Genomic DNA, 135,680 nt, shown 5'->3' with positions numbered 1-135,680 from the left:
TGCCGCTCCCGCTCATCCCGGCCCACTGCACCTGCCTTGAACTCGCGCCCAGTCAGTCCCAATTGGTAGAGGCTCATACCTCTGCAGCGATGCTCGCCATTCAGGAGCCCTGTATCTGGTGCACCCCTAGGTTAGCTGAGTGGTGCTCCCGCTGTGGGAGTGCACTGACCACCAGGGGGAAGCTCTTGCATTGAGCGTCTGCCCCCTGGTGGTCAGTGCGCATCATAGCGACCCGTCGACCGGTCGTTCGGTCATTCAGTCATTGGGTTGTTCGGTCGCTCAGCTTTTATATATATGGATTATTGTATTATTTATTTGTATTACAACTGTAAGCCTATTTTGCCATACCTGTATTTAGCCATTTGCTCAATCCTACAATATACACTAAATAGTTCCAGAATTATTACACTTATACCACTATCTATATATATAAAAGCCTAAGCAACCGGTCGACCCAGTAACCGGTTGACTGGTGGTTCTGGTTGTTCTGCTGTTCGGTCACCGGGTTTTTATTATATAGGATTTTATTTTTAAAAAATCTTTATTGTTGAAAGTATTACATAGGTTCTCCTTTCCCCCATTGACCTCTTTCAGCCTGCTCCCGTTCTCTCCTCCCCACACCCGCAGGCCCTCACCACCCCACTGTTTGCCCATGGGTTATGCATATATGCAGACAAATTCATTGGTTGATCCCTTCCCACCCACCCTCCCCTAACTTCCCTCTGAAGTTCAACAGTCTATTCATGCTTCTATAACTCTGGGTCTATTTTTGATCATCCGTTTATTTGGTTCATTAGATTCCACATATGAGTGAGATCACGTGATACTTATCTTTCTCTGACTGGCTTATTTTGATGCGCACTGACCGCCACGGGGCAGACACTCAACACAGGAGCTGCCCATTGGTGGTCAGTGTGCTCCCACTGCTTGGCTGACCTGGATGAGCTGCACTCCCACAGCAGGCTGATCCCCGCAGGCCACGCCCCCCACCAATGCATGAATCCATGCACCGGGCCTCTAATGAATAAATAAAGAGTGCTGGGTTCAAAGTTACTTAAACTCGTTTTCTTTCTTCTGGATGAATGATTTTGTTATTAATTTGATTTACAGGGAGATTCATTTTAAAATGAAATTTTAAGTATTTTCTCCAATCCTTGTCTATTGATTTTTATGTTTTCGATATGTAAAACATTATTAACATAGTTCAAAAGTCAAAACTATATGCAAAGGTGTATTCTGAAAAGTCTCATTCCTTTCCCACCCCATTCTCACTTAACCCACCTAGGCAGCCATTTCATTCATTTCTGGTTTATCCTTAATCTTTCCTTTTACAAAAATAAGCAGACACACATATAGACTTTTATTTCCCTTACTTACAAACAAAAACAAAAACATTCAAAATGCGCTTTTTTGCTTTATTTTTTAGGAAGCTTTATTGAAGTATGATATATATTCAGTCAAATTCACCCTTTTCAAGTGTGGAGTTTGATTGATGTTGACATGTGCACAGCCAGGTAACCACAACCAAAATCCAGATACAGGAAACATTTCCATCACCTCACAGCGCTCCCCGCGCCCTTTTGCAGTCGGCCTTCTTCCACTCCCAGCCTCCGACGAACACTGATTTAATTCCTCTCTCCATGACTTTACTTTTCTAGAATATCATAGACGTGCAATCACACGGTATTTAGCTCCTCGTGTCATCTGGCTTCTTTCACTTAGCGTAATGCATCCTTCGTTGTCCAAAGTACTAATAGTTCCTTTCTTTTTATTGCTGTGTCCTATTCGTCGTGTGGCCAGAACTGTTTGTTTATTCCTTTCCCAGTTCATGGTCATTTGGATTGCTTCCAGTTGACTTCACTTTACTTTTATATCTTAACAATATAAACCGGGAATAACTGCGTATCAGCTTATAGAGTTCTATTTTCTTTGCTACCCTGCATTTTTGAAGTTGCCTTTTCTGGTGCTTCCATACCGCTCCTCTCCCCTCCCCCGCAAGACTTGTGTTTGTCGCCCTAATGCTGTTAGAATAGTGTCCTAATACACCAAGGTTGTGGGTTTGACCCCTGTCGGGGCACATGCAAGAATCAACCAGTGAATGCATAAATAAGGGCAACAACAAGTTTATGTCTCTCTTTCTCTCTCTTCCTCTCTCTCTAAAATTAATCAATAAAACTTTTTTAAAAGATATGTTTGTCAACAGAAGTTCTTTATTTTAGATATTGGAGATCCAGTGTCTATACTTCATATCAGTTTTTTTTCTAAACTTTCTTGTAATTAAAAAATGATTTTTAGATTTGGGGGATCCAGTGTCCACACTCCAAAGTTATGAGTTTAAAAAAACAAACAGGCTCTAGCAGGTTTGGCACAGTGGATAGAGCATCAGCCTGTGGACTGAAGGGTCCTGGGTTCAATTCTGGTCAAGGGCACATGCTGGAGTTGTGGGCTCCATCCCCAGTAGGGGGCATGCAGGAGGCAGTTGATAGATGATTCTCTTTCATCATTGATGTTTCTATCTCTCTCTCCCTCTCCCTTCCTCTCTGAAATCATAAAAATATATTTAAAAAATTAAAAACAAACAGTAATGTGCAAGGACAAATGCTTTTGGATAAACATAGGCCTATTTTATGACCTTTTTTTAAAATTAAATCTTTATTGTTCAGATTATTACAGTTGTTCCTCTTTTTCCCCCCATAGCTTCCCTCCACTCGGTTCCCACCCCACCCTCTGCCCTTACCCACCCCCCCACACACACACTGTCCTCATCCATAGGTGTATGATTTTTGTCCAGTCTCTTCCCACACCCCTCACACCACTTTCCCCCCCAAGAATAGTCAGTTCACTCCCTTTCTATGCCCCTGATTCTATTATAATCACCAGTTCATTCTGTTCATCAGATTATTTATTCACTTGATTGTTAGATTCACTTGTTGATAGATGTGTATTTGTTATTCATAATTTGTATCTTCACCTTTTTCTTCCTCTTCCTCTTCTTAAAGGATACCTTTCAGCATTTCATATAATCCTGGTTTGGTGGTGATGAACTCCTTTAGCCTTTTCTTATCTGTGAAGCTCTTTATCTGACCTTCAATTCTGAATGATAGCTTTGCTGGGTAAAGTAATCTTGGTTGTAGGTTCTTGCTATTCATCACTTTGAATATTTCTTGCCACTACCTTCTGGCCTGCATAGTTTCTGTTGAGAAATCAGCTGACAGTCGTATGGGTATTCCCTTGTAGGTAACTGACTTTCTTTCTCTTGCTGCTTTTAAGATTCTCTCTTTGTCTTTTGCTCTTGGCATTTTAATTATGATGTGTCTTGGTGTGGTCCTCTTTGGATTCCTTTTGTTTGGGGTTCTCTGCGCTTCCTGGACCTGTAAGTCTATTTCTTTCACCAGGTAGGGGAAGTTTTCTGTCATTTCTTCAAATAGGTTTTCAATATCTTGCTCTCTCTCTTCTTCTGGCACCCCCATAATTCGGATGTTGGTATGCTTGAAGTTGTCCCAGAGGCTCCTTACACTATCTTCATATTTTTGGATTCTTTTTTCTTTTTGCTTTTCTGGTTGGGTGTTTTTTGCTTCTTTGTATTTCAAATCTTTGACTTGATTATTGCAATCCTCTAGTCTGCTATTGGAACTTTGTATAATATTCTTTATTTCAGTCAGTGTATGCTTAATTTCTAGTTGGTCCTTTTTCATAACCTCCAGGGTCTCACTAGATTTCTTGAGGGTCTCACTAAATTTATCAGCGGTTTCTAGAAAATTCTTGAAAACCCTTATAAGTGTGGTTTTGAACTCTATATCCAGTAGTTTGCTTTCCTCCATTTCTGTCATTTGTGACCTGTTTCTTTGTCTCCACATTTTTTATGCTTCCCTGTGTCGATAGAGTGGCTTTCTGTGCTAGGTGTCCTATAGGGCTCAGTGGCTCAGCCTCCCCAATTACCTGAGGTGGACACTCTTGGTGCACCCCTTTGTGGGCTTTGTGCACAGTCTTGTTGTAGTTAAGCCTTGATTGTTGTAGGTATCACTGGGAGGAAGTGACCTCCAGGCCAACTGGCTGTGAGAATCAGCTGTGTCTGCAGTGGGAGAATTTCTGTGCTGGAGACACCCTTCTGGGGCAAGACTTGCTTCAGTGGGGCTTTGGTACTCACTGAGTCTGCCCCCTGAGTGTGTCCCTTATGGATCTGAGGAGTTGTAATCTGGATGGTCCCAATCTCACCACTGGGTACACTGGCTCTTGGATCTCTAAGGAGGTGCTAATTTAGCCTCTGCCTGAGGCTACCCAGCAGGAGCTATGGAGAGATCTGCAGGTTCTTCTTCTTTGTTTGGGGTTTGGAGGTGCCCAGATGAGGCCCAGCTGTGAAGCAGTGCAAGCTGCTGTGGGGCCTTGGGCCTTCTTTTGGAAGTTCTGGGTCTCTCTGACCCAGCTGCAGTTTGTTAGGTAATTTTCAGATTGCAAAGGGCCAGGCCTTTCATATGCAAAAGCCTCTGTGCACAGCTTGGGTGGGGCGGAGTCTCAGGGGATCAACAGGGTGGAGCAAGCAGCTATGGCTGATCCTCAATCCTGCCCTAAGAGGCCCCCGGGTCTCAGTGTCCAGATAATCGCTGCAAGCACCTCTGAGAGAAAGCCGCCCAATGACAGACAGTCCAGTTTCTCCCCATATGAGTCTGGGTCCCCAGCGACTCACCCAGAACTGGAGTTCAGAGCAGTAGGGAGCTTGTGACTCCTTCCTGATTGAAAAAGACAGCCGTGTCCTCAGTTGCCAGCCTTCTCCGTGTGAACCTCCGTACCTCTGCACTTTACTTCCGCACCTCCTCTGAGTCTCAGTGTGCTTTTCTCTTTCCTTCTGGTTGTAGAATTTCCACTCAGCCAGTCTTCCTGTGGTTCTGGATGATGTCCATTTTGTCTTTTAGTTGTAGTTTTGAAGTGGTTGTGCGAGGCAGCAATTTCTATGCCGCTATCTTGGTCTTGCCTCCATTCATTTTCAAAGAAAGTAAAAGGGAGATAAGGAGGGAGGGAGAGAGAGGGAAACATCAATGTGAAAGAGACACATTGATTGGTTACCTCCCACATGCCTGACAGGGGCTGGGAATTGAACCCACAAACCAGATACTTGCCCTTGACTGGAAATTGAACCCAGGACTCTTGGGTGCACGGGCCAACACTCTAACCACTGAGCAACACCAACCAGGACTAACCTTTTATATATATAGATTGTGTCTGCCATACATTGAAATACATTAGAATTTTACATTTGTAACTTTTTTTTTAAATATATTTTATTGATTTTTTACAGAGAGGAAGGGAGAGAGATAGAGAGTTAGAAACATCGATGAGAGAGAAACATCGATCAGCTGCCTCCTGCACATCTCCCACTGGGGATATGCCCGCAACCCAGGTACATGCCCTCGACCGGAATCGAACCTGGGACCTCTCAGTCCGCAGGCCGACGCTCCATCCATTGAGCCAAACCGGTTTCGGCTACATTTGTAACTTTTAAATAAATTGATTTTTACCTATGGTACCAATTGATCTCTCCACCAAATTGACATAGTAGATCAAATGTTCTAATGCTGTATAAACACACTGATAATGCAAACAGTGCATACTTACTTCTCAACCATCTTGATTCTGTATCAGTGGGAGGTTTTGTGGCAAGAAGAACTGTGTTCAGCTCACACTTCCCTAGGCTGAGCTATAACTAGGATGCAATGTGGCAGTAACTACAGTAACACAGAGACACAAAACTCAGCATATTGTTTTTCAAATGGTCGATTTTTAAATCATTGGCATCTTTAAGACCTAAATTTTGAGCTTGCTGGAATTTTTTAAAAGCAGCAAATGTAAAGGCTCACTTCAAAAAATAATGTGATTAACTTTGACCAGAATGAAATAAAAGTTTCTCACCATCTTCAAAGAAATCTGGCCACACGAATAGACGCTACCAACCCCAGTGGTTCATCTTGCCCAGTAATGAGATCTACCCAGAGATCACAGAGAACCAGCTCTAAATGGGTCAGAAGGAAGCCTCAGGTTGAGGCTTTCCTTTTAAAAAAAAAAAAAATTTGCTTTGAGAAAACATTAATTCATTTCCTTCCTCCTTTTAGAAAGGAAAATGAGGGCCTTGCCTCCACATGTGGACTCACTTCATCAGCTGAAATAAGAGAATCACATAATGGCAGGAGGGACTCACACTTGCTGCTCTGGGTGGGGGTGAGTCAAGGTTCCAGCAGTGAGTTAGCTCACCAGTTACTAGGGTTACCAACGTGAACTGTGGCAAACTTTTCTTAATGACAGCCTAACTTATAACTGTCATTTAAAAATATATATATTTTTTTATTGCTTTCAGAGAGAAAGGGAGAGAAACTTCAATCATGAGAATCATTGATCAGCTGCCTCCTGCACGCCCCCTAGTGGATCGAGCCCACGACACAGGCATGTGATCTGACTGGGAATCGAACTCTGACCTCCTAGTTCATAGGTTGATGCTCAACAACTGAGCCACGCCGGCCAGGCAACTATGTAATTTTTTGAATGTTGAAATTAAAATTTTTCTTATTAAAATGATTATGCCCTCACTGACAGGATATTGATAACACTTCTTATCTTGATCCAGATCTCTTTGGGTTGGGGGTGGGGTCTCAGTTCTCCTAAGTATTGCAGCAAAAAAATCAGCTGACCCTTAAACCATGGGGATTTGGTTTAGTGCGCCGTAAATGCTTCCCCCACTTCAGCACTAGTAAATGACCAGCTTTAGGCATGTTACCAAACAAAATGGGAGACCGAGGATTAAAATCTGACTTCCCTATGTCAGAAGATGAACTCATTTCCAAACTGTTCACTGTCAAAGAAAGCAAACTAACGCCCCCACCCACCTCCCCCAAAAAACAACCTAGAACAGTCAACAGTAACTTCTAAAAGGCTTGCCTTGAAAAACATCCTGTCCTTTGAAGGTGTGTTTTTTTCCCTTTAGACTTTTGCAAATTTGATTCAGAAAATAGCTCAATTGGTTTGTTATAGAGCAAGAAGTGTGTGTGTGTGGGGGGGGGGGATACATAGATTTATAACCATTATTTTAAGTTGTATGCCTCAGCACCAAGAACAGATGAAGATGTGGACACTGACTAAACAGTTTAAGATTACACACACACACACACACACATACACACACACATACACACATACACACACACATACAGACACACACACACTTTATTGATTTCAGAGAGGAAGGGAGAGGGAGAGAAAGATAGAAACATCAATAATAAGAGAGAATCATTGATCAGCTGCCTCCTGCACTGTGGATCGAGCCTGCAACCCGGGCATGTGCCCTTGACCAGAGTTGAACCCGCGACCTTTCAGTCCGCAGGCCGATGCTCTATCCACTGAGCCAAACCAGCTAGGGCCAGTTCAAGATATTTTGTAGCTTCCGTTCCTCCAGTCAGTGTCTGAAGTGTTAGAAAAAGGACTGAAACAATTTCCAAAGCATCAGGAATTTCCACTTTCACCTAACGTAGTCTGTGTTTCCTTCCAACAGTTCTCTGTTAAACAAGAGAAGGAAAATCTCTGCATGAAGCTTTCTCCCTTTACTTCGAAGGTTGATAGTGACACACTTACAGGTCAATAATGTGTGTGTGAGGCTTTGCCTCCCTAACCTTGTTTATAAACCCACCGACCCTCACCCGGACAATGCCCTCCTTGCACTCAGCCTGTCTGGGCGAAGCTGCTATTTCCTGACGTCCATACCTCGGGCAGTTGTTTGATTTTAATAACACCAGTGCACTTCTTTGGGGTGGTGTCTAAGACATGATTATTTAACATTTGCCAGAATGTTCAGAATAGTGTAAACATCTTCAGTCCGCCAACTGGATTGTGACTTCTTTTGTGCTCTTGATTTTTTCTCAAAATTGCTTTTTGTCAAACACATCCATATGGAATATAATTGTATGCACTGCTATTTAAAAGCTAAAGGGGCGCCCTATCCGGTTTGGCTCAGTGGATAGAGCGTCGGCCTGCGGACTGAAGGGTCCCAGGTTTGATTCCTGTCAAGGGCACATGCCTGGGTTGCGGGCTCGATCCCCAGTACAGGGTGTGCTGGAGGCAGCCAATCAATGATTCTCTCTCATCATTGATGTTTCTATCTCTCCCTCTCCCTTCCTCTCTCTGAATTAAACAAAAATATTACACACACACACACACACACACACACACACACACACACACTAACGGGTCATCAAAAACACGAACATTCTGAGAAATTGTCACGGTCAAGAGGAGCCTAAGGAGCCACGATGATAATGGCATGTGGTGTCGTGGAGGACAGACCTGGCGAAAGACGTTAGGGAAACACTAAGGAAGCCTGAATAAACTCTGGGCTTTCATTTGCAATGCTGAATTAATGCCGCTCCACTAATTGTAACAAAAGTGCCATAGCCGTGTACGCCTTCAAGAGAGGAAACGGAGTGTGGGCTATAAAGGAACTCTGTACTGTCTTCTCAATTTTTCTGTAAATCAAAAGTGTTCCAGAAAGTTATATAAACTGTTCTAAAAATAGTTTAAAAATAAAAACTAAAGTTATTACTTGAACTTCAGTTGTTTAAACTTTTTTACTCTTTTATCCATTTGTTTAGCTGCTCATTCTGCTGCTTAAAGACCTTTCGTGTGTTTTTTTAATATCTTTTTTTATTGATTTGAGAGAGAGGAAGGGAGAGGGATAGAGAGATAGAAACATTGATGAGCTGCCTCCTGCATGCCCCTTACTGGGGATGGAGTCTGCAACCAAGGTACATGCCCTTGGCCAGAATGGAACCCGGGACCCTTCAGTCTGCCGGCTGACGCTCTAGCCACTGAGCCAAACCGGCTAGGGCAAGACCTTTTGTTTTTTATAACTGCTGGAGAGGTGCCTGCTGGATGCTATGCATGAAAAGATTGTAGACACTTGGGTTCTGAATAAATTGTGTTTGAATAAAGGTCATCATGATTGTTTCTTTTTATTCTTACTCTAAAAGAAAATAATATATCTGGCATCTTTTAGTTGTACCCTTTTATCTGCCTCTCTAATAAACATATTTTTCTCAAAATACATGAAAGTGCATAAATGTCCTTTTAAATTCACAGTGGCAGGGTATCTTACAACAACCTATGAGATTGATATCCTGAAATGAGGTGCCTAAGATACTTAATCCTACTGGCATTATTAGAGCAAATGCAACCATAAAAGGTGTCAAAAGTCGGGTTCATTGGTAAGGAGTTGAGACGCCCTCCCACGGGTCCCAGGGGAAGAGCTGGGAGATGTGCTTTGGGTTCTTTAGGACGCAGGCCAGGGTTCAGATATGTGCCCACGTGTCTTACAGAGGCCTCTCCAAGAAGCACAGGCGAGGAACGCATGGGCGGCGCTGGACCGGGGCTGCGCTGCTCCAGGTGCTGGGGGAGACGTCACAGCGGGCGTCCTTTTCCCACGGATCTGCAGGCTGCATCCCGCCCAGGTGAGGTCAGGGCCTGCACGGGCTCAGCGGGCACTGGCGCTCTGCCGCCTTCTACCTTGTGGAATTAGGGGCGTGGGGGCAGATCCCAGAGACGGGTGATGGATGGAGGAAAGCAGGCAAACCGAGGCATGCACAGGAGCGCCCTGGAGGGGCAAGAGGGTGCGCTGGGCAGGCCTTGCAGGGGCAGAGGGACAGGGGGAGGGAGCCTGACTCATCCCCTCCGAGTCTAACTTTGACTACCTGGTCCCTGTGCGTCTACTCTCCCCACCCGTCACTAGCCAGCCTCTTAGACCTGAGAAGGACCCAGGTGGGAGTGCTTTCAATCCCCAGGTGGTTCTCACTTCCAGCCACTGAGAATCCCCCACCTTACATGCCCCCTTCTCTTAACCGGACTCCCAGAACTCATGACACAGCCCAGGGCTCTTTTGCTCTTTACCTGATGGATTCTCCTGATGTGAATGCCCAGCTCCGTCCGCCCTGAGCGTTACTCCAGCCACTAGAAGGTCCGTGGCCTGGCGGTCCCTGGGTCACCCTTTCCAGTTTGGTTCCCACGAAAGGGAATTGGATGTATTGACTCCTTGCTACGATGAATGTTGGGTGGGGCTGTGTGGCCCCAGGTCCGCTCCCGGATTGCAGGCCCGCTGACCCCATGACCACTAGCTGGGTGGTCTAGTCAGGGGTGAGAGGGGCCTACAGCAACCCCTGGAACACACCGGCCTGGGGGAGGGCTGTGGACAGGCCAGCTCCCTTATGGACTTGCCTCGTCAGCAAGCACCTACCTCAGGATTCTGAATTTTCTTTTGTTGTTGTTGGTCATCCTCACCCGAGGATATTTCCCATTGATTTTTAGAGTGGAAGAGAAGGAGAGAGACAGAGAGAAACATCGATGTGAGATGCAGCAATTGGTTGCCTCCTGCACATGCCCCGACCAGGGCCAGGTATCACGCCTGCAACTGAGGCACATGCCCTTGGATTCAAACCCAGGACCCTCCAGTCCACAGGCTGACACTCTACTGAGCCAAAACGGCTAGGGCAGGACTCTGAATTTTCCACTGGAAAACAGTACACTGTTTTTAAAGACACTTAGCTCAGAAAACATATCATCTTTCATAATTCAGCAGTTTCCACAGAGCACTTAATCAGAAAGCTAGGAGTTGGCTGTATCAGATGCCATGTTATACTCTGGCTACTAAAATGAGCAACTTCATCTTTTTTAATCAACTAAAAAATAAACCCGGTGATTCCTCTTCCAATTTTCCTTTTAACTTGAGGGAAGAACAACGTGGGAGGGCTACTTTAAAAATTTCTTGTTGCCAGATTTGGACGCAGACATGCAGAACTGGTAGAATTGACACACTTCACTGGGCCTGAGCATCCTCTGGGGTGGGCGGGGTGGGGTGAAGCAGAGGAGAGGCGACTTTCTGGCATCCCCAGACTCCTAGGAGGCTAGCAAGGCCACAATACCTCTTCCTCTAGTCAAGAACGTCTGTTGCTTTATTCCGGCCTCTTCTGTGGAGAACAGAAGCCTTACTTACTCTAGCAATTGTTCCTTCCTTCTCTCCAGAGTCTAGAGACATGATTCTCAGACTCCAGCTGATTGATTGGTCCAGGGTGGCTCCTGATTCAAGAGGGGCAGATCAGAGGCCTTCCCTGGCATCTTTGAACTGAACTTGGAAGGAAAGTATGCCCTTCTCCCGGCCTGGATATATTTTTATTGAGAGGAAGGAAGAGATAGAAACATCAATGATGAGAATCACTGATCAACTACCTCCTGCAAGCCCCACACTGGGGATTGATCCTGCAACCTGGGCATGTGACCTGACAGGGATCAAACCGTGACCTCCTGGTTCATAGGTTGATGCTCAACCACTGATCCATGCTGACTGGGCAACAATTAAGATATAAAGTTTAATGTATGGTACCAGGTGAGTGCTGGAAATATTAGGGGGAACACTTTGTAAAGCATGTGATTGCCTAAGCACTATGCTGTACACCTGGAACTAATACAAAATAATGTTGAATGTAAGCTGTAATTGAGAAATAAAATTTAAATATATATATAAATTAAGAGCTGCTAGCAATCTAATCACCGCTGTATTATAGTGGACACCAATGCAGAGTGAGAGATAATAATGCTGACCTGCCCTGGCCCGTTGGCTCAGTTGGTTGGAGCGTCGTCCATGCACCAACAGGTTGCAGGTTCGATTCCCAGTCAGGGCACCTACCTAGGTTTGGGTTTGGGTTCCCCAGTCGGGGCGCATGTGGGAGGCAAACGACCGTTGTTTCTCTCACATCCATGTTTCTCTCTCTCTAAAAATCAATTTAAAACATCCTTGGGTGAGAATTTAAAATTTAAAAAAAATAATAGTACTGATCTGCCGAGCAGACAGCAGATGCTAAGGCCTGGTGGCACTGTGTTCCTGCCATGTAGCCGTACCCTTATTCTTTCTGCAGTTTGGCTCATCAACCCTTCCTTCAGCATGTGAAATGCCTCGGTCCTCCCAGTAACACACAGGTGTGTCAGTTACCTGTCACGGCCAGAACCAATGCACCACTGCCCCCGCTTCCTGGCGTCACCGCTCCCAATTCAAAGTCCTGGGCAGATCTGTCTGAGTGGCTGAGTCTACATCTGCCTGTGCCTTACTTTCAAGAGAGCGAGGAAAGCAAGCCTTTCAGCTCCTGTCGGGAGGGGGGCTCCACCTCCCCCCGAGATGCAGAGGTGGGGATCTTCAAACACAGGACAAAGACCCTGATCCAGGCAGCACCAAATCCTGAGTCTATCCAGGGAGTAAGAAAACGAGGGTCCAAAATCATTCTCGTAAGAAGTTAGGAGGGGAAGGGAAGAGAGTGGTAAACTATGGGAAGAGCGAAACTGAAGGATCTTTTCTTAATATATTTTTAATGATTTTAGAGAAGGGAAAGGGAGAGATAGAAACATCAATGATGAGAGAGAATCGTTGATTGGCTGCCTCCTGCACGCCCCCTACTGGGGATTGAGCCCGCAACCCAAGCATGTGCCCTTGACCGGAATCAAACCTGGGACCTTTCAGTCCGCAGGGTGATTCTCTATCCACTGAGCCAAACCAGGTAGGGCTTTTCTTTTCTGTTCGATAAGATTAGGCCTGAGCCATTTCATAGATGACAAACAAGGAGGTCTCATGACAAGACAAAAGTAGCTGGCACTCCATCCTGCCTCTCCAGCAGCAGGACAGAGCTGTCCAAGGACAAGGCCACGCTGGACAAAAGGACATTGCTCCTAAAATAAAGGAACTAGAAGCGTTATTAATGACGCCTCAAAAGACTCAGTTATCTGTTGCCTTTAATTAACATCTAAATAGATAACATATTCTTCTATAATTATAACATGGAAATGTCTATGAACAAAATAGATAAATTTTTTGGCAAATGCCTAGGAAAGAATGGTCAAGTTCATCCAAGGTTTTAAGCAGCAGCATCTATGCAGCTGGGGCGTGGTCAGTGTTTGGGGACAGAGGTAAATATCCGCAATCCGTGCATTCCTTTGATTTCTTCCTTTAGGGCCTAAGGAAGGAAAAGAGCGTCATCATTTCCTTTGTATATGGCACTGGCTACAATGACAGCATCTTCATACAGCTCTCTATCTGTAAGACACTGTGCATCTTCTTGCAGCGCTTTTTCCTTTTTTTGGAAAACAATTTCTTTTTTTAAATCAGAATCTAACCTGGCTCAAAAATCAGAGGCCTAAGAAGGCATACAGTGACAGCTCCCTCCCACACCTGCCCTCCATCCCTCAGTGTCCACCTCCGTCCCCCAGTAGCAGTGGTTCTCAACCTCCTGGCCCTTTAAATACAGTTCCTCATGTTGTGACCCAACCATAAAATTATTTTCGTTGCTACTTCATAACTGTAATGTTGCTACTGTTATCAATCGTCATGTAAATATCTGATATGCAGGATGGTCTTAGGCGACCCCTGTGAAAGGGTCGTTTGACTGCCAAAGGGGTCGTGACCCACAGGTTGAGAACTGCTGCCCAATGGAGAACTGCTGTTAGTTTCTATGCGAAGACTCAACATTGCATAGTCAAGCTAATATAAATATATATTCCCCCCCACACACTACCTTTTTAAAACAAAAGGGTAGCACTTTAAACACACTGTTCTACACTCTGCTTTCCCCCTCACCACTGGAGAGCGTGCTGTATCGGCATAAAGAGCACATTCCTAGTTTGCGTCAGCCTGGCATGTGGATCTATCGTAACGGTTCAGCCCAGCCCATCACAATGAACTATTAGGCTGTTTTTTGTGTTTTGCTATTTCAAACATCAAGCAGCTGTTCTTTAAAACCACACTATTTAGCACAAATAGCCCACTTTTACTTGAAAAATAAAGTTGTAAAACATGAGACTCAGCACCAGGGCACAAACCTGAATGAGCCACCACAGCCAAACTGCACTCATTTCTCTGGCTCCCAAGAGGAAAGCTACTGGGCCCAGGAAGGCGTGGGCCCCGGGAGTGTAATCAGTGCGGGGGAGAGTCCACGTCCTCTACATTAGGCCCAAATCCGACCATCACAGTGGGGTGGACACCCCCCCCCCCCAGTCCGTCCAGCCATCTCCTGAGGAGCAGCTGCTTTCCACGCTGTGTCCTGCTTGCTGGCGGGACTGCCAACTGGCCTGGCACTGAGGGAGCTGTGCCCCGGACCCAGCCTGAGTGTTCAGGTGTGACAGCGGCTGTCATCTGGGGACACAGATGAAAAAGCCACGGGAAAATGATGAGAGAGGCAAGAGAAGTAACACAAGTCCACGAGAAAGGGACTCAGTGCCGTGATGGGTGCTGCCAGACCCCAAGCCAGCTCAGGGCTGTGGTGGGTGTTCCCAGGAGGGAGTGTCTGCTACTGAACTGGCCACTCCACTCGTGCAGGAGGCAGCCCAGGAGCGGGGCAGCTGGGGATGGAATGGGCAGAGAGGGACAGGGCATCGGGCCCAGGAGCACAAGGTGGGGAAAGGCTGGGAACGCACCGTGGCTCCCCAGGAAAAGCCTGGCTTCCAGTCAGGTATCTGAGGGGTGAACTAAGGCCGGCCACACAGGGACTGGTGATCCCAGGCCGGGAGGGTGGGACTGGACTCTGTGGGCAACCAGGATGCACAGGGAAGGGCTCTGAGCTGGGGAGACACAGGCAGAGACACCCTCGTGAGGACCCAGGTGACGAGCACCAGACAGGAAAGGGGCCAGAGAAGAGGTGAGGGCAACTGCTGTTTACCAAATGCCTTCCACATGCCGGCACGAGGCTGGGCACGTGTGGGCAATACCTCACGCGATCTTTGCCGAAGAGGAAACGAAGGCTCAGATCCCACTGCGAAGTGGAGAGCCAGGTCAGTGCGCACTCTCCTCCCTGCGGCTGCTCCCAGGGCGGGAACAGGATGCAAGGGGAAGAAACACCTGTTCTCCTCGCTCCCCTGGGGGCCTGGCCAGGAGTCGGCAGGGCCCAGAGGAATGGTGAGTTCACTCCTGAGGGTGGAGGAGCGTGAGCTGCAGTGGCAGGGGCACCCCATCCACAGGGAACCAAGCAGGGACACTGGAAGAGCCGAGTGGTTGCTGTTCCATCCCGACAGCCCGGCAGACCACTGCACCTTCGGGCCGTAGGTGTCCGCGTGCGAGTGAAGGGTTGGGCTCCACGATGATCCAAAGACAGATTTAGAAGGGAACCAGCCCACACAGGGCTGACAGGGCCAAGGGGCATGGGTATCCAGGATGCAAGGCAGACAATGCTGGAGTCAAGGGTGGAGGGCATTCATCCCTGTCAGGCGGGTCGGGAGGCAGCACTTGAGCTGGGCAGAGGAGGGAGGAAGGGAACCCTGCGGGGGGTCCGATCTGGGCGAAGCTCATGCACAGAGACCACGGGGCAGGGGCCAAGGGAGGGTGTGTGCCGAGACAGGCGTGGTGGGGGGGCTGGGGGGTGGGGGGTCGGGTCCTGGAACAGCAACCTGGGACGCCTGAACGTGATGTAGAAGGGGTCACAGAGGGGCTCTCATGACCAAAGCAGTGCTTTACAAATGCTAAACTAGTTCACAACATTGAAGACCTTCCAGAATGATGCCAAATATCCCTGCTGAAGGCGGCGAGTTTACAGACACGCCCCAGGGTCAAGGCTTGTATTAATTCCACGTAAAATAAGCGTAGATCATAAGTAAACCTGGCCTTGCCTGGTTAAAGCTGATGTTTCAGGCCCCTATGGTGCCTGTCACTGGGTCTGGGGCAGCTGGAGCAATTCTCAGCCATGTGTGCCCCAATCTGTACAGCAGTCCTGGAGAGAGGCTCAAAAAATCTTCACCTCTACAAAACGTATCTTTCGGCACGCCTACACTTACCAATACTATCCAATATGTGACCACAACAGTAACACTGGCTCATACAAAAACATGACGAAACTATTAGGTGGCTTGTTTTCCGTTTTGAAAAGAAGCCATAATTGTCCACAGTGGATTCCAGACAGTTCCCGGTTACATTTTCTCAGTCCTAGGTCCTGTTGGCATGACTGTGGTACTGCATTATTCTTTCCTACGACTGCCAGTCAACTACCATGCCGCCCGGCAGGCCCTCCCGGATGTAGGGACGGGTGGAGGGGCAAAGGGGCGCTGTTCCTCTCTGACCTGATTTACCATCTGGTGCTGCTGGACAGTCCTCTTCTCCTTAAATTCTTCTGACTCGATTTGGATTTCATACATTGCCCCACAGCCTCCTGAAATAAATGCAGTGTGAAAGCGTTTCCATTATTAAGTCGGGGCCGCCACAGCCCGGCAGGTCCTTGGAGTCCCGCACAGTCTCGAGGTCCGAATACTACTGTTCAGCAGAAAGTTGCTAAGACTGTTAGAAGCAGGCTACGGCTTAGGGTCTGAGCACACACACCTCCCGGCAGGCTGCCCCCATCCAAAACGTGTTCCTCCTTTTGCAAGGCAGGTGCCCCACCCAGGGTTGTCACTTGTGGGGAAGGAAAGATAAGGCACGAATGTAGGTTTTCCTGGTATTTCCTTTTATTAAGCCAACAAATGCCCTGGAAGAGGGTGGGAGGGACTGAATTTCAGTGTTCCACCTTCAAACTATACCAGCAATCGCTTTTTTTAGTGCAAAAATACACTAAAATTTGGTTTGAAAACTAGAATACTACCCAAAAGAAAAGAATGTGCAAGAGAAGCAGGGACATAGGAGCTGCAGCCCTGGCCAGTGTTGCTAAATGGTTAGAGAGTTGGCCCAGCAACAGAAGGGTCATGGGTTCGATTCCCAATCAAGGGCACGTGCCTGGGAGGCAACCAATCTCTCACTTGGAAGCTTCTCCCTTTCTCTCTCTGTCCCTCCCTTACACTCTCTTTAAAAAATCAATGGAAAAAATATCCTCGGGTGAGGATTAACAACCACAACAATAATGCTGGCTGCTGGCCGCCAGGCGGGTCTCTCTCCAGTGCCTCCGGCTCTGTAAGCAGCATGGGGTGTCATCGGGGTGTCATCAGGGCGTCAGCAGGGAGGGAGCAGCTTTCTGGTGAAGTGCTCGAGGCAGAGCTTGTGGTGGACTCATCCACACCCTGACCAAGCTCTGTCTGGGGAGCTAGTGCTGTGACTGATGAGAAAGAGAATTCCCCCCCCCCCCCCCGTGCTGTTACACCAGGCCGCTGTGTGCAAAGTGCTCTGTTACCCTTCTCTTACGAGCCCTGAGTCCAAGCTTTGCTTAAACCAAGGCTGCCGGCCTCAATGCCCTCTGTACTTGTCCCAGGCTGGGCAGAGTCAGACAGGAGGTCAAGTTCCGGCTCTGCCTACGTGGGCCGGGGCAGGTACAGGGCTGGTGATATCAAGGCCTCAGCATGGCCGAGACCCCGGCAGAGTGCGCACCCACCTCCCATTCCAAAGGCTCTTCCGATTGGTTCATCTCTAGTTCCCAGAACAATACTTTTTTCTAAACCTTCTCCCAGTGTTAGGTTCTCAGGGAAGCCTGTGGGCCGTTGTGGCTGTGCAGAGCGGCAAAGACCGAGTCTGGGTGTGGGAGTCAGGGGCCTGCCCACTGCCAAGCTCCCCCTCCCTCCGCCCCCCGCATGGGTGTGTCTGGCAAAAGGCCCTATCTCCCCCGTCCTGTGGGTGCAGGAGGTGACTGCCCAGTCAGCTCCTACCACACAGCCGGCCTGAGGAATGCACGGTCTGGCTGGGGCAGGAAACCGGCTCAGGCCAGAGTCTGCCCTGGGTCCTGGTCGGCCGCCTCCTCCCTGTGAGGAGCTGGGCAGGTTCCTGGGCCTCCCTGGGCTCATCTCTGCGTGAGGAAAGTGAGGCAGCTACTTTCCTCCAAGGGACACACTCCCCCTGGTCCGCTCCAGCTCTGACGTTCGAGGGCATCAGGAGAATGTGGGGGGATTTCTGAAAAGCCCATCTGGCGGTCAAATTAAAGGCCGGACCAGAGCCCAGGGGTGACTGAGAGGGAACTCATCCCCCCAGTTTCCCTCCATGGTTCGGTAGCCCCGCTTCCACATCTGCCCCAGAGCCACCCACATTAAGGAGCAATCAAGTGCCTTTTGCTAAGCCCACCGCCCCCTCCCCGCCCTCTGCCCCTCCGGAGAACAAAATCCTATCAAACTCTGGGGGAAGATGAGGAAACCTTACCTGAAATGTCAGTGACTTTGATAGTTGTAGCTCGAGGAAAGCTTTCTTTGAGGATTTGGGTTACTTTGAGCTCCCCCTCAGACTGCGAGGCAAACATCCGCTGGGTGCAGCGAAGAGGAAGCTGCCACAGAACAGAGAAGACGGAAGAGGCATGGCTGAGCAAGACGACGCTGCCCCCAGGGGGCCACTGTGCAGGACCCACCTGCCATCTCCCCCACCCCCCGCACCTCCCCCCCACCCCGGCAGGGCCAGCGTGACCCTGGGCTAAGTCATCTAAGCTCACTGGGATGCAGAATCAGCTTTCTTGGGGGGGGGGGGGGGTGATTGTAAATAACTCATTTGGACTCTAGAGACAAGGCCCCAAACCTAATTCAACGGATGTTTGACTTGCCATGATGATGCCGGGAGAGAGACTATCATGCTGCCAGTTGTACAGGTGAGGAAACTGGCATTAAGTAATATGCCCAAGGCTGGATCCATTAGTAAAATGCAGAGCTGGGAGAGGCCAGGCAGCTGTGCCCCGCTGGCCCAAGGTGCCACTGACCAGGACTGGTGGGGCCAAAATGCCACCGACCCTTCAGGCCTGATTAATATTCCCGCCTCTCCAGTGGGATATGACCTTGTGACCTACTGTTCAATAAGCCAGTGACCTTTTGCAACATGAATTCTCACTGGGGAGAAGCAGAATTCTATTAAACCACCTGAAGGAGAAACATTTTTAGATTATTTGCCTTTGGCAACCACTCTCCCCCCTCCCCTAACAGCTACCACAGGGACCCAGTGCTTCCGAGGGGAGCGTATCTCAGTCCTTAGGGGTGAAGGCACAGAAAACCAGGCCAGCAGCCCCTTGGCTGAGCTGATGCTGAGAAGGGAGGCGTAATATAGGGTACGACAGGCCTTGAATGTCAGGCTAAAGATTTTGGACTCAGTCAGGCATCTTGGTGCCAAAGTCACCTGCACAAAGCGGTGTCTTTTGAAGCTCGTCAGGAAAGATGCCCAGGTAAGAGGCAAAGGCAGCAGCGCCAGCTCGGGTCCCTGACTGGAGGAGGACGGCAGATGGGGCACACCTGCACTGTTTATCCCGTGCTGGTGCTAAAGGGACCTCCCCCCCACGCTCAGACCTGGCCACCCTCAGGCCTTTCCTGATGGCCCAGAGCAGGGTCCTGTGTGATAGAAGCTCGGGGCACCTTCTTTAAAATGACCACCTGGTCTCAAAGGCCACGACCGAGTCTGTCCTGTTACTGCAGCCCTCCAGGGCTGAGCCAGGGCAGGCCCTCGGAGGACCTGGGGATGGATGATGGATTGATGGATGGATGGATGGATGGATGGATGGACGGATGGACGGATGGATGGATGGATGGATGAGCAGGGAAAGGACCACACAATTCAGGACATGCCTACTGGACACCCACAAAGAAGTCCGGCAGGCAGCTGAAATGCAGGTCAGCAGAAAGAGCTGGACTTACACTGAGTGCTGTGTGAAGGGAGAAAATGTTGTGGATCTGGGTGGGGTGGAGCGGGGGAGGGGGGACAAAGGCAGAGAATAATGGGGTGGCGGGCAGAGGGCAACCACTAAGGAGTGCGGTGGTTGTCAGCGCTGCAGATTTCTCAGGAGAAGCCTTTCCTGCGTAGATGTGTGGGCAGCGGCCTTTAAACAGGCAACCAACTGGCAAAGTCGCCAGCTGCCGCCGGGCCACGCTGACAGTCACCCGTAGACCTGCCAGGGGAGCGGGTCCAAGGCCAGCCGGGGAGCAGGAAGCATAAGGGAGGACGGGGAAAGAGGTGGGTGAAGCGAGGAAGGGATGAATCAGAAGGGGCAGAGGGAATGAGGAGCGCGTGGTGAGTGCCCTCTGCTGGGCGCGGCGCCGGGACTGAGGGATTTGTGCGGGTCAAGGTCAACGAGGCCGGCGGACGTTCCCACAGTCCAGACCCCGCCACATGCCCGGCACCCGCGCGGTGACTCCAGCTAGGACTCCGATGCCCGCGGCTCGATAGATCCGCACTGCTTTTCCCGTGCCGCTGAACTGGGGTGTCGGGGTGTCGGGGTGTCCCCTCCACCAGGCCTCCACCCAGCTCTGGGGGTCCCCCGCGCACCGGGTCCTGACACTTCCCCGAATGCCAGTTGCCGGGACCACTGAACGAATGAATCGACGAGTGAAAGAATGAATGAACGAGAGAAAGGACGGGGAGCCCCTGCCCCGACCCCGCGGCCCCCCCGCAGCTCTCGCCCCGGGGCGAGCACTTGGCCCTGCCCGTGCTCACCCCGCGGATCCGGCGGAGCAGAGGCGCTGCCGCGGCCGGGCTCCACGCCGCCATGCCCGGCCGACGCGACCCGCCGCCCGAGGTCGCCGGGTCTCCCGAAAGGCGAGGAGCCCAGAAGCGTAAGCCACCGGGGCGACCGAGGCTGCCCCCTGCTGTCCGGAGGCCGCGGGCGGCCCGCGCCGCTCCGCCCCTCGCCCCGCCTGGTCTGAGCCTGCGGGACGCGCCACCTGGGACCTGCCGCGCCCCGCCCAGGGCCCTGCCCACTCGGCGCTCCGACAGCCAATCCCGGCCCGTTCGACCAGCGGGGCCCGCCCCCTCAGCCTGCAAACTCTACCCAGGTGTTTCTCCTGTCCCAGTGCCCCTCGTGCCCTGGGCCGATTCCCTCTCTCCCGCTCCCGCAACCTGGCTTCCCTGCTGAGGGGCTTGGGTTTCTCCCTCCAGAAAAGAGGAGCCGGAGGAGGACCTGAAAACAGGGGTGTCGTTTTCAGATTTGCGTGTTAGGAAGGTCCCGGTGGCTCCTGCGAGGAGGAGGGACTGTAGCGGCTGGAACTGGAGCTGAGGACGAAGTTCCGAGGCTGTCGATACCTGGCAGGTGAGACCCGAGGCCTGAACTAGAGCCGCGGCAGCGGGGAGGACAGGAGTGGATTGATTTTTTGGGTGAGGGGAATGCAATGCGGTGACTAGATTGGGGGTGAGGGTGAGGAAGTCGTCTGGGGTGGCTCCCAAGTTTCTGGCTTGGACAACTTAGTGGGTGGAGGAGGCCCAGGCTGGGCGTGAAGGGGGAGCGCCAAAGTCAGCTTTGGACTTGCCTGAGTTTAAGGTGCCTGCGGAACACGGCCCACCTGAAGCTTAGGCTCCACCGACGGTGGAGTCGCAAGAATGTAGTGGAAGCTGACGCCATGAGGTAAGATTGTCAGCAAAAACTGCCCCGCCTATATCCTTTTGGTAAACCAGCTCTTTTTGCTATTTCATTCCGGCCTATCCAATCAATAACCTGCAGCGTTTCAATGGATGGGTTGGTCAGACCTACCGTTGTTCTTTAAAGTGCTCAGCTAAAAATGTGCTCATTCATTACAGTATGGAGTGACTCCTACATCTTGTCTCTCATTAATTTCTCCTTTGAATTACTGCAATAGCCTCTCTCACACGTCTTTTCTTAGAAATTTTGGTTGGTAGGATTAAAGACACTTTGCTAACTTTTAATTTTTCTTGTTGTCAATGACATAATTAACACTGACAACAATGTTTAATCCATTGGTGTAGTGGTGAACTCTTTGCTACTCAAACCACAGGTGCAGGTGCGGCAGACCCACCCCACTTTAGGAGTGACAACTAGACCCAGGTCTGGCCAATTAGACTTAGGGATTGGTTTAGGGTTGGTCACATGTTCTGAGCCAGACCAATGACAGATGGTCTAGCCTAGGGCTAGTAGAGAACCACTACTAGGGCAGTGGTTCTCAACCTTGGCTGCACCTTAGAATCACCTGGGAATCTTTTTAAAATCCTGATTTCTGGGCCTCATCCTCCGGGAATTCTGTTTGTTATGGGGTGAGGCCACAACATTAGTAACAAACAGAATTTCCGGAGGATGAGGCCCAGAAATCAGGATTTTAAAAAGATTCCCAGGTGATTCTAAGGTGCAGCCAAGGTTGAGAACCACTGGTCTAGGGATTTTTCTGGAACTAGAGAAAAGATCATTTTCAACTGGTTGCTAAACTGGTAGAAAGCCTACTCCAGGCTGTTATCTTTGCAACCATGTGGGCAGAGCCACTTTGGAAATGAAGCACACAGAAGAAAGCCGAGCTGAGAGGACAAGTTTGACACTGCTTGTACAACTGGAAACCGGCAGTGCCAGAAATGAGCACCAAAGACATTTTAGTTGGTGTTAACTTAAAAGTTAAAAAGACCTTTCAAAGTGAGAGGAAAACAAGTGTTTATTTGAGATCAATAAGAATAGGTATCTGGGCCCTAGCAGGTTTGGCTCTGTGGATAGAGTGTCCGCCTGCTGACTCAAGGGTCCCAGGTTCAATTCCGGTCAAGGGCATGTACCTTGGTTGCAAGCACATCCCCAGTATGGAGCGTGCAGGAGGCAGCTGATCGATGTTTCTAACTCTCTATCCCTCTCCTTTCCTCTATGTAAAAATTCAATAAAATATATTTTTTTTTAAAAAAAAGAATAGGTATGCCCTAACTGGTTTGGCTCAGTGGATAGAACGTCGGCCTGCGGACTGAAGGGTCCCGGGTTTGATTCCAGTCAAGGGCATGTACCTTGGTTGCGGACACATCCCCAGTGGGGGGTGTGCAGGAGGCAGCTGATCGATGTTTCTCTCTCATCGATGTTTCTAACTCTCTATCCCTCTCCCTTCCTCTCTGTAAAAATTCAATAAAATATATATTAAAAAAAATAAAGAATAGGTGTCCAGGAATCATTCATTCAGGCAGAAGTCCAAATATTGTTCAATTAGGAGACAAAGGCAATGGGTATTTATGACAAAGGAAAAGGGATCAATTACATCAGAAAGAAAGCATTTCTATTGGTGCAGATAACCTAGGGATGTTAATTTATTTATTTTTATTCTTAGTAGTATTATAGATATCTCCCATTCCACACCCTTTCCCCCCTCCGCTTAGTCCTACTCTCCCCCAACCTTCCACCCCCGTCTTCACTACCCTATTGCCATGTCCATACGCTATGCATATAAGTATGTAAGTTCTTTGGTTTACCTCTTCTCGTCCCTCAACCCCACGTTGAGGTATGGCAGTCTGTTCCATGCTTCAGGTCTTATTTTGTTGGGCAATTCATTTTCTTCATTGGATTCCACAAATAAGTGAGACTGTGTGATATTTGTCTTCCTCAGTCTGGCTTATTTCACTTAGCATAATTTTTCCAGGTCCATCCATGATGTCCCAAAGGGTAAGAGATCCCTCTTTTTTAGAACTGCATAGTATTCCATTGTGTAAATGTCCCACAGCTTTTTTATCCATTCATCTACTGATGAGCACTTGAGCTGTTACAAATCTTAGCTATTGTAAATAACGCTGCTATGAACATAGGGGTGCATATATTCTTTCTGATTGGAGTTTTGGGGTTTCTTAGGATATATTCCCAGAAGTGAAATTGCTGGGTCAAACAGAAGTTCCGTTTTTAATTTTTTGAGAAAACGCCATGCTGTTTTCCATAGTGGCCGCACCATGTGCATTCCCACCAGCAGTGAACTAGGTTTCCCTTTTCTCCACATCCTCATCAGCACTTGTTTGTTGATTTTGTTGATGATAGCCATTCTGACAGGTGTGAGGTGATATCTCATTATAGTTTTAATTTGCATTTCTCTGATGATTAGTGACTTTGAGCATTTTTTCATATGTCTCTTGGCCATTTGTATGTCCTCTTTGGAGAGAAGTCTATTCAGGTCTTCATTTTTTTTTATTGGATTGTTTGTCTTCCTTTTGTTGAGTTGTATGGATATTTTATATATTTTGGATATAACCCCTTGTCAGATGTATCATTGACAAATATTCTCCCATACGGTGGGTTCCCTTTTCATATTGATGTTGGTTTCTTTTGCTGTGCAGAAGCTTTTTATTTGGATGTAGTACCATTTGTTTATTTTCTCCTTAGTTTCCTTTGCCCTAGGACAGTAGTCAGCAAACTCATTTAGTCAACAGAGCCAAATATCAATAGTACAACGATTGAAATTTCTTTTGAGAGCCAAATTTTTTAAACTTAAACTATATACGTAGGTACATTGTTATTAACTTAATTAGGGTACTCCTAAGGATTAGGAAGAGCCACACTCAAGGGGCCAAAGAGCAGCAGTTTGCCGGCCACGGCCCTAGGAGATCTATCCGTAAGCATATTGCTAAGTGAGATGTCTGAGACTTTACTGCCTATTCAGTGATGGCGAACCTTTTGAGCTTGGCGTGTCAGCATTTTGAAAAACCCTAACTTAACTCTGGTGCCGTGTCACATATAATAGAAATTTTTTGATATTTGACACCATAGTAAAATAAAGACTTATATTTTTGATATTTATTTTATATATTTAAATGCCATTTAAACAAAGAAAAATCAACCAAAAAAATGAGTTCGCGTGTCACCTCTGACACGCGTGTCATAGGTTTGCCATCACTGGCCTATTTTCTCCTCTAACATTTTTATGGTTTCATGCCTTACTTTTAAGTCTTTTATGCATCTTGAGTTTATTCTTGTTGGTTGTCTAGTTTCATCTTTTTGCATGTCCAGTTTTCCCAACACCATTGGTTGAAGAGACTGTCTTTACTCCATTGTATGTTACCTCTTTTGTTAAATATTAACTGACCGTAAATGGTGTGGGTCAATTTCTGGGGTCTGTGTTCTGATCCATTGGTTTAGGTATATGCCTGTTCTTGTACCAGCACCAGGCTGTTTTGGTTACAATGGCTTTGTAGACCAGTTTGATATCCAGTATTGTGATTCCTCTTACTTTGTTCTTCTTTCTCAAGATTGCTGCAGCTAGTTGGGGTCTTTTATGGTTCCATATAAATTTTTAGATTATTTGTTCTAGCTCTGTGAAATATGCCATTGGTATTTTAACAGGGATTGTGTTGAAGCTGTAGATTGCTCTGGGTAGTATAGACATTTTAATTATGTTAATTCTTCCAATTTATGAACATGGTATACACTCCATTTGTTTGTATTTTCTATTTTTTTTAAATTTTTATTGTTGAGTACTACAGATGCCCCTCTTTTTTCCCCCCATAGCTCCCCTTCACCTGGTTCCCACCCAGCCCCAGGCCTTCAACACCCTATTGTGTGTGTCCCTAGATAATGCATATATGCATGTAAGATCTTTGGTTAATCTCTTCCCGTCCCCTTCCCCCATTCCCTCTGAGATTTGTCAGTCCCATGTTCGATTTTATTTACTAGTTATTTTTGTTCAGTAGATATCTTGTTCATTCATTTTTAGATTCAATTGTTGATATGTATTTATTGCCATTCTATTCATATTTTTGGTATTTTTCTTATTCTTTTTCCTATTCTTAAAGAATACCCTTCAACATTTCATGTAATACTGGATTGGTGGTGATGAACTCCTTTAGCTTTTTCTTATCTGTGAAGCTCTTTATCCGACCTTCAATTCTCAGTGAGAGCTTTGCTGGATAATGTTGGTTGTAAGTCCTTGCTATTCATTACTTTGAATGCTATTCATTACTTTGAATATTTCTTGCCACTCCCTTCTGGCCTGCAAAGTTTCTGCTGAGAAATCATATGAGCACTCCCTTGTAGGTAATTAACTGCTTTTCTCTTGCTGCTTTTAAGATTCTCTCTGTCTTTAATCCTTGGCATTTTAATTATGATGTGCCTTGGTGTGGGCCTCTATGGGTTCCTCTTGTTTGGAACTCTCTGCACTTCCTGGACTTGTAAGTCTATTTCTTTTACCAGGTAGAAGTTTTCTGTCATTATTTCTTCAAATAGGTTTTCAGTATCTTTCTCTTCTCCTTCTGGCACCCCCATAATGGAAATATTGGTACACTTGAAGTTGTCCCTGAGGCTCCTTACATTCTCTTATTTTTTGGGTTCTTTTTTCTTTATGCTCTTTTGATTGGGTTTTTTGTTGTTGTTTTTGTTGTGCTTCCTCATATTTCAAGTTGGTAATTTGATTCTTAGACTCCTCTACTCCACTGTTGAATCCCTGTAAACTATTCTTTATTTCAGTTACTGTATGCTTAATTTCTGACTGGTCCTTTTTCATGTTTTTGACATTCTCACTAAGATCCTTAAAAGTTTTGCTAGGTCCCTTGAAGCTCTCATGAAGATCCTTGAGTAACCTTTTAACCATGGTTTTAAACTCTGTATCCAGTAGTTTGCTTGCTTCCATTTCTTTCATTTGTGACATGCTTCGTTGTCTCTGCATTTTGGTTGCTTCCCAGTTTGTTTCTATGTATTAGATAGAGCTATGTCTCTTGGAGTTGGTAGAGTGGCCTTGGGTAGTAGGTGTCCTGTAGGGCTCAGTGGCTCAGCCTCCCCAGTCACCTGAGTTGGGTACTCTAGGTGCACCACTGTGTGGGCTTGTGCACTCTTGTAGTTGAGCCTTGATTGCTGTTGGTGCCACTGGGAGGAATTGACCTCCAGGCCAACTGGCTATGAAGACCAGCTGTGACTACAGTGGGAGAGCTGCTATGCAGGAAATGGAGGACTTGCTTCAGTGGGGCTTTGGTGCTCACTGAGTCTGCCCATTGAGTGTGTCGCTTGTGGATGTGTAGAGTTGTAATCTGCTATGGTCTGAAGCTGTCCACTGGGTGCACTGGCTCTAGGGTCTCCAGGGAGGTGCAAAATTAGCCATTGCCTGGGGCCACCTGGCAGGAGCTAAAGAAAAATCTGCAGATGCCTTCTATTTGTATTGGGTTTGGAAGTGCCCAGGCGAGGTCCAGCTGTGAAGCAAGGCAGGCTGGTGCTAATGCCAGGTATGGGCCTTTTGATAGGTCTGGGACATGCTGTCACTGTGACTAGCTGCAGCTTGTTTGAGAGATTTTAGCAAAGTTTGAAACCTGAGCCAGGACAGGCTGTTCATATGGAAAAGCTGCTACAAACAGTTTGGGTGGGACTGTAAATAGTATGGGGCAGGGTCTCAAGGAATCACTAGGGCCAAGAAAACGGTTTGAGCCAGGTTGATGGGGACTCAGATATGGCTGCCAGCCAGACAGGGGATGTCCCAGCACAGGAACAATGACTCCTGCAAGCACCCCTGTCTGGAAGAAAGCCACCCTGAGTTCCTGCCCTGATGCCAGACAATCCAGTTCCTCCCTGCATGTGTCTGGGTCCCCCAACACCTTCTAGTGCTGGAGCTCATAGGGTTTGAGTCCAAGTAAGTTTGTGCACCTGCCCTTTATGAGGGACACCTGGGTCTCTGGCGGCCCCTGTTCTGCAGCCACAATCCCCACAGGTTTTTATAGCTCATGGTTGCAGGGACTTCTCTTCCCAGCTCTGAGACCCTAGGTTAGGGATCTGGTGTGGAGCTGACACCCCTTGACCACATGAGGGGCCTCTGCAGAGATGATCTCCCTCCCAATTAATTAAAAAATGCAGCACACAAGGGTGCCAGACCAGTCTGTCCTGCACCTCCTGCCTGCCTACCAGTCTCAATGTGCTTTCTTCTTTACTTCTCTAGTTGTAGGATTTCCATTCACCCAGCTTTCAGGCAGTTCTGAATGATGGTTATTCTGTATTGTAGTTGTAATTTTGATGTGGTTGTGGTATGTGGCAGATACAGGTGTTTATCTATGCCTCCATCTTGGTTCTCCCCCCTATAATTCCTTATTCTGGTCAGGACACACACATCTAGCTTTTGGGAGTTCAGAAACTGACATCTGGTGGTCAGTGGTAAAGATGCAGGTTGAGGTGTCCATACCTAGCCAGAGAGCAATGGAGTATCTGATAGAGAAGGTCCAAGGCGTGTTTTGGACATTGTTTCTGACTGTGCAGCTTTGAAGAATGACTCTGGCCCTTCCAAAGATTATTTGGTTTATTCTACTACTCATTTATAAAGTTTGAAATAGCTTTCAAATTTAGCCATTAGATACTTAACATTTTTATAGTCAATTTTAAGCCTAATAAAACTGTCCAAAAATTCCAAAACTGACTGTAGCTTACCCATATTATTTAGCCACAGTCATTAAGTTTTTATTTCACATTCATTAAAGTTTTTTTTAAAGATTTTTTTAAAAATATATTTTATTGATTTTTTACAGAGAGGAAGGGAGAGAGATAGAGAGTTAGAAACATCGATGAGAGAGAAACATCGATCAGCTGCCTCCTGCACAGCTCCCACTGGGGATGTGCCCGCAACCCAGGTACATGCCCTTGACCGGAATCGAACCTGGGACCCTTCAGTCCGCAGGCCGACGCTCTATCCACTGAGCCAAACCGGTTTCAGCTCATTAAAGTTTTTAACTTTACCCAATGAAGGTCAAAATAATCCTAGCACTATTTTGACTGGACCTAAAATTAAGTATCTATAATTTGGACCTCTAAAAATAATATTTCTCTTACAATAATGAAAAATGGCTGAGGTGGGAGTGTCTTTTAGATAATGCTGAGTACTCAATTTCAAGGTCAGAAAATTAAGAAGTCTAGTCTCTCCTCTTCCCTTTTCTCAATCTCATAGCCAGGAATGTAGATCTGGGTTAGCAAAGTAGAAAGGAGACCACTTGTTTTTTTCTCTGGGATGTGCCACTGTACCCTTTCTTCTAAGAGATAAGAAAACATTTTAGCTACTAAATGTTAAGCAAAGACAATCTTCTGCAGAGGCTGCAAAAATTCTCAAGTTTCAAAAATAAGTGTGTTGAGACACATATCTTAGTCATTACTTTCTTTCAATATATTTTATTCTGATGAAGTTACAAAAGTAGATACAAATTACTTTTTTTAAAGTATAGTTAACTGACTTAGAAAAATAGATAAAGCCCCTAAAGATTTAAAAATATAACGTAAGTTTTCATGTAAAGAACATTTAAAAGTATTTTAGATGGTAACCAAAACTAACTTATATAAGCTATTTTTGATGTAGACCAAACATAATAAATCAGCAGTCTATTTGGATTTACAGAATACTTGTTTGGAATAGAATCTGATAATGAGGGAAAACCCAAGTGAATTTCAATGCAGTTGTTTCAATAAAATTACAATCACATGTAATATACCCCAAAAGGCTTTTACAGTCTGAAATATCAAAATCTAATGTAAAAATACAGGAAGACTGAGGGACTACTATTTTCCCTCTTTGCCAGAATTCTACATTAAATAGTAAACCCACTTATTGGAACAAATATCAGGAGGAAATAATGTCCCTGTTGAAGATGCTCAGTTTGGTGTCCCAGGCCAGCATTTTTTAGGCTGGAGTTCTACAGACAGCAGACGGCCTCCTCTAACCACACAGGGGTAACACCAGTGCTGTGACTGGGGCTGCTTCTAAACAAATTTCTAGGACTTACATTCTGTGGGCCTGATATGTTTATGCTTGTGAGGTAATAATGTTTTTCAGAAGCTCTACTTCTAGTATAACCTCACTACTCAGAGAAAAGGCCAACAGTATAATCAGGAAACCTCAACAATGTTTGCAAAAGTTAAAATCAGCACCAGGATTGCTCCTCTTGCCTCACATGACTAGGAAAACTTTCCTTTTTTTGTTATCAGAGTCATGATGACTACAGATTTGCATTTCTTGAACAGGCAGCTACATGAGCTAGGGGCTCTACAAGTCTTAAGGTGATAGGAAATACTTTTTTAGCTGGCAGCCCTCTAAAATCACTTTATTCAGTCAAGAGAAGAATAAAAGATACATTTGGCTGTAAATACAAAAACTAGTACAAGGAAATTTCAATATTTAAACAAAAATCTGCACATTTTATTTTAAAGGCCTGAAAATAAAAGCACCAAAGGATTAACTGCATATTATAAAGCACTCCCCCTCCACCCCATGATTATCAGGTATGAGTGGATCATACATTGAGAGATGGCTTGTGATTAGGAGGGGTCAAGGTAGGGAGTGTTGTCCAAGAGGCATATGCTGGGCAAAGAGAGAAAGTCAAAAATGAGAGTCAAAGACAGATTTCTTCCAACTGTTAGCAAAAGTTGGCCTGTTAGTCAAGTCAAGAAGGGACCATCCTCTCCCCATTCCTCCAATTCTCCTGCCCTCAACTCCTTGGCCTTGGATATAAACACAAAAAGTTAACACTGATGTTTGGATGCATTGCTGATTAAGCCAGATTAGTATGGGAACCTGGTAATGTTTTTATTTTTTAAAAGGCCAATTCTGAGTCTCAAATTACCAACAATTTTATTTGTGTCACTAGTATGCTGCCTTTACTACTATTCTAACGTTACAGTCTTTGGTTCATTTTGGGCTGAGTCTTGAAGAGAGGGGGGGTTTCTATCATGAAAAATAGATGGAGAAAACTGAGAACCCTTTTGTTTGAGAATATTTGAAATATTAGAAATGATGATGCAAGTGCAACTTCCTTGCAGACTTAATTAAAGCCAATAGTTGAGAGGCAGTAACATTCTCAGTGGTATCCAGAAACCTGCCTTCTTATTTGTAAAGAATCAACATAAACATATATATACAGCTTGACAGGGACCTTTGAATAAACTTAAAATGTGGACCATGGAATGTCTCATAGAGGGCTTTTCTCTTTTTTTCATAGGTGATTATCCCACTCTTTAATTCCTAAAAAAAACCATGAGGTACAGTTTCAGCCTAATTAGATGAAATGTTTTGTTTCCTTTAAAATCCTGAATATATTTAATAATTTATTGAAATTGAGTTTTTAAGAGTTTCTAAGTTATTCTCTTCCTTATACACGAGTGGAATAATAAAAATAAATAACAATAACGAAAAAAAACACACCCTATCAAAGCTAACCTTTGCCAAAGCCATCAAGAAGTTGGTACTTTGCAAAAGTCACAACTCTGAAACAGAATGCTGGTGAACTTAAAGTGGCTGCTGTCTGGCAAGTCTTTAATATATTTGTGCCTCAATACTTTTAAACCGTCAGAGTTCACTAAATCCTAGAAGCCTAATGAAAATCAGATCTTTTCTTCATTAAAAGGGGAGATCCTTTTTATCTGAATAGAAATAGAATAAATTCAGGTTTTGATACAATAGTTAACACAGGATAAAACCCCCAGAGGAGCTCAATCCATCCTTTAACTATTAACAGAATGAAGACCTTTTTATTACTTATTCCTCCAATGCTGTCTCCTTTAAACACGCACACAAACACAAGAATAGGAAACACATCAAACTTTTAACTGTGTTATAAAATGTGTACACCTTTCAAGATGTTTTTTGCAAGATTTTTTTTCCCTTAAGTTTTATCCTTATTGGGATAAAGTTGATGCATTTCTATAGTACTCTTCACTAAGTCTCAAGCCACACACACACACACACACAAACAAAAAAACACCCCAAAACGCATAGAAATCATTTTTTTAAAAAGGAAACTCAAAACTATCAAGTAATCTGAGTATTTTTCATTCTATCCAGAATTTCAAAGCCGTCTGAAAGACAACATGAATGAAAATAGTGGTTTGAGGCCTAAATTTGTCTTAATTTTTTGGAAGTTTGCTTTTTGTCAGCCAAAAGCTACATATTCAAATTAACCTGAATGAAGTATTTAAAAAAAAATCTGCAAGACCACCTTGGATGCCTTAAAACAATTATTTCTAATATGCACACTCTCCTAAACATTGAGATAGGTTCGTATGTGAATAAAATCCCAAATTAAGATTAAAAAGTAAAGTCATTTGGTTACTCCCACATATGTCATATGATTTAAATGGCAATCATGGATTTTGAAAAAATATGCATATTATCTATAAAAACACTAGTATATAACTTCAAACAACATATTTATCCAAAGTGACACAAATTGTTCTAAACCTTAAGGAAACTTAAAAACACCTCTTCTATAAGCAGAATAAAACCTATCTGACTGAGATATTAACAAATTTGTTGTGGAAACTTGTTAATAAATTATTAGTAGAAATTCTTAATATCCATTATGCTATAACCTGAAACAGACTAAATCATTTTCTTTAGTAAAAGAATAATATGTAAACTGATAAACTACAGATTAACCATCACATATTAACAGCAAGTGTGACTCGGTGACAATAACAAGTGTGGTGACACAGTGCCTCAAATCTGGCTGTGTCCTGAATTTCTCACTCTGAAGGTATCAGGCCAACCTACCTTTGGGACAATAGGCCTTTTTATACTGTTTCTTAAAAGTCTGTATCACTAGTCTATAACAGACAGCAATGAGATAGCTCTAGCAGTAGATGAAGCAAGAGGGTAATTGTGTACTAGAAGAAGCATTTATCTGTCTTTTGATCCAAGCTTCTCAATTAATTCCTGAAGAGGTGCCAGCTCACGCCTATCAATCAGATTAAACTCCTAAAAAGAGAAGAAAAATAAAATTTAAAAATGGATCTAAAATTAAAACTCTGTAAATGTCACTGAGAGAGTATTCCCAACCCTAGTTTTCTGAAATTGAAAGGAATAATGAAATGATCTCTGTGAACATTTTTAATAAAATAATTTTTACTCCTTTATAAAATATAGAGGACTTACTAAATAAGCAACTATAATAGAATGATGCTTACTGGGTAAAACATTAAAGTTGTATATGTTGGCATTTACATAGGAATTATCTGAAAACTTTACGCTGAATCTTTGCTAGTGGCCACCTCAGGGGCAGCAGACCTTTTCCTTTCATAGACCTTTTCTTTTCTATATCTATGCCATGCAACAACCTCAGAAGGAAGATAGAGAAGAGCACATTATCCTTTGTGTGATACATAATATTGTAATACACAATTATTTATAATAATAAAAGCATAATATGCAAATTGACCAAACAGCTGAACAGCAGAACGACCATCCGGACAACCATGCACTGGCACCAGGCCAACCAAGGTGGATGTGATGCAATTGGCAGGGGAGCCCCGCAGAGGGAGGCCCAGGCCACCGACCAGTGGGCTGCAGCAGGTGGGGCAGGTGGGCAGGGCCTCCCTCTGCAGGGTGATCCATTACTGGGCTCTGGGAGAGCGCGCAGGCCAGGCTAAGGGACACCACCCCCCATCCCCGAGCGCACAAATTTCATGCACCGGGCCTCTAGTCTACTATAAAGCTGCTGGGTTTTCCACCAAAAAATATCTAGACATATTTGTATTTTGTATACAGAATTATATATTTCTTTTTTTTTAAATATATTTTATTGATTTTTTACAGAGAGGAATAGAGAGTTAGAAACATCGATGAGAGAGAAACATCGATCAGCTGCCTCCTGCACACCTCCTACTGGGGATGGGCCCACAACCAAGGTACATGCCCTTGACCGGAATCGAACCTGCAACCCTTGAGTCCACAGGCCAACGCTCTATCCACTGAGCCAAACCGGTTAGGGCAGAATTATATATTTCTAAAGTGAGACTAAAGAAGTCCCAATTCTTCCACATCTTTTTCAAACAATGTGATTATTTTGATTTTTAAAGTTTCTAGCTGCTAAAACTTCATAAGATTTGGCCTTATGTAGGACTTCTAGACACGGAACCAAAGACAACATGTAACCGGTTCTTCTAAATATTTCTCTTCCAGGCATAAACATCTCATGAAACAACCCAACTTCAGACGTTTTTCATAGTGTCCCTTTACCCAGCAGTGGCGATGGATCAGAAGGGTATGGACAAGCTTTCTTGGGTTTTTGGTGCTCCTTGTCATTTCCTAACCAGAGACCTGGGCAGCCAGAGGCAGGAAACCCAGAATGGAGATGATGCTTTCTATGCTGCTATGCCCATCAATGAAATAAATAATGTAGAAAAGAGAACCCTGCTTATACTTAGCTCTGCATCTATAAATAAAACTCTATAAATTGTTCTTTATTAAAGTTACTAAGCCAAGTTATGTCCAAGTCAAAGAACACAGAAGTCAACATGGTTCAACTTACCTGAACAAAGAAAATAAAGTGCTTAAAGGAGGTGTTGAGGTGAGCCTCCTCTTGCAGCTGCATCACAGAATCAAAGTGCTGGTGATAAATATGGGCATAAACCCTGAACAGACGTTTTAGAATGGTCTTTGCCACAGACATAAAGTTTTTGGGAAATGGGACACCTATAATAAATATACATATATATCCATTAGTCTTTTATCTAACTGAACAGCAGAAAGTTTAGATATTGCCATGAACAACTCCAAAAGACAAACATGCACATTCACAAATACAAGCCTACTGCCATATATACATTTTTTAAAGGCAAGGGAAAAGAGAATCCCAAACCTAAGTATATGAGGTATGCTCATATACCACACATTTTCTATCTTAAAATAGCAGGCACAGGTTTCAAAATTTATATATAAAATGTTACTGAGTCAAAATTAAAATAAGTCTATTTGTGGTTAATATTGAAGAGTTTCTTCCTAAGACTAAATGCTACAGGCCAGCAGGTGTGCCTTAGCAGCTGAGCAACGACCCAGGAACCAAGAGTCCACAGGTTTGATTCTTGGTCAGGGCACATGCCCAGGTTGTGGGCTCAACAGGGAGTGCTGATGCAGCCAATTGGTGTTTCTCTCTCTCTATCCCTCTCCCTTCCCTTCTCTAAAAATCAAAACATATTTTTTTTAAAAAAAAAGATAAAATGTAACAATATTGAACATTTGACTATAAATAGAAAATTTTTACTTTTTGTAATCTGTAACTAAAAAAAATTTACACATTCAACTAGGACTGGAAACTCTCCTAAACAAAAGAAAAAGGCATACTTCAGGTCATCATAATCTGTTTTACAAGTATTTTACTAGTATCTTCTTGAATTACTCTGAAAAGCCAGTTTTCTTAAACTAGGAGTATAAACTTTATTTTTTTAAAGAGCTATTTTCATTTTTCTGTAGTCTAAGAAGGGAATATACTTCCTAAAAAAAGGGAGGAAGGGCAGCTCCCTATTTTTCCAAGAAAATACATATATCTCCTTAGAAAAGACAGGGAGAGGGTTTAGTGATCTCTTTCCAAGCAGTGCAGGTAAGGATGCAACTGGTTACATTCCTGAGAATTTTGGTTAACAAGACCAAAGTCTCTTAGAAGGCAGGGATAGGAGAAAGACAATACAATTGGCACTGAAAACAGTAAATAAACACATAGGAAGGTACTTGCTTCCAAATAACCTTAAAGGTCTGTTCCAGAACATTTACTCTTGAAACATTTTCTTTAAATTTTCAAAGAACAAAAGCTTAAATACTTTTTCCTTCCCTGAATTTTGTTTTGTTTCTCAATTAGTCCTTACTGGCTTGAAATTTAGTATATTTTGCTCTTATAAGCTGATTTTTGTGGGGGACTTCCCCCCACCCCCAGTGTTGGCTAACAACCTGCCCTTTCAAACATTATTCTGAAGTATGGGCTTGTTTTTCTGAAATGGGTCTTATATTAATGTACTGAAAAGATGGATTTTTATGTCAAATATCTTTTCAAAATTTGTAAATGGGTACCTTGCTAATAAAAAGGACAGTAATAACTTGGATATACTAGTTTAAAAGTGAATAATTTCATCTAAGTAGATAATTGGCATAAGTAAATGTGGTATATAATAATAACCTAATGAGGGGGGAAAGAATGCCAGGATAAATTACTGATGAATGGGAAGCTGAGAAAAGAATAAAGTCAAAAGTATCTTAACACTTTAATGAATAAAGAAATATTTGTTTTAGTCTAAGCACTTTCAAGCTGAATTTAACAGAAATATTCAAGCATAATCACTATATAACAAATCTTTATTTGCTATTAAGCAAATAAAATGCTTAATAGAATGGAAAAGTTGACCAATAGCAAACAGAAAAAATGTAACATGATATAACTTCTGAAAAACCTTTAGTTAGACTACAAACAAGGAATCTGCTATGGTCTGAATGTTTGTGTTGTTTCCCCCACCCCCACCCCCACCCCCTGGCAAAATCCGTATGTTGAAGTCCTACCCCCTAGCTGATGGCATTAGTACGTGGAGCTTTTGGGAGGTGACTGGGTCATGAGGGCCAACCCTTCATGGATGGGATTATGGCCTTATAAAGAGGCCTCAGAGAGCTACCCTTCCACTATGTGGGGACTAGGGGAGAAGCCTGCAGTCTGGAACCCAACCATGCTGGCACCCTCATCTCAGACTTTCAGCCTTTAAACTTTGAGAAATAAATTTCTCTTGTTTATGTGCCATCCATTTTCTGGCATTTTTTTTATTATAACAGCCCAAACAAGACAGAATCCAACAATATGTTGTTCATAAGACACCCTTACACTGAAAATGACAAGGACCAATCTCATCCATAAATACCAATTCCAAAACCTTAATCAAAATATTAGCAAATAAAAATACTCTTCCAGGAGAACATTAAAAAAAAAAAATGGAGAAAACCTTATGGCCATTAGTAACACAATTCACACACCTCTAACCAAAAGCAAGATTCTTGCTTAATGCTAAAATTCTAAATGCACTCATCAAAGGAAAGAAGAAAAGGATGTCTGCGTTATCACCATTAGTCAGCACTGCTCTGGAAGTACTAGTTGGTAAGTACAATTAGATAAGAGTTACACAAGAAGTATACATTATCAGAAAGAGGCAAAATTACCATTAGTATGATGGAATTGTATACTTTAAAAACTCAAGAAAAACAACCCAAAACAACAGAAATAATCAAAATCTGGTTGTCAATTATAAAATTTATATAAAAATCAACAGATTGTCTATATACTAAACACTAACCACTGGAAACCAAATATTAATAAAAAAAATTAAATGCCTAGGAATAAACTTAAGAAACTGAAGGATTAGCATAAACTGTAGAATTTTATAAGAGGATACAGCAAATAAGAGACGTGAGTAAATGAAGAAATATACCTTATTCTTGGATAGGAAGACACAGGATTGTCAAGAGAACAAGAATCCCTATATTAATCTACAAATTGAATAAAATCATAATAAAAATCTCACAAAGATTTTTTTTTTTTACCTTGACAAAATGATTCTAAGTTCTTTGGAAGAACAAATATCCCAGAATAGTCGTGAATATTCTGAAAAAGAAGAGCAAGGAAGAGAGACCAGCCCTATAAGATGCTCAAAGATTTATGTCCATGGTTAATTAAAACAGTATGGAATTTCTATAGGAACAGATAAAGAGATTAAAAGACTCCAAAATATGTGACAACTTGATGATCAGGGGAGAAAAGACACATGTATTTGATAAATAGTACTGGACAAACTGACTAGCATTATAAGTGAGGAAAAAATGAAGGGAACAATGAGAAAAAAAATTCCTGACAGAACAAAGATTTAAATGTAAAAACAAAACCACAAAAAAGTACTAAATGAAAACATGGATAAATATTTTTATAATAGTGAAGTAGGGAAAACCTTTCTAATCATTGATTAAAACCCAAACATCATTAAAGAAAAGATTAATAAGACAAAATAAGAAAGTTATATATAGCAAAATCACTTGATGAACACAGTAAGACAAAAGGCAACCTAGGGAAAAATACATTTATGACAAAAAGCTAATATCCTTAACATAAAAATAAGTGAACAAAGGATATAAAGAGAAAACACAATGATCAATAAACAAAAAATGCTCAATCTCATCAATATCTTAAAAATGTGCCTTAAAACTAACTTATTTACCTAAATTATAAAAAAAATTTTCAGTGAGTAACAACCTGTATTGGTGAAGAAACACAGGCAGACACAAACATGTCTGAAAGGAATATACATTTATAATCTTTTACAGAAAAATCTGAGTCTGTTACATTTTTGCACACATTTATCATTTAAAAAGAAAAACAGTTATACAACATTAACTCACCAATCTTAGAAGGAAAAAGGGTTTCATCATCAAGTTGGTCCTGAACCCAAGTCATCAAATAGTCAATGTATTTTGGTGCAGAACATTTGATTGGCTTTTTAATATTAGTACCATCTGCCCAATGATATTCATATCTGAAGAGAGAAAGGTTTTATTGATAAAGTTTTCACATTAACAAATGTGCAACTTATAATCAAAGTAGTTCACATTTTGTCAACAGAAATTATATATTTATATCTTTAGTAAATTACCTAAACTACTGAAGATTACTGAGAGTTTCCTACAGAATTATTTTGAAAAGTGATGGTTATAATTGGAAGAAAAAGAGATGATAATGTGGCCGCTGGCAGTGCCAGAATGGATGTTTTCTAGCACAGCCCTGGGAAAGATAAATGAACTGTATTTCTGTCTGTGAGGCAGAGGATGCAGAGGACTGGGGAAGGGACGGAGGGATCACCACACTGAGATCCTTGGGCACCAAGTTATCACCAATAGAGTTAAGATCATAAAACCCTGCCCAGCCAGTGTGGCTCAGTGGTTGAGCATTTACCCATGAACCAGGAGGTCACAGCTTGATTCAAGGCACATGCCCAGGTTGTGGGCTCGATTCCCAGTGGGGAGCATGCAAGAGGCAGCCAATGGATGATTCTTTCTCATCACTGATGTTTCTATCTTTCCCTCTCCCTTCCTCTCTGAAATCAATAAAAACATTTTTTAAAAATATAAAATCCTGTTTCTTGGAGAGGGTGTTAGTCATGTTTCTAAGAAAGCAACACTTAGGCACTCAATATTCATTCAAAACAAAGACTATGCTCAGATGGTGTGCTTAACTAGAATGATTGACAAGATTTATACAGAACTTCACTGTATAAAGTATTTAAGCCATAGATCAGTTTAATTTTCTTATTTTATTTAAATTTCTTTAAGAAAGCTTGAGAACTAAAACTTAAATCAACACAAAATAAAAACATCCCTCACCCTAACTGGTTTGGCTCAGTGGATAGACCCTTGGCCTACGGACTGAAGGGTCTCAGGTTCAATTCCAGTCAAAGGAATGTGCTTGGGTTGTGGACTCAATCCCCAGAAGGGGGTGTGCAGGAGGCAGCCGATCAATGATTCTGTCTCAACATTGATGTTTCTCTCTCTCTCCCCCTCTCCCTTCCTCTCTGAAATCAATAAAAATATATATTTTTTAAATTCCTCATAAAATACTATAATAAAAATAGGATTACCAACTGACTGGGGATCTATCCTTTGCACCTGTAGCAAATTCGGAAAAGACAATTTTTTCCCCCCAAGAGGTAAATAAATATCTTGAAAACTACCATGACATAAATTCAGTCATTTACTATAGCGAAAAGACTGAAAGGAAACACCTAAATCACACACTACCAAACTTTGACAACATACGGGTGACAGAGTTCCATCATCTCTTTCTCAGTATTTCTTGAAATTTATTATAGTCAATTTTTAAAAAAATCTAGCATCTTTAAGCGAAATAACTAACGCAGCACAGTTGGAAGTAATTAACACTAAGCACAAGAAAAAGGAATCAAATATTAAAAAGTTAACTAAAAACTCAGTTTCAAGAAATTAATTTAAAAAACAGAACCATAATGTTAACAGAGTTCTAAATTTCTTTTCCTTTTACAACTCCTTACTGTAATGCAATTACAAAATCAAACACTAAGTACCAAATGCCAAAGTATTTAGTAATAAGTAAAAGCTTATTGGTAAGTATTCAAAAATTCATAAAATTGAACTGCTTTTACACAAGCCTATAAGAAAAAAAAGTCTTTATTATTTAATTTTTATCAATTAGTGATTAGCTTTACTTAGTAATCCTATATAAAATGCAGAAATATGTACCTTGGACCTGCAGACATGACTGAACAGCTTGCTTCAGTGCAGAATTCTGTAATAGTTCCATATAACATGTTGATCTGATTGAAGAAATCCACAGCTAGAAATATAACAGGAGAACTGTGTTAAAATATCTATGTAAGCACACCACCATCAGACTTCTCAGTTGAAAGAAAAATAGACAAATTCTTGGCTGAATCCTTGGGAAATTCAATGATCCAAGGATACTGTAAATTCTCTTTTCTTTGTAAGTTGTCACACCTAAGTAAAGTTAACTTTTGATATACATTCATTTTTAATATACTAAGCTTTTAACCAGCATGCAACAGCAGAAAAATAAAAATCAGACATAATTCTAACTTAATGGTGACTATACATCACTAGAATACACAATTTGATTATATCCAAGGGAATGAAAAAAGCCATAGCTTCTATTCATCTGGACTAGACAATATCATTTACGTTAGAAAAGTGTTATTAAATACATTGTGAGGGAGAAGGTGTATTGGCAGTTATGAACAATCATTAAAAAAATCCAATTCATCATAAAAAAGTTAAGGCTACCTCTAGCTGGTTTGGCTCAGTGGATAGAGCGTCGGCCTGAGGACTGAAGGGTCCCAGGTTAGATTCAGTCAAGGACACATGCCTGGGTTGCAGGCTCGATCCCCAGGAGGGGCCGTGCAGGAGGCAGCCGATCAATAATTCTCTCTCATCACTGATGTTTCTCTCTCTCTCCCTCTCGCTTCCTCTCTGAAATCAATAAAAAATATATATTTTAAAAAATTGAGGCTATACATATTGAAGACATAAAAAAAAAAAAAAAGACACAGGATAATGTCCCTTGCCCTGGATTCTCCAGCTAACAGAAGGGGCAAAAGTACAAGAGACGAATAATACAACATATAAGAAGGTAGTTTATACAAAGGCCAACAGTAAATGTGAGAGTTCAGAGAAAAGGCAACATATTAAAGAGCTGAAGCAGTCAGGGAGTACTTGTAAGGAGCTTCAGCTAGATCTGCAAAAAAAATGGAACAGGAAGAAGGTGAGTGAAACAACCGAGTGAAGCGTATTACGCTCTGTACAGAGCGAACCACATAAGCCTTAAAACCACACAAGTTTTAAAAAAATGTTTTCGTTCCCTGTCTGAAGGAGTACCTAAAATTCCACTAGGGCTTTTTCCAGTTTCTTAAAAACATATTAAAGGAACTTTGTACAAAACTCCCTCACTTACAAACCTTACTTTTAGTCATGTTTCTAAGAAAGCAATACTTAGTTACTCAATATTCATTCAAAACAAAGAGTATGCGCAGACGGTATGCTAGTTTAGGTCATAAATCTAAAGCAGCAATTTTCAAACCAGTGTGCTGCCAGAAATTTTAAAATATGCAATACCTGACTAGTCAGGGGCACTGACCTCTTTTTCCCTTAAATTTAAAAATTTAAAAATGAGCCCTAACCGGTTTGGCTCAGTGGATAGAGCGTTGGTCTGCAGACTCAAGGGTCCCAGGTTCGATTCTGGTCAAGGGCATATCCCCAATAGGGAGTGTGCAGGAGGCAGCTGATCGATGTTTCTCTCTCATAGATGTTTCTAACTCTCTATCCCTTTCCATTCCTCTTTGTAAAAAAATCAATAAAATATATTTTTTAAAAAATGACAACAGTCAACACAATAGCTGTCTGGTGTGAGTGACTCAAAATTATATTTTGGTCAGATAGGCAAAAATATATTTTTTCCTCTGCCGCAGAATTTTAGCAGTTTATTGTCAGAGAGAAGTTTGTTGTTAGAGAAGAAAAAAGAGAGAAACATCAGTTTGTTGTTCCACCTATTTATGCATTCATTGGCTGATTCTTGTATGTGCCCTGACCAGGGATTGAACCCACAACCCTGGCATTTCAGAATGATGCTTTAACCAACTGAGCTACCTGGCCAGGGCTGCACCTTGTTTTTTCTCTTAGTGATATGAATAATGGCTTTTTAAAGAATTGAGAAAAGCAAAATTTTTCTTATGTGGCTATTAGAAAATTTTAAATTACATTTGGATCTTACATTATATTTCTATCAGATGTGCTGATCAAGGCAACAGTTATCAATAGCTGATTAATAACATAACACATAAAGACAACTAAACACTATGGAAGTCGCTATACCATTAGAAGTATATATTACCACCTATGAAGTAGTCTTACAAACAAAATCAAGTCTGACTAATTCAAGCTCCAAATCTGTGCAACCATGGTAGCCACTAGCCACATGTAGCCACTTACATTAAAATGAAATTAAATTTAAAATTCCGTTTCAGTCACATTAACCACATTTCAAGTGGCCACAGTGCAGATACAGAACACTTGCATCATCACAGAAAGTACTATTGGACAGTGTTGCTCTAGATCTAACAGTTATAGGAAATAAAAGGAGGAACAGAACATAATTGGTGTCTTGGGGATATAATCAGCAAAATTCACACTGTGGAGAACAAATGAACTAATGTCTTCAAGAACAACAAAGCAGCAAAGAAAGAAAGACTAAAATGAGGGGAAACACATGTACATATATACACTGGAATACTACTCAGCCATAAAAAAAGATGAAATACTGCCATTTGCAACAACATGGATGGATCTTGTGAATATCATGTTAAGCAAAATAAGTCAGACGGAAAAAGTCAAGAACCATATGATTCACTCATCTATCTATATACTAGAGTCCTGGTGCACAAATTCGTGTATGGGTAAGGTCCCTAGGCCTGGCCGGAAATCAGGGTTAATCGGGGCCTTTCTTTGTGCTGCGTGCCTCTCCTGCCTCTGTGGCAGCGCTAAGGATGTCTGACTGATGTCTTAGGCCCACTCCCGGAGTGGGCCTCTCTCAGACATCTCCTGAGGGCTCCTGGACTACGAGAGGGCACAGGCCGGGCTGAGGAATCCCCGAGTGCGTGAATTTCATGCACTGGGCCTCTAGTAGTAGATATAAAAGCCTAAGCAACCATCGACGGATAGCTATGACAAGCACTGACCACCCGGGGGCAAATGTTCAATGCAGGAGCTGTCGAGCTGCACCAACTTGGCAGCTGTGGTTCTCGGATGACGCACCCGGAACCAGAGAGGAGGGAGCCCGATTCCAGGGTACATCACCGGAGAACTGCCCTCTCGCAATCTGGGACCCCTCAGGGGATCATGCACCAGGCTTCTAGTATGGGATATAAAACTGAAAGCACAAATGAATAAACAAGACAATCAATCAAAAACTCAAGCCCTGCCCTAGCCGGTTTGGCTCCATGGATAGAGAATCGACCTGCAGACTGAAAGGTCCCGGGTTCGATTCTGGTCAAGGGCACATGCCCAGGTTGCGGGCTCGATCCCCAGTGAGGGGCATGCAGGAGACAGTCGATCTATCTCTCTCTCCCTCTCCCTTCCTCTCTAAAACAATAATAAATTTTTTTTTAAAAAACTCAAGCCCTAGCCCTAGCCAGTTTGGCTCAGTGGATAGAGTGTTGGCCTGTGGACTGAAGGGTCCCAGGTTCGATTACAGTCAAAGGCACATGTCTGGGTTTCGGGCTCGATCCCCAGTAGGGGGTGTGTAGGAGGCAGCCAATTGATGATTCTCTCTCATTCTTTCTCTCTCCCTCTCCCTTCCTCTCTGAAATCAATAAAAATATATTAAAAACAACAGCCCTGGCTGGTTCGGCTCAGTGGATGAAGCGTTGGCCTGCAAATCAGGTTCGATTCCAGCCAAGGGCACATGCTCGGGTTGCGGGCTGGATCCCCAATGGGGGACGTGCAGGAGGCAGCCAATCGATGATTCTCTCTCATCACTGATGTTTCTGGCTCTCTCTCCTTCCTTCCTCTCTGAAATCAATAAAAATGTTTAAAAAAAACACACAAAAAAAACACTCAAGCCCTAGCCAGTTTGGCTCAGTGGATAGAGTGTTGTCCTATAGACTGAAGGACGATGGGTTTGATTCCGGTGAAGAGCGCATACCTCAGTTACAGGCTAGATCTCCGGTGCATGCTAGAGGCAACCAACTGAAGTCGCTATTCCATTAGAAGTATATACTACCACCTCTGTGGTGGTTACCAGAGGGAAAGGGAGTCAAATATATGGTGACAGAAGGAGATCTGACTTTGGGTGGTGAGTACACAATGCAATATACATATGATGTATTATAGAATTTGTATACTTGGAACCTATATAATTAACTAATGTCATCTCAATAAACGTATTTTTAAAATTTAAAAAAAGAAGAAAAAAACAGGCCTTCCTGGATCCTGATTTAAACCAACCATACATTTTTTTGTTTTTCTTTATTTATTTTTAATCCTCACCCGAGGATATTTTTCCACTGATTTTTCAGAGACAGAGTGGAAGAGAGAGGGAAAGACAGAGAGAAATATTGATGTGAGAGAAACACATCAATTAGTTGCCTCCTGCACGAGCCCGACTAGGGCTCAGGCCAGGGAGGAGCCTGCAACTGAGGTATATGCCTTTGACCAGAATGGAATCTGGACCCTTTGGTCCGCCAACCATACATTTTTTTTAAATATATATATTTTTTATTAATTTTAGAAAGAGAGTAAGGGAGGGAGGGGGAGAGAGGGATAGTGGGGGAGAGAGAGAGAGGTGGTTGAGAAACATTAATCAGTGGCCTCCTGCATGCCCCCTACTGGGGATCGAGCCCACAACCTGGGGCTATGCCTTGACTGAGAATAGAACTAGCAACCTTTCAGTGCACGGGACAATGCCCAACCGAGTGACACTGGCCAGGGCTCAATCATACTTTTTTTTTTAAAAGAAACATTTATAGGACTATCAGCAGAAATGTGAACACTGATTGCATATTTGATATCATAAAGGAATAGTGGTATCATCATTATGTTTAAAAGGAGAGTTATCTGCCCTAACCGGTTTGGCTCAGTGGATAGAGCATAAGCCTGCAGACTGAAGGGTCCCAGGTTCGATTCCGGTCAAGGGCATGTACCTTGGTAGCGGGCACATCCCCAGTGGGGGGTGTGCAGGAGGCAGCTGATCAATGTTTCTCTCTCATCGATGTTTCTAACTCTCTATCCCTCTCCCTTCCTCTCTGTAAAAAATCAATAAAATATATTTAAAAAATAACAATAATAATAAAATAAAAGGAGAGTTATCTTTTAGAGATACTGAAATCTTTATAGATGAAATAATATGTCTGGGATTCACTTCAAAATAATCAGGGTGAGATACACAGAAGAATTATGAATTGGCCATGAACTGATCATTATTAAAGCTGGATAATGGTTACCTGGGAATTCACCGTGCTAGTTTCTCTACTTTTGTATGTTTGAAATTTTCCATTAAACAGTTTATTTATTTATTTTAAATATATTTTTACCGATTTCAGGGAGAAAGAGAGAAAGATAGAAACATCAATGATGAAAGAAAATCATTGATCAGCTAACCTCCTGCATGCCCCACATTGGAGATCAAATGCACAACCCGAGCATGTGCCCTGACCAGGAATTGAACCATGACCTCCTGGTTCATAGGTTAACACTCAACCACTGAGCACGCCGGGTGGGAAAATAGTTTAAAAAATTCCTGGAACATCCGAAATTTTTAATAAATTTAAACCTTATCACCCAGAGCTGATTTTATCTCAGAAATTATAACCTTAATATTCAAATCTCTAGTCTCTGCATATTCTTCCATGTCATGCCCTCACTTTCTTGAACTCAAGAGTGACTTTCAGCTTATAGATTCCACCATTTTCTCCCAATCTCTCAATTTCCTATGACTACTCAAGTCACAACAAATAAGTGATTAAAGCTTTGAACTGCAATTGACTTTTCTGTACACATAGTAGGCAAATTAGAGTTGCTGGGTTTGGGAACACAACTATACAGATGGATTCTCTACAAAGTCATGGTCTACCACAAGTGGAATCTTTGCATTTATCAATCTTTTACTTAAGTTTACTCAGCTGCATTCTCCCAAGCACTCACCATTTCTTCTTAGGTCTCCTTACTCAACCACAAAAGCTACAACCAAGTACTCCAAAGAGAACACTACAGTTTTTAATGTATTTGTATGTATGTGTTTCTTTACAGATAATCTGTTATATTACAACCCTCACATACCTGTTAAAATAAAATTCATTAACAAAAAGATTTTAGCAAACCTTCCTATAAACCAGCAAAGTTGAATGTTATTAAAACTTACTATTAACGGCAATCCATTCATTGAGATCCTCTCCCTCTGGCAACATAACAGCTTGTCTCAGATTCCCGCTTCCTAGAGTTGCTTCTGCATGTTTTAAGAGTTCATACTGATGAGACCCTTCAGGGATATTCTTCTTTGGTTTGAATGTTTTAGAAGAGCGGCTGCTGCTGTTAGGTTAAAAGAAAATGTAAATAAATTTTTAGGACTAGAAAGAAGCAGAATGGCATAATTTTAATGGCATAATATAAATTTTAAAATAAAATAAAAAATACTTCCTGAAAAGTGCCAGGATTTGGGGGTAGGGGGAGATGATCACAATAAAAAGAATGCTTTAAATTTCTTTCCTCATGTAGAAACAGTATTAGCAGCACAATGTCACACAGAAGGCAATTTAACTATGCCTCCTGAAGCAGTCTGGTGTAATAGAAAGGGCACTTGAACCAAAAAAAGAAAAAACCTGGATGCTAGTCCTTGATCTGCCACTATCTCTGTGGGTGCTTGAGAAACCTAACCTCCCTTTGGCCTCAATTTCCACCTACACAAAGTGGTGCTGCGAGGGAAGTAGCCCTAAGGTTCTAATAGCTCAAAAAGTTTCTATACCAAAATATTTGGGATGCCATCAAAGCAAACCACAGCGGAAGCAACACATTTTTTGAAGTTTTAAGCAGAAAAAGTAAATGAGAGAGAGACAACTGGCTATTGGGGGGAAAGTAAGTTTTTATTCCTATCTCACACCATCCACAAGGAAGGTCTTCCTAACATGTCACAAAACCCAAAACCTTAAATGGATGAATTTCAAATTATAATAATTAAAATTCAGTAACAGAGCAAAAAGATAAGTAACCAAAAAAAGTACTTGCAATATATGTATTACAAAAGATAATCTGGATTAATAATGGGCTTCCATAATCTGTTAAGAAAAAGGTAAGGTACCCTTTAGAGCAGTGGTTCTCAACCTTGCCTGCACATTAGAATCACCTGGGAATCTTTTTAAAATCCTGATTTCTGGGCCTCATCCTCCGGAAATTCATTGTTACTAATGTTGTGGCCCCACCCCATAACAAAGAAACAGAATTTCCGGAGGATGAGGCCCAGAAATCAGGATTTTAAAAAGATTCCCAGGTGATTCTAATGTGCAGCCAAGGTTGAGAACCCCTGCTTTAGAGAAATGAGATGAATAGGCAATTCAGAAGGAAAACTACAATGACCAATGAACATCTGAAAAACTATTTAATAAAAATAAGATATTTCCTTAAACTGAGTGTCAAAAGTGAAAATAATTACCTTAAGTGTGGTATAGAGAAATTAGTGCTTTAATACAGCACTGGTGAAAGGGTAAAGTGTTTTGGGAGGGCAATATGGCAGTATCTGTTAACACTGAAATGTTCCTCAATCCATCCCTTCCACTAAGTATCTCTCTTAGATATGGTAACGATGTGTATTCCAAGATTGTTTTTAATAGTGAAAAATCTGGAAACAATCGTAAGGCTAATTAGAAGAATGAACAAACAAACAATGATACATCTGTGTCATGGAGTATTGCATTGTAGTTAAAACATGATACAAGGACAAGATAGAGAGCTACATGTATTTACTTGAAAAGATCTCAAACATGGTTAAAACAAAACCAAATAAACAGCAGGAACCCATTTTGTAAATGTACAGAAAGGATACAAATCAAATTGATAGTGGTGATCACTTACTTCTAAGAAGGGGAAAGGAATAAACTGTGGGCTTTCCTTTTACCCCAGTAATTTGAATTTTAAATAAGATTAAGAAGTAAAATGAATTACAAAAACACTAAAATTCAAATATGGAAAGTTTTTCAACGTGGTAAACACCTATATTTATTAGGGAAGTACTAAATTACAAGGAATTGCCTTTTATATCTAGAAAAGCTGTGAATGACAGAAAACTAAATTTGGAAGGCAGAGAATGATGGCTCAATATTCAAATATTATCATCATCTAAATCGTGATTCAAATGACACCAAGACAGTGAAAAAGAATCCACAAAACGGGAGAAAATATTTGCAAATCATAGATGTGATAAGTGAGTGACTTGTATCAAGGATAAAGAATTCTTACAACTCAAAAACAAGGAGAGAACCCAATTTTAAAAAAACGGCCAAAAGTTGACAACTATAAATAAAATTTTTTAAAAAAAAAGGATCAGAAGCTCTGAATAGACATTTCTCCAAACAAAAAATATACAAATGGCCAATAAGCACACGAAAGGCTGCTCAAACTTCTTAGTCATTAGGGAAATGCAAATTAAAACCACAGTGAGATGCCATTTCATACCCACAGAGGATGGTTATAATAAAAAAAGACGAGAGAGAGAGAGAGAGAGAGAGAGAGAGAGAGAGAGAGAGAGAGAGAGAGAGAGATGGGGGGGGGGGGAGATATGAGACTCGCACGTCCCTGCTGAAAATGCAGAATGGTGCGGTGCTTTGAAAAAGTTTGGCAGCTCCTCAAAAGATTAAACCTCATTGCCGTGGAGCTCAGTAATCCCTCGCTCAGGTAGAACACCCAAGAGAAATGAATACACCAACACGAAAATGGGTCCAGTACGTAAAAGTTCACAGCATTATTCGTAAAAACCCCAAAAGGTGGAAGCTCAGATACCCATCCACAAAACAAAGTTCAGGAGAAACACAGAGCCTCACACTGACATCCAAAAGCAACTAGGCAACGTGCACACACAAACCAACCGCTAAATAAACATGGACTCGCCAAGAGAAAGACTTGGGGGAGAGATGGTTCCAGTAACACAGGAATTTGCAATGAAAAGCTAAACCATACCGACTTCTTGGCCTGATGATCATACTCTGAAGACTCTCTACCCTTAACACGACAACCCAGAGAGGGAAAGCGACCTGGACCAAGGCATCCTCCGCGGGGTAGTCCCGTTTTAGAAAGAGCGAAGGAACCCTCATTTCTCACGATCAGGAACTAGTTAGATGAACTCTGGCTGGGAAACACCATGCAATTCTGAATTTTAATAAAAACGTCAAGTATGGGGGTGATGTCTGTAACGAAAAATGGGTCTTTGGTCATTCAGACGACACACGTGTAAGCAATGCGCCGCGTGGAGGGAGCCACCTGAGCAGATCAACAAGGCGCCGGCGCAGTGCTCCTCGCGCGGCAGCACCGCACGTCTTCCGGGCGGCGCTTTTCCTCGGGGTTTTTCTCACACCGACGGTAACAGAACTGGACCAGCGGCGGAGTAAACGCTCCGTCAGCGCGGATCCTCGGAGGGCTCCGGGCTCCGCCCCCAGGTCGCCCCGTCGCCCTCAGGGCCGCTCGGGCGGAAAAGTTTGGAGGCGCTATGGCCCTGGGGCCTTTCTACTCCTCGGTCTCTTCGCTCCGCTTGCTCGGCGTCGACTTTCCCTCTCCGTCTGCCTCGGCCCACGTCCTAGCCTCCCCCCGTGACCCTAAACCGGAGCAAACCGAGCGCCGACCACCCCGACCTCGGGGCCGGCCCCCACCTCAGGCGCCCCCTCTCCCCTTCGCCGCCCGCCGCCCTCAGCCCCGGACCCCCGGCCCGGCTGCACTCACAAGAGGAAGCTCATCTTCTATCCTCAGAGGGGAGGGGAGGGGCCGCTGGCCCCCGTCGCAGTCGGGACTCGGAGCCCGCACGGGACCCGAGAGGTAGCAGATAGGCCTCAGCCCGCCGACAGCGGAAGCACTGGCCGCCGCTGCTCCGAGCCGGGGTCGAGCCAGTACAAGCGGGTGCAAGCTGTGGCGCCCACCTCAGCCGCCTCCCCCACCTAGCGGAGAGGAAATGCGGAACCAGCCTAATCTCGCGAGAAAAGCCTGCTCTCTGCCCCGCCCCGCCCCGCCCCCAGCTGAGCGTTACACGGCCCCGCCCTCTTTACAGATCACCCAATCATCGGCCCCCGGGCCTGGACTTCCTTTCCTGGGAGGCGTGGTCGGGTTGCGGTCCGAGGCCGCCGAGAGCCGCAGGCCTTGTATTTGACTCCGCTTGTTGCTGTTGGTTTAAGTTCCCTAGGTAGCGTGGGGCCTCTAAAAGTTTTAATTTTATTTTTAAATTGAGGTATAATTCACACAGCATAAAAGTCACTCTTTTAAAATATATATTCACGGAGCTGTGCAACCATCCTCGCTATTCTAGAATATTTTTGTCACCGCATAAAGAAACCAGTACCCATCAGCCGGCCTCCCTCGCCTCAAGCCCTGGCCGCAACTAGTCTACCTTCTTTTTATATACATTTGCCTGACCTGGACATGTGATGTAAATGGAATCATGTGCTCTTTGTGTAACTGGCTTCTTCCACTTAGCACAATGTTTCCAAGATTCATCTTTATGTTGTAGTACGTACCAGTATTTCATTCCTCTTTACAGATGAGTAATATTCCGTTGTATGAATATACCTTACTTTGTTTATCCATTCATCTATTGATGGATACTTACGTTTCCACATTTTCACTATTATGAGTAATGTGACTATGAACATTTCCACACTGGGTGGAGGGTGGGAAAGCAGGGTTCGCCACCCCAAACTATGCCTTTTGAAATATTGATCATTTTTTTAAATATATTTTATTGATTTTTTACAGAGAGGAAGGGAGAGAGATAGTTAGAAACATCGATGAGAGAGAAACATCGATCAGCTGCCTCCTGCACATCTCCTACCGGGGATGTGCGCGCAACCCAGGCACATGCCCTTGACCGGAATCGAACCTGGGACCCTTCAGTCCGCAGGCCGACGCTCTATCCACTGAGCCAAACCGGTTTTGGCAAAATATTGATTATTTTAAACTGGTTATTTTCAAGAAACAGAAGACTCAGAAAGAACCTTTAACCTCCCCCCTAACTGCCCCTAAAAAATTGTTGAGAGAAAAAAAAAATTGTTGAGAGAAAAAAAAAATTGTTGAGAGAAAAAAAAAATTGTTGAGAGAAAAAAAAAATTGTTGAGAGAACCTGCTCCAGAAAGGGACCTAGTATCATATATAACTACAGTTTAATATGAATTAAGTGTGACAGACAGGAAGGAACCTATCAAGGCTCTCTAATCAAATTCCTTTCTATGTCCCATTGTTAAAGATGTCTCAGCAAACATTTATTTACCAAATATTTGCTTTTTGCATCAACATGTGAATTGCCTTCCTGTCCTTTGTAGTTTATGTTCTCTTCTACTTTTCTAAATTTCCAACTTTATTCTAGTAAGCAAATACTTATATTATTTTTTAACTCTTGTTTTTTTTAAAAAAAGAAGCAAGATAGAATAGTGACTAAAAAGCTCATATTTTGGAGGTGACAGTCTGGGCTGAACCCTGCTAGTACTACTTAATAACCATGTGATCTTATGCTTCAGTTTTCTCATCAGTAAAACTGGGGGCAAACTCATAGGGTTGTGAGGATTAAATGAAAGGGAAAGAATTCAGTTCTTAAAACATAGATACACTCAGCTTTGGGGGAAACCAAAATGGCGGCATAGGTTAACGCCAGAGTTTGCTGCCTCAAACAACCACTTCAAAAATACAACTAAAAGACGGAACGGACATCATCCAGAACCACAGGAAGGCTGGCTGAGTGGAAGTTCTACAACTAGGAGGAAAGAGAATAGCATACCCAGACTCAGAGGAGGCACGGTGCTGAAGTCAAATACTAAGGTGTGGAGGTGCGCGGAGCAGGCTGGCGGCTGAGGGCCAGGTTGTCGTTTTCAATCGGGAGGGAGTCTCAGACTCTGAGCTCCAGATCCGGGCGAGTCTCTAGGGACCCAGACTCAAATGGCAGAAGCGGGACTATCTGGCTTCAGTCGGAACTCGAAGGCAGTTTAGTTTTCTCTCCAAGGTTTGCAGCGGTTGCTGGGACTCTGAGAGGCAGAGCCCCTGGGGACGGGACTGAGACCAGCCATAACTGCTCGCTCCGCCCACCCTGTAGATCCCCTGGGACCTGCCCCGCCCATGCCCTGCACAGAGGCATTTGCTGGGTAGCCTCAGGCAAAGGCTAGATTAGCACCTTCCTAGAGGACAGAAGTTCTCTCACTGCAGACACAGCTGATTCTCACAGCCAGTTGGCCTGGAGATTCAAATCCCACCCAGTATTACATACAACAATCAAGGCTTAACTACAACAAGACTGCGCACAAAGACCACAAGGGCGTGCACCAAGAAAGCATAAAAAATGCGGAGACAAAGAAACATGACAGAAATGGAGGATATAGAGCTCAAAACCGCACTTTTAAGGTCTTTCAATAATTTTCTAGAAACCGCTGATAAACTTCATGAGATCTACAAGAAATCTAATGAGACCCTCGATGTTGTGATAAAGAACCAACTAGAAATTAAGCATACACTGACTGAAATAAAGGATATTATACAGGACACAATGGCATCCTCTTTAGAGGTAGGAGACACAGTCGCAAAAGCAATTGCCCTTCCTCCGCAGGAGAACGTGCTGAAGGCAGCAGTATTGGCTAGCCAGCATCCTGAGAGAGTTGTCAAGTATACTCTTGGGGAAAGTGTCGCTGTGGTTGTAAACTTCCTACTTGCAGCCTTTCCTGCCCCCTATGCTACCCCGTTAAGCCAATACATAGCCGGGTCAAGGGGTGTCCCAAACAACGAAGGGAAAGAACTCAGCTGGACCATGGACCATGTTACTGAGACTCCAAATGATATCAATGTTATATTAAAATCGACCATAGCACTTCTCTATCATCTTGTGAGGAAGCCACAACAAAATCCCATGGCCCAGGTCACCAAGAGATTCAATGCGATGTACACCACAGTCAAACAAGGGCTCCAGCCTCCGACTGTAGAAGTTAATCCATTGTTTGACTTTAAGGATGCTGCAATATGGTTAACCTCAGCAGGCTTTGATACGCTCATAGTCAAAGTCTTGCTTGAACTTGAGAATCACAGCTCAACCGGCCCTACAGGGAAAGCTTTAATTGGGCAGATTAAGTTGGTGGCAACATACGCAGAGATGACACCCTACATGACAATGAAATCCTTCATTAACGAAGGACTTCCTTACGGTGCTATGCTGCCTGGTGTTGCAACACAGATCAAGGCTTTCCTCCAAGTAGAACGGGAACTTAAGGAAGAACATGGAGAGGAGCTATTCCCTTATCTTAAAGCTTTAAAGCTTCACGGACATGAGCTGTTGGCACCTGTTCGGTTTCCTAACTTGTGCAAGGTGGCAAACACGAATTGATGGGACTTTTAGGGACTACCGATCAACTAAGGAATCTCTATCAACACTCACTGACAAAGAGGTCAAAGATGCTGTCTCAAAACCTCCCCTGAAGAGGCGCGGCTTGCTTCCCACTGACATGGACGCACCCACAATGGTGTACAGTACCGCACGAGAAGAGGTGATGTCCATTACATCTGGTCCTGGAAGTCAAACTGATGCCGACTCTATGCTAACTAAGATCATAGAGGCACTAACCCGTAAGCAGTAATTAATTTAAAAAAAAAAAAAGAATATTATACAGACACCCAACAGCAGACCAGAGGAGCGCAAGAATCAAGTCAAAGATTTGAAATGTGAAGAAGCAAAAAACACCCAACCGGAAAAGCAAAATGAAAAAAGAATCCGAAAATACGAAGATAGTGTAAGAAGCTTCTGGGACAGCTTCAAGCGTACCAACGTCAGAATTATAGGGGTGCCAGAAGATGAGAGAGAGCAAGATATTGAAAACCTATTTGAAGAAATAATGACAGAAAACTTCCCCACCTGGTGAGAGAAATAGACTTATAGGTCCAGGAAGCGCAGAGAACCCCAAACAAAAAGAATCCAAAGGGGACCACACCAAGACACGTCATAATTAAAATGCCAAGAGCAAAAGATAAAGAGAGAATCTTAAAAGTAGCAAGAGAAAGAAACTCAATTACCTACAAGGGAATACCCATACGACTGTCAGCTGATTTCTCAACAGAAACTTTGCAGGCCAGAAGGGAGTGGCAAGAAATATTCATAGTGATGAATACCAAGAACCTACAACCAAGATTACTTTATCCAGCAAAGCTATCATTCAGAATTGAAGGTCAGATAAAGAGCTTCACAGATAAGGAAAAGCTAAAGGAGTTCATCACCACCAAACCAGCATTATATGAAATGCTGAAAGGTATCCTTTAAGAAGTGGAAGAAGAAGAAAAGGTAAAGATACAAATTATGAACAACAAATATGCATCTATCAACAAGTGAATCTAAGAATCAAGTGAATAAATAATCTGATGTACAGAATGAACTGTTGATTATAATAGAATCAGGGACATAGAAAGGGAATGGACTGACTATTCTTGGGGGGGGGAAAGGGGTGTGGGAGATGCGGGAAGAGACTGGACAAAAATCATGCACCATGGATGAGGACAGTGGGTGGGGAGTGAGGGTTGGAGGGTGGGGCGGGAACTGGGAGGAGGGGAGTTGTGGGGGAAAAAAGAGGAACAAATGTAATAATCTGAACAATAAAGATTTAATTTAAAAAAACATAGATACACTCAATCAACATTTGCTATTTAAAAGGGAAGAAAATTTTAATTGTTTTAAATGTTTGCATTGATTTTTTAAAATTTTATTTATTTGTTTAAATCCTCACCTGAGGTTATTTTTCCCATTGATTTCTTTAGAGAGAATGGAGGGGAGGGAAGAGCAGGTGGGGAGAGAGAGAGAGAGACAGCAATGTGAGAGAAGCACATCGATTGGTCACCTCCTATTGGAACCTTGATCAGGTATGGATCGAGCTTGCAACGAGGTATGTGCCCTTGACCAGTAATTGGACCCTAGACCCTTCCATTCATGGCCGACGCTCTAACACTGAGCAAAGTTGGCCAGGGATTATTGATTTTTAGAGAAAAAGGAAAGGAAAGGGATAGAGAGATAAAAACATTGATGATAGCAAAGCATCATTATGGGCTGCCTCCTGCACGCCCCCGACTGGGGATGGAGCCCTCACTTGGGCATGTGTCCTGACCAGGAATTGAACCAGTTGTTATGGGTTGGCTCAATGAGATAGACCACTGACTCAGAATTTAAATTTAAGAGCCTTTTATTAAGCTGGCCAGCTGACCACAGCGCCTATCTCCCCCTCTGGGAGATTCGGAGCATGTGGCCGAGATCAAGGGTGCAGTATGATCCTTTATAGCAAAACAGTGTTGGAAAAAAAATATAAAGCATTCCATTAGCTGTTCCTTAGAAGTTCACAGAAAGTTCATAAGCACAAAGGGGGGGTAAACAGAGTCACACCTGGCTGGAGCATATCATAACACATTGTTTTTCTAAGACAATCTAGCAATTTTTCTTCTATGGTTCCTAACCCTGACACAATCCTCCATACGTCAGTCCCCCCTCCCAGCACATTCAATTTCTCATGTCCCATTTCCTCCCCTTAGCATATTCTGTAACATTCTGTAACCCTTCCATGCCGCAGTTCCTCACCCTAGCACACAGTGACCTCTTGGTTCCTGGGTTGAAGCTCAACACTGAGCCACACTGGCTGGGCTAATTGATTTTTTTCAAGAGAGAGGAAGGGAGAGGGAGAGAGAGAAACATTGAGGGGATCCAGCCCATAGCCCAGGCATGTGTGCTACCGGGAATTGAACCAGCAACCTTTCAGTGCATGAGACAAGCACCCAAAGAAAGTGAGCCACATCGGCCAGGGTCTGACATGTCTTATCACCCCTATTAGCTGGCCAGCTTCCTGAGAGCAAATCCAGACTGTTTATCGTTGTGCAGTCTTTTACAGGTGCCTACTGTGGGGCCTTGTATCAGGGTATATGTTCAGCAAATATTTGCTAAATGAATGCAATTGCATATTTGGCTAAATATTATTTTAGAACAATTGTTTTAAACTGATGCAGTCCCTTAATTTCAGAAGTTTTGTGTAGCTCGGGAATCTCTCTGCCTTTACCTACCTTGGGATTCCCCAGATGAGAACAATCTCTCATCAAATGGCAGTGAAATGGCCAGATATAGAAATGCATATTTATATTTTCTGGGAGAGATGGAAGTGCCTAGGTACTTTCCCAAACACTTTTACAAGACAGCCATGTGGGAAAACCACAGAGATATCACTAGGATACTGGAGTGAGGGCCACAAGGAAAGTCCTGTTTGTTCTGTACCCTTGGCTGATAAGAAAGAATGTAGCCATTAAAGGCTAGAGCAATGGTTTACACTGAAAACTGAATCTATGTATCTTGGATGCATATGTGTTTTCTATGAGAATTTTTTAAAATATGTTTTTTATTGATTTCAGGGAGAGGTAGGGAGAGAGAGATAGAAACACCAATGATGAGAGAGAATCATCGATGGCATCCCCTACTGGGGATCCAGCCCACAAACCCGGGCATTTGCCTTGACCAGGAATCAAATGATGACCTCCTGATGCATGGGTCAATGCTAAACCACTGAGCAACACTGGCCAGGACTATGAGAACGTTTTATATTGGTGTTTTCAGTTTGTCATACACACTTTCTGACTCTGTGGTCTAATCCTATATAATAAAAGGCTAATATGCACATCAACCAAATTGCAGAACAACCGGTTGCTATGACGTGCACTGACCACCCAGGGGCAGATGCTCAACACAGGGGTTGCCCCGGGTGGTCAGTGCGCTCCCACAGGGGGAGCACTGCTCAGCCAGAAGCGGGGAGCGGGCTTAAGCTGTCAATTGGACATCCCTGTGGGCTCCCAGTCTGCGAGAGGGCACAGGCTGGGCTGAGTGAGAGACCCCCCACCCCCAAGTGCACAAATTTTGTGCACTGGCCCTCTAGTAGAAGTATAATGTGTAATTTAATTTTTTCTAATATATATATTTTAAGCAAAAATAAACATAAAATCCCAGGTGAAATTAATCTGGTAATATATTTTATTTAACCCAACATATCCAAAATAATGTGATTTTTAACAAGGAGTCGGTTTTTAAAATTTTGATGAGATATTTAACTTTTTTCATCCTAAGTCATCAAAGTATGATGTGAGGGTATTTTAAATCTACAGCTTAATTTGGACTAGTACATTTCAAGTGCTCAGTAGCCACATGTGGCTCATGGCTGCTATATTGGACAGTGCGGGATAGATCAACTGTATGATCTTATAAACACAATTTCAGTACTGTGGGTCTATTTAAATAAACTGGTTATTTTCAAGGGTACAGTACTTGCTCTCTTTAAGGTTTTATTTTTTAAAATTTGTTTTTAAAATATATTTTTATTGATTTCAGAGAGGAAGGAAGAGGAAGAGATAGAAATATCAATGATGACAGGGAATCATTGATTGGTTGCCTCCTGCACGCCCCCTACTGGGGACTGAGCCCTGCAACCCAGGCATGTGCCCTTGACCAGAATGAAACCAGGGACCCTTCAGTCCGCAAGCCAACGCTCTATCAACTGAGCTAACCCGGCTAGGGCAGGGGTGGGCAACCTTTTTGTGAGTGCATGCCAAAACCAGCAAAATCTCTGAATCAAAATTCTTCTGCGTGCCAACCCTAAGTTTTTGAGAACATGTTAGGCCTACTTGATATCTCTTAAGGTGTACGTATGTGAAGAACCTTGAAGAAATAATAAAATTCATTCAAGTGACAAAAACACAGTATATGATGATGAAAAATACATTTATTTTTTAATGTATACATGTACACTGATAGTCCAACAGAAAACTTTATGACTCTGTTTGATATTATCAGTGGGACTTTTGCTGCTAAGAGAAACATAGAAATTTATTCCCCTTTTGTTAGTACCGGTGGGCAAAGCAAGAGAGAAGGTTTCATTTTTAAAGAGTGAAATTTTGGAATAAGTAGGTGAGGCGGTTGTCTTGTCAACGAAAACCCGTTGCATCTGAGGCTGAAACCAAATCACTGGTCAGATCTAGGAAGGCAGGGAGAGTTAAGGCAGAGGCATAGAAATTGCTCTTCCCCTCTCTTGTCAATCCATGTCTATGGTCTTTAAGATAACTTGTTAGGTAAAATGATTTATTTATCTAAGATGCACCTACACTGAATTTATCTGAAAAATAAAAAAGTAAATATTAAGAAAAACATTGTAAATGGAAGATTATAAGAGAGGAAAATCCTAGATCAATATTTGACCAGAGTATTAATAATGATAAGATTTGAGGAGAGAGAGAGAGAGAGAGAGAGAGAGAGAGAGAGAGAGAGAGAGAGATGCTAATTGCTGCGGGGCAGTTTGTTCCCCCAGACCCAGCCTATAGTTTACAAAGACTGGGAAGGTTTTACTCTCTCCTTGGATCAGTTGGTCAGCGAGATCTCTGCTCACCATCTGGTCACAGCAGATGCTTGAAAGCAGAAGCTAAGCAGCAATTTATAAAGCCACCAGTTCTTCCACCCCCCCTCCCCCATTCATCACATGGTTCCCCTTTCCAGCTCCCTTGGGCAGGATTGGCAATCTTGCATTTTCATTCTGTGTAAACGTCCTGTCTCATCGTTTACAGAAACTCCAGCTTTGCCCTAACAACCGCCGTGGCTCACAGGGCCTCTTCCCACTGCGATCACAGTAAGGTTTCTGCCTCTCCCAGTTAGTTGGTGCTCTCTGGGCAGCTTGTGTTTTATTTATTTATTTATTTATTTATTTATTTATTTATTTATTTTAATTCTCACCCAAGGAGATTTTTTCCCATTGACTTTTAGAGAGAGTAGAAGGGAGAGGGAGAGACAGAGAGAAACACCGATGTGTGAGAGACACATCCATTGGTTGTATCCGGCATGCCCCCAACCAGGCCCGGGAGCCTGCAACTGAGGTATGTGCCCTTGGCTGGAATCGAACCCGGAACCCTTCAGTCCGCAGGCTGATGCTCTATCCACTGAGCCAAACCAGCTAGGGCGGCAGCTTGTGTTTTAGACCCTATCACAAATGGGTAAAAAAAGACAGACACACAATAAAGTTGCTAAGCTGTCCCTGCCTGTCATCTCAGGACTCAGGTTGAAGATTGTAAAAGAGGGGTCCCAATTTATCAGACAACGAAGACTCACTCAGCAAAGAAGCCAGATGAAAGTTTCCACTTTAGTCTTAAGTCTAAGTCAGACCTGTGCCAATTATATATATACCTATTGGTGAATAAAATACATAGCCCCCCTGGAGCTTACACTCAACTGGAGAAGAGAGATGTTAATCAAATAATTACACAGTAAGTACTAGGAGGAAAATCACAGAATGCATTAAGAATCTTAAAAGAGGCCAAAACCGGTTTGGCTCAGTGGATAGAGCGTTGGCTTGCGGACTGAAGGGTCCCAGGTTCGATTCCGGTCGGGGGCATGTACCTGGGTTGCGGGCACATCTCCAGTGGGAGATGTGCAGGAGGCAGCTGATCGATGTTTCTCTCTCTCATCGATGTTTCTGACTCTCTGTCTCTCTTCCTTCCTCTCTGTAAAATATCAATAAAATATATTTAAAAAAAAAAAAAAAAGAAAGCATCATTTAAAAAAAAAAAAAAAAGAATCTTAAAAGAGTCTTGGCCGGTGTGGCTCAGTTGGTTGAGCATTGTCCTATGCACTAGTTCACCAGTTTGGTTCAGGTCAGGGCATGTACCCAGGTGGGCTCCATCCTTGATGGATGTTTCTCTCTCTCTCTCCCTCTCCCTTCCTCTCTCTCAAAAAAATTAATTTAAAAATATTTTTTAAAAAGACTATTCAGAGAGTGAAACAGGCAGGAGAGACCAAGAGACTGGGGGGTCTTGAGAGATGTTATGCAAGCCAAGACCCCAGAAGATGAATTAACTGAAGGAAGAAGAGGGAAGGTGTTCTGCTCAGAGTCAACACCATGTGCAAAGGTTTTGAAGGAGGTGAGAGTTTACTATGATCACGGAACTGAAAGAAGCCAGTGTGATGAGAATGTGGCAGGCGAGGGGGAAAGTGAAAGGTGCTGAAACCAGCCACTGAGAATCTTGGCTCTTATTTGAAGCAAGGGGCCAGCCATTGAAAGATTTTCAAGAGAAGGATGATGCCATCTACATTCTAAAACTCGGAATCAGGGGGCCAACGGGGGGCAAGGGATGGGGGAAGGCACATATGTAATACTTTCAACAATAAAGATAAATTATAAAAAATAAAATGCTAAATCAATTAAGATTCAACTACATCTATTTAGTTGTCTGGGCAGTAGATGGAGTTGACCTGGACTAGATCAATGAGGAGAAGTAGATGGACCTGACATCTGTTCTGGGAAAAGCATATACAGGTCTCACTGGATGTGAGTCAAGGCTGACTCTTCTGTGCTTCTGGAACAATCAAGTAACTGGGAACCAGTTGTTACCAATGACTGAGATGGAAAAGACGGAGGAAAAGCAGCTTTGGGGTTAGATCAGTTCTGTTGTAAATGTATTAACTCTGAAATGTCAATAATACAGATATATACAGACTAGAGGCCGGGTGCACAGAATTTGTGCACTGGGGGAGAAGTGTCCCTCAGCCCAGCCTGCACCCTCTCTAATCTGGGACCCCTCGGGGGATGCCTGACTGCCCTAAACCGGCAGTCAGACATCTCTCTCACAATCCAGGACTGCTGGCTCCTAACCACTCACCTTCCTGCCTGCCTGATTGCCCCTAACTGCTTCTGCCTGCCAGCCTGATCACCCCTAACTGCTCCCCTGCTGGCCTGATTGACACCTAACTGCTCCCCTGCCAGCCCAATCGCCCCAACTGCCCTCCCCTGCAGGCCTGGTCACCCCCAACTTCCCTCCCCTGTCAGCCATCTTGTGACAACATGGGGGTTGGCCATCTTGTGATGACACAAGCATGTGAGGGTCAATTTGCATGTTATCTCTTTATTATATAGGATTTGGAGTTCAGTAAAGAGACCAGGATGGAGATAAATTTGGGAGTTGTCAGCATACAGATAGTTACAGGCATGGCAGTGGACAAAATAGCTGAGGTAAGCCCGGCTGGTGTGGCTCCGTGGTTGAGCGTTGACCTATGAACCAGGAGGTCACAGTTTGATTCCTGGTCAGGGCACATGCTTGGATTTTGAGCTTGATCCCCAGTGGGGCATGCAGGAGGCAGCCAATCAATGATTCTCTCTCATCATTGATGTTTCTATCTCTCTCCCTTTCTGAAATTAATAAAAATACATATATTTTTTAAATAGCTGAGGTGAGTGTGACAGGCAGTTGGACAGATATGAGCAGACAAGGACGATGGGCCAGGTATAGAAGGTCACTAGGGCAGAAAACCCTGGGTGCTTACCAGTGGACAAAACTGGGAAAACAAGGACTTCACCCCCTGGGTAATCTTCCCTCCCCTATATCACTGGTCATGCAGTTTAGGCCACCTGACCTTTCATGTTGCTAGTCACGTGATTCAGACCCTCGCTTGACCTTTCCTCCCCTGGCATGTTGCTAGCCATACAGGTTAGACCCCTTAAGAGAGAAAATGAATTGGGGTGGAGAGGAGTGGAGAATAGCCATTTAAGCATTAAGCCCCCAGGACAATGAGATCTTGATCGAAATCAAATACATTTAGGCCTTATTTGTGTTTCAGCTCCAGGCTCAGAAAAGCAGCAAAACCAGACAAGCTAGGCCAATGGCTGACCTCAGGGCCAGCTGCATTGACTAATGTCCCCCTGCCTGGCACTGACCAATCAGTGGTGACCATGCCCTGAAAGGACACTCCTGGAAAGTTGATGAATATTCTATTGAGATCTTCTCCAGGGACTGCCCCTAAAGTCCCCACCGTTAAAAGCCCTTAGGATGAAGACCCAGTGCTCACTCTCAGGCAGGAGCAGCCATCCCCTTTCCCTCTTCTCCCCACTTCCCCCCAGGGCATTTTCCTTGCCTTTCTTTTCCTCCCAAGCTGCAAGGGCCCTTCTTTTGCCTCTGTAATTGGTTTCCTGAGCCCATGTCTTCTACCACTCATTTCTTCTACCTCTGTGACTTTCTAAATAATCTTTGTCTTATAGTTTGAGCCTTGGCTCTGAATTCTTTCCTAGCCAGAACTCAAGTGCCGAGATTGCCGAACCCAGGTCTGGTCTGACCTAACACCTGGTGCCATTCTCGCTGCCAACAGTGAAGGTGAAGAGTAAGAGGTGCCAGGAGAGAACCTTGATGAACCCTGATATTTAAAGGCCGCATAGAGGAGAAGACTGTGGCAAAGGAGGTTGAGAAGGAATGCTGGGGGCTAATTCCAGCAGGTCATAAATGCAAGAAGTTCATCAAAAGGTTGGTGAGCCCTGGTCAGTTTGGCTCAGTGGATAGAGCGTCGGCCTGTGGACTGAAGGGTCCCAGGTTCAATTCTTGTCAGGGGCACATGCCCGAGTTGTGGGCTCGATCCCCAGTGGGGGACTTGCAGGGGCAGCCAATCAATGATTCTCTCTTATCATGGATGTTTCTATGTCTCTCTCCCTCATCCTTCCTCTCTGAAGTCAATAAAATATATATATATATATATATATATATATATATATATATTTTAAATATTTTATTGATTTTTTACAGAGAGGAAGGGAGAGAGATAGAAAGCTAGAAACATCGATGAGAGAGAAACATCCACCAGCTGCCTTCTGCACATCCCCCACTGGGAATGCGCCCGCAACCCAGGCACATGCCCCTGACCGGAATCGAACCTGGGACCCTTCAGTCCGCAGGCTGACACTCTATCCACTGAGCTAAACCGGTTTCAGCTATATATTTTTTTTTTCTTTTTTTTTTAAGGTCGGTGAACCTTGGGGCTTTCAGCAGGGCTGAAAATCTACATGTTAGTACCTGCTGCTGGCCAAACAGCTGAACAGCCGAAGGCAGTTCCCCCAACCTGATAATCTTACTATCTACCAAACCTTACCTTTGATATGTATATTTGCTTTGCTTTAGGGCAACAATATGTGAATAAAAAACCTTGGGTCCAGAGATTAGGAGAACTTGGTTACTATAGCTAAATCTCTTCTGGCTCCTCCCAAGAGTGCCTTCCAAATTTATATTTCATGTCTAGTCTCTTTATTAATTTACCACAGCCCCTTCTCCAGATTCCTGAACCCTTCTAGATGCAGGGAAAGACCCCCAGCAAAGGAACAGTCCGAGAAATAGGAAGGGATGTGATAAAGCAAGAGCAGAGTGTTGAAGAATAAGAGAGGAGTCAACTTTTGGAAATGACCTTCAAAGTTCCAGTTAGATGAGGACTGAAGGGAAAGGTTATAAAAGTAGTGACCATGGGGCCCTACCCCTTTGGCCCAGTGGATAGAGCGTCAGTCTGTGGACCAAAGAGTCCCAGGTTCAGTTCCAGACAAGGGCACGTACCTCCGTTGCAGGATCCTCCCTGGCCTGGGCCCTAATCGGGGCTTGTGCAGGAGGTAACTAATTGGTGTCTTTCCCTCATTCTTTCCCTTTCTCTTCCACTCTCCCTAAAAATCAATGAAAAAATATCCTCGGGTGAGGAGTAAAAAAAAAGGAGTGGCTGTGGGGAACTCTTCTCACAGCAGTTCTCAGCCTCATGCTCCACTGTCAGAGAGAGAAGCTATAAATGCCATGGGGGTGGGGGAAGGGATTCAGGCAGGAGCCAGACGTACTGAAGAAAACCTTTGTCACCCTTGTCACCCTGGCATGTCCTGTGGTACCCACTAGAGGCTTTTTTCTGAAAGTGTACTATTCTTTTTTTAAAATATATATATATTTTATTGATTTTTTACGGAGAGGGAGGAAGAGGGATAGAGAGTTAGAAACATCGATCAGCTGCCTCCTGCACACCCCTCACTGGGGATGTGCCTGCAACCAAAGTACATGCCCTTGACTGGAATCGAACCCGGGACCCTTCAGTCCGCAGGCCAACGCTCTATCTACTAAGCCAAACCGGTTAAGGCATGAAAGTGTACTATACTTGAGCGAGAAATGGTGACAAAAATTTGCCCTGAGGTGGAGTTTAGAGCGAGCCAGCATCGGGTGCACACTGACCTCAGTGTGACCACGATTAAGCTCTCAACACTCTGGGCTTTACTTCCCCCTCTGTAGAGTGGGGTAGAGACAGGACCCACCTTCCGGGGACAGCCAGGAGCTGGGTCCCACAAGGACCACTGGGGACCTGTCCAGGAGAGAAGAAGCACTCATTCCTTTGGGGTAGGAGCCTCCTGGGGGGCTGGGAGGGCAAGCACTGGCTGGAAAGCCCTCCCCCAGCACCTCCACAGGCCATGGCCTGGGCTTGTCCTGTTGTCCGGGTTTCTGCTTGTTCCCCTCCCCCACTCTAGAAAGCCTCCTCCCTGCTGGCTTCTGGGCCCTCTGCACACTCACTCCCTCCTCCCCAAACCCCGTCCTGTCCCACACCTCCTTCTAGCCCCAGCCTCTTTCTCTGCAGCCACTAGCTTCTACATCTGATTTCCTCCTGCCAAGGCTGGGGGCAGGCAATCACACCCTGAAAGGTCTGACAAGGAGCAAGCCTAGGCACACTCTGACATGTACGGGGTGCGTGCCGTGCGCCAGCCCAGTTCTCAGCCTGTCTCCATCACCCGGGGCATGCCCTTGACTGGCACACAACAGGTGACCCGTTTGGGCCCCATCCTCCCAGCCCATCCTCTTGGCCTGCATCAGACTGCTCTGCTCACGACAGAGAAGAAAAGGCCGTGTGCCCTCTGCATGTGGCGGCTCCTTTGGATTCAAGTGACAGGAGGAGGAACCGCCCCCCCCCTCCCCTCCCGGGGCCATGGTGCTTAGTCCTTTGCTGGTCACCCCAACAATTGTTGGGCAGTGGACACTATTAACCCACCTGACTGGTGAGGACAGTGAGGCTGGGGAAGGTGACATGAGGGCAGGTCACACAGCAGTGAGAATGAAAGCAGCATTCTAAACCAGGGCCCATCCTTGGAACATCTGGGACACTGAGGAAGTGGGCGGCCCATTCACTCTGTGGCACTGGGTCTCAGGACAGAGGGGTGAGGAGACAGGGAAGCCTGAATGATTGAGTCCTATTTCCCCATGCCGTGGATCACTGATTCATTCAACAAACCTCTGCTGAGCCCTTACCAAGGGCCAGACCCTGTGCTCAGGCTGGGAACACAGGTGGCGGTGTGGTCCCACATGGATAGACATGGGCCAGACCCCAGCTCTGCCACTCACCAGCCTGAGGCCTGGCCAGGTCACTTTGCTCCCTGTGCCTCATTTTCCTCGTCTGTAAAGTGGGGAGAGCCACACCTTCCTCACGGAGTCAGGGGGACGACTAACAGAGAACAGGGAGAGTCTGGCACCGAGCAGGAGTTCAGTGAGTGCTAGTTGCTTGTATGGTTTTACTATTATGAATGGTGCATCAGGCCCTCTGAGAGCCCCCATCAGGAGGGGAGCTGAGACATGAGTACAAGGAACTATCATTGAGGCAGAACGTGGTTGAAAGACAAAAAACCTTAGGGATGGTGAGGGGAGGGCCAGGCCTGGGCAGCTTCTGGGCATGGCTGGTTCTTGAGTTGGGCTTTGGAGGTGGGAGTTTTCCGTCAGGTAGAGGCAGGGTGAGGGTACTCCAGGCAGAAGGACAGGCATGGGTAGGGGCCTGGAGGTGGGAGGCACCCAGCACAGTAAGGGAACAGCAGGCGGCCCAGTGGGAAAGTTAGTCCTGGAGGCCTGCAAGGCTGCGCTCAGGCATCTGTAGTTTCCTCCCACAGTGGGCAGCCGGCACCCTGGGCTTCCCGCCCCTCCCCCAGCTGCCCTCTTGCCACGGAAAACAGAGACTGTTTGAGACTGTTGGCTCCTGGAGACAAATTTCCACTTGGACTCCCCACTCCAGGGAAGGCACAAGGCCTCAGGGTTGCCAAGCGTGTGAGAGGGGTTCTCTGTTCTTAAAAGAGACCTGAGAAGGTGTCACCCAGCCCCACCTCTCTCCTAGAGACCGAAGGACAGTGGAGCAAGCAGCAGCCCAGCAGCTCCAAGGCCTGGCTGAAATCAGCCTCAGCGTTACAGATGCTGCCTGCTCTCAGCCTGGCCCCTCTCAGCTGCCGGGGTGGCAGGGCACAGGGGTGCTTGGGAGAGGAGCAGGCAGGCTGGGCTCCTGGCTGGAAATGCCTTTACTGCTTGTTATTTCTATTTCCATTCTCCCCTCAAGCTGAGGCCCTTTCAGCCGTGTTGAGTTATGAAGTGAGCCCTGACTGGTTTGGCTCCGTGGATAGAGCGTCGGCCTGCGGACTGAAGGGTCCCAGGTTCGATTCTGGTCAAGGGCACCAAAAAAAAAAAAGGGAGAGAGTTATGAAGTGATATGTCCTCTTCACTGCATCGTACCCGGAGGCATACAATATATGTCTGTCCATTACTGGTGGTGTTACTTTGATCACTTGGTTAAAGTGATGATTGTAGGGTTCTGGACCTTAAATTTACCCTTGCTGTGAATACATATTTTACAGAAGAGATAATCTGAGACTACGCAATGGGCAACCAGATAAAATACAGGAAGCCAAAATTTATTTAAATTTCAGATAATCAACAAGTACTTTTTAAAAAGTGTATGGCCATCTTCCCAAATTATTTACCTAAAATTCAAATTTCATTGTGTCTTGTATTTTTTTTTCAGCAAATAAGAGATACTTTAATTTTATTTTTCAATGACAGTATGCATTCAATATTATTTTGTATTAGTTTCAGGTGCATCTTGTATTTTTATCTGCAGGATCTGGGAGCCCTACATGTGAATACCTCGTTCCAAATCCAACTTCACCCAATTGTTTTGACATCCATTGACGATTCTGAATCAATGGTTCACCAAATTAGTTGTTTTCTAACGCCACCACTCTTTTACATTTATTAGTTGTCACTTTACCTGTCCACCTCTTTGGCCACGCTTGACAGTAACAGGCGGACAGGAGGCGCGCAGGTATTTATTTGTTCCAGCAACGAATGAACAAATGCTCGGGTTGGTTGGGCTTCGGCGACCAGCTGCGTCTGGCAAGGGCTTGCCTTCCTCAGCCAATCACCGCATGGTCCCAAGGCTTCCGAGCCTTCCAGGGCCTCTCCCGGGGCTCTCCTTGCTCCAATCACAAGCAAGGCTTTGCTGGACAGGGACCAATGGGTGCCGGCGAGAGGCGGGGCCCGACACGCGCCCGCGGTATAACCGCGCTGCCGGCGCGCGCGCTTCTCCTCGGGCTCCGACGCCGCTGCGGGGCATGGCTGCTTCATCCCTCGTGTCCACGTTGGCCACCCGGCTGCTGCGACCCGCACAGAACTGCTGCCTCCGTCACTGTCCACTCCATTTCTCGGCTGTTCGGTAAGAGAGTCGGGAGCGGGGCCGCCGGGGCTCCAGAGGGACTCCGAGGGACTTCCTGAGCATCTGCGTCCGGGGCGGCTTGTCCACGGGGAGGACTGGCGGGGCGACGTGGCAGCCGAGCGCGGCTGCGGCCAGTGACCCGGGTGCTCGCCCGGCGCGGTGGGCTGTTACCAGTGCCAGCCTTTCGGGGGGAGCCTGTCTCCCGCGGGCTCGGGGCGTCGATCTGTCCCGGGGCCAGCCCGCTGGCCGGACGGGGTCCCCGGTGCGGAGCAGAGGCACTGGCGCGCTCTGGGGCGCCCAGGAACATGCCGAGGTGGGTGATGCCGAGATCCGCCTCGGTGGAAGCAGAGGAGTCGCTTTGGCGCGCGCCGGGAAGGCTTCCGAATGAGCAGCCTCCAGCCACCGTCCCTCCGCGGGACCCTAGCGGCGGCGGGGGTTGGTGCAGTCTGATGAAATCCCCGGCCGCGCCGCTCGGGGTACCGCACTTCCCCGCCGCTCCGGGACGGGGGTGTGGCTCGCGCCTCCCCACACCCGGCCCTTTCCCTCCCAGGGAATAAATGCTGTGCTGTGGTCACCGGGGCCCCGGCTGCTGCCCACCCGAGAGCTGGTCAATGCCAGGCAGTGTCAACTGCGCTGAGAAACACCGGGGAGGAGGAGGAGGGGCGCTCTGTTTGCGTTTCATAGGGAGGTATTAGCTTTTCCCTGTGGGTTTGGGTTTTTTTTTCCCCCCCAGGACCTCAAACTCTCATTCTTAAACCTAGATTGAAGACTCTCTGGGGTGGCTGTGATTTCTCTCCCTAAATCTGTGCGCTGTTCCATCTTTAGAGCCTTAGCATTGCCAGGGACCTAAGCCTGGTAACAGGCACGGGGCTGCGCCCTACTGTGCGAATTCAGAGGGGATAGAAACTGTTCTTTAATGGAACTCACCTGTCAAGGGGCAGAAGACACGCGTGTCATTTCCTCTCGCTGTAAAAAATGTTATTAGAGACATGGCCAGGGAGCTGTAGAAGCACAGAATGCGGACTCGTGTGCTCTTGAAAGAAGATTTGGGGGCGGGGACACTCAAGGCTTTTCTTTCTTTTCTTTTTCTTTTTTTTTTTAAGGCTTTTCTTGGTCTGAGCCTGACTTGCCTCTCCAACACCTCTGTTACAGTCTGTTCTCCTCCTCCTTCCTCCCTTCCTGAGTTCTGGCCACATGGGCCTGTGGCTTTTATGGTTGAGAAGAGGTTTATAAACATCCTCTAATTTATTACCTACAGAACTGGACCAGTTTGCTTGCTCTCCAGCCACAAATACCCTCCTTTTACTTGCCTTTCTGAATAAACAAATGGACTGCCACATCTCTGAGGGCAATACTCAGTTTGGTATTTATGGTTCTGTTGTATTGCTTTACTGCTGGCATGTAGAATTTAAAAATAAATTATTTTTTATTTTTAAAGAGGCCACATTTATTTCTTTTAGGGGATTGGTCTGAGAGTTTCACAAACATAAACTCATGGTTAGAGAGAGAGAGAGAACTGTAGTCTAGGAGACAGTGGGGAATAGGGAAGAAGGGACTTTGGAGGCAGAGGTTTGCATTTGTATCTTGTATCTACTGTCCTCAGTTTCCCCTTCTGCATAACAGGGTTATTATAATAGCCCCAAGGTAACTGAGAGTAATGAATGCAAAAGTCTTAGCAAAATACCTAGTGTTTAATAGATATTAGTTCCATCCTACTTTGTGTCTGTCTTCATCCATTTCTGGTTCCATTAACCAGTAGACAACAAGAATTCTTTCTAGCCTAGCTAGTTTGGCTCAGTGGATAGAGCGTCAGCCTGTGAACTGAAAGGTCCCAGGTTCGATTCCAGGTAAGGGCACATACCTGGGTTGTGGGCTCGATCCCCAGTGGGAGACTTGCAGGAGGCAGCCGATCCATGATTCTCTCTCATCATGGATGTTTCTATCTCTCTCTCCCTCTTCCTTCCTCTCTGAAATCAATAAAAATATATTTTTTTAAAAAGAATTCTTTCTAAAATAATCTGATCTTGAATTGTAAAATGCACCTGATGTTCATTGGATTTGGAGGAAAATGGAGATGCTACTGACTAGAGTTTTAGTTTTGATTTTGAATAATCCTCGTGACTTCTTTCTAGTTGTTCATAATTTTAACGGAAAATTTTCTAAACACAGTGTGAAAGCACTACATTGCGGAATAAGTATTAGCTAATATACTTAATGTACGTGGGGTTTCCCATGGAACTGAGTCTGTATTTCTGTTTATTTTGAGGTATCTGCCCTTTGGCAGGAAAGATGATGGGAAGTTAGGTGATGACTCACTTGCTGGGCTGTTCCACAGGCTGCTGAGCTGTGGTATGCAGAGGAGGGCTGAAACGGTTACATTACAAGAAAAAGCATTGTGGCTTTTTCTTTTGGTTCTTGTTATTCTTTGACAGTTTTGTCTTTTTTTTTTTTTTTTTAAGCAAATTGGCACAACATCCAGAATCTGCCTTTGGGACTTGGAACACTGGTTTGTTTATTCCAGAACCCTGTGTCCTTAACTTCAGTGTATCGTTCTTCGCCCAAATGTGCTGTTACATTCTAAGTTAATTACTTTCAAAAGGAACTTTTTTTTTTTTTTAAATATATTTTATTGATTTTTCACAGAGAGGAAGGGAGAGAGATAGAGAGTTAGAAACATCGATGAGAGAGAAACATCGATCAGCCGCCTCCTGCACATCTCCTACTGGGGATGTGCCCGCAACCCAGGTACATGCCCTTGACCGGAATCGAACCTGGGACCTTTCAGTCCACAGGCCGGCGCTCTATCCACTGAGCCAAACCGGTTTCGGCTCAAAAGGAACTTTTTGATGAAGTGGAAGCTATGTCCTTCTCACAGAATACTTATATATGTATATGTATATCTATACCTATTCCTATATCTATATATCTATATATATCCTTATGAGTATATAAGTAGATAAATATACCTATTACATATTAAGGATACATATGTATGTATGTGTGAATATAAATCTAACCAATGGATGAGAGTAAGAAATTAATTTTTATTGAATATATATGCCTAGAAGTTTATATGTTATTTCATTCAATATAAATGAGTGTCCTAAGCCCTCTGTAGTCTTTCACTCTATAGTGTCATAAGATTTCAAAATGCTTTTCTGGCCTGGGGGGTGGGGGTGGGGGTACTCCTGGTACTAATATAGATCAGGCATTTGCCAGGGGTACTTGTGTCAGCAAAGTCCTTTTTTTTTCCTCTTCATATGTTTTTATTTATTCCAGAGAGGAAGAGAGAGATAGGAACACCAATGAGGAGAGAGAATCATTGATCAGCTGCCTCCTGCACAGCCTCCGCTGGGGATTGAGCCCGGGTCCCCTCAGTCCGCAGGCTGACACTCTATCCACTGAGCCAAACCAGCTAGGGCAGCAGAGCCCTTTTAATGAAGTCCCCTTCAACTCTAATTCTGAACTGGATTTGTAAATATTAACATGTTTCCAATTCCTTAATGTACCATGGATCTATATGAAATGCTATTACTAATTTGTGCTGTGCTAGTACTATTACATATAATCTGGTAAAAGTATTTGGTTTGTAAAAAAAAGTATTTGATTTGCTATAAAATGATATCTTCTTCATACCTCACAGGATGCAAATACAGATTAATATAAGGTTTAAATATAAAATTACTGCATTGTATCTAAGACATTGAGATTTAAAGTATTTATTTAATCATAATGCAAATAAAAAGCAGACAATGAAGGCGTAAAGACTGTTGAAACTTTAAAATTCTGTCTTAATTAATAGGCTTTGAGAATTGATCATATCTGACCATACAAGTCATCCAGTACCTTGATGTTATCTTTGAAAATTAAATATGTGCCACGAGGGCAAGTAGATTGTTTTAATGTTTCAACAGTTGTGCTTCATTGGTCTTGAGGTTGGAGCCTTCCTCATGACACTGAGGACACAAATCTAAAGGGAAAGACTTGTTTTCAGTGGCACCTTTGTGTTTAAGGAACAGATGCTTATCCTACTTTACGTAATGGGAACTTTGTTGTGAGGATTTGTGTGGAAATAGGAAAACCAGGAATCTTCCATATTGGAACGCAGGGAGAGCTGTCTAACCAGTTCCCAGTTCTCGTTGGGAAGAGATAGCCTTTCAGAGATCTGAACACGGTTTTGGTGGCTAGAGGTTCCTCCAAACCTGAGTTTCCTCATTGCCCCACCCCGACCAGCAGTTTCCCCTCCAACAGGACTGCTCTTCTCTCTGTCATATGACTGGGTGCTAGCAACACGGGCAAAACACAAACTACAAATGGTATATCAGCACATAGGAAGAGCTATTTAACCTCACAGTGGTGAGTGGGTGAAATAAAACAATGATTTTATTTATCTACTAGAGGCCCGGTGCACAAATTTGTGCTGTGCACAGGGCTGGGAGTGTGTGTGTCCCTCAGCGCAGCCTGTACTCTCCAATCTGGCCTGACTGCCTGATTGCCCCTAACCGCTTCTGCCTGCCAGCCTGATCACCCCCTAAACACTCCCCTGCCAGCCTGATCAAAGCCTAACTTGCTCCCCTGCCGGCCCAATTGCCCCCAACTGCCCTCCCCTGCAGGCCTGATCGCCCCCAACTGCCCTCCCCTGATGGTCTGATCGCCCCCAACTGCCCTCCCCTGTTGGCCCGATTGCCCACAATTGCCCTCTTCTGCCGGCCCAGTCGCCCCTAACTGCCCTCCCTTGCCAGCTTGGTCACCCCCAACTGCCCTCCTCTGCTGGCCTGGTTCCCCCCAACTGCCCTCCCCTGCAGGCCTTGTCCCCCCCAACTGCCCGCCCTTGCAGGCCTGGTCCCTCCCAATTGCCCTCCCCTGCAGGCCTGATTGCCCATAACTGCCCTCCCCTGCAGGCCTGATTGCCCATAACTGCCCTCCCCTGCTGGCCATCTTGTGTGTTGGAGTGACGGTCAATTTGCATATTACCACTTTATTATATAGGATTTGTTTATTTAGCCTGTCAATTTGTGAATGTGCAGGAGGCCATGGCCGTGGCATTAAAAGCCTAGACTCTGGATTGAGACAGAGCTGGGTGTGAGACCCAAGTACTAGCTGTCAGTTACTTAAACCCTCTGAGCTTCAGGTTAGTGATGGTAACTGTTTCAGTCGACTTTATACTCCTGCATATGTAGCTGAATACAGATTTCTCACTTTGAATTTGTGCTTCAGATTACACTTGTTCCCCAGGTTAGGCACCATGCATTTTAATTTAAACTGTAGGTTTTGGGTCTTTTTCTGCTACGTTATTGAGAAATAATTGACATACACCACTGTGTAAGTTTAAGGTGTACAACATGGTGGTTTGCTTTGCCTATATTGTGAAATGATTACCAAATAGGTTTAGTTAACATTCATGTCGCGTCATGTAGACACAACAAAAAGAAAAAAAGTTTTTTCTCCTTGTACTGAGAACTCTTAGTTAGCATCTACTCTCTTAACAGCTTTCCTCTATGTCATGCAGCAGTGTTGACTATGATCATGTTGTGCATCACATTCCTGGTACTTATTTATCTTATAACTGGAAATTTGTTCCTTTTGACCCCTTTCCTCCAATTCCCCTCCTCCTATCCCTCAAAATTTGGGGTATTTCATACTCTTTTTGTAGTCTGATCTTTTTTACAAAAACTCAAGCTAGTATTTGGTTTTGTATCTCTGTCGCCTTCTGCAGAAATGAAGCTGTTGTCATTTCTGGAAGGAAACTTGCCCAGCAGATCAAGCAGGAAGTGCGGCAGGAGGTGGAAGAGTGGGTGGCAGCCGGCAACAAGCGGCCATACCTGAGCGTGGTTCTGGTTGGCGAGAATCCTGCAAGTCATTCCTATGTCCTCAACAAAACCAAGGCTGCTGCAGATGTGGGTAGGTGTCACGCTCGGATCGGACTGCTGTTCAAGTGAGGCTTCTCCGGGGCAAACCCCATTGTCATTTATTACTCTTTTTTTTTTCTGACTAGAAACCCAAGCAGAAGAAGCTAATATGAACAATAGGCAAAACTTTGTCAGAACAGGGTGAGTCTATTGGGGAGGCTTATAGACTAGGATGAAAGGAATATGGTCTAACTTATCTTTGCCTCTGGTTTTAACATTGGACAGGTGGCCTTGAACACACATCTGCTTTTCTTGAGCAATGATAAGAGTATCTGAGGTGTTTGAGCACTTTAAGGCAATAGAGTGGGGCTGGGGCAGTTTGAGGAGACCTCAGTGATGTAGCCTAGGACACAGCATAGAGTTGAAGGAAATGAATAACTCTGACTTCTGGGAAATAGCTTTTGATTTCTTCACTAGTTGGTTCCAAATCCAGTTAAACCTTGCAGTTTAGAAGTGGTTGAAGTTTTGAATGCCGAAGGCGTGGGTCTGGATGGGTGGCGGGAGGTTTGTGGTCTAGGTCTCACTGTACCACAGGCTTTGTGTGGGGATAGACATCCCTGGGTCAGTAGTCTGAGCAGGTGCCCTGTCCTTCTGAAGGGCTGTGCAAGGATTGGCGTGACTGGGCAGTGTTCCTGGACCGTGAGCCCTTGGTATATATATTTTTCGATTGATATACTCTATTCTTTATAATTGAAGAGTGAGGACTCCTGCCCTTCTCATTGGAAAACCTTTAGAGCAGCAGTTCTGAACCTGTGGGTCGCGACCCCTTTGGGGGTCAAATGACCCTTTCACAGAGGTCACCTAAGACCATCGAAAACACATATATAATTACATATAGTTTTTGTGATTAATCACTATGCTTTAATTATGTTCAATTTGTAACAATGAAAATACATCCTGCATATCAGATATTTACATTACAACTCATAACAGTAGCAAAATTACAGTTATGAAGTAGCATCGAAAATAATTTTATGGTTGGGGGTCACCACAACATGAGGACATGTATTAAAGGGTCGCGGCATTAGGCAGGTTGAGAACCACTGCTTTACAGCCTCTAGAATAGAGCAAGCCATGTTTTCCTAAGACGTTGGGAGGTACCATGCTGCAGGGGAAACAGGGACTTTGGAACGGGAAGATGGGTTCCGCCACTGGCTGGCTTGTTTCAGTTTCGCCGTGCCTCAGTCTCCTGTCTACAAAATGAGGTTGATGAGGATTGCAAAAATAATATATAGAAAGGTCAAGCTAGCATTCTCTAGTGCAGTGGTAGGCAAACTGCGGGCTCTCGAGCCACATGCGGCTCTTTGGCCCCTTGAGTGTGACTCTTCCACAAAATACCGACTTCTGCGCATGGGCCACGAAGTTTCAATCGCACTGTACATGCACGCCCACACGTGGTATTTTGTGGAAGAGCCACACTCAAGGGGCCAAAGAGCCACAGTTTGCTGACCACTGCTCTAGTGTATATATTTGTGACGTTACTGTTTCAGGTTCGTTTTGAGCTGATTAATGCTTTTCAGCTACTAGGGGTGGATGTGCTAATAAAAACCTCAGTGGCGGAAGACTGTGGCAGGCAACATCGCATTGCTCATTAAATGCCTCAATATATATATATTTCTAATATATTTTTGACTTCAGGGAGGAAGGGAGAGGGAGAGAGATAGAAACACCAATGATGAGAGAGAATCATTGGTCAGCTGCCTCCTGCACGCCCCCTACTGGAGACCAAGCCTGCAACCCGGGCATGTGCCCTGACCAGGAATCAAACCCAGGACCCTTCCGTCCGCAGGCTGGCGCTCTATCCACTGAGCCAAACTGGCTAGGGCATGCCTCAATATTTTTTAACTTTGAAATTTTCTTATAGGAATCAACAGTGAGACCATTGTGAAACCTGCTTCAATTTCAGAGGAAGAACTGTTGAGCTTAATCAATAAACTAAATAACGACGGCAACGTCGATGGCCTCCTGGTTCAGCTGCCGCTTCCTGGTGAGTTCTGGGCTCCACCGTTTGGAAGGATTTCTGAGGAGCGGAGAGGCCTGGTTACTTTATACTGCTGGCCCCTAGTGTGAATCTGACCCCAAGGGGAGGTCAGATCCAGAGAGGGAATTTTTTATTGGATTTGGGGCAGACCTACTCCATGAGGGGAAGCAGGGTTTGCCACCCTAAGATGCGGCTTTTTTAAGCTGGTTATTTTCAAGAAACAAAAGACTCAAGGTAAACCTTTGACCTTCCCTGTAACTGCCTAAGGGAATTTAGATCGTGGTCCTGTTCCAGGAAGGGAGATAGCATCACAGGGACGTGAACAGGTATGATAAGCAGAGAGAAGGCTAGCAAGCCCCTTTAATCAAAGTCTTCTCTGTGTCCCATTGTTAGAGATGGTCCAACCAACATTTATTCACCAAACATTGGCTTTTCCATGTGAATTACCTTCCATTCCCCAACCACAACCCCCTTTCTCCTTCGCTCAAAATCGAATATAAGCCTTAGCTGCCTAATCTGTCCTGGGTCTCATATTATTTTTCTTTCTTTTTCTTTTGTGAGAGGAGAGAGAGAGAGAGAGAGAAGAAACATCGATCAGTTGTCCCACTTGGTTATGCATTCATTGGTTGATGCTTGTGTTTGCCCTGGCCAGGGATTGAACTTGAAATCTTGGTGCGTTGGGATGACACTCTAACCAACTGAGCTACCCAGCCAGGGCCAGTGTCATATTATGGAATCCCAGGATATACATACATAATAAATTTGGACATTTTCTCCTGTTAATCTATCTTACGTTAATTTGATTATTAGCCCAGCCAGAAGAATCTAGAAAGATAGAAAGAAAAATAATTTTTCCTCTCCCACATCAGAATACCAATGACTCCATGATTTGACCTTGAGATCTTGATACAAGGAACAGTGCAGGGAGAGTTATACAAGAGGAATGGGCTTTTTTTCTTTTTTTAATATTTTATTGATTTTTCACAGAGAGGAAGGGAGAGGGATAGAGAGTTAGAAACATCGATCAGCTGCCTCCTGCACGCCCCAACTGGGGATGTGCCTGCAACCAAGGTATATGCCCTTGACCGGAATCGAACCTGGGACCCTTCAGTCCGCAGGCCGACGCTCTATCCACTAAGGCAAACCGGTTAGGGCAAGAGGAATGGGCTTTGATGCTGGCATTTGCCTGTGCTTGCTGTGTCCCTTCTGTGCAGATGGAAGCAGGAAATCATTGAGGCACGTAGAGGCAAGTTGTAGAAAGAGCAGGTTTGCAGGACAAACCAGATAAGCTGGAGGCAAGCAGTGGTAACTGCAACAGTGACTGAGGCTCCTGGCCTGACCTCTTTTTCAGAGCACATAGATGAGAGGAAGATCTGCAACGCTGTTTCTCCAGACAAGGATGTCGATGGCTTCCATGTAATCAATGTGGGGCGAATGTGTTTGGATCAGTATTCCATGTTACCGGCTACCCCCTGGGGTGTGTGGGAGATCATTAAGCGAACTGGTATGTCTGTTAGTATTATGAACGTAGTACTTGCAAATGGTAAAAGAGTGAGAACTCCCGCCCATGACCTCTAGTCTGACTCCCCAGAGCCTTTCCAGCAGTCGCCTATGACTGTTTGTTTTTTTAATTTAATTTTATTGTTGACAATATTAAGAGATGTCTCCCATCTTCTCCCTTATTGACCCCCTCCACCCAACCCCCACCCCACCCCAGGCCTTCTCCACCACTGTTTTTGCTACTTAATCCAGAAGCCTCAGAGAAGGAAACTTTAGTAGTGGTGGTAGTGCACATTTATGTAACATTTTGTAGTTTACAAAATGTTTTCTTTAGCCTTGAAGCGATAGGGCCAATTGACTGAGGCAATCAGCTTGACGACTTCCTTCATTATTATAATTAGATTCACATCCTAGGCCATCTGCCTTTTCCTTTGGTACCCTAAGACAGTCTGGCATTGCTTTTAAATATATTATTTTTTTAAATAATTCTTTATTGTTGAGAGTACTACATATGCCCTGTTTTTTCCCCTCATTGACCCCCTCTGTGTGTTTAATAGGCATTCCGACCCTAGGGAAGAATGTGGTTGTAGCTGGAAGGTCCAAAAATGTTGGGATGCCCATTGCAATGTTGCTGCACACAGACGGGGCGCACGAACGTCCTGGAGGTAAGCGAAGCGCTTTCGGAAGCGTGTCTTCTCCCTCACGGAGGCCTTCAGAGGCTGTCCTGTGGACCAAGTGTTCACTGTGTCAAACATCCAAGGAACATTGTCTTTGTTTGCATTTGTTGTAATGTTGTTAACAGATATTTGGGGTATAATCTTTGTAGGAGAAGCTGTACTCAGTGTCACCTGAGAGTTTATTTACATTCATTTATTATGGAACTAGTTCAGAAATGGATAAGCCTCAAAAATTTAAGTTTTATAAGTATAAGCATGGTTGTAGGTAATTAGAAATTTTCAGCAATGGCTTTGATAGTTGGAGTTAGGAGACCATTCTTTTTCAAAGTTAGTATCCTGTTCTGTGTCATTTGATAGAAAAAAATCTTTGACCATTGCCAAGGATTGACATCATATGACTCTAATGTGTCATTATGTCAAATTCTGTTCATTTGTTTGAGAAAAAGCCTCAAATCAGAGTTACCATGTGTGATTATCAGAATATGGACCTACATGATTACATCAGGAACAATGGCAAAACTAAATATTTCTAGCAAACTTAAAAAATAACCCTTGAGTAATTCTAGGGATATTTTATTTAGGAAAGGTAAAATTCTTGAAAAACTGTTATTATTAAACAGGCTAAAGAAGAAATCTAGTTATATATGACTCCAAAGATTAGAGCTAGGACTAACTAACAGGTAAAAGTTACAAGAAATTGAGTATTAATTAAAAAAAAAAAAGACAATTGGCTGTCCAGAAAATATGGCACATGAATTAAGTCAATTATTTCCTCAGAGATGTTGAATTTCTACAATGGTTTGCCTAGTTGACACCTACTCCAATCCCAGCTGTGATTCAGAAATCAAGACATTTAATTTTAATTCATAGGTGATGCCACTGTTACAATATCGCATCGATACACCCCCAAAGAGCAGCTGAAAACACATACTATTCTTGCAGATATTGTGATCTCTGCTGCAGGTAAGACCACCAGGGAAGGGGACGGAAGGACATCAGAAGATGGGCCTCTTGCCTTAGAACTTGCCTGCTTTGCTGCCATTCCACTCATTCTTACCCTAGGATGCCACCATGAGCTGCCTACAAAGATGAAGGAAGAGTTGTGCTTGGTATAGTGGTTTCTGTCATTTCATCATAGACTTGATGGATGAATGTTATTTCTATAGTCTCAAAGGATTTCTATTTACTATATGAAGTTTAAATGTTTCCTTGGTTAAGGTTCTTGTAGGTATTTATAAAACAAGCTAACTAGTTCTTCCAGGTCTCTTAAAATTGAAATTAGATAAGAATCTGACAGGCAGCCCTAGCTTGTTTGGCTCAGTGGATAGAGCATCGACCTGCGGACTGGAGGGTCCCGGGTTCGATTCCAGTCAAGGGCACATGCTCAGGTTGCAGGCTCAATCCCCAGTAGGTGTACAGGAGGGAACCAATCAATGATTCTCTCTCATCATTGATGTTTCTATCTCTATCTCCCTCTTCCTTCCTCTCTGAAATCAATAAAAATATTTAAATAATAATAATAATAATAATAAATTTAAAAAAAAGACTCTGACAGGAGTTTTCAGATGTTTCAGTGAGGTGATCGATCATTCCTGTCTCCATTTCCCCAGGCATTCCAAATTTGATCACAGCAGATATGATCAAGGAAGGAGCAGCCGTCATTGATGTGGGAATAAATAGAATTCAGGATCCTATCACTGCTAAACCCAAGTTGGTTGGAGATGTGGATTTTGAAGGTAAATAGTATAATTTAAAAATATATATAAAATCAATAAATACTACCATTAATGGACATTTAGGACTAATCATTTACTTTTCCTTATAAGTTTTAAACTTGTGTTACTCTGGTAATACCATTTAAAAGGCGTTCAACGAGAATTAAGAGATGTTTTTTCAAGTTATAGACATTCTAGAATTATTTTAGTTGTTTATGTCATAAAATTACAGACAGTAGGTATAAACTTTTCAGGGAATTGTTTTTCCTTAGGGTTATTTTATAATTAAAACAACTTCAAGACTTTTAACAAGTCTGAAAATTTAATGAAGTGATTTCCCTAAACCACTGAGTCTCCTAAAAAGTGTTACAGATTCCTCATTTTAAGAGGGGATCCCAGACCTGGAATGTTAACGCAGTCCAGGAAAAAGCCATGTTCCTGAAAATTTGGCACTTACCAGTGCTGTAGATATCTCCTTTCAGTTCTTAAGACCCAAGCCTAGGTAACCAAGTGGTTTTTCTTTAAGATTGAGTTAAAGACCTGGCCAGGCGCTCTTAAAATTGAGTTAAAGACCTGGCCAGTTGGTTAGAGCAGTGGTCGCCAGCCTTTCGGACCTCACGGACCACAGATTGGCGACCACTGGGTTAGAGCACAGTCCCGATACACCAAAGTTGCAGGTTCAATTTCTGGTCAGGGCACATACAAGAAGCAACCAGTGAATGCATAAACGAATGGAACAACAAATACATGTTTCTCTGTCTCTCCCCCTTCCTCTCTCTCTCAAATCAATTTAAAAAGATTGGATTAAAAAAATCTTGCTTCTTTCCAGAAAATTGCTTTGCTTGGTATTTTGGGCAAACAGTATGAATAAATATAGTATATAAATAAAGTAAAATTAAGAAAATGTTGTAGGCAGGTATTAATTGAGGTAATGTTTACGGTAGACCTCCCCTACAGTCAACCTACTGAGATGTTTCTTTTTAAGTAGATTTAATATGGAGGAAAGTGTGGCTGGTAGATTACAGGTGATTCAGATGTATAAATACTCCTTGAACAACTTTGCTTAATATGTGCATGTTATTTTGTTAGTATGTTCAAAGGCCTTTTCTCTTGAGTAATTAATTAGATGTGATTTTTATGAGTTTGAGGTTTATGAAGGTGCTTATGTATATTATTGCTCCCCCCCCATGCTTCCATGATATGTTAAAATACATACATGTCCTTTGTCATGATTAAAGCAGTCTGCTGTCTTGTTTCTTCTATATAGAAGTCCGGAAAAAAGCCGGTTACATCACTCCAGTCCCTGGGGGTGTTGGTCCCATGACAGTGGCGATGCTAATGAAGAATACCATTATCGCTGCAAAAAAGGTGCTGAGGCTTGAAGAGCAGGTGGTACTGAAGTCTAAAGAGCTTGGAGTGGCAACTAATTAACTAGTGTGTCTTCTGGGTCATGAACAGTACTCCAAGCCAGTTCAAGAGGCAAAACAGGCCAATAGAAATGCAGCATCTCTTATTTATTCTACTGACATGGTTTTAAACAGTGCTTTGTATTTATTGAAAGCTTAAGTGGGTGGATGCTTGTGCACATAGCTCTCCCCAGTACCTCACCAGGGATCATGCCATTATCATGCTGGGTCATGTGATCTGGCCATAAGAGGAGCCATTAGCCTGGTGATTGCATGGGAGACACTCCCATTGAGAAGGGCTGCTTTATTTTGTCGGACCACTTCAGTTACAAATTGCCTTTTCCAGGATTGCATTTCCCAAGTGCTATTCCAATAAGAGTTGATACTCACTTTAGGTTCCAAACCTTTTGAGCTCAACTGGTCAAACCAAAGGAAAAATGTTGCTAGAGAAAATTAGGGAAAAGGTACAAAAGAAGAAATGATAGTAATTTGAGTAGAAAAAATTTACCCTAATTTTATATTGACTGATAACCAGAAGAAAAGCTACCTGTTAATAGTATCCTGTCATTTTAAAGCTTAGTTAGTCGTTGGGAAAATGTCTGTGTGCTATTAGCCTTTATTTTATGTGTGTTGCCATTCATGAGGTCCCCTTTTGGTTTTCTGGGATCAAAAGGCTTATTTTATAAATAATTCACGTGTATTGTCATATTTGGTTTTTCCTATATCCTTAAACTTTATTGTTAATTTTTTTGTACTGTTGGGGAAGTCTGTATGGTTTCTTTAGTAGATCTTGAAACCTATTTTTGAAAAACAAAACTTGGGCTTGATAATCATTAGGGCATTTGTATACATATGCAACTGCCTTTTCCACCAAAGAATTGTCGGCCTGCTGCCTGCTTTCTCTGATGCACCTATTGGCTTTCCCCAATAGGTTTTTGAGAGCTTGAGTTAATATTGAATTTAATCAGACTTTCTGATTAAGTTTTTTGTTTTGTTTTTTAAATAAAACACTCTGACTAGTATGAAGTGAGTTTCTGAAATACTGTATCTAACTGCTACTGTATTGTCTTAGTTGTGACCTAGCCATAGTTAAGTTTTCTCATGGGATGTAATTGATCTAGCTATTTCTGTAAGTGGTAACACCCACTCCTGTGCCTTAAACAAAGTGGTTTAAAGAGCTGTGGAGAAACCAGCCTAGTCCATTTAATCTTACACCCAACAGGTGTGCCAAGCCAGGATCTTAATCGGTAAGATTCATTTAAGTGGTTAATGTTGTTCTGAGTATTTTCTAAACCATGCATTCAGTTTACACATTGTTCAGTTTACAAAGAACTTGATGTGCTTCCCAAGTTTCTTCTCTCTGTGTGTGTGTGTGTGTGTGTGTGTGTGTGTGTGTGTGTGAATTTTTGTAATTGATGACAGATTGGAAGGTATTGCACAGTTGGAGGCTAGGATAGGTCCCACCAGGACTGGGAATTCTGGCCCTTGCGCAGGCAGAAGCAGCTCCTGCTCCAGGCAGCTTGAGGCAGACGGAGAAAGGAGAACAATGGGGAGTTGACCTATTCCCTCCTGTTCCTCTGCCAGCTGCCTTTATTCTTTTGATGATTTTCTGGAGATGAAAGAAGATGCTAGTTTGTTAGAGATGTTTTTTGTAAGTGAGTAGCTAGTGTCCATAAGTCATGCCTGCTGACTCACCTACATTATTAAACATGGAGCAAGATGAGCAGACAGGATTACATTTTATTGAACTGCAGTTACAAGCGGAAAAATGTACTGACCTGCATGGAGAAGTAACATGTCAACCTGTTAAAAGCTATCAACATTAAAATGTTCATGTATATACAACATATAAATGACATATGAGGTGAAAATTACAGTGATCAGAACAAAAAAATTAACATTGTGGTTTTTCAGTTTGTTTGATGAATCAAGCACATTTACTCCTGAATCCATAACATTTCTACAGTTCAATTTGGACGAAGTGCTATTGAAAATCAGCCAAGTTTTAACAGTGAAATGTTAAGGGTAGGTTGTTAGCTCCCCCAGGATAGGAACAGATAAGGAATTTATACTTAAACTCAGGTAATGGTTCTAGATTAGTGAGCAGCTAAGTAGTTCAGCTGCTATCAGAAGTAACAGAGGTTTAGAGCTTTACCTCTTGGCAGTATCCCGTGGAAGGGAGCTGAGACTTAAATGAACAATTGAGAGCTTTCTGTGGACCAGTCACTGTACTAGGCTTTAGGAATTACAGAGACATTTAACTGTTCTGTTGACTCAAGCTGTCAACAATTGTGTCATTTGTCTAAAAAATACACTTGATCTTAGCCAAAAGGCCGAGAAGCGATTTTTTGTCTAAAACATAGGAAGGAATAAAGAAAAAGCACCTGCATTTGCCATCTTGAATAAATGTAGTAACAAATCAAAGTGATTTACTCAAGATCCAAATCCCAGTTGTTTTATGTCAGATGCATTGTGGCTATTAGGCACATCGTAGTAGTTAAATAAAAACATGATTGGTGTTTGCTAAACATGGATTAAAGATAAAGACTGATCTTGTTCCTTGAGGAAAGGATTTGCTTCATTAACAATGGGTTTCAATCCACCCAACTTGCTTCGAATCATTCCTTTAAAGCATTAGTCTCATATTACAAAGTTATACTCTTCCAAAACTTGACATCAGCTCTAACTGCAATGTTCATTCGAATGGGAGTTTGACTTTGGGAATCAGGAAGGTCCTACCCACAAGTCCAGAAATTTGATTCTGGGCATGAAAAACCAGTGATGTTCATTCAAAGGATCATTGTGTTGATTTAACGTGGTTTGAGGTTTTACTCTAACAAGAACTTCTATTTTAAAAATATTTATGCACTCAAATCTGTTGGTTGTTTCATTAACAGACCTTTCAGTCACACTTCTGTGCTGGAGCAAGGCCCATCATGCAGACAGTTCAAGCTTTTGTATGATCCTTAGCAAATGGAATGAGATGGAGTGGAAAGATAGGACTTTTAAGTGTTTCCTAATAGGCAAAATTACAAGATGAATTTTTCAGCCTTACTCTACCGAAGTGCGGATATTTTGATAGTTCTTTCAAAATCATCTAGACACTTTAAAATCTAACCTTTAAAAAAATTCTCAACTGTTAATTTATTTTCAATAAAAATGGACTATTGCACCTTTAACCACAGTTTTGGGAGGTAAGCATTTTTTTTTTTTAATTTCAAAAGAAATGTTATAATTTCTATGCAGACCTGTATTTTAAAATAATGTATAACATGTTGCTTTCGTTGTTGCATAACTACAAAGGAAGGGGAGATTTTGCACCTAAGTAGTACTTTTCATCGACGGATTCCCAGTTTTTCATCAACTGGAATAATGACTCTGTTTGATAAATAAGGAAACAGGCTCCGAGAAGTTCAGGGTTGTGGCCCAGACCCTCACGATGAAGACTAAACCATGCCCTCCCTCTGCCCTCTCTCTGGGGACGCTGTGGCCTCCTAGAGGGAGGTCTCGCCGACAGCGTCTCTTCCGTACAGGTCCATGTCTGTGAAGTCACAGTCTGACTCCATCTCTATCTTCACCTGTGGCACCATGAACACTGGCCTCTGAGAGTAGTTGAAAGCAGGTGAAGCTGGACAGGAAATTTTGAAGTGCAAGGTGATGCTGAACGAGAAAAAGGGGAGCGTGGTTTATCTAGTGTTGGGTGTTTGTCGTGCGATCCCCCAGAGCAGGGCTCTGATGCAAGTAGTTCTGTCTTTTCTTATGAAATCTGAACACATCACAGCAACGAGCAGTATCCTATCTGCTTGGCCTTCAGCTGTAGACATTACTATTCTTGCCCTGTTTCAACCTATTCGTATTGCTGCCAAAGAGAACTGTCTGGATCACAAATCTGTCTGTGGTTCTCCACTTAGATTTTTCCGTGGTTTTCCAGTTCAAAACGTAGCATCCGAGCACCTTAGCACACGGGTTCCTGTGCTCATTTCCTGCTTACTTGTAGTTTGACGGCTCCATCCTTCCCTGCGTTCTTTGGCCTGAGTGTGTGTGTGTGTGTGTTTTCAGATGGCATTTCTGGTCTGTTCTTGTGCCTGGAATGCCCTTTTTTCTCTTTTCCTCACTCTGTCTCTAGTGCAGTGGTTCTCAGCCTTGGCTGCACATTAGAATCACCTGGGAATCTTTTTAAAATCCTGATTTCTGGGCCTCATCCTCCAGAAATTCTGTTTCTTTGTTATGGGGTGAGGCCACAACATTAGTAACAAAGAAACAGAATTTCTGGAGGATGAGGCCCAGAAATCAGGATTTTAAAAAGATTCCCGGGTGATTCTAATGTGCAGCCAAGGCTGAGAACCACTGCTCTAGTGGCTAGTGGACTCCTGTGTATCTTTCCCAGGTGCTCCAGGTAAGGCACATCGGCCCTTACACCGTTCCTCCATTGTTCTTGGCACAAGGTGCTGGGTCTCCCTGTCCACATGCCTTTCTGTATCCCCAGGGCATAAGCATCCTGCCTGGTAGCTTATGATGCTAACCTTTGTTAAATCAGATCATGTTGCTGAGCCTTTTTCCTCATTGAAACGGAATCCTGCTACTTGGTGGTCTCTGCCTTCACAGATGCGGTAAAACACCCGTGTAGTTGGGAGGTGCCACTGCCAGTTACCAAATCTGTCCCATGCTTTGTATAACTTAACAGGGTTTTTGAAATGCCCTATCTTGGTCCAAATTTTCTTTCCACTGACTGAACTCGGGGCAATTAGAGATTCAATTTAGTGGAGGCTAAAGTGAAAGCAAATCAGGGTGGACAGATTGCTCTTCTAACACGTTTATATATAAAGGTCAGTGGCCAAGGGTAGAAGAGCCTGGGCTGGGGAGGCGGGGTGAGACGGCAGGCGGAGATGTACTTGGGCATGTGACACTCCCGGGCTGGAACAGCCCTGGACCAGCCGCTGAGGGAGGCCAGTCCTGGTGACGTGTCTTTTCAGCTGGGCATGCGATAGCAGTTCTGACTTACAGCTCAGAAGATCACGTATGTGTTTCTTAAACCCCCTGAGAGAATGCCATGTGAGTGGGGGGTTATCTGCCTCCAGACTGGGTAGCCTGTGCCTTCCCTGTTTGACCCAGTACCGAGGGGTTTCTGCCCAGGTCAGGGCACAGTGTAAGAGTGGGACTGGCCCTGCCAGCTTCCCTAGTCATAGCCGAGGCCGACTCGCCTGCCTCTGAACTGTTCTTTTCCGCGTTTGCGCCCCGTCGTTTTCAGCCATCAAGCAGCCCCGCTTTCTGCACGGGTGGCGCTCACTGAGATCAGGTAGGAGCCGCCTTGTTGGCCTGGGGCTCCTGGAAACCAGGTCTTGAATACTTTCTGGACTGTTCCTGTCTCCACCTGCTCTTTGGTATTTAGTTAGCTTTCCTTGACACCCTTTCTGACCTGCTAATTAACCATGCTGTTCTTTGATTGCACAGCGTATTAGGTTACCCGATGCTTGGACCCTTAGAGTTCCCTTAGCCTGGCTGTCCATAACAGACAGTACTTAAGCCATATCTGCTTTTCCTCTGTGTTGTTTTCTATTTTTCAGTATTTACTTTCCATTTTCGTTTTACCTAATATTTTATAATAATTTCCTCTTGTAAAATTGAATACCTTTGTGTGTTATAATCATGTTTTTATGTCACTAAGAGGACAGGTTTGTTACTGGACACCCAACGATCAGGACTGTCGGCCTTTCTCTCCTCGGTGGACCACAAAACAAAGGCCTTTTACTGAGACACTGGCTAGGCTGGGAGATCCTAGTCCCTCAACCTTCCTGGCCATCGTTTAGTTTCTTATCCAACCCCCGAGGAGTACACTTCATGGCTATTACCTTCGATCAGGTTCTGAGTCACTGAAGGAAGAATCAGAATGAGTAACTCCAGCTGGAGGATCGTTTTCCTGGCAGGGAAATTAAAATGTCAGATGTGGAGCAGGTTTGAGGACTCCCCTGGAGGAGATCCTTTTTCCAGTGCTTCCCTTACCCATTTCGTCTCCTTTCTATTCTCTGGCCCCATGGCCAACACTGCACAAGAGGGATACAGGGCCCTCGCTAAGATGGGTGGGTTAGTTATTCCTTCATTAGACGGCTCAGCCAGGTTAGGTGGGTGGGAGGTATGGGGAGGGCCAGGGAAGAGCGAGAAAGGGTGATAGAACCATACAAATAGGAAGTGGGGAAACAGGAAGTCGAAGTATCTCTGATGGAGGGTGTGATGGGAAGCTCTTGAGGGGGCTGGCAGGATCCCTAACCTGGTCTTTGAGGAAAGTGGCAAGCTCTATATTAGGAGCAACAGGGTCTGGACTCAGGTTGGGATCTCAAGCTGTCTTGTCTCAATGACAGGACTGTCTGCCAATAGGGAGCTGAGGCTGGGAGCAGGAAGCCTCCCTTTCAGCGGGTGGAAGATGCAATTTGTACAGAATCAGCCCAACTACTGTGACCTAAGTTATACTCCAAATGCGATGCTACCTGTTTTGCTAAAGGACAACTCACTGGGCCAGCGTGGCTCAGTGGGTGAGCATCAGCCTAGGAACCAGGAGGTCACGTTTTGGTTCCCAGTCAGGACACATGCCTGGGTTGTGGATTCAATCACCCCCACCCATCACCACCACCCTGTGTGGGGCATGTAGGAGGCAGCCGGTGAATGATTCTGATGTTTCTATCTCTCTCCCTTACTCTCTGAAATCAATAAATGTATATTAAATATGTAAAATAAAGGACAACTCAGTTTGGATTTGAGCTCTCAATCATCTCAGCAATCACCAAGAAACGGTCTGCCTAGCACAGTGGTCCTCTAACATCTAAGACCACAGATTCCCTGAACTAGAGATGGAAGTTCCTTGAAGCGGAGGGTTAGTAAGGAGGAGAGAGACACCATGTGTTTTACTTACTGGAAGTGCAGTGGATACCATTTTGGGGATCTGTTTGGACACTTTCCATGGGAATCTTTATAACGGAGGGAGGAGGGAACTGGGGCTGGAGAGAAACAGTGGGAAAAGCTGATGAACACCAATACAACAGCGCTGCCTTTCTGGCCAAAATGGGAAATACATGCATCCACAGTGTGCAAAGTGCCATCCTCGCCTCCAGGTGTGTGTAAAATGAATTTGTGTAAATTGAATCCTGTTTTTTCATTGAATATATCATGTAATCCAGAGATTTTCCCCCAACCCTGGAATAGTCCGGGGCACATGGTGGCCATTCAAGTATTTATTGAATGAATCTGAAAGAATAGTATTTGTCTTTAAAAGGCACTTGGACTTGGTTTCCTTGTTCTTAGAACCTATCTTTGGAAATTGTCTAAACCATCAACGAAAAACATGAGTGAATGATGGGCCCCTTTCCTTCCTGGACGAGGATAGGAATTGAGGACCAGGGGAGTTTAGGGCCCTCACTTCCATCAGAAGGTGGTTGAATCAACACCAATCACTCAGCAAGGATTTACCTAAGAAGAGTTTTGACCTGCAAAAGGCAAGATCACTAGGAGAACAATACAAGGATGATGCAGGGATGTGGTTTTGGGTCAAACTGGGAGAAGGGTAGCCAGGCCTGGTATTAGGAGATGTCATGGGCAGCTTGGTATACTGGAGTGACCAGATGCAAAGTCAGGAGTGACTGTCTTAATTCCCTCTAAGGTATTTAGCTCTATGTCCATCTTGGGTGAATCACTTCCCTTTGGGGGACAGTTACATCATCTGTAATGAGCACTTGAACTAGACGATCTTTCTCCTGAGCATTTTGTGACTTACTGTAAGTTCTGGACTGGCTTCTTGTCTGTTGACTCCCTAAGTGTTTGGGGGGTGGGATGGGAGGAGAATGGGAAAAGGGAGGAGTAGTCAGGGCAACCCAGTGGTTGTGGGCATCTGGGGAAGGGAGCCATTCTCAGTGAGGACTGGGCCTCTTCCCCACCTCCCGCCCTGACACCCTAGGGGCAGGACTGAGCAAACCTTGTCCCCAGTCCTCCTGTCTGTCCGGAGTCCAGTCTCCTAGTGAGCTCCCATTGGAACCGCCCCACCCCTGCCACCCGCTCCATTTTTTGGAGGTCAGTCCTTACAACCTCTGTGATGGTGCCAGGCTTTGCCCTGTTCCCTTAGGGCAGTGGTTGGCAAACTGCGGCTCCCGAGCCACATGCGGCTCTTTGGCCCCTTGAGTGTGGCTCTTCCACAAAATACCAACTTCTGCACATGGGCCACAAAGTTTCAATCGCACTGTACATGCGCGCCCGCACGTGGTATTTTGGGGAAGAGCCACACTCAAAGGGCCAAAGAGCCGCATGTGGCTCCCGAGCCACAGTTTGCTGGCCTCTGCCTTAGGGGACTGCACTGCTATTGATAATGGCCAACGTTTCCCTGGGTGGGGGCTCCTTCACCCCGGCCCACCCTGAGGACAGTCACAGAGACAGACAAGCTCTCAGCCCCCAGACTAAGATTAGCAGAAGCCTCGGCCCATCCTGGACTGGGCCGCTGCAGGCCGCCTGGGAAGCCACCCCATCCCGGCCCCGGCTGACGTGGAGGGAGCCTCTCAATCCCCCCCCCAGGCCCAGCCTCACATCCTCCCCACCTCCTTGTCACTGTCCTCATGGGGCCCTTTCCTTCTCTTTTTCTTCTTGTTCGTGTCCTTTTTCTCCTTCTCTGGGAGGATGCTGTCGATCCAGGCCAGATCGTGCTGGGAGAAGACGAGGTCCAGCAGCCTTCGGACAATGATGAGGCCCAGGATCTGCGGTGGGAGTTGGGAGAAAATGGAAGGCTCAGGTCCCCAAACTTGGGCACAGTCGTTCCCCCTCAGCAGCCATGTTCAAGGATGTTTTCTGGTCAATGTCTTTGGAGCCATCTCGAAACTCCCACAGCCATTATGCACCAGCTGCCCACCTTGGACCCTGCCTGGCTTTCCCCAGCGGCAATGCCTACCCGGAACCCACAGGGACAGAGCCTGCGATGGCTGAGGTGGGGAGCCAGGTGGCAGCCATGGTCGGAGAACTACAGTTATTCTTTAAATTGGTGGTCCTCAAACTTAAGCTTGCATCAAATCACACACTGCTGGGTGCTGGGGGACACTAACGAAAATCACTTACGTGGAGCCCCCAGGACGACACATTCAAATCCTACTCCTGTCCTCCCTCTGCCCCGGCGCCAGCCCTGCAGGCTTTGGGGCCCACCCGGGCCTGGGGCCACTTCCCTGTGATGGGCTGATCTAGGAGCCAGAGACAACATGTTTTTGGCTTTTTTCTTCTTTTTATTTCTTATTTTGGAGTACTTTTATTTATTTTTATTTTTTTATTTTTTAATATATTTTATTGATTTTTTACAGAGAAGAAGGGAGAGAGATAGAGAGTTAGAAACATCGATGAGAGAGAAACATCGATCAGCTGCCTCCTGCACATCTACTGGGGATGTGCCCGCAACCCAGGTACATGCCCTTGACCGGAATCGAACCTGGGACCTTTCAGTCGGCAGGCTGACGCTCTATTCACTGAGCCAAACCGGTTTCGGCTGGAGTACTTTTAAACTTACATAAAATTTGCCAAAATAGTCACAGAACTCTAATGTCCTTTCCCCAAATGTTATGTTAATGACATTGGACTTTGAAGTTCTTTATCTCTGATTCTAGCTCTTCCCACTCCCCAGTTAGCTTCTCAAATTCAGTTAGTTTGAATGATGAAAGGGTTTCTTGCTTTTTTTTTTTATTCCTTACCTGAGGATAACTTTCTATTGAGTTTTAGAGAGAGTAGAAAAGAGAGGGAAATATCAATGTGAGAGAAACACATCGATTGGTTGCCCCCTGCACAGGTAAAACCAGGGCCCAGGCTGGGGAGGGTCCTGCAACCAAGATGCATGCCCTTGACCGGAATCAAACCCGGGACCCTTTGGTCCACAGGCTGAAGCTCTATCCACTGAGCCAAACCAGCCAGGGCAAAAGGGTATCTATTTAGCAAGATCTACTTCTGCACTTGGTTTGAATGTCAGCCGTGGGGACCTTAGTCTCATTGTCACACTTGCCCAGCTTCGCCATCCTGCCCCAGCTTCGCCATCCTGCCCCAGCGCAGGGGTGGTTGGGTGGCGTTTGCACTCTCGCTGAGCTTTGCCACCTGAGTGGAGTGGAGGTGGGAGTGCGAATGGCCACTGCAGGGTCTGACCACCGCACAGACCACCTTCGCTGCCCTCCCCGCCACCTGCCCCGCCCCACCTGGCCTGGATTCACAGCTCCAGTCTTGTTCTGTGCCTGCCTGACCAGTCAGGCCATCAGGGAGGAGAAAGCGAGAGCGGACCTCCAACCGGAGGGGAAGCCGGCCCCACCGCACTTACCATGACTGGGAAGATGATGGCGGCCACCGTGGACTTGAGGATCCAGAGCACGGCCAGGCAGAGGATCTGCACCAGAGTGAAGAGGTGGATCCGGCGCAGGGGCACGTGCCGCAGGAAGGCGTGGTCCGGCTGGTGCTTGGCCGGCATCAGGAAGAGCTTGCAGCGTTCCCAGAACTGGCGAGGAGGCAGAGGCTCAGCCAGCAGGGGGGGCCGGGAGCCCTGCTGGGGGCTTGGGGTGGGAGACGCAGTGCTACAGTGGGGCCTCATAGAAGGGAGCCCTTGGTCAGGCGTTAAGGACGCACAGAGAGAACTGGAAGTATAGGAGGACATACAGCGAGGTCTTGCACAGCAAGAGCTCAGGGGAGGGCTTGGGCCTTGAGTGAGGGCTGGGCCCTGAAACTGGCCACAGATGAATACCGTCCACAGTCAAAGAAAATGCAACTTAATTGCAACACAAATAATTCAAAACATCCTGGTATATCATGGTAAATAAAGAACAAGCCCGGCCTGTGTGGCTCAGTGGTTGAGCATCGACCTATGATCCAGGAGGTCAGGGTTCGATTCGAGGTCAGGGTTTGCTTCTCGGTCAGGGCACATGCCCAGCTTGCAGGCTCATCCCCAGTAGGGGGCGAGCAGTAGGCAACTGATTAATGATTTTCATCAATGTTTCTAGGTCTCTTGCCCGCTCCCTTCCTCTCTGAAATCAATACAAATATATTTTAAAAAAGAATGAAACGAACTGTGTTCTTCTGCCAGAGTTGCCCTAGAGGAGTCAGAGGTGTAGTGAAATGCTCCCTGGAGTCAGCCCCACCTGGGTTTTGAATGCTGGGCCTCGGTATCAGAGGGCCTACCTATACAGATTTAATGATATCACACCTATGAAATGCCCGGTATAGTTATTTACTTGGCACATAGTAAATGGTAGTCTTATTATTACCATTATTATTTCATTGAACTGGGAAAGCGAGCACTTGGGGTCTTGGTGACATGGACCCAGACTTGGAGCGCTGACCCCATGGGGAGGCCTTACCTGGATGCCATTCAGGGAGGCCACGCCCATGTAGAGGAAGACTCCGTACAGCACGGGCATGGGGATGTACTGAAACGAGAGAGGGGAGCAGAGAGGCTGTGGGCTGCCCCGTTCTGCATGAAAGTGTCTGCCGGTCACAGAGGCAGCCTGCCTGCCCCAGCTTCCCCCAGGCGGGAGGAGCTGGGTGGCTGGAGGACCTGAGGGTCTGAGAGCAGGTCTGGGGCTCTTCTGCCGCCTTCTCTAGCTGGGTGGCCCGTCTGGTGTGCAGTGCTCCCCCAGCCTGGCCCCCAGCTTTGGGTCCTGGAGAGCCATGTGGTCTGAAGATGTAGCTTCTGGAACACGGGAAAGCTCCATAGAAAGCCCCCTGCTTATTCCTGTCTGTCCCTTCCCACCTCAAGTCCCCGCTGAGGGCCCGAAGCTGGGCTGCTCAGCTTGTAGGGAGCTAGGGGCCTTTAGTGAGAGACCTACATCAGCAGGAAGTACCTGCTGACTAACAAAATCCATGCATCACACACAATCATATGAAGAAAACAAGAAGAGCCCGGCCGGCATGGCTCAGTAGTTGAGCGTCCGTCCACCTATGAACCAGGAGGTCACGGTTTGATTCCCGGTTGGGGCACATGCCCGAGTTGTGGGCTCGATCCCTAGTCGGGGGCCCGCAGGAGGCAGCCAATCCATGATTCTCTCTCATCATGGATGTTTCTAGCTCTCTCTCCCTCTCCCTTCCTCTCTGAAATCAACAAAAAGATATTTTTTAAAAAAAGAGCCCTGACCGGTTTGGCTCAGAGGATAGAGCATCGGCCTGCGGACTCGAGGGTCCCGGGTTCGATTCCGGTCAAGGGCATGTACCTTGGTTGCGGGCACATCCCCAGTGGGGAGTGTGCAGGAGGCAGCTGATCGGTGTTTCTCTTTCATCGATGTTTCTAGCTCTCTGTCCCTCTCCCTTCCTCTCTGTGAAGAATCAATAAAATATATATAAAAAAATAAAAAAAATAAAGAAACAAGAAGAAAAACAATGTACATGCCAACCACCACTATTCACCAACTCCCCACTAGTGCTCACAGGTAGAGTGCTTACTTTTTCAACAATGGGATCATATCATTGGACTGTCCTGCAGTCATCATTATGACTCTTTAGAAGCCTTTGGAGGTATTTCTCCACGGTCTCTCTAAGCTGTGTTTCTACTTTCCTTTCACTTTAGCTGCACGTGCGGCTCGCCACCATGAGCCAGGCTGCTCTGCTTCACTCCCGGGGTTTTTGTGTTGGAGCATGTGACATGGGAGAACCACAGTGCCATGCCCAACGGTTAGATACTATTTCAGCAGGTCAATAAATCTAACCAAACAAACGTCCTCTCTTTTAAAAGAAATTAGACTGTGTTCATTTTTTGAACATAAAGCATGGCTTGGACCCATATGCTGTAAACCTAAGAGATTTGAGCTGAAAGAAAGGAAATGTGGGGCCATGGCATCCTTCTGTTTGTAGTACACGGCCTGGGAGATGTTTGCCGAATTATGAAACGAGGTAAAAATGCAAAGGAACAACACCAGTTCTCAAGCTAGAAATACTTTCCATGGCAAAGGAATCCATCAACCTCGTGGCTCTTCCGTTTTTGTTCTTCACACCGCCACCCTGAAGGAGTCGTTCTGAGATATGCATAGGGGGAAATATCTGCATAAGATGGGGCAGCTACAACCAAGATGAACTCAAGACAGCAAAGTCTTTGAGGGCCGTGATTATGGGAAAGGGCCGCTGATAGGTGTTATGGGAGGAACCGTGTCCCCAGAATTCATGTGAAGTCCTAACCCCCAGCATCTCAGAGTGAGGACACACTCCGAAGGGACTCCCGTTTGATTTCGTCTCTTCCAGCTGCTCTGGAGGGACATGAGCAAGAGGAGCTCCAGGCTGAGTTGGAAAAGTCACTTGTGTGCCCAATACGTGCAACAGAAACGCAGGAAACTGGCCCCACGAACACGCAGAGAAGCCTCCCTGCAAGTTTTAAAGCAAGGAGGCCTCTCATGAGCCATAAACACAGCAACATGGACACACAACCAGCTCAGGAAGCTCCTGATCTAAGCGATGGACCTTGGCAGAACTTTCTGAGGGAAGCGTTTCACAGAAAGGTGAGGCGGACCCTGGGCGGGGTGGGTAGAACAGCGAGGCTGACTGCTGCTGCTGCTGATACAATTTTCCAGAAAGCAATGATGATGATGAAACATCTCTTAGGCCTAATAGAATCCTGCCTTTTTAGGGGCCATGTGGGGACCCTGCCCCACCTTTGGGGCATCAGGCCAGTGGTTTCCCAGGCAGACGGGGTCCTGGGGGAGGGTACAGGGCCTCACCTTCAGGATAGGAGCCAGGAAGACGGAGATTCCCGTCAGGATGAAGACGATGGTGCCGGTCACTCTCTGTTCCCTGGCAGAGAAGAGCACATGGTCAGGTAGACCGGGAGATGCTCCATGACCATTCCATGACCCTCTGTGGGCACCTCAGGTTATGGCCAAGGCCCTGGCCTCTGCCTTGTCCCCCCATTCCAGAGAGTAAGCCTGCTGCTCAAGGCCCAGCTGAGCACACACACGAGGAGAGGGAGCCTGGAGAGGCGCGGGTATTCTGTAGGGGTGTTTGGGAGGTTGTCCAGTGCAGTGACTAATAGTGGGGGTGCTTGAACCAGACAGACTTAGGCGGGCTCTGCCGCTTACTAGTTGTGTGGCATCAGGCCCTAAATGTCTTCACCTCAGTAGAAGAGAGATAATGGCACCACCTGGGGGCTGGTTGTTGTGAGAATGAAATGGGAGATAAAGTGCTTATTAACCCTGCCCTTTGACTACAATAAGATCCCACATTTGTAGGGCATGATTAATGAGGATTGGGGGGAGGGGGCCTGGCTGCTGGCGGAGCAGGTGTGACCGAGGGGGGGAGAGCAGGTGGGTGTTCCCATGTGCCCAGGTCCAGACATGGCGCAGGTGGGAGCTGGGGGCTCTGGGCCCAGCTGTCTGAGGCTCTGGGGTCTGGGAGGGGACTCTGCCCTGACCAGAGAAGTCTCACTCTGGGCAGAGTGGGCAAGTGGGGTCTCCTGGGGCAGTGGGGAAGGCTCTGAGGACAGCCACTTCTGAGAAGGCCAGTGTGTGGGGTGGGCTCACCCCGGAGAACCTCAGAGGGGGAGGGTGTGCTTCTGTGTCTGAAACAGGTCAGGGACCTGGCATGGGCATGAGAGGAACAGAGGTGACAGGCCACAGGCCACAGCCCAGGAGTGGGGGCGGTCCGAAAGGCTCTCTGAGGGAATGGAGATGGAGCAGGACCCAAGCCCACAGGAGGGCTTTGGGGGACAGTGAGGGCAGGGTGTCTTGGAGAGGAGACAAAGGGACATGTCAGACGTGGCCTGTGGGGCTCTTGAGGGGCCCATATAGGCGAGAGCTGAGAGTGTGGATACAGGCTATGGTGGTGCTTGGAATCCACTGAGACAAAAAGCATCACTCAGAACTGAATTTTCATCTCCCGCCCCCTCCCTTCAGGAATACCACTGCTCTCCATGTGGCTCCTGAGCTGTCAGAGCAGGGGCCTCTTTTGCCCAAATAACTTGATGGTAAAAGAAACCTGCTTCCCCTCCCCCAAACTGACCACTCCTGCTAGGGGTTCCCCAGGCCCAGAGCCCCACCTACCTGACCCCCAGGAACTGGGGCTGCTCCCCTGGGGCACTGGTCTCCGTTTCCATCTTGAGGCTGTCGATGTGGGCAATGGAGATGACGGTGGCCGCCACGTACCAGGGGAGCCCCATGAAGGAGCACAGGGCCATAAGGATGCCCACCCAGAACAGATCCAGGTGGTAGCCAGCAGCCTTCTGCAGGGGCAGGAGAGGAGAAGCTGTCTAGGAGCCTGTTGCTGGCAGGGTGGGGGTGAGACAGAAATCTCCCCGAAGCAGTCATTTGGTGGAGCATGGTTCAGGGCTCCCCTTGACCTTCTAGAGCAGCGGTTCTCAACCTGTGGGTCACGACCCCTTTGGGGGTTGAACGACCCTTTCACAGGGGTCGCCTAAGGCCATCAGAAAACATATATACAATTACATATTGTTTTTGTGATTAATCACTATCCTTTAATTATGTTCAATTTGTAACAATGAAATTGGGGGTCACCACAACATGAGGAGCTGTATTAAAGGGTCGCAGCATTAGGAAGGGTGAGAACCACTGCTCTAGACGGAACATTGAGGGGCTGCCATCCTGCAGTGCTCAGGCCTCATCAGCCTCAGGGTTTGGTGAGCCAGGGAAGGGGCACAGGTGAGGGAGGAGAGGGGTGTTCAGACTTGAAGAGGCCCTGGGCTTGGGTCCTTGGGAAGAGGGGCTCCTACGAGTGGCCACAATGTCTCTGCAGTTCCTGAATGGGGGCCCTGGCTGGGACAGGCCCGAGACCAAACCTAGAGAGGTCCAGATTGGGGTGGGGGAGAGGGTAGCCTGAATCTCCCCAGACCCAGAGGCAGGGTGGGGAGCTGCAGGAACCAGAAGAGCTGAGGATGCTCCTCTGCCTCATGGTTCTGGGTCAAAATCCCGTTAGGATCTGCTCTGACTCCCAAGGTCGCTGTCAGGAGGCACAGAGCTGGAGGGTCTCCCTGGGAGAAGCAAGGTGCCCAGTGGCCCACGCTGGACTTGGTCCTGGTCTTTGGATTAAGTCACTCTGGCCCTGGGGACCTTATTGCATTTGCAGGTCACATTTCTCCCCCAACCAGAACTCAGTCTTCTGGCCTCATATATTGCTTCAGAAATGGCCCAGAATTTTGACAGATTCACCATCTGTCCCCTTAGTTCCTTCTGACTTTGTGTAATGAGGGAGGTTGTGCCCCTGCTCCTAGCTCCAGCCTTACCCTCAGCTTGTTTTCCTTCCGGTTGACGATGACAGCTGTGATCTGCTGGTCCATGAATATCAGGATGGTCACCAGCAGGGCGGGCAGGATGCTCGCTGGGTACACCCACCATGGGTTCTTCCCAAAAGGGGCCACGAACCAGCCTCGGTCTGCCCTTGTGGGCTAGTGGAGCAAAGAGAGAGGGCCCTTTCCTCTCTCCCTTGTCCCAGTGCACTTGCCACCCAGGGCCCCCCTCTTCCCGCCTTCCTGCTTCCACCTGGGGTTCTTTTCAAGTGCAATCTTTTCTCTTAAAGACATCGACACCTGCAACTTTAGGACAAAGAGAGCCAGAGGCAGACAGATTTGGGAAGGAAGGAGATCATTGTGGCAGCTGCCTGGGGTTGGTTAGGAAACAGGGGGGTGCACAGGCAGAGAGTGTTGGGGGGGAGCTTGCAGCCACCACTTAATTGCAAACTAAAAAGATGCAGAAATGAGGCCCAACAGGTAAGAATAAAAAATTTGATGGGCCCACTGCCTGATGCTCTCCTTCAAGTCACCTGTCTGGGGAGCATTACACAATTGTCTGTAAAACACTGAACATCAATGCATATTGAGAATAAGGGGTTATCTATGCTGTGGTTTATTTTTTGTTTTACTTAAGAGAAAGAGGTGCTTTAATTTTCAAGACCAACACCAGTTTTATGGGCTGCGCTTAAGCTCCCTAGGAGAACCTTGAAGTGATATTGTGAAGGTCAAGCCCTCAAAGTCAGGAAGGGCCAGTTCTGGAACCCGTACCTCCCAGCTTCATATAGAAGGAGGGTGCTCCTTGGGAGGTAGTGGGACTCAAGCTTAGCTACAAGCAATGGCACAAACTATGGACTCTGGGGAATTTGTGAAGCAGTGATTCTCCTGATGCTGGTCTGGGACCACACTTTGAGAATCACTGTTCTAAAGGGTCATTTTCAACAGAACCCAGGCGACCAAGCTGCGGACTGCCAGGAGTCAGGGAATTGTAGGCCCTCAAGTGGCAATCAAGGGCTTCAGCTAGATTCCACCACCTCCCACCCTGTGGCCACACAGTGGGGTTTCGTTGTGAATATGGCCCCAACCCCTCAGCTCAAAGGGTCTCCCCTGGGCGGCTGTTCTGCACAGGAAGGGTGGAGCATGCACAGAGAGCCCGCAGGGTCACTGGGCTGAGAGTCCTGACAGTCGGATCAGTGTAGAGGGGACCAGATCTGCAGCCGGTGAGCAGCAGAGCTACTGCCCAGAGCAAACCTTGATGACACTGGGCACATGCAGCTTGGGGGTTTCCAGCCCGAAACAGGCATCGATTCCACAGAACAACAGGATGGAGAAGACAATGGAAAAGTCAGCTACCAGGGCCCGGATCTGCAGAAAGATGAGCAAGTGATTGAAATAGCCACCCACCTGCAGGTGGATATAGTTCCCAGGCAGCAAAGAGGAGGATGGTTACGAGCGTGGGCTTGACCTAGGCTCAGCCCTCACTGGCTATGTGATCTTGGGAAAGCATGTCATCTCTCAGAGCCTCGGTTTCCGCATCTGTTTAGTGAGGATAAGGATAGCACCTACCTCATTGGCATAAGTGAGCCATGATGCATTCCAAGGGCTTGGCATTTATTAGTCCAAGTGGGAACTGTTGTTATGCACATGGCATGGCAGCCATCGCTGACATCTTTTGGTGTGACAGACTGAACTGGGTCACCCAACAGTGCTGGTAAGGACAACGGCTGAACTCTGAAGAAAACCTTAGCTCCTAAAAATGTGTGACAGATTGTTGCTCTGCCACCCGGGCCCCTGGCTACCCTCAGACCTTCTTTCCACTAAGAGTCCATGGCCTCTTGCTCCTCTGTTTCAGGAGGCCCATCCTAGGCCAGGCTCTGGACCTCATCTCCCTGCCCTCTGACCGCCCTTCCACACCACCAGCTACCCTGTCACCCTTTTTGTATCTCTTCAGAGACAGCAGTTTCCATCGAACAATAGGGAAAGCAATTAGGAGGGGCAGGGGCAGGCTATGTATGGCACAATGAATTCATTCCCTGTACCTCCTACTCCCCTTTAAAACGGGTATTAAAATAACATATGTAATTAATTTTAAACATTATGGAAAGGACCAAGATCTTAATAAATGGTGAGGTATACTATATTCATGGATCAGAAGATTCAAAATTTGAAGGTTGTCATTTTCCCCCAAATTGACATGTAGAGTCAATATAATCTTATCAAAACTCCAATAAGTTTTTATTTTGGTGAAATTTAAGATGATTCTAAAAGTTATTTAGAAATGCAAAAGGCCAAGGCATTATTGAAAAAAGGGACAAAGAGGTTGGTCTGTAAGATATACAGACTTATTATACGATGGTGAAGATTGTGATATTGGCATCCAAATAAACCAATGAAGCAGAATAAAGAACCTAGAAATAGACCTCACCATGTGTGAAATTTGATAAATGGCAAAGGAAGCATTGGAGAGCAGTGGGGGAAAGAAAGATTTTTTTAAAGTGCTGGAATAATAGGCTATCTATTAAAAAAAAGAGAAATACTATTTCATACTATATTGCAAAAGCAATTCTGATAGATTATAGATCTAATATGAAAGGAAAACAATAAAACTTTTAGAAGATAACATTAGAGAATATCTTCTGTCCAATATTTTCCTCAAGGAAAATTTTGATATATTTGATTGTAGTAAAATTAATAATTTCTATTAATAAAAAGATATCATTAAGAAAGTTACAAAGGCCAATAAAAGAGTGTGAGAAGATAGTTGCAACACATAAGAGAAATGGACATTTAAAAACCACAGAGGTACTACTACCCAAAAAGGCTAAAGACAAAAGTCTGACAATACCAAGTGTTATCAAGGGTCCTTAACAACAAGGGGACCCAGCTCTCTCTGACTCCAAGTCTGCGCTGTTAACCTGAAAAACCTCGGTGAGCCAGTGCTGACGTGTCCATCCTGCGAGCGGGTCAGAATTTTTTCAGGGAGATCTTGTGAACAGTCTGACTATAGGCCCCCTTCTAACTGCAGGGTGAGCTTACCTTGGTAGGAAAATAGCGGCTGAATTTGAACTTTTTCAGGGTCAGGGTCATAGAGTACGTCCCGAAGAAAAGGATGAAGGACATGAGTGCCAGGTCTGGGATGAACTGGCAGGAATTCCCGAGCAGGCGGCCACCGTAGTTCAGACACTCCTTCTTGCTCAGCAGGGACCAGTCCAGCGCTGTGAGGTTAAGGGGGTTGTACTTGGAGACCAAGCACAGGAGAGAAAGGGTCAGGGCCATCCTCATGGGTCAACTGTGCCCCCTCATCCCGCTCCCCCCCCCCCACTCCCTGCAGTCCTAGGCAGCCCACACGCCCCTCCTGCTCTCTGAGGGGCCCTAGCCTTTCTGCCCCATGGCCCAGCCACAGAATGATGCTCCTGGAGGCAGGTTGCTTTAAGGAAGGACCACAGGAGGCTCCGCTGGGAGAGTAGAAGCTGAGCTGTGTTCTTACTTGTGTTCTAGGATGCACTGCTGTGTTCGCACGGAGGAAAAGCGCAGAGGGTGGGATGCCCTCCTCCTCCTCCGCAGGCCTCGCTCCCAGCTCAGCTCACCTCCTTCCTAGAGTGTCGCACACGTACTCTTCCCTTTCCTATCCCTGTACACACCCTCTCACATATTGGGGCTCATATCCCACCCTTGTTTGACCCTTCTTGGGTCAGCTGCTTCAGGCACTTCCCCTTTTGGTGTCCCCGATGCCCAAAATCCAGGGCATGCAACCATTTTATATGTATAAATATGGAGGAATGTATATGATATATTCTTATGTATATTCCTATACACATATTTATATATACATACATATACAGTATATGTTCTTAACATATATACATACATATAAGTGTACCTATGTGTACATATATGCATATGTGTATATACCCACATATATATTCACATATGTCTCTAAGTGTAATAAAAGGAGGAATAAAAGGAGAGTAATTTGTAATAAAATTTAACATTTTTTAAAAATTTAATGTGTACATTTCAGGCACATACATAATGAAGTAAACAGATGCTTGCAGCTATAATGGATGTGTGGATAAGAGAAGCGTGGTGGTTTGCCATAATGACAATGCCCCAACGAATCATGACTCCCGTGTACACGCTCCTTTGCAATGTGACACTGACAGTTCTCATCAAAAGGTGCAGTCTATTTCTCCGCCCTTTAAATCTGGGCTCCCCGGGGCCTGCTGAGACCAACAGGATGGAGAGGAAGTGCTCTGAGCAGGTTCTGAGCCGCGGCCCCAAGGAGCTTTGCGGCATCTGCTCTCACCCTCTGGAACCGAGAGGCCACGGTGCTGTGAGAAGGCTCAGGGTGGGAGAAAAACCACATGAAGAGAGAGGCCCCGCCGTCTACTAATGCCAGGTGTCCCTGAATCGCTGTAGCCATTACACATGCCCCCTGCAGGGTAGCAGGCCTCTACTCTCCATTGGTCTGGCCCGACGTCTCTCCCAGCTCATCTCTGTGGTTTCCCTGCATGACCCCCACCTCACACTGTCTCAGCCGATGGCTCACTCGCTGTCCTGGACAGGTTTGTGCTTTCCCTCTTGTGCCCTTCTGTCTGTGCTGGTCCCTCGACGGGAATGGGAATGTACTTCTCTCTACAGAAGCCACTTTGCCGGCCTTTAAGCCCAGAGGGCGTCCCAGGGTCTGCAGGAGGCCTTCCTCCCAGCTCAGGAGCACACGCTCGGCCTGTGTTTGACACACGGCAGCTCTGCGTGTGCTGCCCGGGACCTTCCAGGTTCATCCACAGGCTTAGGACAAGCAGGTTGAGGGCAGAACCAGGTCGTTCCCACCTGTCTTCTTAGCCCTCACAGAGCGCACAGCACCTTGCGGATAACAAGTACTCAGACACAGGCGCTGGCTGATGCCACTCCTCCTCTCTCCAGATCAGATATTTGAAAAATCTTAGGTTAAACTGCCAACGGAGCCGTCAGCCACCTGTGCGGGGTGACTGAAGGAGCGACCTGGGGGACATGAGAGGCTCAGGAATCTCCCCGAGCGCCAACCTACCCTTCACCTGGTTTCGGACTTCCCACCATTGGAGCCTGAATCTTTACGCATTAAATTTTTACAATATACATTACATTTTATTATAAATTACTCTCCTTTTCCCTCCTAATAATGGAGGCTACCGCTCATTATTATTGGGAAAAGCAGGCCAGGTCTGAGGGCCTGGGGCCCCTGAGCACAAGGACAGACCAGACACAGTGAGGAGGGGGCATGAATATGAAGTAAACAGGGAGGGGCCTGCAGGTGGGAACTGGGGATCCCAGGTAGAAAGGCAGGAAGAGGTAGAAAGGTGGATGGGAAACTGTTCACAGCATTGTTTATGCAGCCTTCTTTATTCCTCATGTCTACCTCCCCTGTGTGTGTGTGTGTGTGTGTGTGTGTGTGTGTGTGTGTGTGATATTTATGCACATACATCTTATGGCGTAAGGCATGTTACAAAAAGGGATTTTGACAGAATACACATAAAATTCACATGTGCATTGACAAGGCTCCACAGGGGACCCTGACGGGCAGCTGGGTTGACCTTGCAAGTCTGGGTTGCCATAAGATGGCCTCAGTTTCCCAACTTTCCCACTCTCCCCACAAAGCTCTCAAGTGGTAAGAGGAAAGGACTTACCAGAGAAGTGTTGGTGTTTGGTGGCAGCAGGGCTGAGGCATTGAACCCGGTTATGTTCGCTGTGGGTGAGCGTAGGACATGGGGAGGGTCAGCAGCTGCTGGGCAGGGGGCCTGTGACCACCCCCCCCCACCCCCCCACCCCCGCTCCGGGCCCCCACTCTTCCCATCTTCCTCCAGTCCCATAGAGCCAGGGATTGGCTCCTTTGTGAGGGCGGCTCATCGAGCCCCACCGCTCTGCACTCTCCTCACTTTGTCCAGGGACAGCGGGGTGGGAGGGAGGGGAGCAGGGAGGTGGTGGTGGGCCGCCCCCCACCCCCCCAGCCACAGCTCCAAGACCAGCTGGGCCAGGCTAAGGCAGCTGCTCTCTGATGCTGAAGGGCTGGCTCCATAACCTGAAGTAAGGGAGCTGCTACCAAGACCAAGGGCTGACACACATCAGTGAATAACGTGCCTTGTGCATCCCTACCGGCCACTGGACTCACGTCTTTAAACATTTTCAAAGAACTTAACTCTATGCCATGCACCTTGCCAAACCTTTACACCAGAGGTCCTCAAACTTTTTAAACAGGGGGCCAGTTCACTGTCCCTCAGACATTCCACACATGCGCACTGCGGGCCCGGGAAGAGCCGGCTGCTAAGCAGGACAGGCAGCGGCGGCAAAAACACCCAGTGGGCCGGATAAATGTTCTCGGCGGGCCGCATGTGGCCCGCGGGCCGTAGTTTGAGGACCCCTGCTTTACACACATCATCTGGCTAAGTTCCAAATCTGAGAAAAGTCCCCCCATTTTAAAGATGAGGTAACTGAGGCTCAGAGAGGTCAAGTAACCTGCCCATTGCCCAAGGTCACACAGCTCATACTTGGAGGAGCCAGACCCATCCCAGGCAGGCTGGCCCAGAGCCTAGACACCTCCCAGCTCCGCCCAGTGAGCGTCTTCCCTGTCCTACTCCTCTCCACACACACTTCCCTTCTCCCCGTCCTGGCCCCATCCGCATGGGCAGTTTTTGTTTGTTTGTTTGTTTGGTAGGTTTTTAGGTCAGCTGGGCCTGCAGAGCTGGTTGGCTTTGACGTTATCTTCTCTAACCTGCGCTTGCTCCAGTGGAAGCTGAGGAAACAAACCCCGTCCAGCCTCAGCATCCCTCACTCTAAGTGGAGCTTGTGAGGGTTCCATCAGGGCAGTGAGAAGAGTTGAGAGGAACTGTGAGGCCTGCCCTGGGGGGTGTGGCCACTCACTACAAAGGCAGGTCTTGGAGGGCCACTTCTGCCCTCTCTCTTGCTCCCGCATTGCATGGGTGCGCAATGGCCAAGTCCTCCCGCCCTCCTCCTCCAGGGAAGGCTGACTGAGTGGTACCTCTGCAGCAGGTTTGGGGAGGGAGCAGGCCTGCCCGCCAGTTTGCTGGTGACAAATCTGAACTGCGCTGCCAGCCCCATCTGGCTCCTGCTGGCTGTGGTTAGGGGCCCAGAGGGCAGAAGAGGTTATTCTTGAAGCTTCCGTCAGCCCCCAACAAGCTGTCATGGGTGGATGTGACCACAGGGCCCTCTAAGTTGCTCACTTCCGGGGAAACTCGGCTGGATGTGGGGAAGGGACCTAGCTGCGACCTAGGTCACAACACTCCTAGCAGCTCCACACCCCAGAGCAGCGGTCGCCAACCGGTGGTCCACAGACCACTGGTGGCCCGTGAGGTCCGGAAGGTTGGCGACCACTGCCCCAGAGGGCTGTTACCATTATTCTGAGCAAAGCTTCATTTCCTAGAAATCAGGGACATTTGCTGCCTCTCCTCATGCCATTGACCAAGAAGACGTGATGCACAATTAACAACGAACAGAAAAGGTGGCACAAAGGCTGGCTCGAGTCTACCACTTGCCAAAACCGGTTTGGCTCAGTGGATAGAGCGTCGGCCTGCGGACTGAAAGGTCCCAGGTTCGATTCCGATCAAGGGCATGTACCTGGGTTGCGGAGATGTGCAGGAGGCAGCTGATCGATGTTCCTCTCTCATTGATGTTTCTAACTATCTCTCTCCCTTCCTCTCTGTAAAAAATCAATAAAACATATTAAAAAAAAAAAAAGTCTACCACTCAACAGGTGGGGACTTCCAGCTACTGCCTGGGCCTGTGAGCTGGGCTTCCTTCCACTGCCAACCACACCGGACACTCCTGTGATGTCCTCTGCTGAGGCTTAGCCATTCTTTCATATGGGGAACTTTGTAGGTTTTATCAGAAACCCACTTTGAGATGAAGAAGGAAGAATTATAACATGGGAGAGTCCAGAGAGTGTCCCGGTATCAAATAGTTTGAAATTCTAGTGTTTGCAAATGGTACTCACTTGGGATGAAAGCAGCCAAGTCAGTGTGTGCAGCATCCATAAACAGAATACAAGTCAGTTACAATGGAAACAAGATTAAATTGAAAAAGAAAGTGCCCCAAACAAGCCTTTGTGCTGCAGTGACAATGAGTGACTGCCATAGTCCGACTTGGTTTTGCAGTAACACTGGGAAGATGAACCATTAGCAAGCAAGTGGCCCGTGGACTGGGAGAGAAACCCTCCTCAGTTAGTTACCCCTCCCCAGTCGCCTAAATGTCTAGAACTTTCCTTTTCATATTCTTCTAATCAAAACAACTTGTCCTGGTTCCAGTTCCTTTATTCTCTGATTACACCCCTGGGCTCTGGTAGCATGACCCTCATTAGAGTTACTGTCCCCTAGGTTTTCTTCCAAACACGGGGTTCAAGACTCTGCCTTTGCCCTCTTGGGACAGTAGGTGCCCTTCAAAGCAAGCTCACCCTCCTGCATTTGAGAAGAGACACAGATGAGGGGAAGAGGGTGGGGGGCCAGGGCACCACTGGGGTTACTGCTCACCTGTGTCCGGAGCGACGCACTCGCATTTGTAGGTGGTGATGGAGTCAGGCTTGAAGTCCATGTTGATGGGGTAGTACTTGAAGGCACTGATCATCTTCTTGATGGCATCATAGATGAAGATGAAGCTGATGAGGGTGGAGAAGCCCTCCTCAGTGAAGCGGGTGATGTACTTGATAATAAAGCTGGCGTCCGTGGCCACCAAGACAAGGCACTGGATGGCTGAGTGCAGGCCAATCCAGAGGCGGAACTCCATGTAGTCCAGGCCATTGCCTCTGGAAGGCAGAGGAAAGTGAGGGGCCTCCAGCCCAGGGCTCTGGGCTGTGCTTGGCTCCCCAGACACCCCCTGAATGACTCATCTGTCCCTCCTATGGCACAGATGCCCTCCTAGGAACTGCAAGAGGCCTGGGGACAGGGACAATTGGGACAATTCCTGGGTGGAGTTGTCTGGTCTTTGAGAATTCTGAAAAAGGATCTCATGGGATGACAGGAAGGTGCTAAGTCTAAGACATCTCAGTCCTCACATTTTGGTAACAAACATGTGAATGAAAAAGAATAATAATAAGGAATTTCAGTCTGATGGCTGGGGCAGGCCTGAGAATGGCTTCATGGCTGGCCAGGTTAGAACGGAGCCTTCCGACCTCCAGCTCAACTTCTCATGCCCTGCACTGACTTCCAAGTCACCACTGCTCACAAGCAGAGTGCGGTGAATTCTCTCCTCTCGTCTTGCCTGCATGTCTCCCTACCCGCTGTGCTAATATACACGAAGGTGACTTAGAGGCAGGTAGCCAGGGGAAGTCAGGGGACCACCTGGCAATGCTCTCTGCACAGGTAAAGACAGCTTTGGACCTGCTCGCCCCTGCCCCCCCACCCCGGTCTCAGCAGACCGCCCGAGGAGCACCTACTTGCTGAAGTCGAAGAGGAGCTTCTCGAAGATGAGGATGGGCCCTGTGCTGCTCAGGATGATGAGGGGCTGTCCCGAGAAGAGGCAGAACAAGAAGCCGGCCATGGCGGTGCCCAGGAAGCTCTCCATCACTCCCTGGGGGCACAAGGAATGTGAGGCTCCGGGAGACAGAGGGGTCCTTTGGCACAAAACAGATCATACCTGTCTCACCAGGGACCCAGGCCACAGTGCTCATCCTTTATTCTAGGCCCTCTGCTTCCCAAATTCTGTTCATCTCCTACCCCACAACCCCCCACATCACTCGAATTCCACTGGGATGAAGGTCCTGTGTGACTTCCTTTTGGCACCCCGGGACCTAGGAAACAGGGCTGCCAATGGTTCCACTGGTCCCCGTGCCCATGCTACTCCCAGAGGACAGCCCATTTACCCATCCAATCACTCAGTCATTCTACTAGGTGCTTTTCGAGGTTAGACCATTCATTCATCCAAAATTCACTAAGTGCCTACTATGTATCAGGCACTGTGCTAATTACTGGGACCCATCAGTAAACAAGATCATGCATTTTCAGTCTAGTGGGAGATACAGACGAGTAACCAGGCAATTTCTATACAGCAGTTTCTCAACTTCAGTACTACTGACATTTCAAGCTTGATACTTCTCTGTGTGGGGGCTGTGCTATGCCTTGCAGGGTGTTTAGCAGCATCCCTGGCCTCTACCCACTAAATCCCAGCAGCACCCCTTCCCAGTTATGACAACCCACACTATCTCTAGACACTACCCAATGTCTCCTGGTGGGTCAAAATCATCCCTTGTTGAGAACCACTGCTAAGGAGTCTGAGAAGCTGAGACAAGGGGAGGCGCCAGAGGAGCACACAGTAGGAGTGAAGGAGCGGTGAGGAAGGCCTCTCCAGTGGTAGATATGTGGAAGCTGATACCCAAAACTGACCAGAGAGGAAGTGGAGTGATGAGAGTGTCCCAGGAAGAGGGAACACTATATACAAAGGCTGGACCTGAAGGGAGCATGGCTTTGAGGAACTGAGCAATGAAAAAGAATTGATGGAAAACAATGCAGAATGCGTGAGGAGGACAGGGATCTGAGAAGGGAACACTGGGAGATGAGGTGTGAGAGCAGGTGTGACCATGCTCTGAGGGCCACTCAGGGAAGCTGGGTTATTGAGTTGGTACGTGGATAACGGGGTGAACCATGGTGTTACCAGCTGTGATGGTAGAACAGCAGGTCTGGAGGGAAGATAGTGGGTGCCATGTAGACCCTGAGAGTTGGGAGATCCCATATGGATCCCATATGGATAGGCCCAGAGGCAGCTGGATATTGGACCTGCAGCTCAGGAGAGTGGTGTGGGCTGGCGATAGGGATTCATCTCAATTTATCTGGGAAAACGTGTCTTCACCTTAATGATTTGAGCTTTCTAGTGGTTCTCTCTCGAGGGCCCCCTTCAGAGAAGACCCTTGTTTGGAGCTCAAGCGAATGTCTGCTGAGCGGGTGTTTTCCCCCCGGGGAGGCCTGTATTGTCATGGAAACAGTTTATCATCATTCTAAATATGTCTTAACTCCAAGTTAAGAATTTTAGGTTGGTGGGGTTTTTTAAGTGTGAGGAGAAGGCCACAATCAACAATTTGTTAATTGTGTTAAGTTCATTCAAGCAGTGTGGAAAGTATCAAATAGAGCAGACGATTCCCCTTAAAAGTTGGATTTACACAGTCTTTAAATTTAGTCTTTAGTAACATGATTTAGCCTTACTAGTAGGTCTTTTAAGATCTTACTACTAACTTTTTGAAGGGTAAAGGATTACTAAAAGTGATGGTCTGAACTTGGATAGTAGACTTGGTTTGGAGGTTATAGGACAAAGCTCCTTACTGCCACCCAGTGGCAGCGGATTTTACTGAGGTTTGCACGCATGTCCTGCACACACACCTGATAATTGTCAGTGGCGTCCCCCAGAAGCCCTCCAAAGGTGATGGCGTTGGTGATGCAGCCGAGGTAGATGAATAGGATGGCAGAGATGGACTGAATGTGGAAGCCATCGTAGAAGTCACTTAGGAACCAGGGCAACTTCCTCTTGACATCCAGGCACAGGCCCCCGAAGCACCTGCTCAAGACAGGCCCCAGCGCTGCTTTCTCACCACAAACACCAGGGCAGGGGCAGGGCTGTTAACAGGTCCGCAGAGTCTGGCGCCAGGAAGGGAACTTGACTAGGAGTGGATGGGGGCAAGGATCTTTCCACCAGAACGTTTAAGACCAGGGAAGAGTTCTCTTAGGACTGAACGTTTGAGGTCGGCGCCATCTCCACTGAGAAGTGTGGTCATAAACAGCTTGGATGGGAGGGGGAAGGCCTGATGGGAATATGCCCTGGGGTAGACCTAACATTGCACGGGGAATGGGAACCCTGGGGTCCACAGACAGCCGTCCTCCTCACGTCCCTGACATCCGCAGGGCACCTGAGCTCGGTAAACACAGCTGGTCTGAATCCGAGGTGGAGACAGCCCAGATTATAACACAGGTTCACTGTGTTCTCCAAAAAGATATCTCGGAATCTTAACCTCTGGCACCTGTGAATGAGACCTCATTTGGAAACAGGGCCTTTGTAGATGCAGTGGAGCGAGGATGAGGTCATTGGGGTGGGCCCCCATTCAATATGACTGCTGTCCTCATAAGAAGAGGAAAGTGCCCTGTGAACACGGAAGAGGGAGAACGCCATGTGACAATGGAGGCAGACAGGGAACAGGAGAGCTGCCGGCATCACCAGAAGCTAGGAAGACGCAAGGAAGGGTTCTCCCCAGGGTCTCAGAGGGAGCACAGCCCTGCTGACCTTCCGACTGGGAACTTCTAGCCTCCAGAACTGCGAGAGAATCAAGTTCTGTGGTTGAAGCCACCTCGTCTGTGATACTTGCTGGTGGCAGCCCCGGAAAACTAATAGAGGTCACAAGGGGAGTCTAAAGAAAAGTTTGGGTTCCTCCATTCCTGTGCTGGGTCCCGCCTGTCCTCGCCTGTGGGAACCCTTCTGCTGGGTGCAGGGGGGGCTTTGTGGGTATGAGGGAGAAAATGACCCCGGGCCAGACCTCATGGTGCGGAGTGGGCAGTGCAGGGAGAGGTGGGGAAGGTTCCTGCAGGGAGGGTGGGAAGGAGACGCATCTAAAGGATGCCAGGCCTGGGGTGGGCACCTTCCTGTCCAGATAAGCTCTTCCCCGATCTCGTGCTTGGCCGGCATCTCTCTGTCATCCGTGCTGCTCCCTCCGCCGACCCCACCACCGCCACTGCCACCTCCAGGGCCTCCTCCTGCAGCCGCGCCGCCTCCCGCCACAGAGCCGTTCATCTGGCCTAGCTCGGTCAGGGAGAACACGGATTTCCTGGAAGGAGAAGGGGGACCTGGGACATGGGGCTCTCAATCCTGGGAAGGGCTCAACCCCCCAAGAACTGTTCCCAGAACACCTCTTATTTCTCCAACAAAAATTATAAAATACCTTAAAATACAGAGAAAAATGTGGAAAATGATGGAACAATACCCACACACAGGTCACCCAGATTTTACAGATGTTTAAATTCAGCATATTTGCTTCTGATTTGTTTTTAAGAGATAAATAAAATGAAACTGGGGGGGGGGAGGTATAAACCCCAATATGGTGACATCTTCCTTTTAAATCCAAAACGAGAAAAGAAAGGGCCAGACTTGAAGTTTCCCTTGTACCACTCCCTGCCTTAACCACCCCTCCATTCAAATACTCACCTCTTGTCTGCAGAGGGCACCTTCTTGGGGGGCTCGATTCGGATATTTGGGTCCCATTCTCCAGGTGGAAGGACGATTACCTCATCCAGAAACTCGTCGATGCCAGCGATCAGATCCTCCCGATTGCGGGCTTTATAGGCCACGTCGCTGAAGAGCTGGCCGTGAGGAGGAGGAGGACAGTCAGCTCTCTGCCTGACGTCTCCTTGTTACCCACCTCCCGGGAGCACGCCGGGAGAAAATCACTTTGACCCGTGGCTCCTGCTGCCAATTTGCTCTCAGATTTTGAAATGAGAACCACCACCCGGCAGAACATAAGGCCACTGGGAAACAGCAGCCTTGGGGACAGCTGGTCCCTCTTGGATATGAAGGCCAGGTCTCTGCGTTCTGACTGTCGGACTTTTGTTGAGTGGCAACCTTTCTGCTTTCAGTTTTGCACAGAGCACGCTCGTTAGAAAACCTGTGCGGAGCCCGCACGAGAAGCTCAGCTGTTTCAAATCTGTCTGTAACTTCCTAGCCTTTCATCCTTGGAGGGTCGGTATCCTCATTCCACAGTGTCCCAGAGTATTCGTTCTGACTTGCAGATCTGATGGGATCCTGCCTGTGGCTAAAGTCCTCTAGGCTCCCCGCCACCCCTGGAGGAGTATGCACTCTGGGCTCCGCCCACAGGCTCAGTGTGGTCTCTGACTCGCCTCTCTGTGACACCTCCTGCTCTCGAAGCTCTAACACTGAGCCTACGTTGAACCACTTCCATCCAGCTTCTCTGTCTCCCAACCTTGGCCCCTGTTCCCTTTGTCTGGAATGCCTGCCTCCCAGGCTCATAGTGGGTCTACCTACCTCCTCCTGCTCATCGTAGCTTTAAAGCCCCTCATGTGAAGCCTGCTATGACGTCCTGAATTATAGGTCTGTCTCCCCACTCGGTTGACGCTTCTAAAGGGCATCAACTATTATGAGGATGACTATTCCCTTATCCTCATAATCCTCAGCACCTACACAGAGCCTGCACACAGTAGGGACTCAATGTGCCTATTGGATAAATGAATGAGGGAAGGCTCAGTGCTTGATTGACTCAGGAGCCATGACATAGGGAATACACTTCTCCTTCCCACTTACATCATCTACCATGAGGGTGGCGATGGCTCGGCCAATTTCATTGTAGGACTTCGCTCTCCCAGAAGGTCCCAGCAGTATGAACAGAAATCTGCAAGGAGATAAAGGAGGAGGAGGAGGAGGGAAGTGAGAAGGAAAAACAGAAGCAGGTGAAGAGAAGGGTTCTCTGGCTCCAAACAGTATCCATTCTTAACTTTTTAACTGGCTGTAAATTTGTCCATTTCTTCTTTTTAAAAAAAATTTTCTAAATTGATTTTCAGAGAGAGGAAGGGAAAGGGAGAGATAGAAACATTGGTGAGAATCATTGATCAGCTGCCTCTTGCACACCCCCTACTGGGGATCGAGCCTGCAACCCTGGCATGTAAACTGACCAGAAATTGAACCATGACCTCCTGGTTCTAGGTCGACACTCAACCACTGAGCCACACCAGCCGGGCCCTTCCCTCTTTTGACTCCCGTGTTTGTTTTGGAAAGACATTTCCTCTTCACTCCCACAGCTCTCCCTCGAGCATCCTCGCCGTGTTCTGGTGTCCCAGAGCCACCAAGAGCATCTCTCCCAGCTGTCGGCTCCTGCTTTCGAGTGATGCTTTAACTAAATACTCTAAAACTCTTCCCAGGTGAGAAGACTTTCCTCCCCAGCCAATTCCCTATTGTCCCTCCCTGTTTTAGGGGTGTCTTCACCAGCACTGCATGCTGACTGCATGGACAGCTAGTCGCCTGATGGCGGTTGTGGGGGGCAGATTTCAATGGCCCCTCACCTGGTGGGGACGGGCACCTCGGTCACCCCTCCCAGCATGGCCGACTGGATGAGACGCACGAAGGCGATGAAGGGCTGGTCCAGGAAGTCCACCTCCCCCACAAGCACGTTGGAGGCTTCTGAGTCCTTGGGGATCTTCTTCATGAATTTGTTTTTCCGCTGGTCAAGGAGGGAAAATGAGGCGCCCATGGTTACTCACATGCAGGGGTTCCAGCTCTCACTCCCTCACCCCCCTTCAGATGGCTGTGGAGCCCTAACTTGGAAAAGTTCCCCCGGCCTGTCTCAAGACACTGAGAGAAATAACCACTCTCCCCGCTTCTGCAGATGAGAGACTCAACCTTTGTTAACCCCAGGGACCAACTAAGCTGTGTAGACGGGGAGGAGCAGGCGACGACTTGATCCCTAAGACATTCCTTGATGAGTAAAAACTTTGCTCAACTGAAGTGTGAGCTGAGGGCGTGTGGGGTGTCCGGTCTCATCCCCCAGCCTCTGCGGCTCAAGCAGAGGGGCCCTTGGCCCTTTCACTGCAGCTCCCCCCACGCCCCGCCCCCCACCTTCACCTTGGGTGGCCGCGGAAGGGACGGCCCCCTTCTGACAGCCAGACCGATGCACTGTGTGTTCCCTTTGCCACCACTTCCTGGCTCACAGGAACCCCTGGACCACATCTCCAAGTCTGTGGGAGACTTCTGGGCCCCAAGTCACCCCCAGGGGACCTCCCAGGAAACTCATAGCTTCTGAGACTTTACACCTGAGACTTTCCAGGTGCCCTCTCCCCAGGCCCTCTGGCTAGTGTCTGTTCAGAGCAGGAGGTCACACAGAGCAAGGGGGCTGATGGGAGAGGTGCTGGAGACAAGTCCTCTTCCCAAACATATTCCCACCGCCTGCGTTTATGCCGCCATTCCTCCTGAGCCCTCTTTCATGAGGAACATGCCCAGGGAGGGTCACATACAAGCTCACATCTTAGGATGCACTCGTTTTTCAGATCGCTTTCCCTCTGGGCGGAAAGGGGGTGGGCCAGGGACAGAGATAACTTGTAGAGACGGTGGAGAGGGAGCATCTGGGAGGTCAGGGCTGGTGGAAGTCCACAGTGGCCATCAAAGAAGAAAGGGCCCAGAAGTTAGAGGTGAGCACCTCTGAGAGATCCTACGGACCCCACAAGCTTGCTACCCGTTTCTCCTGGGTCTCTCCTGTGGGCACAGACATGTCCGTTTCCCATAAGCGCCATGTCCCTGACTCATGGTGGGTGTGATGCACAGGGGCTGGGTGGCCTACCAGCATGAGCAAGGGCATGTGAGCAAGGGCTGCACCCTTGTAACCCTTTACATCCAATCCCAAACTAAAACCCTCTACAGCCACCCAGGCCACAGCCCCAAGGACCCTAACGCAGTGAGAACAAGCCGGGCCAGGAGTTAGCGGGAAGGCCAGAGTCCTCACAACTCAGAAAGTCCCTTTGTCCCAGCCAGTCAGCTGATTCATAAGCACCATTCTTCAGGATGGAGGGCTTGGTGTGCCAGGGCAGCCGCGGCCCCCCTGCCCGCTCTGTGCCCATAAGCATCAGGCGGGGAGCAGGTCCAGGAGACAGGAGGAGCTGAGGGGTGGCAGGAGTGCCCTGGAAAAGGAGTCTTTGAAAACAACAAGGCTTGGGGGCAGCCCAACAGCACATTCCTAATCCAGGAGAGGAGAGGAGAGGAGAGGAGAGGAGCTGCGACGGGCCGTGGTCCGCCCTGGCGGGTGGTGACAGTTTGGTAAAGAGGCCGGCTGGGGTGGTGACGTCCCAGAAATGGGCCATGCTGCCGTTCTGGCCACCGGGCTTGGCCAGGGTTTGGACCAGGGCCTTGCTGACCCTACTTACTGAACCCATAGGGAGTCTGGTCCAGTTCTGTCGAGTGACCACACGCAACTATTGTGTCTGAATCCACCCTCTGCTTCACCGGGAGCCCATGGACTGCCCAGGGCAGGCGGGGAGCCATGAAGAAAGAGCCTGCAGAGCAAATGCCTCTGGGCTGGAGCCTAAAGAGCGCCCACTGGCGGACAAGCCGCTGTTCCCACAACAAGCCTTTGCGGCTGCAAACAGTACCGAGAAGCAGTATCAGCTGGTCAGTCAGGAGACCTGGACATGGGACGTGGCTCCAGTCCCTACATCAAGGCAGCGTTGCCTGGGGAAAGTGACAGCTGCTCTTCTTGTTGCCACTTAGACATTTATGAAAATCGACTAGGCAATGCTTCCTTATCTTGGCCTCGCTATCTGTGTGCTAAAGTGGGATCTTCTCTAAATAATATCCCAGAATACTCAGTGCTAAGTCACTTCCAAATTAAGGGCTCTCGGCAGACTGTCTGGGTCTAGTCATGCTTCTGCTGCATGAACTTGGGCACGTTATTTAACTGCTTTAAGGTCCAATGTTCCCCCCAGTAGATTGGAGATGATGTAGACCTTCATGATGCATGGTGTGGCGCCTGCAGTGTGTGAGTCTTAAGTGTTGGCTGATGCTGTTATTATGGTTATTATTTGGCCACCAAATGGTCCTCGCGATACTGATGTGAGGGACTGCTTTTGTTTCGCCTGCTACCAAACTTGGGGTGCCCCGAAGGCCAGGCCTTCACCCAAGCTCCTGAGAAGTCTTCGCCAAATTTCAGGGCTCTTTCATCACCTTCCTTCCCACTCCTGGGGGCACAAGCAAGGGGACCATGAGACTCTGCCCTAGAGGTGTGCATGGTTGGAACTGAGGGGGTTCCCCTGGGCTTCCCAAGGGGCAGAGCCACAGGGTTCCCGGGCTGTGGGCCTGAGAACGTGGACTCAACCTGCTGTGGGAAATCTCATCAGGAGATTTCAGCCAGGCTGGCAGGAGGCAGGGACTGCCTTTATCCTGGCCCAGCCAAGGAGAAGACGCACTGCTGGGCGGTCCAAACGATTCGCTACCGCTGCTGTCCCCACAGGGAGGCCCCACCGCGAGTCTGTACCAGCCCCAATCCCACTCCATCTTTGAAGGTACTTGTGTGCCATATAGCAGGTGAAACCCTGGGTGCTGGTCTTCTCTCTCCAACAAACCCAAGCTCAGAGGCATGCTTCTCTGCCCCCCACCCCTCCCAGGCCAGGCACAGAGCCAGTACTTAGGGCTCAGTCAACACCCAAGCAATGGAGTGGGCAGAGTCACCAGGCAGCCCAGGGTGCACCCCGCCCCCCGCCGCCCATGTCCTTCCTGGAGACTCCCGCTCCTTCATGAGAGTGGAGCCCTGCCCATAGGGCAGTGATGATGAACCTATGACATGCGTGTCAGAGGTGACACGCGAACTCATTTTTTTGGTTGATTTTTCTTTGTTAAATGGCATTTAAATATATAAAATAAATATAAGTCTTTGTTTTACTATGGTTGCAATTATCAAAATAATTTCTATATGTGACGCGGCACCAGAGTTAAGTTAGGGTTTTTCAAAATGCTGACACGCCGAGCTCAAAAGGTTCGCCATCACTGCCATAGGGGCTCCCTGCCCGTGGAACCGAAGGCATCTTCCTGCCTGGCCCCTCACGGCGGCCCAGTGCCAGGGCTTTGCTACCTGGTCTGGGTTTTGGGTGCGAGGAATATCATTCATGCTGCTGCTCTGGACGTGACCTAGGAGAGAAGGAAAGAAGGTCCATCGGGCGAAGGCAGGCTCTCTCAGGTCCTTTCCCCCGGGTCCCACACATGCTTTCCGTCCTCATACGCAAAGAGCCCCTCCCCTAATCCTGCAGCCCCCGTGAGCTGGCCTCCACTCTCTTTTCTTCCCTCCAATGGCAGCTGTCTCTCTCTCTCTTTTTTTAAATTTTAATTTCTTAACATGGATTTGTTGTTCCACTTATTTATGCATTCATCAGTTGATTCTTGCATGTGCCCTGATTAGAGAACGAACCCAAAACCTTGGCCTATTGGGACGGCGCTCTAACCAAATGAGCTGCACAGCCAGGGCTGGAGGCTCTCTTAAAAGAGTTACCAGACCCCAGGTTCTACTTCTCTCTTCTCACTACTCAGTCTGCTGTATTCTTGTCCCCCTTTTCCTGGGCAGAGACCACCTTCTGGGCAGAGACAAAGATGTCTGTTCTGTGCCAGACCCTGGGGTTGGGGAGGTATCGCTAAGCTTGGACTTTGTTGGAGAGAGAAGACGAGTTTCACCCTCCATTCTCCATGACCCATGTGAGTCCTTTTCTTTTCATATATATTTTTATTGATTTCAGAGAGGAAGGGAGAGGGAGAGAGAGAGACAGAAACATCAGTGATGAGAGGGAATCATTGATCGGCTCTCTCCTGCATGCCTCCCCACTGGGGATTGAGCTTGCAACCCAGGCATGTGCCCTTGACCAGAATTGAACCCGGGACCATTTAGTCCACAGGCCAACGCTCTACCCACTGAGCTGAACTGGTTAGGCCCATGTCGGTCTTTAAAGATGGCTAAGGACTTGGGCTGGCAGAGGGAGGGGAGGTGGGAAGAACAGTGGTGGTGAATTACTTGAACTGCTCAATAGGTCCCCTGTTTGGTTAAGGCAGGAGAAGCTCAGCCAGACCCAGGGGACACTCTCAGACCTGACACTTCTTGGCTTTCGGCGGCCTGGGTGTCCCCTCACTTCCAGAACATGCTCCCTTGGCCCCCCCTCCTCTTCCTTCCATCCAGAGCCTCTCCTCCTGGCCTCCCCTGAGGGCCTGTTTTGCCCTCCTCCCCTCCAGAGACCTCTCAAGCCCTCCATCCTTGCTCAACCGCACCACTCCTGGCGCTGCCACGCCCACATTTGGGCTGATCTCTCTCAAATAAAAATCCGATCATGGTCTGCCCCTGCTTAAAACTTCTCCGGGGTCCCCTCTGCCCTCAGAACAAAGGCTGGGCTTTCTGCGGGGCACAGGCGCCCCTTCAGTGGGACCCTCTTCCCCGCAGGCCTTACAGTCCTCATTACCGAACCACTGTATCCAGACCTGGATACACAGCGCCCTCCGCAGCGCCTTCCTGCACCTGCTGTTTGTCTCCCTGGCTTAGAACACCCTTCCCCTTCCTGGAAAACGCCTTCCTATTTATTCTCCAAGACTCAGGAACAGCGCCTCCTCACTGAGCTCTCCCGGGTGTGAGCGCCACCTGCACACACGCTGTAAGCGCTTATTCATGCCTTTTGTTGGGGTCCCCAACCCTGCAGCACAACGCAGGGGAGACCTCTTCCACAGCGAATAACTGAAGACCTTCGCCGCCTGCTCACTGCTGCCCCCTGGCGCCCCCATGTGCAATCACCGAGTCCAGGGGGAACTATGAGGACCCAGGGCCACTACGAAAAAAGAGCCCATGACACACTGCAGCCGAGGCCTCGGACAAGGGCCACGGCTCCTCCCGAAACATCCCTCAGGCCTGGTAGGGGCACAGCCCTAGGCTGCGTTTGCTCATATCTTGGCATTTTAGTGAAAGTCTTTAAAGGAAAATAGGATTGCTATTTTCACACTGCCTTTTCTTTTCATTTTCCAAGTCCCCTCTTTTCTTTGCCTCGTAGCTCACCCGTCCTGTTCATCTCTGATGAACTGTCTGAAAAGGCCCCGTGTGCAACCAGGCACCTCCCCGGCGCTCAGGGGCTGTGACTGCAGCGCTTCATTGTCCTGGCGGCTCGAGGCTGTCACCCAGTGATGGGAGCACTCTCTGTCCTGGGGGGGTGGGGCAGGGGAGATACCTCCCATGTTTTTAATTCTGTTTCTAGGAAGGCTTTTTACCAAAAACAGGGCTAATGATCAATTTGATGAAAACCAAGGTATAAACTAAGTTACCAATGCCTAGCACATAGGACTGGGTAGTGATTATGGCAGGACTTGATTTAGAGCTGCATTTTTTCCAGAATAATTATATAGAAAATCATGGTAGTAGCCCTAGCCAGGTTGGCTCAGTGGATAGAGCATCGGCCTGCAGACCAAAGGGTCCCAAGTTCGATTCTGGTCAGGGCTCGTGCAGGAGGCAACCAATCGACATGCCTCTCTCATATCGATGTTTCTCTCTGTCTTTCCCTCTCTCTTCCACTCTCCCTAAAAATCAATGGAAAAATATCCTTGGGTGAGGAAAATAAAAATGTATGGTAATAAATTAGGCTCTGAGAGTAGACCAGCTTTCGGTGAAAGTTAGAATTTTCCTGGCTCCTGTCCTGAGAATTCTAGACAGGCCCTGGGCTTTGTCTCCTCCGCCTCTGAAAGAATACAAAAGCCAGCATTCCACGGCTGCCACAGCCAGGACCAGGCCGTGACGAAGACGCTGTGGCGAGTGGCAGAGGACACTCACACAGATGGCCGTAGCTTATGCGTGGCTGCACCCGCAGGTCCTCGGTGGAGCGGTGTAGGCTGGGGCCGGCTGGGGGGCTCCGGGCTAGGCTTCGACCTGGGAGGAGGAGCAGAGGGGTTTGCCTTGGAGCCTGGGTTTGCCTCCCCATCGATGTGGTACTAAGCGTATTGTCATTTCTCCTGAATAAAGCTGGGCTACAAGAACTGTCTTTTCTCCTTCCAGGAAGAGGGTGGTTTTGGTTGTTCTGTTTTTTGTTCTTGTTTGAGGGCCTTTTTTTTTTTTTTTTTTTTTAAGCAAGTTAACTGTCTGAACAAGATTAAATATTTGTACTGTTGAAACAGAGAGATAACCAATTGATCCAATAGGCACAGGTGTTGTAGATGGCCTGGCTTTATCCCGGATTGCACCTCTAGCTTGGCTGTGTGACCTTAGGCGAGTAACTTAACCTCTCTGTGCCCCAGGCTTCTCATCTGTCAAATGGGGATGATGAGAACAGTACCCAGTCACGGGTTATCGTGAGGATGAAGTGAGTCACGCTTCAGTGCTGGAACATGGGAGGTACCGCGTGTGTGCCTGCAGTTATGATACGCTAAACACTCCCCCATTTCAGACGGTTCATCTAAAGAAATTCCTCAAGGCTCGTTACTTAGCTACTTTGCTCTGATGACGGCATTTATCTGAGAGGTCCAGCAAGGCTAGAAGTGTCTGAGCATCTCAACTCTGGATAGCAAGATGGAGGGGGGCGGGTTTGAGATGTGCGAATGGAACAAGCCGCTCTCCCAATGCCCTCCCCCTCCCTCCCCCCTAATCAGAATGACCCAGCTGCCAGGTTTACCAGGCCTGGCGCCCTGAGATGGCCCAGCCCCTCCCACCATCTCCATGTGCTTCACTTTCTCTCAGGGCTCTTGGCTCTTCTGGGGGGTGCTCAGTGGGGAAAAGTTTAAGCTCTTACCATAAACACACCATCTCTACAGCATTTACAACCCTGACTGCACATGAGAGCTTCCTACATTCCCCGTTTCCAGGCCACACCCCAGACCAACTGACCACAACTCTCCAGGTGGGGCCTAGGCTTTAGGACACATATCATACCCACCCCCAACCCCTCCACCCCCCCAAACCCTCTATCCCACCCCCCAACCCCTCCACCCCCACCCCCACCCCCACCCCCACCCCAGGGATCGCAAGGCACAGTCAGGCTGAGAATCAACTCTCCTCCTAGAAATGGTTCAGCGCTGGGGGTGGGGACAGCACCGAGGTCCCTGCTGGAGAAGGAGGCTAAGGGCCCCCCGGAATGTCTCCAGCTTGGTGAAGTGCCCAGACTCTCACTGACCGGGGCTCCCCCCCCCCCAGCCCAGGGCCCACCAGCATGGCCCGACTCACCGGCGGGGGACGAGACCGACTTCCCGATGTCCGCCAAGGAGCGGTGGATGGGCTTCGTGGTTTGGTGCCGGTGCTTCCTCAGGAGGACGTAGCTGACCCTCTCCCGGAGCTCCGGCCGCAGGAGGCCGTCCTCGATTTGCTTCTCAATGACGTCATCTAAGGGGACAGAAGGGGACAGAAGGAGCAGGGTTGGGGGGTCTTCCTCTCCCTGGCTGCACTGCATTTCAGAGGGTGCTCGTTCCCTCCGCTGGAACTCTACGGGGGACTGAACCTTGGAGCCACTGCGGAACCAGGCAGTGCCAGAGGTGAGGATGGACTGGGGCGGGCAGGAGGCGGGAGGGGGAGAGCTGCGTGGTTTTGGGGGCCTCCGTGGTCCCCACTCACCTATGATCTGTGGTAAGGAGCCGCTGTCCAAATCGAGCAGCACCGTTCCCGTCTGCAGGCAGGTCCGGAGCTCGAAGAGGCTGTGCAGGGACAGTGTGGCCACGTGGGGCTTGCTCCAGCGTTCGCCTCCTTCCTCCACCTTTTCTTCAAACTTTATCCACCTGGGAGGGGTAAGGATGGGGCTCAGCGTGGCCAGGGTCCTCAGGAGGGGCCCCTAGCTGGGTCTCCTCAGGAGAGGGTGTTGGCCTGCAAGTTATTCTGTGCTCGGCGCTGGGGCGTTGGCTCTAGAGCCGTGGTCCTCAACCTTCTGGCCCTTTAAATACAGTTCCTCATGTTGTGGCCCAACCATAGAATTATTTTCGTTGCTACTTCGTAACTGTAATGTTGCTACTGTTATGAATCATAATGTAAATATCTGATATGCAGGATGGTCTTAGGCGACCCCTGTGAAAGGGTCGTTCGACCGCCAAAGGGGTCGCGACCCACAGGTTGAGAACCGCTGCTCTAGCGTAGACTCACAGGTGGAGGATCTCTCAGAGACCCCCTCCCTCTGTCCCCACTCCTCCTGGTGCTGTCGTGCTCAGAGCAAAGTGGCGTCCAGGGAATGACCACAAATGGGCACAGGGGTCTTTTGCAGGGGTGGTGGGCATGCTCTGAAGCTGGACTTGGTGATGGTTGCACCCCTTTGCACAGGTACTAAAAACCCTTTAACTGCACACTTACAATGAGGGAGCTTTACGGTGTTCTAGAACAACAAAGCTGTTAAAGTTCCCGTTGGAACCTGGTTACCTGGGGCTGGTCACTCGTGTGTGCAGTGTCTGCCTCATGGGGTGTGGTTGCTGGGACCATTTCCTGACGGGTTCTACGGCAGGACCTGTGGTTCCCAAGCATGTGCCCTAGACTTTTATCCTGAACGTTCAGGTTAAAATCCAAATGTCAGCTGGGGAAGGAAAGACGTTAGACCACAGATGTGTGAGAATGTGTCCTTTCTAGGAGCCTTGGAATCAGCTGGGTGGAGCGGGCTGAGCGGGAAGGCCTGGACAGAAGTAGCACCTGCCCCGGCCTCCCTGCAGGGGGCAGCACCTGATCGCCTGAAGGGCTACCTGGAGCGCAAGGTCCGCGAGCGAGCGCAGCTCTGTAAGATGTCAGACCCAAATTAGTGGGGAGCTTCCAGCTATTCCAATCAAACCCCCAAGGGAGTGTTGTGGACCGTGACTACCTAATTCTAAAGTTCCTCTGAAAACGGTACCGTCTGAGAATGGTGGGGAAAATCTGAAAAAGGAGAAGAATGGGGATGGGCATGATTCTAGTAGATATAAAACTTTCTAAAAAGCTTCAGTCATTAAAACATGTGGTTCCAGTCCAGAGACAGACAAAGGGATCATGAAAACAACCTGAACCCCCATGGGAATTTGAGTTTTGATGGAGGAGTTGTTTTAAAGACGACCAACCTGCCCAGTCCAGTTAGTGTGGCTCAGTGGTTGAGCCTTGACCTCTTAACAGGAGGTCACGGTTTGATTCCAGGTCAGGACACATTGCTTTCGAAATTTTAGAAACAATAAAAAATAAGAAGGTAAAGGCATTCAAAGCTCTCCCAACCAGAAGACACCATGGTGGATATTTTGATGACTATCATTGTAGATCTCTGTGTGCATGAACACACATGTCTGCACACACAATTTTACATTATTGACACCATGGGGGGGGTAATATCTCATGGACATCCTTTCATGTTTATTAAATTGATATCATTTTAAAGTCTCTTTGGTACTTTGTTGTCTGAATGGACCATAACTGATACAAATAATCCTCACTTGGTGGACATTTATTTAGATTATTTCTAATTATTCTTTATTATAAATAGGTTGATTTGAGTATCCTTGGCCCCTGCCCAATAATTTCCTTAGAATAAGCTCTCAGAGGTGAAATTGCTGTCTGCATATTTCTAAGTATATGGCATACATTGCCAAACTGTTCTCCAGAAATTGTGCCAATTTACACTTCCACCAACGTCCAGGCCACCTCACATTTCTCTGAAGTCCCCCAAACTCTAGTGTTGCCATTTTTTTCACCTTTGTTCTGGAACTCAAAATCATGTTACATTTGCATTCTTTTGGTTACTAATGGAGTTGAATATCGTTTCCTTTGCCAGATTCCCTCTTGACACAATTGCATGAGTACTTTGTATTATCAATATTTAACATTCTGATTTAATATCTTTTTTGAGATCAGTTAACCAGGCACCTGGTGAGGCCTGAGGGCTTGAAGGGACACAGGACGGGGAGGTGTGATTAGAGGAGACCTGGGAGGTGAAGACCTAAAACACAGGGGCTGGAGCTGAGACCACGCAGACACTTGCCTCGGAGACTCACCAAAGTGCTGCTAACTTTTTAAATGGGGAGATCTACTTGGGGGAACACCATTTGAATGATAGCAGACCCGAGTCTGTACGATACCAATCCAGAGTTTTCCCAAGCATTGTAGTAGCATAAGGATTTGCAAGGAAGAGATGAAAGAACAAGTGCAAATGTTTTGGCCAAGAGGATGCCCACCTTCTCCTTGAGAGTCTTTCTTCTACTCAACAATCACATTGCCCTTTTTTTCCTCTCAGAAATACACAAAATAGCCCAGCCGACATGGCTCAGTGGTTGAGAGTCAACCTCTGAACCAGGAGGTCACGGTTCAATTCCCGTCAGGGCACATGCCTGGGTTGTGGGCTCCATCCTCAGTGTGGGGCATGCAGGAGGCAGCCGATCAATGATTCTCTCTCATCGATGTTTCTAACTCTCTATCCCTCTCCCTTCCTCTCTGAATTCAATAAAAAATATTTTTTTAAAAAATATATTTTATTGATTTTTTACAGAGAGGAAGGGAGAGGGATAGAGAGCCAGAAACATCGATGAGAGAGAAACATCCGATCAGCCACCTCCTGCACACCCCGCACCGGGGATGTTCCCCACAACCAAGGTACATGCCCCTGACCGGAATCGAACCTGGGACCCTTTAGTCCCCAGGCCGATGCTCTATCCACTGAGCCAAACCAGTCAGGGCAATAAAAAATATTTTTAAAAATACACAAAATAAATTATATTGTTACTTTGTCACTGAAGATGCTATTGCTACTCCGTGGCCTTACCCCGCCCCGCGCCACCCCCCCCCACCTCAATCCCGCCTCTCTATTCACCCAAAGGTGACGTGTCCCAGTGCACTTGAGTTGATTTCTCTCTACACTGTTTCCTAAACATCCTGGGGGACATTCCAGGCAGCTCTCTCCACGACATCCCCTTCTTCAGCTTTCCACCTGCCCAAACGCACCTCCCCTGGAAGGAGCGGGTGAGAGCACACCTCTTCTTTGAAACATCCTCTTCTTAACTCCAGATAGCAAGGACAGCCCGTCCTCTCCCCCTCCACTGTGTCAGGCACCTACAAAACATCAGTTCTACACCCAAACAGACGAGAGCACCGACCCACCCGAGCCGACTGCAGAAAAGCCAGGTTACCCATTCCCGGGTCCCGGGTAAATGCCAGAACTGGATTTCTGCTGCTGGCACCCCTAACTTGATTTCCAAAAATTCACATGACGACTTCAAAAGTACTGGAGGACTTCAGGAGGAACACCTCTCTGGTTCTCCTTGCAAGTATTTTGAGGATCAAGATGTTGAAACAGCAAGCCTGTGAACTGGAACTCGATTTTGTGGGGGTTTTTTTCTTTTTCTAAAACCAAATTTTTATTCTCTGGTTTGAAAAGGAGGGCAAGTGGTGGTTCTGTTTAGTTCCAGAGAACATCAATTTTGTGTTTTGAATGGCAACAGCTAGAAACAGAGCTCACTTTGACCTTGAGTGGAACATGGACTCATGGAGGACCCAACCCCTGCGACAGAGGTTTCCAGCACTGGCCGCCTGTTAGCATTTCCTGGAGGGATTTGAAAATACTGAAGCCTGGGTGGTGGCCCATCAGGAGCGGCCTGGCCATGGAAGCTCCCAGGTTATTGGACTGCGCCCTGAGGCTGAGGAGCCCTTGCTCTGCAACCATATAGAACTGTGTGACGAGGGGTAGTTGGACCTGTCTGGGTTCCCACTGCAGGCAAGCCGCTCTGGGCACATGGTCCCATCCCCCTTACGCCAGAGGGGACGTGGCCTCTATCCCTCAGGGTGGCTCTGACAACACCTGGTGAGAGTGGAACTGCAATTCCAGAGCCTCTTTTCTAGTATGGCCATGTTTGCTTGTTTGTTTGTTTGTTTCTTTCTTTCTTTTTTTAATTCTCACCTGAGGATATTTACTCCATTGATTTTTAGAAAGAGTGAAAGGGAGGTGGGAGAGAGACGAGAGAGAGAGAGAGAGAGAGAGAGAGAGAGAGAGAGAGAGAGAGAGAGAACATCCATGTGAGAGAGACATAGCTATTGGTTGCCTCCTGCATGCGCCACACGTGGCCCAGTGCCAGGGAGAACCTGCAACCCAGATACATGCCCTTGATCAGGAACCAAACCCGAGGCTCTTTGGTCCACGGGCTGACTCTCTAACCACTGAGCAGACTAGCCAGGGCCACTTTTGTTCCTTACTGTGCCTACAGATCATCTGTGTAGATCTTGCTTTGATTCTAAGTTACACACAGCAACAGTGAAAAGATACTTTTAAGACCATAAGGGGAATTTGAATCTGGACTGGATGTCTCATCATACTAAGGAACCCTTCTCAATTATGTTAGGAGATGTAATGGCATTGTGGTTGTATTTATAAAAGAAGTCTAATTTCATAAAAGTAAAATGTTTACAACAGCTGAGATTTTTTTTAAAAAAAACTGTTCTGGCAAAAACAAAATCCCTAAGAGCAAACAAAACATAGTGGTGGAATACTGGTCATAAACATTAATCATTAATGAAGGTGGGTGATGGATACATGGGGGTTCATTACACAATTCTCTCTACTTTTTGTGTTTGAACTTTTCCACAATAAAAAGTTAAAAAATATATATTTAGTTATGGATATTATTATACCAATTAAGACTACATTTTCTATATATATGGATAAATCAACTGGGTCTTGGCTCGCAAGGTGGTCTGACAGTGGGGCTTCTCCTCTCCTGACAACTGCAAGGATGTCCTCTGTTGGGGGGAGGTGGTCTCTCCTGATGACCAGCCTCCAGGGGCACTGAGGGGTTCCAGACAGGCATGGGAGCGTCCTGCCCTCTCTCCTCGCTTAACTGGCCTTCCTGTCATACTCAGTAACCAGCTCATCTGATCTTACCTACCCGGGCCCACCGTTTGGTGGCACCACGGCGTGCGGTCTCCGTGGCTGTGGACTGGTGCGTCCCTGGCCTCACCGCAGGCCCTTTGAAGGCGGCCCCTCCGGCCTGCTAGACCTCATGACGCCCTTCCCAAGCTGTGCTCCCTGCGAGTGATCACGAAGGCTCTGGGGGAACGCATGCCCTAGCACACCCCCATTCTGGGTTCACACAGCGCAAAGATGGGAGCGCTGGCTGGAACCGGGGCTCTGGGGCCTGGGGGCACCTTGCCCACTTCCGCCTAGAACTTGATCCAGTTCTGATTCATACAAAATGACGCCTTCCCACTTGCCCAGCATAAGCATCGGATATCAGTGTTTGACTAGTGGAGGGAGAAGGAAGGACCATGTGTGATATTGGATATGAAAGTAGCTTGATAATGACAAGTAGGTTGATAATGACAAGTAGCTTGATAATGACAAGTAGGTTGATAATGACAAGTAGTACGATGGTGGTAGACAAGCATCAAGTCTTTAAAAACTTTCTTCTGACCATAAGTCTCCATGCGTGGCTCCACTGCAATAGGACAGGACGGCCACGGCTGGGGCTGCTCACCTGCCTCGGGACCATTTGGCAAGCTGCAACTCCTCAGTCAGCGCTCCACTCCTCACTCTTCTTAAATGAGAGACCAGTCTGGAAATCACCAGCCCGGAACTCTCTAAACACTGCTAGGAGCTCCCAAACCTCCCTGGGGGTGTCCGGCCCCCTTCTCCTTCAGCCCTGTCACTGGGGCGCGGCGGGGCCTTCTTGGCTGTGGGAGCCCCAGAACCTGCTCCCGGGGCCCTGCACCCTCCCTCCAGCAGCCCTTCCCTTCTCTCATCTTTAAACCACTCTCATCTGGGCGCTTTCTGTCAACCTCCAATAGGCTCACATCTCTTTCACCCTCAAAAATCAAGAAACAAACGCCTCCTTGACCCCACGTTCCCATGGAAAGACTCACAGAAGAGCATCTTGGAAAAACTGTTAACTGAACCCACCTTCATCCTTCTGACTCTCTTCTCCATCCTCTACTCCCGTCCTTCCCTCGAGACTGTCCGGGTCTCTCTATCCTGTCATACTCTTCAGTTCTTCCCCCACTTGTTGGCCCCTTCCTCTCTCTATCTTAATGTCTCCCCGCTCTGGTTCCCCTCTGACTCCAGCTGCACCTGGTCAGTCTCCTCTGTGGGTTCCGCCTCCTCTGTCCATCCCTGAAATGTTAGTGTTCTTAGGGGCTCTGTCCTGGGCGTTCTCCTCACTTCACAGAAAGGCCACGGTGCCCTTTCCCTTGGGGTTGATGTCCATCTCGAGGCTGAACTCCAGACCTCTGTGTCTACATGGTGACCTGCCACATGCCTGCAGGAGGAACACTCCACTTGGAGTGTCCTCAAACATGTCCGAAACGGAATTCATCCTCAACCCCCAAAACAAAACAAAGCTACATTCCCAACACAACAAAACCTCCCTGCTGCTCTTGGGCTTCCTAAGTTGCTACCATGAGCTACCCACTAGCTCAAACTGGAAACCCAGGTGTCCATCTCCCTGACTATCCTTCTCCCCCCACATGCCATGCATCATGTCATGAAATCCTGTCAATTCTACCTGTTAAGACACATCTCAGACTCAGTAAAAAAAAAGATCCAGGGTTAAGGAGGAGAGAGGAATGAAGAGGCTGAACGCAGATTTTAGGGTAGTGACACTATATGAGGCTATAATGGTAGCTACATGTCATTATGTGTCTAAACCCAGAGAAGGGTCAACACCAAGAGTAATCCTAACATAGGCTTCGGACTTTGGGTGCTGACGACGTGTTAGTGTGGGTGCATCAGTAGTGACAAATGTGTCCGTCTCATGGAGGAGGTTGATAATGGGGGATGCTGTGCATGGGTGGGGCTGGAGGCATATGGGAACTCCGTACTTTATGCTCAATTTTCCTGCTAAAACTGCTCTAAAAATAAAGTATTTAAAAGGACATATAATAGCCCTAGCTGGTTTGGCTCAGTGGCTAGAGCATTGGCCTGTGGACTGAAGGGTCCTGCGTTCAATTCCAGTCAAGGGCACATGCCCAGGTTGTGGGCCTGATCCCCAGTAGGGGGCGTGCAGGAGACAACCAATCAATGATTCTCTCTCATCATTGATGTTTCTATCTCTCTCTCCCTTCCCTTCCTTTCTGAAATCAATAAAAATATAGTTTAAAAAAGGATATATAATATTAAATTGTCTGCTCAAAAAATATGTCTACGATCCGCCCCTTTTCTTTATTCCCACTTCCAACATCTTGGTTCTGGGTCTTGTTATCTCTCACCTGAACCAGCCTCCTAACTGGCCAGGTCTTGCCCGAATGATCTCTTTCAAACAGACAATCCTGTCCCTTTCCTCCCCAAATCCTCTGCAGCCTAGGCATCAAGTTCAAACTCCACAACATGGCCTGCCCAGGACCTGCCAGCCACTGCCATCCCAGCCCCTGCTCTAGAGTGCAGCCACAGGGACCCTGTGCCCCTTCCTCTGTGAGCTCGCTTTCCCCGCTCCAGGGCCTCTTCCCCCTCCCGCACCCTCTCCTGGCTAACCTTGGCCCACGCCTCAGGTCTCAGGGTGAACACCTCTTCCTCCTGACGCCTTCCTTGACCCCTCTTGTCTGGTTAGGTCCCACTGTGCTGTGCTTTCAGAGGACCCCCAGACCAGATGCCCCGCTGTCCACTTCTGTGCCTCGTTAGACAGAGGAGGAACGGCATCTGCTGTGTTGGTTTTTGTGGCTCCAGCTCCTGGCTCAGGGCCTACAGATAGTAAACCCTTGGTAAATACGAGCTGAATGAATGGACGAGGTGTGTTGACTTCTGTGCTAAGAGCTCTCAGCTTCCTCCTCTGCTTTATGCATGGAGTGGTCAGCTCCGGCCTCAAAGAGGTGACCCCAGTGAGTGGTGAGAGCAGAGGGCTGGGGTGCGTTCTGTCCCAGACTAAGAGCATCGCGATGGTGGGAGGGCAACCACAAGAGCGTGTGCAGGAGCAGGTTAGAGTTGGGATGAAGCTCAGGCTTTCTCCATGCGCAGAGGGAGGGAGCATCCCCACCTACGTGTGGAGAACCAATCAGGGCTTTTGAAAATGTCCTAACCTGGTTTGACCCAACTAAGCTAACCCACTTCTCCGGCCCTGCCGGGAGCCGGTCCATCCTTGCTGTTTCAAGGGACCTGGCATATATGGCATACTGTTCTTAATATGTTTGCTCACCTTCTTGACACTGTGTGTTTTAACCAAGGTCACCTCTCTGAGAAAGGTTGTTTCCCCAGGTAGGGATTTTCCCCTGAAGTTGGGGAGGGAATAAAACCCCTTAACTAAGTGCCAGGCGGGTAATTAATCACTTTAACTAGGAACAATCATGCTTAAGCTACATAATCTTTACTCCCTGGAATGGAGATAAGAAACGCCCTAACCTTTGGAATAGAGATTGATAGGATTGGAATCAACTGGTATAAATACAGATGTAACAAGACAACAGGACACAGAACCTAGACACAGAACCTACACAGAACCTAGAGACAGAAGAACTTCGCTGGAGAGAACATGGCAAAAGATCCTGGACAGAACCTGGCTACAGAAATTGGTTGGAGAACCTAGACAGAACCTGGCTGAAGAACCCGGCTACAGAACCTGGCAACCGAACCTGGCTGGAGAACCTAGCAAGAGAACATGGACCCAGAACTTCGCTAGAGATCCTGAACAGAACTTGGCTGGAGATCCTGGCTAGAGATCCTGGCTAGGCTGCTGATCAACTGAACGCTGTCTCCGTGTCATTCCTTCTTCGCCAACTCCGTCCACACCTTTGGGGACCCCTGGACCTGCTGGGGTTGGACCCCAGCACGGCCCCTCTCTCTGTCCTTTTCTGGTCACATGTTCTCAGAGCTTATGTGTCTTATAGGAAACGCCTGTCAGTTTCATGCTTTTGGTCTTCTCCGAGTTGAGGTCAGAGGCAGCTTGGATTTAAAATTTGCTTTTAGAGCTCTTGGAAGGCCCTGAGCTCTGGGTATTTTTGAGTAACACCAAAGAGCCCTCCACTTTTGGGCAGGTTCCAGCTCAGGTCATTCTCCTTCCCGTCCGGTCCTTGTACCCAGGCTGACTTGGGCTTGAGAGAGGATGGAATTCTGGGTGAACTGTTTGCTGTCGGGGAGGGCCGCCTGCCCACACCCCACCTGGCACAGCCCTCCCTCCAGGCAAGGTCAGTCCCAGCAGCCGCTGCGTTTGCCTCCCGGGAAAGCTGAAGAGCCAGAGTTCATAAAAATCTATCTCATGAACAGCCTGACCTACCAGCATTGATCACATTCGAAATGATGCCTACACACAGTCCCCATTATGCACAGAGGGGCAAGGCCCAGAGGAGCTCAAAAAGCCACTTAAATCCATTCACGGGTGACTCGTCCAAGGGCCCCAAACACCCCCCAAACTAATAACCCCCAACAAAGCACTGCCGGGAAAATTCCTTGCGGATTTGAGATTTCCACTGTTAATCTTCTAACTCAATAAAGCAAACACTCCTGCCGCAAATTAAGTACTTTTATTAAAGGGTCCCCTCCCCCATCCTCTTTGAGGTGGGCACGGATCCCCTCAGGGCCTGCGTGTCTGTGTAAGGCGCTGGCCCCACTCCCCACCATTTTCTCCTGTCATTCCAAGGAGGCCCAGAACCCACGAGAATGTGTTGATCTGGGGATTCTGGGAACTTCTGAGACCTCTGACTTCCCTGAGGAGATTCTACAGCCTGTCAGCTGAGGGGAATGCTCCCCGTTCTTCTGTGGGGGGTGACAGGTCTCAAACAGGCTGGCCCCGAGCACCTCTCCCATCCCAGTTTGCCCGAAGGAGTCCCCAGCACAACTGTCTGAGCCAAGGTGGGCTTGGAGGCCAGTGGTCAAACCCTCCTCTGGCCTCTCTAGCAGCTTGCTGGTCACACCCCCAATAGTTAGCGGGAAGCCGGTGGGATCAGCTGGAGAGAAGATTGAAGGAGGCTCCGGGAAGGAGGCCCTGACTCCTCTCCTCCCACTGCTTCCTGCCCCAGGTTGTCCCTCAAGCTGCTGCCTCTCAGATCTGCCAGGAATTGTGTTCAGCCATTTAAAGTTACAGTCACCACTGTCCTCTCACTGTTGGGCTGAGGTTATACTGAGGCCCTCCCAGGCCTCCTCAGACGCTGCCCTCGGAAGCCTGCCTTGTGGGAGTCCCACCAGCTGCAGATGGCGGCTGGCAGGCACCTTTGTATTTCAGGAGGAGCCTCCTAGAAACGTCATCATCTACAGTTTGTCAATGTCATTGCAGGGTCTGTAGTGTGGATGCTCCGTGGATTCTAGAAAGTGGGTATTCTATCTATGGGGACGGACATTCGGGTCTCTGAGGGACTATATGTGGGTATTCTATCTATGGGGATGGACATTCGGGTCTCTGAGGGACTATATGTGGGTGTTCTATCTATGGGGATGGACAATCGGGTCTCTGAGGGACTGTATGTGGATATTCTATCTATGGGGATGGACATTCGGGTCTCTGAGGGACTATATGTGGGTATTCTATCTATGGGGATGGGCAATGAGGTCTCTGAAAAATTACATGTGGGTATTCTATCTATGGGGATGGGCAATGAGGTCTCTGAGGGACTATATGTGGGTGTTCTATCTATGGGGATGGACAATCGGGTCTCTGAGGGACTATATGTGGGCATTTGATCTATGGGGATGGACAATCGGGTCTCTGAGGGACTATATGTGGGTGTTCTATCTATGGGGATGGACAATCGGGTCTCTGAGGGACTATATGTGGGTGTTCTATCTATGGGGATAGGCAATGAGGTCTCTGAAAAATTACATGTGGGTATTCTATCTATGGGGATGGACATTCGGGTCTCTGAGGGACTATATGTGGGTGTTCTATCTGTGGGGATGGACAATCGAGTCTCTGAGGGCCCTGAGGCCTTAGCAGCAAGGGCCGTGTGGGTGTGAGTGACAGGCCCTCAGGGAAGTCTGGTTCTGGGAGTTATTGCCAGGGGTTCTGGATGCAGACCTTGCCCGTGGTGGGGAGAAGGCACCCTCCCCCAACTGGGCTCCTGAGAAGGCCATTCTCAACTTTCCTTCTTTCTATTTGTTCGCTTCAACAAGAAAGGCACTTGCTCAGGGAGGCATAGCCCCTCAGAGGCAGTAAGCCACAATAGCCCAGACTGGGCCCTGGTCATTTGAATGTCCTCCCAACTCTTGTCAGACCTGGATAGACTTCCGGGGTTCTGTGGCTGTCCCCATTTATCTCCCATTCAGTGGAATTGCCTCCAGATTTATGTCCTCCCATGGACATCAAGAATTCCTGGAAGTTTGAGGAAGGAGAGAGAGGTGACTGACAAAATGAGGAAAGCATGATAAAGTGTGTTAAGTCTTCAAGTTGAGGAGTCAGACAGGCCTGGGCTAGAATCCAGACTCAGCTACCTGCACACTCTGACCCTTGTAAGCTATTTGCCCCTCTGAACCTCAGCATCTTCCTCTGTAAAATGTCATCGTGCAGCTTGAATGAGATGAGCCTGTGAACTGTTTAGCACATGATAAGGGCTCACTGAATGGACTGATTAGAAGAGGCCTACTGGCTTCCACATAGAGATTGGGTCCAGCCATGAGGCTAGAAATTCCTTCCTTCCCTGGGCCTACAGGACTTGCTAGTCCTCCCAAAGGCCTTTCTTCCAGGAGAGATTGGAGCTGGGGGATGTTAAAAGTCATTCCTCTTTGCTCTGCAGAACAACTACCCAGGGGAATGAGATTGGTGGGCAGGGAAGGACCCAGGCCATGGTTGGGAGCAGCTGCTGGGCTCTGGGCATCATGGCGGCCACCAGGCAGAGCCAGTCCTGGGTACAGCTGGTCCTGTGCATTCTCAACCGGGAGATGTCAGCCCGACAGGGGGAACCTTGGTTCTCAGAGAGCAAAAATGTTTTAGGTATTACAATGGTTTGTGGCACTCCGAAGCTCAACCCTACCTGACAAAATCTGATTTCTTAGTAGTATTTAATTTCTCTCATTAGAAATAAAGGCAATTATAATTTAACAAAGTTAGCTTACATTAAACTTTCCTTGGGGTAGGGGGTGCTAATCGAAAAAAGGTCAAGACTAGCAGGTTTGTGCTCAGTGGATAGAGGGTCAGCCTGTGGACTGAAGGGTCCCAGGTTCAATTCCAGTCAAGGGCACATGCCCCCAGGTTGTGGGCTTGATCCCCAGTAGGGAGTGTGTGGGAGGAGCCGATCAATGATTCTCATCACTGATGTTTCTATCTCCCTCTCCCTTCCTCTCTGAAATCAGTTAATATGTATAGATAGAGGGAAAGAAGGTCAAGAAACAGGTGTGGTCTGTCTTCCAGAGTTTCATCTTCCTTCCCAGGCCCCCTCCTCCTCTCACCAGCCCCTCCTGCTGCCTCCTACCATACCCTTCCTTCCCTTGGGTTCCTGGCAGCACTTGGCACTGCTGACCAGTCCAGTTCAGAGGTCACTCTGTCCCAGCGTTTGGCCAGCACTACTCCTTGCCCCGATCTCCCCTTGGCTCCCGTGACTTCACCATGTGGTTCCCCCTCCAGCCTTCTGGTTCTTCTCTTCCTTCTACTGCCCCGTAGACAGCTCTCTGCTCCCCACACAGGCCTCACTCTGCGTGTCCTGCCCCAAGCTCCAGCAGCCCCCTGGAGCACACCATCTGGATTCTTCCTGGCACACATTCTCTCCCTTCCTGTCCACCGCAGCCAGCTTGGTGCTTCCCCTTCTGTAGCATTTAGTTTGAACCATTTGACATGAAATAATATATGCCCTTGTATTCGTCTCTCATGATCTCATGGGTGTCGGGTCTATCTTCCCATTTGGATTTTAATTTCTTTGAGGATAAAGACAAAGTCCTAAGTCTTTGCTTGCTCCTTAGTGTCCAACCCAGTTCTGGATACCAAGGAAGGCAGACGGGAAGGTCCTTATGGGCCAGAAAGTGCCCTGCAGAACTCAAGTTGCCAGGTGCCACTGGTCAATGATCCTCCCACGGAAGAGCCAGCTCAGCCTGGGCCTGGGCAGACTGCAGTGGGCAGCCCCTCCCCACCACCACCCAGCCGGCTCCTCACCTGGCTGACTCCTTCCACTCCATCTGGTCTCCGTCGTGCTGTAGAGTGTCCATCTCTGTGAAGAGGGTGGGGTTGGGAGCCTCATCGTCCTCCCCCAGGATGTCCTGGAGCTGCTCAGCAGCTGGAGACCCTGCGAACGGAGGACAGCAGGGTCCGCTAAGTGCCCTGTGGGGGACAGAGGGCTGCAAGGCCAATTGAAATGGGGCAGGAGCCAAGCACAAGGGAAAATATTTCCTAAGTAAGTAAAACTAGGTCCGGCTTCTGGGCAAAGCTGGATTCAAGCCTCCGTGAGTTGGATGTGGGTGAGATATTCTTTGGAAGAACAGAGACAAAAGGATTTAATCTGCGTTCAAAATCCAGGGTCTTGTAGCTGATAATGAAGGATGGAAAATGGCCAGCGCCAGGGCAGCAGCAAGGACAGAGAACAGCAGAGAAAAGTGAAGTGAGGAAAACTGTGACCTAACTTCAGTGCAACAACCCCAGAGGGATCCCTTTCCCACAGGCCCCAAACCAGTCACCTCCCATCGCTGGCCTGGAAGGAGCGGTCTGCCACGCAAAAGGACGAGCTCGCGCCAGTGAGCCACGTGGGCCAGCTTCCTACATGGGCAAGATGACAGCCTGTTCCTGAGCTCCTGGTCTGCTTTCCAGCTGCCCACTGGTGTCATCTCTCAGATGAGTCTCCAGAACCTCAGAAGTTGGCATTCTGACACTGAACATGTCCCCTTCCCCAGACAAGCTTCTCCTGTTTTCTTTTCCTTCCTTCCCTCCCTCCCTCCCTCCCTTCCCTTCCCTTCCCTTCCCTTCCCTTCCCTTCCTTTCTCTCAATATTTAATGAATGTGTATTATGCACCAGGCATTGTTCTAGGTCCGTGATGGCGAACCTATGACACGCGTGTCAGAGGTGACAAGCGAACTCATTTTTTTTTGGTTGATTTTTCTTTGTTAAATTGCATTTAAATATATAAAATAAATATCAAAAATATAAATCTTGCCAAAACCGGTTTGGCTCAGTGGATAGAGCGTCGGCCTGCGGACTGAAGGGTCCCAGGTTCGATTCCGGTCAAGGGCATGTACCTGGGTTGCGGGCATATCCCCAGTGGGAGATGTGCAGGAGGCAGCTGATCGATGTTTCTCTCTCATCGATGTTTCTAACTCTCTATCTCTCTACCTTCTTCTCTGTAAAAAATCAATAAAATATATTAAAAAATATATATATATATATAAATCTTTTTTTTTACTATGGTTGCAAATATCAAAAAATTTCTATATGTGACACGGCACCAGAGTTAAGTTAGGGTTTTTCAAAATGCTGACACGCCGAGCTCAAAAGGTTCGCCGTCACTGTTCTAGGTGTTGGAAAACAAAGCTGTGAAGAAGGCTCATATGTCCTTGCTCTCTTAAATAGTGGCAGAGAAAGACAATAAACAAACCCATAAATAATTATTTCAGGTAGTGATAAGTGTTCTGAAAAAACAAAATAAAATGACCGGGAGCTACATTAGAGAGCATGGCCAAGAGTGGCCTCTTTAAGGGGGGAGGGGGGGTATTTGAATTGTGACGTAAAAGGAGGAGCGACTGTGTGTATCTGAAGAAAGAGTGCTCCAGTGTTTCAAAGAGGTGGGCACATGCCCAGGTTGTGGGCTTGATCCCCGATGTGGGGCATGCAGGAGGCAGCCAATCAATGATTCTCTCTCATCACTGATGTTTCTCTCTCTTGTTATCCTTGAACCAGTAAGTTAATAAAAGCAACCAAACCAACAGTACGAGAAAGCTATGGTCTGGCTTATTTCTCTGGGACATCAGTGGTGCTGACCACTCCCTCTGAGCTGAAATGCTACTCTTGGCTCTCACAGCGCTTCACTTTCTTGATATTTTTTTCTATCTCTTTGAGGACTCCTTTGCCTTATCCTTCCCGGGTCCCTCTTCACTGACTCTCCCCAGGTCACCCATGTCCACAGGCCCTGCCTGTATCAAGCATCTCCCACTGCCAACTGGACTGCTCCACCTGGGAATTGTCAAGTCAACCTCAGCATATTCAAAACAGCTCTGCATCCCTTCTTGCAACACCCCAACCCTGCCCTCCTCCGTTTGATGAATACACCTCTAGCTACCCAGCCATCCAGCCGAGAAATGTTGGACTCACTCCAGAAGCCTCCTTCTCTTTCACCATCCAGGTCCAATCAGACCCTGACTTCGTTCATTTGCTTCCTAAATCCTTTTCATCTCTCTCCCTCTTTCCCCACCCATTGCCACAGTCTTGGTTCAGGTTCCCATTATTTCCTGTTCCAGTCACTGCAATAGCCACCTAACTGCCCCACAGCTTCTGGGCGCCCCATCCACTCCCCTCTCCTATGTAGCAGCAGAGTTTTCTTTCCTAACATTTCAAACATGTTCACATGGCAGACTCCTGAGAATCAGGGCAGCACCATGAAGTATTGTGCATATGAGATAGAAATAATTCTACTAGCAGAAAAGATTATTTGTGTATCTGTATATAGTTCAATAGATCTCATTTATTTATTTCACTTCTTAATTTTTCTATTACTTTAAACTTACTTTTTTTCCCCATTGGCTTTTTTTTTTTAATATATTTTATTGATTTTTTACAGAGAGGAAGGGAGAGAGATAGAGAGTTAGAAACATCAATCAGCTGCCTCCTGCACATCTCCTACTGGGGATGTGCCTGCAACCCAGGTACCTGCCCTTGACCGGAATCGAACCTGGGACCTTTCAGTCTGCAAGCTGACGCTCTATCCACTGAGCCAAACCGGTTTTGGCCCCATTGGCTTTTTAATAGCTGACGCTTGCTAGCAGACATCAGCGGTTTAAGGAAACTTTATAGAAGAAAAACCAACAATTGAACAAATAATCTTACTTTTTTTTTTTTAATTGGGAGAAGACTGACTGCTAGCACCCTAATTCTCCATGTGATCAGAGTTC

The 135,680-nt window shown here is 46.8% G+C and overlaps 4 protein-coding genes across 5 annotated transcripts; 1 reads left to right on the top strand and 3 right to left on the bottom strand.

Annotated features, from left to right (window-relative positions):
- Positions 1-12,783: 12,783 nt before the first annotated feature.
- BOLA3 (bolA family member 3) lies at positions 12,784-20,563 on the bottom strand. Of its 2 annotated transcripts, XM_081101080.1 has the most exons (4): positions 20,363-20,563; positions 18,101-18,221; positions 16,111-16,199; positions 12,784-13,022 (listed from the first exon to the last, which is right to left on the bottom strand). In XM_081101080.1, the coding sequence occupies exons 1-4, from the start codon at positions 20,414-20,416 to the stop codon at positions 12,957-12,959; spliced, it is 330 nt and encodes a 109-aa protein (XP_080957206.1). In that variant the 5' UTR covers positions 20,417-20,563; the 3' UTR covers positions 12,784-12,956. The 2 variants fall into 2 exon arrangements, with proteins under 2 accessions (XP_080957206.1, XP_080957207.1); XM_081101081.1 differs by lacking the exon at positions 16,111-16,199 and having other exon boundaries at positions 20,363-20,494.
- Positions 20,564-31,314: 10,751 nt separating this feature from the next.
- MOB1A (MOB kinase activator 1A) lies at positions 31,315-49,560 on the bottom strand. The gene is made up of 6 exons (XM_081101079.1): positions 49,354-49,560; positions 45,794-45,960; positions 39,610-39,703; positions 37,741-37,874; positions 33,851-34,014; positions 31,315-32,298 (listed from the first exon to the last, which is right to left on the bottom strand). The coding sequence occupies exons 1-6, from the start codon at positions 49,365-49,367 to the stop codon at positions 32,221-32,223; spliced, it is 651 nt and encodes a 216-aa protein (XP_080957205.1). The 5' UTR covers positions 49,368-49,560; the 3' UTR covers positions 31,315-32,220.
- A 17,210-nt stretch (positions 49,561-66,770) lies between these two features.
- Positions 66,771-81,143, top strand: MTHFD2 (methylenetetrahydrofolate dehydrogenase (NADP+ dependent) 2, methenyltetrahydrofolate cyclohydrolase). Its single transcript, XM_081100807.1, has 8 exons — positions 66,771-66,934; positions 72,651-72,835; positions 74,708-74,830; positions 76,176-76,328; positions 76,882-76,989; positions 77,872-77,964; positions 78,612-78,737; positions 79,984-81,143. The coding sequence occupies exons 1-8, from the start codon at positions 66,834-66,836 to the stop codon at positions 80,145-80,147; spliced, it is 1,053 nt and encodes a 350-aa protein (XP_080956933.1). The 5' UTR covers positions 66,771-66,833; the 3' UTR covers positions 80,148-81,143.
- A 706-nt stretch (positions 81,144-81,849) lies between these two features.
- SLC4A5 (solute carrier family 4 member 5) lies at positions 81,850-132,808 on the bottom strand. The gene is made up of 23 exons (XM_081100808.1): positions 132,741-132,808; positions 119,386-119,546; positions 119,002-119,157; positions 117,619-117,714; positions 114,904-114,959; positions 111,353-111,510; positions 110,598-110,685; positions 109,488-109,642; positions 108,925-109,110; positions 107,678-107,852; positions 105,745-105,878; positions 104,843-105,114; positions 101,990-102,048; positions 99,363-99,563; positions 97,578-97,691; positions 96,324-96,485; positions 95,128-95,306; positions 93,811-93,883; positions 91,468-91,536; positions 90,438-90,611; positions 88,696-88,851; positions 85,972-86,039; positions 81,850-83,782 (listed from the first exon to the last, which is right to left on the bottom strand). Exons 1-23 carry the CDS (start codon positions 132,791-132,793, stop codon positions 83,617-83,619), a joined length of 3,111 nt encoding a protein of 1,036 aa, XP_080956934.1. The 5' UTR covers positions 132,794-132,808; the 3' UTR covers positions 81,850-83,616.
- Between the last annotated feature and the right edge of the window lie 2,872 nt (positions 132,809-135,680).

The sequence above is a fragment of the Myotis nattereri genome, assembly GCF_964212035.1.
Source record: "Myotis nattereri genome assembly, chromosome: 10".
Classification (NCBI taxonomy): Eukaryota; Metazoa; Chordata; class Mammalia; order Chiroptera; family Vespertilionidae; genus Myotis; species Myotis nattereri.
This window is presented reverse-complemented; position numbering and strand designations above follow the sequence as displayed.

Coding starts and splice junctions, on each gene's coding strand:
- BOLA3 (XM_081101080.1), bottom strand. CDS start 20,416: ATGGCGGCGTGGAGCCCGGCCGCGGCAGCGCCTCTGCTCCGCCGGATC. Junction 16,200..18,100: donor CAAAGTCACTGACATTTCAG/GTAAGGTTTCCT, acceptor CATTTATTTCAG/GAGGCTGTGGGGCAATGTAT. Junction 13,023..16,110: donor AGCACCAGATGGTAAATCAG/GTCAGAGAGGAA, acceptor TTCCTTCCTTAG/GCCCTAAAGGAAGAAATCAA.
- MOB1A (XM_081101079.1), bottom strand. Junction 39,704..45,793: donor TGAATGGATTGCCGTTAATA/GTAAGTTTTAAT, acceptor TTATATTTCTAG/CTGTGGATTTCTTCAATCAG. Junction 34,015..37,740: donor CCTTTTTCCTTCTAAGATTG/GTGAGTTAATGT, acceptor TATTTATTATAG/GTGTCCCATTTCCCAAAAAC.
- MTHFD2 (XM_081100807.1), top strand. CDS start 66,834: ATGGCTGCTTCATCCCTCGTGTCCACGTTGGCCACCCGGCTGCTGCGA. Junction 74,831..76,175: donor GGTTCAGCTGCCGCTTCCTG/GTGAGTTCTGGG, acceptor CCTCTTTTTCAG/AGCACATAGATGAGAGGAAG. Junction 77,965..78,611: donor TATTGTGATCTCTGCTGCAG/GTAAGACCACCA, acceptor CCATTTCCCCAG/GCATTCCAAATTTGATCACA.
- SLC4A5 (XM_081100808.1), bottom strand. CDS start 132,793: ATGGACACTCTACAGCACGACGGAGACCAGATGGAGTGGAAGGAGTCA. Junction 105,879..107,677: donor ACGCCACTGACAATTATCAG/GTGTGTGTGCAG, acceptor TTGTGCCCCCAG/GGAGTGATGGAGAGCTTCCT. Junction 102,049..104,842: donor GTGCGTCGCTCCGGACACAG/GTGAGCAGTAAC, acceptor GCTCACCCACAG/CGAACATAACCGGGTTCAAT.